The sequence below is a fragment of the Plectropomus leopardus genome, chromosome 12 (genome assembly GCF_008729295.1).
Source record: "Plectropomus leopardus isolate mb chromosome 12, YSFRI_Pleo_2.0, whole genome shotgun sequence".
Taxonomy (NCBI): Eukaryota; Metazoa; Chordata; class Actinopteri; order Perciformes; family Serranidae; genus Plectropomus; species Plectropomus leopardus.
Window position 1 is genome coordinate 9,322,090 of NC_056474.1, and position 121,896 is coordinate 9,443,985.

Here is a 121,896-nt window from a genome sequence, read left to right on the forward strand (position 1 = left end):
TTCATCACACTCACGGCCATTCAGCAGGTATTTGTGTCTGTTTACATTTAGTCTGGATGCGAGATAACTGAAGACTGAGAGATCTGACGACTCCAACATTTAAATATTTATTCTAATATATCTGCGTGTACACAGCAGCCTGAACTACAGGCTGCAGGGAGATCAGAGTACTTTTTTCTATTATTAGGCCACTGCTGCTACGAAGTAGTCTTTATAGTATAGACTGATATGCAGAGATCTGAGGACTCAAACAGTTACTATTCACAATATAATACTATTACCACTACTTTCACGATCACTTCAACCAGCTGCACTCACCGATACATTTCTAATTTACCACAAATATTGCAAACATATTTCCAATACTTACTACTATAAAGGAGACTGGGGGGCTTTGGACTCCTCCTACTACTACAATTATTTCAACATGACTTTGTACCTACAGTCTATATGCTGGAAGTTGAAGAGCTGGACTATTTGATAAAGAAATACAGATTTAGTATATTGTTAATATATATCATTAACCATTTGAAACTTGGGAATTGGTTGCAATAAACAACTTAAGAAAAAAATGACCCAGAAATTAGTAAAAAATAAAAAAGTACAAAAAAATTACCAAAAAATTAGCAAAAAGAAAAGAAAAACAAAAAAGGAACAAAACCAACAACAACAATAGGGGAATTACCTAAAAGTCTACTTAAACATTATAATAATTATTTATCATTTTATGATACTTGGAAATATAGTTTTATGTAATTTTTCCCTAGCTTTTATTATTATTATTATTTTTTCTAAATATAGTAATTTCTTGCAATTTGTGGGACATTTCTTGCCAAGCTGCTCATTGTCTCTTTCCTCATGTTTTAAAGAAATCAAAACAATTAGCTCATGGGTCAAAGGTTTAAATACTTGTGAAAGGTGTCTGAAAGAAGTACAGGAAAAGTGATGTTGAACCTGGTTTTTAAAGGTTAATATCTTTTTATATTTCAAAATAAGTGACAGTTCTACAAAATTAGACATATCAACTATTGTTATAACAGTTCTGGCCACTGTTGCCACTGTTGTTTCTCTACTATAATGTTTCTTTACTTCTGCTACAGCTACTACCATATGAGCTGCTGCTGCTATGATTATTATTTTTATTATTAGCCTACTGCTTCTTTCAATAGGCCTGCTGTCACTTCTGTTATTAGTACTTTTCTTGTCACGTGTAGGCAATTAAGCCAACTATTATTCAACGATGTCTAATATAATTGTTTATTTCACATTGCTGCTGTTATAACTGCTGCTGCTACTATGCTAATGATATTAATATTTATTATTTTTTTCTTTTTGACATGGCCCTAATTAAGCCTATGTAAATACCCGAGGGTAATTGTCTACTAAAACGTTAAGTCCCTATAGGAAAACACAGCTTAACAACCCTTAACCCTTTTTTTTTTTTTTGCTACAGTATTGCATCTGCTATTTAGATTATAGAATTTCAGCTGCTGAATGTCTAAATTGATAACAGTGGTCTTAAGTTGTGTGCTCACATTAATTCGTTTACGGGGACGTACTCTTATAGACACACGCTGACACATCGTGTCCTGGAGGTCTCACAGCTTCTGCTCTCAGCTGCAGATCAAACTGGACGCAACATCTGACAGCCAGAGAGGTTTTTGCAATTGTGATTTTAACATCTGAGGGAGTAACCAAACCATGCGCTACTGTCTCCCATCGTCCCCACTCCACCCGAGCAGTTGTCAGCGAAGTGCGAGAATACAAAATCCTGTTGTTTTTCTTCTCTTTTCTTTTCTCCCCCTCTCCCCTCCACTTCTCTGACTTCTTGCTCACTGACTGCGGAGCCTCGATTTGATGAATGAGGTGTTTTCGTAGTGATGTCAAAGTGTGCTGCTCTGACACAAGGAGCCTGTGAGGAGAAGTGGCAGGACGCCGCCCTGTCTCCACATTTATCCACTGACGGTCAAACACTGTGGGCCTGCGTGGATGTCAGCCGCGGTAAAGAGACACAGGCCTCTAATCGAATTATCTCTATCATAAATTAACTGGAAAAGCACAATGTCGCTCATATATCCTGTTATTCATAGGCTAATATCACTACTGTTACAGCTGCTATAATATTAATGATTATGCTAATGATAATAATGTTAACAATAAAAATAATGTTTTTGTTGTTGTTGTTGTTGTTGTTATTATTAATAATAATAATAATACAATCAAGTGCTAGATTAAATAGCCCTATATTTATAAGAAAAGAAAAAATACTATGCTTAAATGAGATCAAAATCAAATAAACAACCAAATAATAATAATAACAATAACCAGTAGTTATATTCATCAATTAATTCATTTTAACTTGAATAATAACAATTCCCACCTCGAAAAAAATATTCAACTAAAAAATAACAACAATAATAATGATAATAATGATGATAATCATATAGGAAGTACTAATTAATCGTCATATTCATTGATTGATTATTTTAAACTCTAATAATAACAATTCTACTGATCGCACGTGGAAAAAATCAACAAAAACAATGATGATGATACCAATAATAATAATAATAATAATAATAATGACAGAAATTCTATCCAGTCGTTGTATTAACATCTTTGCTTTTCCTTATAAAACGATTTGAGTTTGTATTTTTATAGATTTTTTCACCCATGGCTACAGTTTTATCTGAATAATGTTTGTTTCTTTCAGGAGGTGTGCAGCTAATGGCCGACCCTCTTCAGGTGTCAGTGCCTTATGTACCGACTTGATAATGATTATCTCCAACACTCCAGCACTTGCTGTAGCCTGCTCCTGATTAGCCAATACTGCTGCTATATGCATGATGTTATGGAGATAACAAGGATCGGGGGGGGCTGAGTTTACAGATTATTCACTATAATATTATACCCATTACGGTATATTGTGTCTTTGTATTATTTTATTGAAAACTATCCAGACGGCTCGTTAGTTTTTCTGTGACTCAGGGAAAAAGCCTCTGAACAACAGTCTTGATTTCTGTTCTCGGGTAATAAAATGTTTTGTTGGCATTAAACACGCCCTTCACACACGGAGGTCTCTGATGTCTCTATTATGATTAATGAGAAAAGACTGTAGCTGCATGTAAAACATGCAGGAAACACTCAATTCATCATTTTAATCACCACCAGCATTGGGAGCATTTTCTTTTCTCTTTCAGGCAATAAGGGGTTGAGTGTTGAGTCAAAGGCCATAGGCCTACATGTTGTTATAGGCTTTTAATTATCACGTGAGATTCGTTTGATTTTAGGAAATATTTCCAATTTGTATGGGGGGCGTTTGGACCATAATGGGGGACGATGGGTTATTTGTGCTACCATAATAATTCACCTTTTTTGTCAAGTATTCCTGCTCATATTCACATGCGTTTTATCTGCTGATGATATTGCATCTCCAATGTATAAACAGAATTGTTTAACTGCTTAATATATTCCCACACAGCCTGTTTTAGTGTTTGATTTAAAATGCTTATATTTTACAAATACAAACATATTACTGATGATTTTTGAAGTAGACACACTGAATTTCAAACTAAAATATCCATGAGAAATAAATACTATTTTTTTATACTCAGAATTGCTTCTTTTAAATGTATTTCCCACGATAAACCATTAAATATTATGTTAAATTAATGTGTTGAAGTATAAACTTCAGATTTAATGTTTTGTTGTACAACTTAAATAACGAATATATCTCTCATACTGAAACTGAAAAAATTATAAATCGAAGCAGGATGAATCAGTTCAGTTAAACTCAGGTCAGTTTCTCCTCATGTTAAATTAGCACCTGCGAAAGACATTTTTAGCATTTATTACCTCCGGGACACTGACCTATTTGCTCTTATTTTATGGAAGACACAGTTAAGTTTTATACATGCGCAGGTTTGTTTCTCTCTGTCCTTTCTACTGAATGGCAGCTTGTCCCGAGCTGCTGAGCAAAGGCTGCTGGGAGGCCGCGAGCGTCAGAGACTCTCCTGTTTGAAGTGGTAGATGATTAAACGGGCTGTGACAGGTGTAAAAGCAACCTTTGTCATCTCGGACATGTACCGTCCTTGCTTCCTCCGCTCGCCCACAGCGAAACGCCCTGCTCACCTGCCTGCTCACACCGAGTGTGTGTGTGTGTGTGTGTGTGTGTGTGTGTGTGTGTGTGCATGTGTTGGAAGTCAGTGTTTGAAGTGGATTTTTTGATGGGGACTGGAGGCTGCAAATGATCCTGCACCATCACAGCCAGTGTCCACGGGCGGATTATAAGACAATCAGCTCCTGGGCACAGACATGTAAAAGCCCCCCTCCACCTATGAACTGAAGCTGCCTCTTTTTTTCTTTTTGTTGTTGTAGCCATTCGTGTGTCTCTGTAGTGAGTTTGAGTTTGCTAGTTTTAGTTGCCCTTTCTTGTAGCTATTTTGTGACTCTTTGCACTTGTTTTGTGTCTCTTAAATAATTTTGTGATTATTTGTAGGGTTATTTTGTGTCTTTTTTTGTGTCTTTGCTCCTTCTGTAGTTTTTTTTATGTGTTTTGTAGATCATTTCATGTCTTTTCTGGTTATTTTGTGTTTTGCCCTTTAGAGTTGTTTTTAGCCTCTGTTTGTATTCGATTTGTGTGTCAGGTAATTTTATGGGTTTAGTGTGGTTATTTTGTGTCTCTTTTTGGTTGTTTTGCCTCTTCCATATTTTTTTGTGTTTTTTGAGCTCTCATTACTAGTTTTGTGTCTATTTGTAGATGTGTTTCTTTATATTCATCTTGTGTCTCTTTGAGGTAATTGTGTCTCTCCATAGTCATTTTGAGTCTCTTTTTTTGGTTGTTTTGTTGCCTCTTTTATTCATTTATTTGTGTGTGTGTGTGTGTGTGTGTGTGTGTGTCTTTAAGCTCATTTTTTCTGGTTGTGCCTTTGTCGTAATTTTGTGTCTCTTTTGGTTGTTTTGCCCCTTTTATAATTTTGTGTCACTCCAAGCTCTCTTTTCTTGTTGTGTATATCTTATATTTTGTATATTTTGTGTCTCTTTGCAGTTGCTTTTCATCTCTTTGTGGCCTCTTTATGTCTCTTTCTGGTTGTTACATGTTAGTTTTAGTGACATTTTGCAGGTGAGGGACCAGATGAGCTCCTGACACTATGGGCCCCTGAGCCTTTGCCTGGTAGGCCTTTCTTAAGTAATCCATGCTGGCATTGTGTGACAAATATTCTTCCTCATCTTAGAGATTTACGTTTATTGCCTGTGTATTAAGTTGCTCACTTGGCATAAAGAATAAAGCAATAAATGATGGCACACACTCCCTGGGAACAGATGCATGAATGTCTGTGACTTGAGAACGACAGAGGCACATTATCTGTTGTTATCATCCATGTCTCCAGCAGCTCCAGTTTTATCACTTCAGTGTCATGATGTCACATCAGCCTGACATCAGGCTTCAGGGCTCATTTGACCTAATCTTTTAACTCTGGCTCCAATCATGCATCAACTACAATGTGTTATTGTATTTTGAACTGTTTCTATCATTTATGCTGCTCTTGTCTTCTTCCCTCGAAAAAAGGAGCCTTGATATCAGCGGGAATACTCCAGTTAAACAAAAGATAAGAATAAAACTTTAGCTGTAAGCATAGATATTTCACTTTTAAGATTTGATATAAGATGCAGGGCTTATTCTGTTATTCTATGGAGTTCAAACAAAGCTCTGATAGGACAAGCTGAGGCTGAGCACATTGCTCTGTAATATTAGGGATTAAGTGGATTAGTAGAGCAAAGTCCTGCTGCATGTAATTATAATATTAATTTGCACACTCTTCAGGTTGTGCTTAGTCATATTGGATGTGGGATTAAGCGGATAAAGGGAAGGAGCTCCTGCCGCATAGGATTATGAAATCAGTTTTTTCAAGCTGTGCTTCATTTTTGATGTGGACTCTTCGATCAGCAGCAAGTTGTTTGCAAAACTCTAAAGTCCACAGACTATTTTTAGATATCCTATAAAGCTGATGAGCTCCATTTAGTTTTTGCTTATAGAAAAGTGAATGCTTATTGACTCACAGGAAACAGAGTTCTGATTGAAAGTAGAACAGACCAGGAGGACTGACGAAAAAATATATCTGCACTTATCTCTAGTTCTTTTAAATTTCTATAAAAACCGGCTGCTCACTCAAATATGTTCTTGGAAACAAGCGGTGGACTTAAAGCAGGAATCTTTGAGAGTTTTGGGGACTTCAGGGAACTGTGATCATTTCCTCCGCTTTTGGTCCCACGTCAAAAGCAGCCTCGCCTAGAAAGAGCCAGAAGTCAGATAAGCCCCCCATCCATCACCTATAAAACTTAAGTGTTTAAAAAGCCATTAAAGCAAGATAAGGCAGAGGTGTACAATTCAACACACTTAGCCACAAATTGAATTGCATTTACAGTGTGATTCACTGCAGTGGACTGTATTATGTGTCTGAGGAGAAAACATTTTAACAATGAATCGTCAATCGGAACAATCAACACTGTGTCAAAAAAAGAATATATTAAAGTTTATTTTACACAGGATGTAGATCTGCTTCTTTCCAAAGATAAATAAAACAAACATTTCACGTATGTCTCACCAATGCTGTTGCACTAGTTAAAGCACTTATCGCAGTCAACATTCTTTGTTTTTTCAGAAGTTTAACCTTATTGTCCAAACAGAAACTGAATATCAGTGGTTTCAAACCAGTGGGTCTGGACCCCTCCAAGGGGTCACAAGATAAATCTGAAGGGTCACAAGATGATTTAAAGTCATAGCTTGCCATTTTGAGATATTTGTTATTCACTTTCTTGATGAGAAGATCAACCCCACTCATGTTTGTACGCTAAATTTGAAGCTACAGCTGGCAGCCAATCAGCTTAGCTTAGTACAAATACGGACACAACGACATAGCTACCATGGTGTCATCCTTTAGTTTGTGGACTGCTGTTTGGAAGATTCGAGTTTGGCATTTTGGCTGTTGACATATTGTTTTTTTGAGGTCAAAAGTGATCATATTTGGACAAGAGGTTGAAGCTGTGGAGGAGGGAGGGGTGGATCTGACTCACAGACTGGGGTGAGGCCTAACAGACAGCCTGTCACTCAAACAGCACACCCTTAAATATGTGTAACTTTGGGCCTTAAAAAATGTCAACAGGTGAGTAATATCAAAAATCATCCCACATACAGTTGTCATGAATGTTGAAATTAGCTGTAGAGACCAAAAGCTTTTTTTGTTTTGGACCAGGCTCTCAACATGTTCATGCTGCATTTTAAGATGAGCCTCTACGGGGGTAGACTCAGTTTTGGAGCCAGCCTCAAGTGGCCATAAGAGGAACTGCAGTTTTTGTCATTACTGCATTGGCTTCATTTTTTATCCACGGAGAACTCTATTTGGAAACAGCTCTGTATGGATCAAACAAACAAGATATAACGTGATTATAAGTGAGCTTTAGAGGTGCTGATAGGCTGGTTTTGCTACCTTTGGACAGAACCAAGCTAACTGTGACTCCAGTTTTTGTGTTATACTATCCAGCAGCTAGCTGTAGCATTATGTTTAACATCTAACTTGGTAAGAAAGTAAATAAGCCTGTTTCTTCAAACTAGTCTTTGAGGTTTTTGGTGTTTTTTTGTGTGTTTTTTAAAGATTATCTGGAGGAATTTTGCCTTTGATAGGGCAGCTATAGCTTGAAAGTGGGAGGGAAAGGGAATGACATACAGCCAAGATCTATTGATTGGAATCAAATCCACTGCAGCTCTACCAGGTGAGCTACTGGGCAACCCAGTCTTTATGTTTTTCTGATTTTTTAATCTTTCTTGGTTCTTGTATTTTTTTTATTTTCTATTCAGTCTTCAGCCAATCAATTGACAAGGGATATCCATTCTTCAATTAGACTGTCGGACAACCTCATTAGCAGGAAAGGTTGGAATCCACCCTGCAATAAATGACTTGACATCAAAGAGGCATCAAATGTGGATGCAGATCTGACCAACTCAAAGACGCCTGACCGCCCGTCGTTCTGTCTCTGGAAAACCAAGCCTCATCTCTTGTGTAGATTCGTTGGCCGTGTTATTGTTTCCGCGCTCCATCCTGTGGAGCCAGCCCCTCTCTGTGTGTTTTGTCTCAGGAGAGAAGGTCAGGTCTCCAGTACACTTTGTGACTTTCCCTAAATCAGCTGTTTGGAGCCTCGGCTCGAGAGGAAACAGCCTTGGGCAGAGGTGACGTCACTGATAGCAAAACACAGACAACTTGGAGGTGAGTGGGTGGTAGTCACTGTGGTGGGCACAGAGGGATGGATACATGGACCTGGAACTGTAGTGGATTATGTGCTGAGCAGCTGGCAGACCTTGCAGGCCCACTCATGCTTTCAAGGTCTAAGGAGTCTCAGCTGCTTGTTAGGAAGATATGAGAGGAGAGTGCGGTGCAACTGAAACAATCACTGATTGTAAGAATCTAAGTTGGGGGACAGGTGGGGGCGTACATTTTTGATGTTGATCAAAAAATAGAGCTTTTTTCACATTTCACAGGTGAACAGAATTTAATAAATGCTTCAGTTTCAATGTGCATGCTGGATCACTCTCACACTTTCATGATTTACTGGGACACTTAAATAAAACGAACATATCAAAATTGGTAACTCCTGTAATAAGCCAAAGTCAGCTGTGAAAATGGCTCATTAGTTCTTAATTTTGTTTTAAGAAGACAACATTTCTGTGTAATTGTACTAGAATTACAAAAAGATATAATTTTTGATCACTGAGCAGACTGATTTAGTTTTATTTTTGTTTTGTTTTTATATTGTAAGGAACTGATAACTTTAAACTAACATTTTTTAAATCTAGTTATTGTGTCTTTCAAAATGTTTATTATTGTTCAATTATACTTTTCATAGTGCAAGATATCGGCTTTGGTCACTTTAATTGTGGTTGTTGTGTGTTTCGTGCCAACTTCTGCATTGCACAATGCATATTATTTTAAAGATGTGGTTATTGTGTATATCATGTTGTGTTTTGTGCTGTGTATCTGTGTATGTATTGTCTGCTTATTGTAGGACTACAGATAGAAGTAGTGTCTCCCTAAATCTGGTGCAACCATGTTTTCTTTTCTTGTAAATGATCAATGTCATTGCAAGCTGTGCTTTTGATAAATTTAATAAACTTAAGTTTAAATTTACTTAAATTTACTAAGACTGATCAATCTCTCAAATTAATGCCTCCACCTCAACTCACTGGCAGTGAATTGACTTTCCCCCTCTTTCCTGTTGTTTCCTGTCATCTTTACACTCTCAAACAAGGGTCAGTGCATGCACGCTGCTGTATGTTGCACTTTAAGAACGTGTCATCAAGTAAGTTGGAAAAAAGGGCACAGTAGTTAGTTGACTGTTAGGAAATCATAGCAGAAAATACTATAGCTGACCTAGTGTTAAGATTTTTTTAAAAAAATATTTCCAGCACTTAGGTTTGAGAATGCACAAAAACACACTCAAACAGAACAGAAAAAGACCTAATTGAAGTCTCAAAAGGGCCCAGAGGGCCAAGTTTCTGGCTGGCAGTATCTGCTAACATGAGGTCTGCACTGGCTTGAGGAAGGATCAGAATGTCCTGAGTGTGTGTCTCCTCACCTCTCTTAAACCTTCAGAAAGGCCATCGTCACATCCTGATTGGCCCAGAGGTTGTCCTCTGTGCACTCAGCTGCTCTCAATTCTTAATTAGGAGTCAGTGCACACACCCTGCACAACAGGTGATCTGAATAACCCTCCAATCAACTCAGGGGAACTGTGACAGCCAGCACAAATTATTTACAAAGAAAGAATTACACCAAATAATGAGGCTCTGCTACAAAATAGCGCACTATCAAACTGATATTGATTTGTCTGTGTGCGCCTTTGTCTGCGCTGTTTTATTTCATGGATGTAACATGAGGAGTTTCTACCTGGAAGTTATTGTAAACAAACACTGTGGCTATATCAGTGTGAGGTGGAGTGGGGTGTTCATGTGGCCTCTTCTCGTGAACACAATAAACACAACCCCTTTTGGGGTCCACAAATGTCACAAAATGAGAATAAAAGAGTCACTGTGGGGTCTAAAACAGGGGTAAGAAATGTCAACAGTAAAACATATTTTAGCCACCTAAAAAAAGTCCTCAGTATGTTTTATTTGATTTATTTTATTCATTTTATTTTATTGGATTAATTTTGAACATGTAATAAAAGAAAAATAGAGAAATAATTCTACCAAAAAGCAGACAGGCAAAAAAAAGTAATATTCACAGACAATGAAAAACATAAAGTAAAAGAAATGGCCAAACACACGCTGACTTGATTTACATATTTGTGTTCACTATATTTAGAATATTTTCACTGCTTTACCTTAATGTCAGACATTAATCTTGAACAGGAAAATTGAGCCATAATGTTTCTCTCTGTAAAGCCAAACTCAACTGAGAAAAACAGCCACTGAACACAAGAGCTCCTGGTCTATCGCTGCCTCTATCAGTTAGTTTGTGTTATTGTGTGACTTTGCCATTTAAAAGTATCCGATCAGATTCACAAAAAGTCACACAATAACATAAACTCACTGACTGATTGTGTCAGTGGTAGACCAGCAGCTCCCATGTTCAGCGAGCTAGATTTACTGTTTATGTCAATGGGTGGTACTGATGAGAGGGTCATTGGGAAACTGGAGCTCTTAATGGCTTCCTTGTCAAAGTGGGCTGTGTGATGGAAAGCTTAAGTGCTGAAAATACACTCAATATAGCATACACTTAAACTGATATTACGTTTTTTATGTGGGACTCCTTAGACCACTATCAAACATTTTGAGTTAAGTGGGTTTTTTTTGTTGTACTTTGAGTGAACAGACTTTCAAAATGCAAACACAAATAGCAGCAAGATGCAAAACAATGTTTCAAACAAACTGTCTCTCCAAGTAGGAAGTGCTGTTGTTTGGCCTTGACCTTCTGTAAATACAGTTAAACTTTCTTCTCAGAGTGAAAATGTGTTCAAATGTGTCTATAGCTTTTCAGTCAGAAGAACAAATAAGCTCTCGGAGATCTGATAAGATTTGAGCTTCACTCTAAGGGGTCTGGAGCTCCACCAAACATGGGCGACTTTGCACTGCGCTTGTCCTTCCGTGACCGAACAACCTCGCCTCTCACACTTAACACAGACAAACACACACTCACACAGCTCCCCTTCCGCACACATTAAACACTCTCAGACTGACTCTGAGGTTTCTGTCGCCCTCTCCTTCACTTGAGTCAGTTGCCAGACAATGAAAACATTGAGAGGCAGTTTCTATGGCGTGACCAGGGCTTTTGTTTGACTGAAAAACATATGCATTCTACATGCTCCAATTATGGTTTTATCAGATCGCTGTCAAACACACCAATCATGCGCCTTCCTTTGTGCCCTCTCTAACCGTGTGTGTACTGTACCAAGCGGAGCAGTGGCTCGCTGTGTTTGCATGTTTGCCCATGGTGGGAGTGTAATATCTCAGGCTGGTTTGTGTCCCCGTTGGCGGAAAACACACGGCTTAGTCAAAAAACAATGTGTCACAATCCCTTCCACTTCACAGTAACAGATTGGCTTCAAATGCAGAACTTCCTTGTATGAATATTTTGGCGAAATTAAACAAGAGCGGTTTTGCCGTTCTCCAGTATTTAACAAACACATCCAGTTTCGCCTCTGACCACCATCATGGGCCGTCCCTATTTTTAATTTTTTTTAAAGGAGGTCATATCAGTGTGATCTGCAGCACGTACAGTTAAATCCCTCATTGTGACTCGCACTGTACGCCTCAACAAAAGAAGCCAAGAAAGACACGGCTGATCTGACTTACCGTTGGCTCAGTTCTCAATCGGCCTGACTTCCGTTCAGTGTCAAAGTCACGTCCACATTGCCAGTTATTTCACAAGAATGCTGTTATCATAACTGAAGTTGTATAACCATAATCTTAATATTTAAAGAGTGTACGGTGCACCTGCAGATGGAAAATTGTTGGTACATCATTTTAAAACATGTCTTTAAAAATCTAACTCGACTTTATCGCCAAATCAAGACAAAAATAAATCGTTTTCTGAACTTCAAAGTCCTCCAGTTTGACCCCAGCAACTTTGACACAAAGACAAACCCTGGCCAGTGTGTGCGCTTTGTTTTGATAGACGGCGTTCAGCAGCTAAGGTGCTTGGGCTCCACTAAGCCCAGTGTTTACAGAACTGCCAGAACGCAGCATTATAGCCTCAATATGCTGCATCCAGAGGGAGAGACATCACTGAGGTCTGGACCGGCTGATATTATCCATGAAACATGATAACCATGACAAGAGGCGAGGGTGGAGCTGTTTTCACACTTGATATCGTCAGTGTGACTCCATGACACAATGTGAAATGGAAAAACAAAATCTGTTTAAGAACGGTAATGACCACTGCATGATATCCAGTCTTTGTTTTTAAATATTTTGTTTTTTTGCTTTAAACATTTGTCTGCTGCGAGATGAAAATTCTGCTGCCCAGATAATGAGATCTCTATCTTTAAGAATAAAGTGGAGGCAATTGGATTTTTTTTGTGGTGCTCAAAGTCAATTGAAAAAAAAAACTGTGTTATCTCTTCTCAGAATCAGTGTCCCAGTAAATCTGGATAACACAGTCAGTCACTGCTTCTTTGAAAGAAAGTAGTAACTATAATTTTAAAATTTTAGTATACAGAATGTTTTTCAGTTTTGCCAGAATAATCTGGAAAAAATTTTAAACAGTCAAATGAAGAACTTTCTCTCTCTGCACAGTTGACTGCAGCTGCAAATAATAATTTATCAACACCTGAAATAGCAGCAAGATGAAGTGTTGTTGATTTTTGAGGGGTTGACTTTAATGATACATTACAAGAATAGCTCGTTTTGAGGGAAATTCTTATTTGCTTTCTGTCCGAGAGTTAAATGAGGAGGTGGATATTACGCCTATGTCTATTCGTGTTTTATGGAGCTGGAGCCATTAGCCAATTTAGCTTATCTTAGCATGAAGATCTGAAGAAGCTGAAAAAGCTACCCGGTTCCCTCCAAAGTTCAAAAGTAAGCCTGTCAACATTTCAGAGGTGGACTAATTTAACAAATAAACTTGTCTGGGTGCAGATCTTTCTGTTCGTCCACTCCACAGAGTTTTGAGTTGACTGATTCGTCTGGCATTGTGACATGAAACAATGGTTTTTCCGATGAAATAAAATATGACAAATGAGAACAGTGGGGGAGACTAAGATGTTTTTCAAGCATTGTTAAGGGGTGCACCAGAACCACTGACAAGTAATAACAATGATCAAATGGCAAGTTCTTTAGACAAGCTGCATGCTGGTATCAGAGCTGCTCTAAATTCTTGTCCTCTTGATATCGCACAACTCCACTCAAAACCCTACAAATCAGTATGTTAGTATGACTACGCATGTTGTTATTAACTGATTAGGGAAAATCGAATCTCCCTCCCCCACGTTAATCAGTTGAAATGGATGAAATGTCCGAGCTGACAATTCTGTCTGATATCAGGTAACTAATAAACGTGTTGTATCTAATGTGTTTAATCTGTACAAAAACCAAAATGCAGATTTAGAGGGTGTTACTCCCTGTAATGTCAAGGATTAAAAATACACATTTGATCTGTATCTTCTCAAAGCTAAAGAATCATTTATTAATTGTTAAAGAGAGTCTTTATCTTCCTGCCGTACGTTGGAAATATTATAAAGTAATGCAGAAGCTCTTATCACAAAGCGTGTTCGCATTGCAGCACAACACCTGCACATTTCCTCCTCTCTCTGCAGCATGCCGTGCTGCACATGTTGCTGTGAGTCATTCAGCAGTGTCCTCTACACCTTAGACTTTTGCCCCACAGTAAAGTACCTGGGGCGCTACATGTCAAACATGGCTCCTCTTAACTTTGTACAAGACATCTTTACGTCTCGGCATTTTATGGCAGAAAGGATAAAGGTCGTCGTGCAGGGAGAACTGTGTGAAAGAGTCTGTGTGGGAGAGAAGGAAGCAAAGTGAACAGAGGAAGGGAGAGGAAGAAGAAATAGGAGAAAGAATTATGGCTATGAGGGAGGCTGCTCTGCCACACCACGCATGGCGAAGGCTGGTGTGTAAAAACCACTGTGAGAACATGCACACACGCAAACACACACCAAGAGGGATTCCTACCTGTGACTCAGGTCAGTGGGAGTCTCAAGAGCGAGAGGTGGTAATCAGTAACAGTGTTATATGGCTGTGTTAATAGTTAACGTGGCCCCTACAGACTGTGCCCCTGGCCCAAGCACCTGCAGCCCCTTTTTACAGGCATCATCCATGGAAAGAACAAATAGTCTGAATGCTTGTTGGGCACATCAGCTTTACATGAACCCTGTAATCGAACATGCCAACAGGTGTTTGGTAAAAACACTACAGAAAGCCTTGGTTAGCAGAACAGGGTCAATTATTGGAGGTTAAACTTTGTTATTAGCTCCGTAAAGCTCTGGCGTCCAGCTTTATTGCCCAGTTTTCCTCTTCTCTTCTCTTCTCTTCTCTTCTCTTCTCTTCTCTTCTCTTCTCTCGAGAAGTTTGATCATCAAACACTTTATTTCCGAGCCTGGAAAAACCATCATCTATCACTTTCAAGCAATTTAAATCCAGTTGAGGCCAAGTAGGGTTCTGCATCTTAGATGAAAACTTAAGCAGCAAACCGGGGACTGGATCGTAACTGATGACATAAAATGCAGACAGAACCATAATGGCAGCTCTCAAAGCAACAAGCACTAACTCTAACAATAGTAGAGTAAACAGCTATTGTAGAAAATGTTGTACTCTTGATAAACCGAGGGACGATAAAGTAATCATGATGAATAATAACACAAACTTTGCCCTTTGGCCTCTGTCTTCTCAGCGCCCTCTAGTAAGGGTAGGGCAGAGCTCACAGCTGCATGAGGTCAGTGATGTTGATCTCAAGATCAAAAAGGGAGGAACTATTGTAGAAGATAATTATTTTCTATGACAACAGCAATTAGTGGAGTGAATTGCAGAAATAGAATAAATAACAACAATTAAAGAAGAACAAGCGAAAGTTTTGCACTCTCGAATTTTTTTTGAGTAAAATATGTCTTTGTGTCGTTTCTACTTTATTTAACAAAGTCTAGATTTGGTAACTGGCTCTGTTGTTGATAAAGATGTTTCCCGGTACAAATACAATGTTCACTGTTATTTCGTCACTGATTGCACTAATGAAGGAGTAGAGAGGAATCGAAGCTGGAGATCACCACCATGCAGATCTTTGTTGACAATGTTTCGGACATACAACAAGGATGCTGCCAGATTGCCAACATGTTCTCATTGCAAGTCTTCACATATCACAGTTTTGTCAGTGTACTTCCGTGTCTACACTCTAGGTATCCTCCTGTGTCTGATGCCGACCTCCTGGGATGCTGCTACCAACACAGGCACGTCAACAAAAGCACGTGGTTAGGATTAGGCAACAAAGGCACATGTGGTTATGTTTAGGCAATAGAAGAATGTGTTTAGGTGTATGAAAAAACATCATGGTTTGGCTCTGCATTCAGACGGGAAGTAACATTGACCTCCCAGTTGAAAGTCCGGGGTTTGTTAGACCCATCCACTGCTCGCCCTATAGGCACCCTCGTATTCCTTATGACGACCTGACGGTGTCTAGCCGTGTATTATGTGGACGCGAAGTGCCGCTTTTGGCCTTGGCATCTTACGCCGAAAGCACTGAAAAAGCTACAGTATTTGACAACTGATGATGGAATGATAACAGAGAGACAGAAACAGAACGTTAATCCAGCATAGCAGGATAGTTTTACCAGGCTACTTGTTTCCTGTATTCTGGTGAATATCTATGCATCATCTGGTGGATTTTTTCTTTAATTTAATTCAAATAAAAGTCCTTTGCTACTTTCATGTCTTTTTGGGGGGAACAATTGCACATGTTCTAAATATTACAAAGGACCTGTTACCTGCACACCCAAAATCTACACCTATGCTTCCGGCTTTCCTTCCAGGGTCACAGTAACAGGAGTGAGAGCTATCTGTCCGCCTGTCTCCCCCAGATGGCCTTCTGGCTTCACACACAGAAATGATATCTGACAAACACCTTTGTCTAAGTCTTAGTAGCTGCTGCTAAAGAAGCCGTCGTTTTCCATCGTCTCCTTCTCTCCACCCCCCCCCCCCCCCCCACACACACACACCCAGCCACCCTTGGCGAGCACACATCTGTATAAGGGTAAAAAAAAAAAAACATCCAGGAGCACATGCCTCCCTCGGCTCTTGATCAATAGAGGCGGTATAAAATCACGTCCAGGTCAGGATAACCTTGTGGTGTCCCACTGTCTCCATCCCCTATGGTGACCTCTCTCACCAGCCGCTGAGTGCGACCTGTGGCCAACAGTGAATGCTCACACACACCAGTACTTCCAAAATGCTCTTTCGTCTCTTCTTTCTGAAATCTTTTTTTCCATGTCAGAGCAGAATTGATCAAGTCTCAAAGTCCAAGAGGTTGATGCGAACGTAATGGCAGTGACATCAAGAGAGCACTAAGGCAATGTTAATGCTTTTCAATCCAGGCGGATGGAGGTGTGTGTGTGTGTGCAGTGCAAACAGACCCTTGTACCGAGGAGGCTGAGCTGGAGCACTCGTGCAGTGTAAAAAAATCTGTGCTAATGTCTGTTTCTCCCACTAAATTGTTTTTTGATAAGAGAATATGTGGAGATAAGTGTTGTCACTATCCTATCTGAGAAGCGGAAGCCAGTTCGATAAATCTCCTGTGTAATCTAATAGGAATCATGGGCAGAAGCTGCCATTGAGGGAGTGCTGTCGGCTGCGCTCAGGCCGAAGTGAAGACTTTTACGCTGATTGAAGAACAGGGAGAAGTTAGCCAACACTGCCAGCTTGTAAAAATTGATAACATCTTTACATTAAACAAATGACTATCGCTACTCATTCAGGATTACTTTGGATTTGTTGACATATTAAAGCAATACTGATAGCCTTTGTCAGTTGCCTAGTGACAGTATATCTGTGTTACAGTGCACAGAGCCAAGAAAATGGAAACAAATTGAACAAATGTGTAATATTCTGTGTACCAGAGGCAGGGCCAGCATGGTGACCTCTTTTAAAGGTCCAGTTTGTAAGACTGTGGCGAGGTAAATAGGCAGACATCAAAAATAATGTTCATATTTTCCCATTAGTGTATAATCACCTGAAACTAAGAATCGTGAAACCAGAATAGACCTTAAGTTGGGCCATTCAGGTTTTCATATTAGCTATCGTAGTTCTCCTGTAGGATTGGCAAACAGGAGAAGTTTCAATTTGTTACCGTCTGCAACCTCATCGTTAAATGCCACTAAATGCAATACACTAGACCTTTACATTATGAAAATGTCAGTTGTCAGGTGAAAATAACTTTATGATAATCATCTACATAGACAATGTTAGGTATGTAATATAGCTCATAAATCATTTTCTGGCTGTTTTATAGAAAGCCACAACAAATAAACGAGTGAAATATTACTTAAATTATTCAAGTATAATGTTGACACTGAGAGTGATAGTGGGGTTTTTTTTTTACCAACCCATATTATCGAAAATATTTTTGGAACTCATTTAGAACATTTCTGGAACATTTTATTCAATTTTAGTTTGTTTTGAATGTCAGAATTAATTTTGTGTGTTGCTTTTCAGTCCAACAATTTGACACATTCAAACCAATGGTGCACACTGTGAGTGATATAGTTTGTTCCTTTCTGCCACAGACCTTCATTGTTATCAAACATATGCTCAGTGAGCACTTTATTATTTGATTTTTCATGACTATGAATGTGGGCAGTGTGGTATCTTTGCATTGCATGGAGTTCCACTTTGGTCAACTTTGACTAGCGCAGTTGCAGCTTCAACCTATAGAAAAGAAGCATGTGGAGGAAACACTGACTGTTGCCATGTCTAACCAAATCAGCAACTATCTGTTTGATATTCGCATGGAGAGATTACTGAACGGGCCAACTGTGCACAGTTGAGGTCCAGTTGAGGTATATACATGAAGGAGTAAATTGAACCCTAATCACATTATCTGGGTGTGTTGGTCTCGTTTTGTTCGGACTAACACAATAATTAGAATTTTTCTAACATTATGTAAATGGCCTGAGCGTTTGTCTCAGTAATAAATATTAAAAAGCCATTACAGGGTGTCTAAACTTGCACCCCAGCCTGAGGAGCAGAGAATGACTGCTGCTTTATTGGGGGAAAAATTAATCTGAAAAATGTTATGTTCCTTCCGGGTAAGACTTGGATTTTAGTTACCCTTTATAAAAATCAACTTGCAGACAAGCTTATGTGAGGCAGTTAATCCACCACCTTTTCTATTTTGTTTTTGTTTGTTTTTTAGTATTAGGCTTCCACAGTGAGGTTAATGCTTGGAGAAGCTGGGCAGTTTTTTAAATTACTTACTCTTGGTGGGTTTTACTGTGGGAAACTCCAGCAGCTGTTATTTGAAAGTCAGCTGCAGAAAAGCATTACATTTCTGGGATATGTTGTCAGGAAATTAAACCTGGATGACACACAATATGTCCATTCGGATGTTGTGAAAATGACCAAAAAGTACCACAGAGGCCCTTAGTCATTCTACCTCCTCACTGTCCTCCAGATCTCTTTCCATGAAGGCGAGCAGGGTCTCCTCCCCCCCGGTGACCTGCGCTCACAGGGGGTTGGTGTTAAGTAAACTTTGTCAGCCATGCAACGATCTCCAGCAGAGAACTGTCTCATTGGGAGACCTTCTATGTGACCCCCGCCTCTCTGCCTTGGCATTCCTCTGCCACACCACCTCCCTGACCCACCTCGTCTTCATCTCCCTCCCCCGTCAGCCCCGCCATCCGTCCGTCGCCTTGGGTCCTGCTCTCTGTCCCAGCAGCCCGTGCGGCCGGCTGGTGTCTCCTCCACTGGAGACAGCCTATCAGGGGCCTCACGTCATCTGTCTCCAGGACCTGACTGACATGTCGACCTCAGAGATTACCGGCTACTATCAGAGGAGAGTGGGGAGGGGGGTGTCTGTGCTCCCTAAGTGGATGCTCCTCTCTCTCACCATAACACTGGTTGGGAACTCAAACCTGCTTAAGGCCTCTGAAACTCTGATGTGGCATTTTATCTGTCTGGGAGCTGCTCTGTTGATTCGCTGCAAGGTCTGCAGGGACGGAGTGCCAGACAGTGACAGATATCAACTATCTTGGCCAGCGTAGACGCAGAGAGGAGAGAAAACTTCAAGCTTGTTGGTTTTTGCTGTAAACATGTAGAGTCTGAGCTGTCCATCCATCCAAAAGGGGGTTCTTAATAACAGCGCGGAAAATTTGCTGGTGTGCTATCGAAGTCCAGATGCTGCATTCCCACGGTGCATGCTGAGGCCTTCAACCCTAACATTAACAGGGTGTTTTTGTGTGTGTGTGTGAAAAAATTCTTCCATCGCCGGTTGAGAATACACCATGAAAATCAATATTAGCCTCTTCGTTATTCAGATACAAACGGGAGGTTTGAACTTTATGGTTAGGGCTTCACAAAAAATGAAATCAAGAGGTAATGCAATGTGTAAAGCAGAGACACTGTTTTTACAACAACAAAAAAAACTAGGATACCAGCAGGTGCATTTTCCCAACTAATATGCCCAGAGAGAATTACCAGAATTTGCACAAACTGCAAAACCCGACTTTAAACCAGAAACAGATGCCAGCTATTGGCGTCAGAGCATTTGACCGGTGCAAGTAAACTTTGTATTTGGGCAAGTGGGGTGCATCATGCAGTTGTCCAGTCGGGCAAGTAAAAAAAAGATGTGGTGCCTGACTTTGATTTAAAATTATCCAGATAATAAATGGACTGTATTGTTGAAGCAGAGGTTTTCCAACTAAGCTGTGTCTGCGCTTGGGATGGGAGTTGGATGGATCCATCCAACACATTCTCTTCCCAAGTCTTCACATCTTGCCACTTTGCAGTGGACCTCTGCATCTACATATTATGCTCTTGGTATTCTTCTGTGTCTGCTCTGTATGTTCTGAGATGCCACTACCACGATGTCAACATGAGCACATGGTGGGATTACACTGTTTAGGCAATAAAAGCATATGGCAACCAACATGGAGAAGTCAACAAATGCACATGTGGTTAGGTTTAAGGGAAGGGGGCACATGGTAAAGTGCAGAAAACAAACATTACATTCAGACAGGAGCGAAACACTGGACTCCTGCATTAAAGTCCAGGGTTTGTTTGACTCCATTCAACAAAAAAAAAAATTAGCAAATCTTGAAAAGCAAAACTATCAAAACCGCTAAATCTCACTCACTGACACAGGCGCATCTTGTTTTTAATTTAACAAAAACCAAAGTGTTGCAGTGTTACAGGAGAATATTTATTAGCTCCAGCCTTTAGGACTATGCTGAGCAAACTAGCTACTGACTGTACTGTCATATTCACTGCACAAACATAAGAGCTGTATCAACCATCTTGCCTAATTCTTACCAATAAAGTAAACATGTATTTCCCAAAATGTCAGACTATTCCTGTAACGTTCACATATTTCAGACATTAGCCAGCTACAACCTTGAAATCGTCAAAACTTGAAAGTGTTGATGAAGTCTTGGAGTCCTAGTAAATAATCGAGCCTCCCTGACTCCACCACAAGCTTCTGGCCTTTCAGAAACAGACCTTTCTCTCTGCCAGGTGGTGTGAAGCTGGCTGGCTCTCAAGCTCTCGTCATTGCTCTCTGTCTAGAACATGGAGCCCTGGGATATTTGTGTATCATGTATTGATTTGGAGGTACAACCCTTGGCTGTAAAACAAAGATAAAGAAGTTAGGCATTAACTATTTTTTCCAGGGGTCACTCTGAGCTTGTTTCACATAGCTGGAACCCACCTGAAAAAAAACACCAAAATGCCTGCCCCTGTGATGGACTCTGGAATATTGATTTTTCTCTCTGAACAAAAAAAAAAAGCCTTTGCAGTCAGTATTTCCCTCCGAGCTCAGATAGGGCTGCTACATTCCTGTCTACTCCCTCCAAGGTTACTGCCTGCTCGGCGGAGGCGAGCACCTGTCAGATGTACGCTTGTTTTGTTATACAACGTGTCTTTGTAGCATTTGCTGTCTCCATAGAACCCCCTCTTTTTTTCAGTAGCGGAAAGAAATTGTAAGAAACAGAAACGATTGCTCAGGGGAATTCAGCAAACTCTGGCTCGGGGAGTTTCCTTGTTGTCTCTATCTGAGTTCACAGGATTACAAACTGTTGAACTCTCTGCTCGCATGTGGCTTAAATACTGATCCCAAAGCTAACCTTGTTTAGAAATCCTCACCTGCAGGAGAACAGTGTCATCAACACCGCGTTGTTTGCTTAGCTGAGAGTTAAATGTGATGAGGTTTGCACTTGTTGATTAAGTATGTCTACCCCCATTGTTCTACATACTTGAAGGGGTGTGAAATTAAGCACTTCTGAAGAGAGCTCTAGAGCCACTATTGGTTAATTATTTGAAGAATTTACTTGTTGCTCTGATTAAAGCAGAACTATGCTCATTTTCAAAATTCATACATGTTATTCCTTTGGTCTAAGACAGACCAAAATTATAACTAAAAATGACCCACTCTTAAGGTAGAGTGTTAGGACTCAAATTTATTTTGTCATAATATATTAAGTCTGGATTGATAATGAATTGGGAAAGATGTTGCTGATGACAGTACGTTTACATGCACAGTTTAGTTGAGCTAAGGTGTAGCTCAATAGCTCAATTAGGTAATTTAATTGGACTACTGTCCTTGTCCCAGTATACAAGCACTAGAGGAGAATTAATTCATTGACAGAAATATGTCCAAGGCAGATGGAGATATAACCTCTTTCAGCTAGTTGCAATTAACCTATACTATCTATACACACAATATAGTCACATATATATAATCAAACTGTGAGCAAACTCTGCCTTCATAAAGTCTTAAGCCACCAAAAGTAAAATTAAATATCAGTTTAAGTATAGAATATTTTCACTGCTTTATCTTGCCATAAAACAGCAATTACTGACAGGAATTTATAGACGTTATATCAAAAACGCCAAACCACACTAAAATAAAGATGATAACTATGTCTTATTTTTATTGTCTTCTATTGCTTTTATTCTTTAATTTTCTTAAATTGACTAATTTAGTTCTTTAACTGTCGAGATCTGCTTTTGTATACACATTTTGTTCTTGCCTCTTAGTTTGACTGTTTTAGCTCTTTCTCTGTTTGGTATGTTTGTTGATGTTTATTCTTAACAACTGCTATAAAATAAAGTTATTATTATTATTAATTATCATAATTTTTTTTTTTTTTATTATTATTATTATTTTTATTATTATTATCACTGCAGAGTCATTTAACCCAGGAGTCAGACAAAAGCCATTTAACCCCATATCTGCTGTTGTGCAAACATTAAAGCATTCTTATGCATCCCTGAAAATGGCAGTGCACGACAGGGTGGTTGTTTTGGTGACAGTGTGCTGGTGCTCTTTAACTTACTGCTTTTTAAGACGAGCTGACTGAAGCACGTGGCCGTCCATTGCTTTGCCCTATGGAAGGAGACATGTTGAATTCTGCTGACACGGACGTCTTCAGTGGACAGAAAAAATGCTAACATGACGAGCAAGCGTGCTTCCCAACAGCAAGGTGAAACTGTAGATGTATAAAAGTGCCATGACCCTCCAGCATAAGCCACATATAGGTGACAGGGAGAAAAGGACTGAGTACTGCTTTCTGTTCCTTTCTGAAAGTCAAGCTCCTTGTGTGTCATGCTGTGTTTTATTCCTGTCTTTGTGTGTTTTCCCACTTTTTGATTGTCTGCTCCGCCCTGATTAGTTTCACCTGTTCCTTACTACTCCTGCATTCAACTCACCTGTTCTCACTCCTCCAATTAGTGTCTTCTTCTTACCTGCCCGGTTCCTTAGTCATTTGTCAGATCATCTGTTCATGTTTCCTTGTGGTTTCCCTGCATTCTTGGATGTACAGGCTCAAAATCAGTCTCCAATTCATTGTCTGTGGAGCTACTCGAAACTTTATACACCAAGACGTCAGTTCGAGATTTACTTCTCTGGTTTCTGGCACTAAGAGAGTAGCGCATGTTCATAAATATTGACTGAGCTTTCCTAGGTCATGGAAATAACATATTAGAAGTCTTAATTTAGATGGCGTTCCCCTAGTAAATCTAAAATATGACCACACTAATATAGTTCTGTCTGAGTTGTGCTTTGTGTTTAAGTTAATCCACCTTATAATGAATTCTTTATGTATTTTCAAGCGGTTTTATGTGACTGGAAATGACTGCTGTGTTAGTGTTTGTAATCTGCCCTGTAAAATTAATGTGTTGCAGCATTTCTGACCGCGTCAGGAATCTTTCAATCTCAGCATCAAAAGCACTTGACAGTTTACTGCCCAGGCAAAGGTTGCACCTCCACAGTTTTATAGAATTATTAAGTAAGCAATTATGATAACCCACTGTTTTAAAGATAATAGGATGATAAGGTTCTGCCAAACTCACACTGTAGTTTGCCCTCACGCTGCTCTTCCAGAGGAGGCAATCAATACCTTCTGCACTTAGGCCGTTTCGTCCCTTCGACACGCCGAGTGTTTATTTTACCTGCCGAGCATTAAACTTCCAGGTGATCCGCAGAAAATAATAATTAGAACACGTTGTAACTGCACATCGTTATGACCCTGCATGGCTAGTGGCATTTTATCAAAGCTCATAAACCTTGAATGACTATATATTGATAAAGACTGTTTAAAGTGTCATTGGAACGATAACATTTGCACTGTAAATGTGGCTCGCAGCAGGCTCCGGTCGCCAATCACACTGAGATGATAAGGACAGAAACGACTCCATGGGGCTGCAACAATAGGTCAAAAGCTGCAGAATATTTGGTGTGGGGATGTTGAAAGCCAAGTTTTACTTTGGTAAAATGATTAAAATCAAGATAATTTAATCAGTTCAGGATCAAAGCTGTTGGCCTCTAAAAGAGAAGTAAATTAACTGGGATAATGCACAGCCAAGCATTTGCAAATGATGTAATTTGTCCTCAAACTCTGAAGTGGAAATAATGTGTATTGTGAAACTGGATGTGACCCAGTGCAGAACTTGCAACCATCCTCACGTTCTTACACCATATGCACATTTATGTTTGTAAGAATGTGTAATTAAACATACATGGAAAAATTTTATTTATTTATTTATTTTTTGTTTATTTAATTAACCCTTTCAAACTTCAACAAATTGATTTTTATCTCTCCTGAAAACAGTGTGGGAAAGGCAATGAGCAACTTGGCAAGGACTGTCCAGCAATTACAATTATTTAAAATTATATTTCAGATTTTTTTTTATACATGTTTGTTTGTTGTTTTTTTTTCAGATAATTTTGATCATCTTGTTTGTTTTGGATTCTTTTATGTTACTCCTATCTTTCTTTCTGTCTTTTTATTGTTTACTTTCAGTTTATTTTCTTGTTACTTTTTACTAATTTCTTGCTATTTGTTTTTTTTTTAAGTAATCTAACTGATTTGCTCAGGTTTCAAAGAAGATTGAGAGGACAAGTTGAGGTAATTTTTTAATGATTATTCTTGTCTTTTCAAATTCAGGCAACTCAAAAAATTAAGGCAGTCCAGACACTATCTTTTTTAAGTTAAACAAACAATGTATTTTTACAGTGTAATGTGAAATATACACTTTTTCATGTAACAAGAAAATATGATATACGGTAGATAGTGTGCTTCATGACTAGTAATTTGTGTGCAATAGGGCACATCATAAAGCGTGCAATGGGGGTCACATATAAAGTAGTACGTAAACATATGCAAGTTACTTATTGCTTATTTTACATATAAGAATTTTATACACATGCAGGACATTGCTGGATGTTGTTTGTGTTCTCCCTCTGCATGCATAAATAACAATCACCCTCCACTAAGCGAGAGAGAGATGGACGAGTGGTTTGACACTTTGCCCTGATCAATATCAATAAAGTAATCAGCACGTCAGGGGCCTATATGTTTTGAGGAGGGATCTGCGGGAGAGTTTATGGCTTTACTGTGGAGGTGGGGCCGCTGCTTTCAAGTACAACAAGCCACCCATACAAACACACAAACACATGTGTGGTTATATCACATCCGGGGACACTGAAAGACTTAATTCTCTAAAGGGTTTCAGAAAACTGCAGCCTCAACTCATTTATTCTAAACTTTATTCTGACTATAAATTTGAAATAAGACAGTTTAGCAGTTCTGCTGAAGCTGTTTAAACTAATAAAGCTTATGTCCCCAGTTTGACAAATGTCCCCAATTAACCGCCTCAAAGTCCAAAAATTACTCCAAAAATGTGACAAACACAAATCCTCAGGCCCTTCCCTTCTCCTCTGCTCCTCGAGTCCAGACAGCCAGATTGCACTTTGCTCAGCGCGACCATAAACTGAGACAATAAATCCAAGCAGACTTCTGAACTGGATGACATGAGGGAGAGGAGAGAGGGAGAGGACCTTCAGACAGCCAGCGATCAATTTCTTCCAACATGGAAGGAAAGCCCAAGCGGCCAAAATAGACAGAAAGACATATTTCTCCCCTTTTCTTTATCTGTGTGGCCTGACGAAATCTGGGGAAGAATTGATTTCTGCTGGTTTAAAAAACAAAACAAAATACTGACAATTTGAAGTCTGAAAATTCATAATAATCTAGGGTAAAATTAATGTTTACCTACATGGAGTCTGGTGGGTTTGGAGATGGCAATTTTGGGGCCGTTTCTAGTTAAACAAAAAGGTCTGACTCTGTTGGGATCCTTTCTATAATGTCACCAGATGCTTCTAATAACAATCTGAGCCGGTCAGCGGCAAAAAAAAAAGCACTTGTAAGGCCGTGAATCACTGAGCCGACATCAGAGAACGAGCAGTGATTAAAGAGCCCTGCTGCATCACCTCACATCGCCATGTCCCGGCCAAAAAGTTGCACAAGAATACACCAAACTGACAGCCAAAAAGCATGTGTGATTTACACCTGCATGAGGAGTTACCCCTCCACACCATCACACAGGGGGCGTCTGTAAGAGTCATTCAAAACCCAATATTGAACGTATAAAGCATATTTACAGCGCAGGTGAGCAACAACACAACCCATCAGTAAACGTTTCTGTTATGAGCTCAATGTTTAAAGAAAAACAGCCTCCCCTCCACTTAATTTTAGCAGTTAGTTTAGATTATTCATTTCCGTTTCTGTTCTCGTGTGCTGAGCTGAACATCAAATCGGTGTTATTTCATTCATCGACGGGCACCACAGCCGCCGCAGCCAATTCAACATGCGTAATCGCCTGAAAAACAGGCAACGAGGGTCGATGAGGGCCAACGATGTGGGACTCACACTCTCCATCGGCTTGGTGTGTCACGGCCTTTAGTGTTTGAATTGACGATGCACAAATGCCCCAAGTGGTTACATTGCGGTCTGTTTGAGCCTTCTTGCTCAATACTGGATCAGTTTCAAAAATGTTTTTTGTTATTTTTTTTTAACTTCATTTTATTATACCACTTCAGAAACTGTTGATCCTTATAAGTCATCTACACACAAAAACCAAGGAAAATAGGGCCCAGCTCGAAAAGTTACCCTTTAAGATCTTATATTTCCCGCGGCCAGCCAAGGTGAGGATTAACAACCTCAAAGTGAGCCTACTGCTCTGAAACAACCACCTTCAGATGAATGATGGCATCTACAACTAGCCGCCGCACCAAAATAGAAAGTGTCCAGAGTGACTTATTGTACATTTTGTTGGTTTGTCCTCTGCACCTCAAACATAAGTGTGTCTGGGATGGGGAGAGACCTGCAGTATTGAGTCATTGGATGCACTGCCACCTTGTGATGTGCTCTGAAACCTGCATGTCAAACACTCCCTGTTGTCAGAGCTTCATTTCACACTAAATGTGCAGAGAATATATTCATTTCTGTCAGGTCATAACTTCAGAACCAGCGCCAAGGGCAAAGCCTGAGGGTGGGGACGCAAACCTTCCTCCCCCGTGGCATGCTGACTCCACCGGCAGATGGATGTCACTGACCCTTCTCAGTGATCACAGCAGAGACTTGAAGCAGGGTCACAGTCATTTTCCTCATCGTGGCTGCCCGCTCTCCTCTCCGGGGGTCCAATTCATCTCTATCTGCTGCTCAGTGAAGCCTGTAGTGCCCAGCCACCATCACTCACACTCCGCGGGGCAGTCGTTGGATTAGCTGACCCCCCTGGTGTGGGAGTAACAACCCCTGCAGTCCAGTCAGCAAACACCGCAGCCTTCAAGCGGCTGAAAAGTGGCAGGCATGGCGGTCAGGGATCCTCCCCAGGATCAGGCCGTGGCTCAGAGAGAGATAGCAGCGTCTCCGGCACCCTGACAGCCAGTCAGCGTTGCAGGGTCAGTCACAATGATGGACAAGCAGCCTGGTCCTGACATTCACACCCTGGATGTCTCTATTCAGCTTGCAGACTATTCTAAAGGTCTATTTTTTTCTGGTCTCTGTGATTCTGACAAGATCAGCATTTCCTAAACTTCTCCTCACGTACCACTTATCCTGCATGTTTTAGATCTCTCCTCAGTCCAACACAGCTGATTCAGAAAAACGTTATGAACTCCTGAAGCTGCTTGACAACAAGCTCATCATTTAATTCAGCTGTGTGGCAGCAGGGAGAGATCTAAAACACACAGGATGAGTGCTACTCAAGGAGAGGCTTGGGAAACGCCGCACTACACTGTAAAAAACTAACGAATAGTTTTAATGTGGAGCTAAAACATTGTGCAAACATAAACCAGTTTAAAATAAGATATAAAAACATGATTTTGACAAGGTACAGGGATATGGAGCGGGTTTGATAATTATCAGGTGTTTACAGGGGTCACTGTTTATTTAATTTGGTTACTCAATATTTAGTCTTTTTTAGTTTATCTTCCCCTTTTTTGTACATAATGTCATTATGTAGATATTTACTTTTAAGTACCGAGTTAACAATTGGATAAATGATACTTGAATTGTACTGCATGTTTTGATAGAGTTTTGTTGTTAAACGCGGGCCTCTTTCATTCAATCAAGAATTAGCTCAGATTTTGGATTCTTCGTTCGCAACAGAGACATGCAAGAAAATGTTCCTTAATGAATCCAACAAAACACCAGGTAAATAATTGAAAAAGAAATGATGATTTTGTGGGTGAAATGTTCCTTTAAGGTGTCCCTTTAGTGGAACTCAGAAGTCCAAACAATGAAAAACAGCTGCAGCGACTTGGTGACAAAGAGGCCGGCAGCAGCTACCATTTACTTCACTGTCTAACACTGTAACAGGTAAACTGCTGTTTTAAAGACAGGTACTCGACGTAAAATGACAAAGCAGCACGGTCATGACTCCACAGTGAGCGTCTCGGCCCCACGCCAACTCACAAAGATCTGAGAGGGTATAAAAAGGTGTCAGAGTCTCCCCTACAGTCGGTGTGCGTTGACGGAGTGAGAGGGTGACAGCATGATGAATGTCTTGTTATGAGTGGCTGCATACTGCTGCTGCATGTGAGCCGAGCCCAAAGATGTCCAGGTTATGAATGGACTAGTCAATGAGCTAGAACATAAATGGCCTTTGGTCATAATTTCTTAGTGCTATAGAGACGCCTTGTGAGATGTCCCGCTGTCACACCTCTCACCGGAGAAGATGCATCACTCTATTTGGGTCTCTCTCATCTCTCCTGAGTGGTTTTCTTTACTTTTCTCTCTCTCTCCGATTAGCATAGCTGACCTATCACACGCTGGTGCTGAGTCATTATTAGGTGTTAGCATTTTCAATTACCTCCCACCTCCCATCTCTGCCACCCTGTCTCCTCTGTGAGGCAGACGCTGCACAGCAGGGGAAAAGCAACAAAATGCTAATTTTCTGCTTTTAAGAGGCTAACTACATCTGAGCTCAACTTGAGAAAACAAAAAACGAGCTAATGAACAGCAGAAAGTAGAAAAACAAACTTGTGATGTGCCGTGGTTCATGTCGAACTTTATTTCAGCTATATGGTTGTTTTAAAAGCACTTATTAGCAATACAGACTGAACGGTTTCCATGATACATGTCGTACTGCATATGTCAAACATTCATGCCAAAGAAAATACTACTGATACAGATCCAACAGGACAGTTACAGGTATTGAAAATAAAGTACAAAATAGGCTTTTTTTTCATAACAACCATAACAAGACAACACTACCATAAAGCGTATTAGTGCTTCTAGCTTAAAGTGTTATCATGACCGATTAAAAGAATCAAAACTGTACTCAAAAAAGTTGCTTTCAGTCGAAAAAAAATGCTTCTAAGCGGTTGCAAATTCCCACATAGCGGAGCAAGCTCGCCACCTTGCTGAGTCTCCACATGGGCAACTGCCTTTTTAAAAGAGGTAAGGCAAGTTCTGTCTTTAAAAAACATTAGCTTTCCTCCAAAATAAAACACTGGTGAAAACTCGACACTTTTGACAACAAAATGTCTTTTTTTTCTTTCACAAATGAACAAGTTAGGCTTACAGAGACCTACATTAGAGAAAAAAGCTTTTACTGATGAACGCTAGAAAGCTATTGCCAAGAAAAAGCAAAATAACAGAAAAACATCACAAACGTATCTCAACATTAATATCAAAGCAGAATGTTTGAGAGATTTTGAGGCTACATATTAGGAAGGCAGTGATACCTATAAATCCTATTTTTTGGGCAGCAATACAAAATAATTTATTCTACATTTTCATCTTAGTGTTCTAATAGATTGTACTCTCTAGCTCAATAAATGTCAATTTTGAGTAAAAGGAAATACACTTAAATAAAAAAAAAGTGAAATACAAGATAAAGAGCACCTTATCCCCATACAAGTTCTTAAACAAGTAGATTTTTGGAAGCAAATGGCACAAGAGTCATCAATGGTAAATTAGCAATGCTCATTGAATTGTACATTTTTTTGTCAGACAATACCACCAAGTCTCAACAGTTTAACATCAAGATGTGACAAGATACTCTTGTTACGGAAATGTTTGCATCGTGTGGGTTTGTGTTTACAACAAACAACAGAGGCTGAGCACTGGACAGAAGCTGAATGAGTTTGTCTTGAATTCACGAATCGCTACACGGCCGCTCTGGAATTCACAGCCAAAAGGGTGTTGCGTCACCGCCACCGTCAGTGCAGCTCAGTAAACAAAGTACAGGTGTGGTGCGCTACCTGGCAGTTACTTCAACTCTGTCTGTGTTTTATCACTGCGCTGACCTCCAAAGTCAGTGCGGAAAAAAGGTTTGACCCTGACTCGGCTTTTCTAGTGCAAAACTGCCAACATGTGGTCTTCGACTGCGAGGACAGCTGGCATACAGTGTGTCACAACAGCCAAACTGAACGCAGACATGAAGCTAAAACACTTTGCAAAAACGTTAATGTGTCACAAACTTGCCATACTGTTGTGAAAAATTAAGTACTTAAAACCCACATCTGGAGCTTCCGATACCGATACACGTGCATAAAGATTTACAAATACAATAAAACTTGACTGCAGCTGGCACTGACTGCGACAGATGCTGGAGAACTTTACATCAAAAGGTAACAGGCGGACCTCTACATCACCTCCTCTGCACTTCTGAATCTGCTCAGAGCTGATCTAGGCTGAAATCCAAAAATGGGCCCTTAATCTGATACATGTCCAAGACCATCGGGCTAAAGGAGCCACCACTGAGTCAATCAGAAAAACTTTCGCATGTCAAGTAAAAACAGAGAAAATGACAAGGAAAGCAGAATGAGAAGAGGCAGAGAAAAATGAGACGCCTGTGATGCAAGCATCTTTCTGGCTGCAGATAGGACACGACAGAACGGCAAAAGTGATGCAAGTCAATTTATATTTTCTTTCATTTTGTAACACAAATTCCATCTGAACAAAATCGAACCATTAAGAGAGCATTAGTCGTATTGAATAAGACATTTGAGAACGCCCTTGGCTGGCTGACTCGGGTGCAGTGCGGATGGTCGAGCAGCGGCAGCAGCTGGTGTGATTGTGGCTTTGTGGGCATGGTCAGTGTGGGCTTTAAGAGAAGAGAAAGAGTCTGTGGGGGGAGGCTGGGGTTTTGGGGGTCTAGTAGAGGAGGATGCGGCGCTCGATAGCCTTGCGGCAGATGGGGCACTCGCTCATTCGGTCCCCGCACAGCTGGCAGGTGCCGTGGCCGCACATGAAGATCATGTTCTTCAGCCGGTCCAGACACACCGGACACATCGTCTGCAATCACAGTTGAGCTTTTGTTGTGATAAAGTCATTTCAACTTTGAGTGAACACACACAGGGAATCACTAACTGAGCCAAGCCCAATTCAAAAACTTTATGACGCAGACATCCGTTTGATCATTTTACATCATGCAATTTGATTTTATTATTCCGTGGTAGCTCATGGACCGCACCTGGTTTGTGACTTCATAAAAAACACGTTGTGTCCAGCTTAGACACATTATGATATAACACTTTTGTAAAATTATTTTTGTTGCTTTTTTGCCTTTGTTACATACAACAGATTAGTGTAAAAGGAGGGATAGAGGAGGGATGACAAAGGGCCACAGGCTTGAGTCAAACCTTTGGCCGCTGCAGCACTGACAGTTGATGGCTGCGCAGGCTCCGCAAATCGTGGGGACGTACATGAGTTAAATGATCAGTGGGTAAAGCTCAGGGTTTCCCACACACTCATATATTTGTGGCAGCCTGCTGCGATTTAAACATCTGATGCCACATTTTGATTTTCTATTTCTATAGCGCTATTGGAATATATATAGTTCTGTTATTCTTTGCACCAAACTGTCGAGTGCAGAGTCTACTCTGGGCACAGGTGGAGCAACAGAATGCCAGACGCAGTTAAAGTGAAACTTAAATCATAGATTGTGCTGGGTCTAAATGTTTACATGGCCTTGCCTCAGCAGCAGCTTCTCCTCTCATCCATCAATCTAATCTGATCAGCTCTGATCGGATCGACAGATCAATTATCCACCCTGTGACTCAAACTCCTCAAACTGCTGCTGAGGAAAAACAACGCATGCCGAGCTCCGCTTTGGCTGCATTCACAGACCCGCAAAAAAGTTTGGCGAGGACAGAGAATGATAAATAAGGGAGATAAACACACTAGATAAAAAAAAATGTGAAGCCGCTTGCTGTTTCAAAATAAAAGCACTTTACAGTTTTCATAATGCTTTGACTTTTCTGTTTAGTCCAACAGTTATCCAGTTTCTTATGAAGTCAAGATCGTATTTTTCTGACACTGTCAATTTTTTCCCGTGGACTTTGAGGGTGGAATATCAGGCTATTAATCAACTACCTATCTTTTCCAGTTTCAAAATATCCTTATTATATCGCCTTTTAAAAATCGACTATCGGTCGATTTGTAGATACTACACCTGCTTATATAGCAGCTAATTATCCTCTGTGTGTAGTCAGAAAAATGATCCTCAGTGGAGGTGAAATAATTATCTTACAGTAAAATTAGTCACTCAACAGAAAAATAATCAGACATTTTTTACCAAGTATTAGTCATTTACCAATAATAAATACTGTGGATTTAACGGTTCAAGCTTCTCAAATGTGAGGATTTGCTTTTTATAATTGGAAGCTGAATATAAAGAAAATAATGAAAGACATCACCTTGGAACTTCCCTTTTTCCACTATTTTCTGACATTTTGTGACAAAAGAATCAGTATATTCATTTGGAAATAATAAATCAATAAATAATAATAAATCTAAATAAATAAATCAACGACGTGAAAATACTAGTCAGGTGTGGATTATTAACTGCTTGACTTCCTGCTCTCTGGTCTAAAGTACAGTTTGTACTCACCTGTTCCTTGATGTCTTGGAGCTGTTGCTGTAGCTTCTGTACGTCAGCATTGACGTTAGTGTTGTCTTTGTCTCTCTGCAGGGCGGGAATGTTTCCGCTGGCTGTTTGGTCGCAACAGCACACAGACATGTCGAGGAAAAAAGGGGAATTCAGTTACCAGCCAAGAGACTGAAAAAATTCAGAGGTTGCGCCATCGGTCACATCAAACTTCACCTCCTCATAATGATAAAACTATATTGCCAATAAAATATGAATGCAGCCACATAACACTGCCGGTCTGAAATGAGCTGGGAGCTAGACTGTTTAAAACATGTGTTTTGTAAACAAGCATGGATCATAAAACACATGCACTCTGAATTTTTATGTTTGGCTCTTGCAGTCTGTGTTGGCACTGCAGTCACTTTTAAATGACTTGATTTCAGAAATGCATACTTTGTAATTATCTGAAATATAAACTGGCACAGGAAAAATAACATCATACAGCGCTATTGGCATTGTAAGAGCCACAGAATGCATGATGGGTATAATGATACCAGTGTGAAACTGCCTGAATATATTATCTGAGCACTCAACAAGAATTAGCTGGACTGAAGCCCCGATGTGGACTCAATTCCAGACTGGCAAACATCTGCCAGAAATAGTGAGCACCAATGTGATTCTTGGCCTTTGCATCACATATATAGTGTTTAGGGTGTGTGTTTGTGTGTATCATTGAAAAGAAAGGGAGGGGGGTTTCAGGGTAGGGGGTAGGGGCCAGGGCAGCACTTTTTAAAAAAAGGGTCTGATAAGGGAGGGGATTATAGAGGTATACTTACACCAACTTAGAGCCAGATTGTTGGGCTGGAGAAGATCCTGCGATCCTCCTGCCATAGTGTTTGAGCTCCCTGCTGGGAATAACCAGTCACATTGTTATAGCGGGAGCCGTCCTCACCAGCTCAACAGCTGGCCTGGGGACCAAAACTACTCACTACAGCCTCTACAGGAGGTTCAGAGAAAGAATCTGAAGAGAAAGCTAGCAAGTTGGAAACAGTGATCAGGGAAAGAAAGGGAAATAGAGCCTTTTTCTATATAGAATTACGAGTTCAAATGCATAGCGGCAAGATTCTTTCTCTTTTTTGCCATCAGCCAATGCTCAAGCATGAGTCTAATGTCTGTGTTCACTTAGTTAGAAGTTCATTAGAGAAAGTCAAAATAATCAAAGTGACAGATGAATTTCGTGCACAATTTGCTTTTGTAACGGACATTGACAGTCAGTGTTACTGGGATGGAGGGAAAAGGAGATAAACAATCAATGCTGCCCCTTGCATGAGTGTATGCGTGTTTGGGTCTTGCATTCACTTTTTGCACGTCTGTTAACGACTGCAGTGAGATTTGCATGCCAACAAGCTGACACGTGAAGAAATAATTAAGACGGGGAGTAAACATGAAGTTAGTGAACTTACAACAGTTTCCCTTTTAACTCAACATAAAACATGAGGACAGGAATAACCACTGGTGAGATGCACCACGAACAGAACGATGTGGGCGATAAAACACTGTGTTCAACGTCGGGACAAGAAGATGGATTGTGAAAAATAAATTTAAAAAATATATATATTTACTACATTACATCACTAATTATTTGACATTTTTAGTCCATACTAATGACAACTGAAAACATGCTTGTTAGGTTTATCTAACATATTTCATTATTCCTGCAGTGAAATTCTCTGTGAGGACGCTTTATAATTCGACTGTTTTTCACATTCATGTGGGTATTAATATGCATATATATCAATATGACTACAGGGCGTTTAGCATATGCTTACAAATACGTTCATCCATTTCGTACAAATGTGATTAGTCAAACTTTTAAAGGCCACAGAAATATGAAAAGATAATTATGTTGGGTGCATATTATGACGTTATTGTATTATTCAGTGCAGGTCGGCAAAACTCAATTTAGAAATGGCCTCTGAGATCCTACTTAGATTAGGATCTGAAACACTCTCTATTTGGAGGGTCTATTTGGTGGTTTCAGACAATGCAGCTAAGTATTCGTGAAGCCACTGTCCATTGCAGCCAGTATTTAAACCTTTCTCACTGCCTGTTCAAGGCAAGAATTTTACCCCCTTATTACATTTCGCTGTTCCTTACAAAAATTGCAGAAAGCGATAAAAATTTCTCATCACTAAGCCGGCAGCGGAGGTAGTAATGACACAGAATTTGTGAAAAGGACAGCCAGCATGACAGTACCATAGATGAGTCAGGTGTTTTGACAACATGTTATGTGTGCACCCAACCGCAGCTAGAAGCAGTTAGCAGCTAACTCAACAAAACAGCAGATAAAAATGTCCACAAATTGGGGAGACAATGAGATTCGGGGACTCCTTATGATGCATACCTTCTATACGCCACCAAATCACATAAACTCACATCCCTCCTGCCTCGCCAGTTGCTTGTGTCCGTCCGACAATCCCCCGCCCCATTCTCTGTCAGCTCCACACAAAGGTGTTTTATTTACGAAATAGCAACAGTAAAAAAAACTTTTTTAGTCATATTTTGCTAATTCTTCATGTGGGCAACTTTTGAATTTTGGAATTGTCACGACCTCTCATCGTGCCACCAGCTTGGTCCAAATCGCAGGTATCCCAGCATGCTTTGTGCAGTGAATAAGTTGCTTCCAGTACACAATGGATGATAATTTATGGTCGTTGTCCTCCAAGCAGAGGGCCAGATCAGTTGCCATATTGCAGAAATGGTAAATAATTGTTATTGTTTGGAAAGGGCTGCTGATGTGTATGTTATATGTCACACAAGAGGCCCACGCTGGTGCGTTAAGTGTTTGGATCTGTGTGACACCGCAAAGGCGGTGTAATGAGAAGATTTCGAGGCGGCCCAGTCATGCAACCTCTGTGTAAAAAGGGCTTTAATAGAAGCTAGAACAAATGATAGGATCAACAAAGATGCAATGATCAAAACATGCCAGATCTAGTAGTGGAGAAGAGTATGGAAAATTAGATGAACTGGTTTAAAAGTCTAATTTATACATTTCTAATGTGTCTACTAGGATGAAAAAAAAGCAAAACAATGTATCAGTAATGCAAACAAAGGAATAAAATGCGTAAGCAAGGCAGCGACAAAGCAAAAGATAAGAAGGGCTAAGGCAGATACTAAGAAAAAAGTGGAAGGCAGAAAAGAAAGAAGGGCAAAAGGAAATTAAAGGGGAATTAAAAGGGAACGTGTGGAAAATTCACTCACTAAGGTCATCATCATCATCATCATCATCATCATCATCATCATCAGCGGCATCATCCTCCATACCTTTCCCTCCACAGCAAAGAACGAAGGGGGTGCGGCGTTCCACCACAGCCCGGCACTGTACGCACTTCTTCATGAGGCTGGCACAGTCTGGTGACAACAAAACACAAAAAATTAGAAAATCGTAAAAAAAAGTCCTTTTTTTGTAATTCTTTTTTTAAATTTAATTTTTGTTTTAATTTGAAATGTTTTTTTTTGTGCTGTAGGCCACAATTATAAAAATTAAAACAGAAACATGCTTGAAACATTTTAGTTTACATGTAATGAGTAGTAGTAATATATTACATTTTCACTTTTTTTTAAAGAACTTATGAAAAATAGTGAACCTTTTCATGATATTTTAAATATTTTAGGGTGCATCTTCATACAGTGGTGTTTTCTTAGATTCAACAGCTGGTCAAAAAGAGGCCAAGGTGTAACTTACTCTCACAAGCGCACATGTGACCACAGGGCTGGAACAACACGGCTGCCTTTTTGTCAGAGCAGACCACGCACTCCTCAATCTGTGGAGGGACAAATTAAACAACAAAATCAAATCAAAGGATCCACTCGACGTCACTTTTCTGTTTCTGCATAGGACAGATGGCAGTGGCACTTCTGATACCTTAGTTCTTGACTGGACCTGATCCTTGCAGATGAGACATTTCTTGACACGAGGCGAGCAGAGGGAACAGGTGGCGATGTGTCCGCAGGGCCCGAACAGAGTGTCTCTCTTCATGTCCGAACACACCATACACTCCTCCAGCGACTCGATGTTGCTGTTCAGAGACGGGCTGCGGGTGCCGACCTGGCCACTGGAACATTGAGAATAAAACCACAACAGTGTTAGAGCAGGAAGATTACAAGCAACAGAGGCTGATGGAGAACAAAGAAAATGGGGGGAGACAGAGAGAGACTAAAAAAAGGAACAGAGGGAGGAAAGGGCAAGAAAAGGAAACAAAGCCTAACATGAAACATTTTTAGCAAAAAAAGGAAATCAATAAGGTCGCCTGATGACTTTCCCGAGATGGTGCTTCTTCGTTTTGCTCCGTCAGGTTTTACAGTCTCTGTGAGTGCAGGAATTTACTGAAAGACACTAAATACATTCCTGTAAATTCATCCTTTTCATCCTAGTGTGTATCAAAGGTTTTCTGCTCACTGAAAGACTCATCACACGCATCATTATGTTCATTTGATGAGCAGCTCAGTGTTATTTGGTCACATAAATTTGAAAAGCCGAATGAAAAACAAACACGCACAGATTTAAGTTATTACAACTACATCTGCATTAGTGTTATTATTGTCAGGATATTGGGATTTCTTGAAAAATATTGATATCTGATACAATTTTCAATACTATGGGGACAGTGTTGATCTGCCGCTATAGTCTCAGCATCTGATGTATTTTCTTTTTTATATTATTTTAGTAATAGCCCAGTATCACTGCTAGACAAGCACACACAGAGACACACGCACATATACATACATACAAACAAACAGATAGACAGACAGACGGTCGCAGACTTAAGATTAGCTCTATGTGATTAAAAATGGGCAAAGCAAAAGAATTGCGTTTTAGTCTACTACATCACCCCTCCAACTTGTTCAGAAATTTAATTTTTGATATTTAAGAGACAGTAAAGTAACAAAAAAGTTACCATTGGGTACCAATACCAAATACCAGGTACTGAAACTGGAACTGGTATGGGTTCTAATGCAAACAGTACCCAACCCAAGAGAGCACAGCTGTTACTGGTGTGTGAATGCTATGTAAAATGAGCAATGAAACCGCTTTAAAATATTCAGAATCAATATGTATTGATAAATCAATATTTTTGACAGCACTAGTCTCCATGGCTGTTTTGATATGACAAGAAGTTGTCTACTTAAGGCTTATTTAAATCTATAAAAAGCACTACATAACAAATAACTCCCCTTTAAACTACATACTGACATTTTTCAACTGATTTTGCACAAAAAAAAGATATACCATATTGTTTTAAGTACTGCGCTTTAGACGCTCAGATTCTTCTTTTTAACTTAAGTCCAGGCATTACATTACGTTGCATTCGTACACTCATTCTAAAGCAACTTAAAATACTGGAATGTACTGGCTGTTTCCAGTCTTTACACAAAGCTAAGCCAACTGTCTCCTGGCTGCAGCTTCATATTTAACAGACAGACATGAGAGTGGTATTGATCTTCCCATCTAACTCCTGGCAAGAAAGCAAATAGGTATATTTCCTAAAATGTCAAAGTATTCCTTTAAGGCATGTTTACCTGCTCTTTTCTTTGTGGCATTTGGCCAGAGCCTTGCAGAGGCTGGGGTCTGGACACAGGTCTAGAGGGGACTGGCCCTTCTTGTTACGAATGGTCAAGTCCGCTCCATTAGCTGCCAGGAAGCAAGCGATGGATGCTGCACTCTTCTTTTCTGCCCCCTGGGTGCCCAGGCCCATGATTAACTGCAAGGAACCAGACAGACACACAAAAACAGATAAATCAGAGGCACATCAGGCACTTTTTACTTTTGACACAAAAGACTATTTGCAAGTTGAATCCAGTGGGACCAGTGTCTTGTCTCTACCTTTAAAACTGCCATTAAAACCATTAATGCACAGAGTAAGGAGAAAGATGAGTAAGGGGGCTGATTTTAATATTATTCAGATGGCCTTCAAAGTTAAATTCAGATGGACCAGATCAGATCTCCACTAATTACCCAATCAAAGACATGCCTCAAGATGGCTGTCAGGCAGCGTAACCCCCGCGCCCCAACCCAAAATCCCATTAACTGTCCCGTCTCTCTTTTTCTCCTCAAGCTCATCGCTTCTCTCAGTCTACCCCAACTCACAGCTTCTATCTCTCTCTTTCTCTCTCTCTAGCAATTTGGGCCTTCCATGTCTGATTGTCTTCAACCAGTAGCTTTTACATCTCTGCTGATGGAGCCATCGGGCCGGCTAATTCAATTCTCATCTTGAAGCAGGGGGAGAGCTATGGGAGAGTGACCCAACTGCACATATCTCAATTAGGCCCGCTGTCTGTCTGTTCCGCTCCTCTGCGGGGAACCAGGAAGGGGGGATAGCAGAGAGGAGAGAGAAGTGGGAGGGAGACAGGAGGTGACAGGTAAGTGTGTAGCTGCAGTTCAGCCCTGTAGCCTTAAACCCATCCCTGTAGGGATTAGTGATGTGGTGTTAACATGAAGAGAGTTCAGGTCTGACATGCCCCTGTTGGCCTCCACAGAGGGACCAGCTCGTTCAGGCTGGTCGAGAGGCTGCAGCGAGCTGGTTGGCTGCTCAGTGAAAGTGTCAGAATGATGGGCCACTGCAAACTGGGCTGTCCATCGATGCAGATGACGGCAGGGACTAAGGAGCACTGAGTTTCCTGTCCAAGTGTGATCCGTCACACTTTGTCACACACCGAGCTCAATTACTGATCTTCACACAGGTGTGAAAACAGATCCTGCAGATTGCTGCCAAGACAACACTAAATACTGTCAACCAACTTCATAAGTGCTAAATGCTGTTACGGGATGTATTCTGTAACATACTACATATTTATGACAGTGAATGCTCTAATAAAATAAAATAAAAATACTATTTAGCGTGGTTTGTGTGTTCTCTATTTTTTTATAGGTTTCCTCTGTAAAAAGTTGTATTTTTACAGCCCTGAGACAAAAAGCTCATGAGAAGTGGAGAATAAAATATGTCTTGTATGTCTTGTCACATCAATTGATGTTAAATGTTTACTGTTATTTGAAAAGGTTTAAGACAAATTCAAGATGCTAGTTAGCCAGTTTGCTCCTCCTAACATTAATCGTTTGTTTGCTTTCCCCACTTCCGTTTTCCTTCTCATGCGCTGAGCTGAACTGTCAATATGAGTGATTTCACTCACCACTGAGCTCAGCCAGCTCTGATGCTGATTCAATAGGCTGAAATGGCTGAGGAATAGCCGAAAAGGGCCAACTACTGCCAACAATGCAGGACTCACCACAAAAACTAGGGGTGACAGATGCTCACCAACAGCCCGCTGTGTTAGGGCCTTTAAGTTGTGGCATTAGAAGACATCTGTGGGTTTCTATTACTATGTTGTTGCTACATAGTTATTACAGAATCACAAGAACCGTGGTAATGACTTGTTGCCGTCTCAACTATGAATACTGCTCTTTAATCTCAGACACAAACAAAATCTCCAACAAGTTGCAAAAGGTGCATTATTCTGTCTCACACACAGGGCTTGTGTGAAAAGGAGGCATAAACTCTCCCAAGGTGTGAATACGTTTGTATGTGCCTTGGCCCTAAAATACACTGGTGACTTATCCCGGATGTTTCCCAGTGTTCTGCCAAAATGTATGCTGGGCAAGACCATCAAATGGAAAAAGCGGGTATAAAATATGAATGGAATGAGTTTCTAAACTGTAACTTGAGCCATAAGTGAAAGCAGAGTAATGGCAGATGGTCTTAAGTTCTTATAGAATACCGCATTAGCGTGTGCCATTTGTAGGCAGATACATTTGGGAATGCTAAACTGAATCACATCAGCCTATTGGATAACAAGGTGCCACATTTCCTGATTTCTACAATATGCTTCCAGTACTTTCAGTTTGTTGTTTCTTTGCATTTTCGTGGCTGTTAAATGACACATCGCTGTTTCATTTAATGCTTTGATGCGTTGTGATACCTTAAGGAACCTTGACCCAAGTAAATTACTGTGATCTAGGAAGGAACAATGAGGTTAATAATAGATATATACGCACTGTGTTCTTGGAGGGTTCCCAGGGCTCTACTTTGCTGACGTCCTGCATATCTTGGAGTTGTCGCAGTTGGGACAGTGTGTGGTGACGCAGTGCCTCGTGAAGTGGTGTGTCCCCGTCCTTGTCCTGCACGTCAAGCTTGGCCTCTGCCCGCACCAGCAGCTGTGAAGAAAAAGCACATAAATAGTCACACAAACAAGCAGTCAAAGAGATACTCCAGCAGTAACCGTAAAACAACTTTAATTTTATGCTACAATGCAAATGCCACAGTGCTGATTTATAAGGGTTGCTGCTTACAATGGACTGCCTCAGTGTTGAACTCCCCAATTATGGAGTGCATTTTTTCTTGAGTCCACAAGATGGCAACGTGGCAATCTCAATTCAATACTACGCCAAATGACTGTAACCAAGATGCTGCCTCAGTGAGCGTTTTCCCTTTACAGCATCAATCTGAAGCAGGACCTCATTCAGCTGCAGGACATCCACCAGTGTAAATTAAATGTGGGGCTGCACTGATGTTGTTCTACTCCCTTTTGTGTATAGTCAAGAATGAGGGACTGATAAATAGATAACTAGAGACACGAGTTTCCGCTTGTGGAGATGGAAAAGGATGATAAGAAATGATAGAGGGATAAGAAAGAAGAGGGCTCACTAACCCGGACTATCTGGGTGTGTTGACGCTCCACTGCCAGGTGTAATGCCGTCTGCTGGTTGACGTTCTGGATGTCTAAGCTGGCATTGCCCTTGGAGGCGGAAACAGGAGAGGAGCAACACACACAATAAGCATATGGGCATTAGTGCATACATTAACAAGCCACTATAATGAGTCACACAGACATATGTGCACATAAATATGACAGAAAAGTGATAAATGTAGACAAAGAGGGAAAAAATGATTAAAAAGTAAAATCAGCAGATGAAAGATTGTAACAACCATTCTGGCTTTATGTGCCATGACAGAAACCTTCTTTCCTTCAACCCCGCAGACCAACAAAGTGTCACCTAGGGGGTTGGAAGAAAAAAAATCGCATCCTGCAATAACGCTGCATGTGATTGTCATTTCCAATTGCGAACACCTCAGCTGAGGAGATGTGGAAGGAAGATAAGCATTGTGATCAGGCAGTGTGTGAAATCCCCAAGTAATAAGACTGACTGACTGGCTGGCTGGTTGGCAGGGAATCTGCAGTGCACCTTGTAGTGTGGTGCAATTTCTGAATAGAAAGCTGAGCCATCACTGCGAACCAGCCCATTGCAGGGACTTGGGGGGGGGGTGAGAAAGGCCGTCCCCAGCTGAAAGGTAACTTGCACAGCGAGCGTTCATGCGTTGGAATGTTGCAGCAACATTGCTGCCTTGCACCATATCCTAATTAACCCAGTTCCCTGCTTGGTCAGGTGACTTTGGCAGTAAACTCCTGTATGTGTTAGTCTTCAGAGATTTAAACCTGCAATCTCAGATGGGAAAAGAGCACTAACCTATGATTGCAAGAGGAGGAGGATATGATAGCCCAACAGCACTAAAGAGTACCCCTGGAGGGCCTGTGAACCGTATGGATTCAATAAAAAAAATGGCACTTATAGCAGCTTCAACTGGTCTACAGCTTGCTGGCTGCAGGGAGTGCAGTGGAAGCTGCTCTTAATGGTCTGCAGTCAGGGAGAGCCAGAAGTGCAGGCTGAGCTGATACAGCTATGCTTTGGGCTAATAACTGTAAACAAAAGTGGTCTCTTATAGAGTATAAACTGCATTTGTTGTAAGTGTTAAGCATGCATTAAAAACAGCTATATATACATCTGTAAGGGTGTAGTTACCTGGTGCACCAACAGCTCAGCCACCTCCACGTGGTTGTTGAGGGCAGCCAGGTGCAGTGCGGTGTAACCGTCGTCCTTCTTCTCGTCTACGATCCAAGGCCGCGGCAGTTTGGATAGCAGCACACGCATGGCACTGCACAGAGAGGACACGTGGAGAAGAGCGAGAGTTTGAATGGGCTGAGCTGGGATGCATGACGGAATAAAAATCCAAGAAGGTACAGAAAATAAAGTCGATTTAATAGTTTAGGATGTAAACTGCCAAAATGAATCTATCTGTGACTGAATGTCTCATGCACTGTATGATAGTTGAGGGGCCAGACGCGAGCTGCTGTAAGCAAACACATCACAGTGTCTGTACTGCTGATACAGAGCATATTCCAACAGACTTTTTTTTTTTTTTTTTTTTTACAGCAGAGCATATCCCATTTTCACACATGGGGACAAGAATACTAAATCAACTTAGGGAGGAGTTGCTTTCCCAAGCAGAGTGTTATTTACATCAAGCTTTGAGCGGTACAAGAGCTGTGTGTTATTTTAGAGTACCCGGCCCCCTACCATCTCCTCAGTTAAAAAGGGATGCCACTTTTCCCTTGATGATGCGCAAAAGCGCCTATCATTGGGAGGCAAAATGGTAATTACACAAGATTTAGCTGCATTCACTCAGGTTCCCTCCTGGGGAAGAAACAGACAGGGTGGGAAGGGAGAAAAAATGTCACTGTTTAAACAGTGGTGTTTAATAGAAGTAGCCCGGCGTGGTGAAAAGAGTCAGTCGGTTTTGAGCCGCTGAAGGTCATTTAGAGGATGTGGGCCACAGGGAGAAGTGGCTGCAAAGACAAATGTACAAGAGGAAGGCTGAAAAGAAGTCAGTGTCACAGTGGGGATAAAAAGGGAAGCTGACTGTAACTCCCAACAGCATCATTAGAAAAAAAATGTGTCTGTTTTAGTAGTAAAAGAAAGTCACACAACACATTACCGGATAAATCCAAAGATCACAAAAAAGACTGCAGGGAAAAAACTCCATGCACTAAAAGTGGAAACCGAAGTTTTTTAGCTTTTCAGTTCTAGCCCCACCTATTGTCTCAAAGTGGTATTACTGTTGATGCGACTGTCACAAAGACTAATGGGATTGTTTTCAAATTTCCACAGAGCTTAGCATCTAGCCACAGATGAGCAATCGACACTAAATAATATCATCAATACACACAACATTGAAAAGAGACGGAAAAAACATATTCACGGAACAGGTACACTCATTTTGTAATTATTTTAGATAGTTATATTTTATTTGTTTTAAGATGAGAGAAACCAATATTTTCTTCAGCATAGTGTTACTTGATTTTGGCCATTGCTATGGACTCCGTTTGTTGCAGATTACTTGTTCTGCCCTCTGCCATTTACACTACTCCTGTGGACAGAAATTACAAATGCAAAATCACTCCTTTAATGCAAAATTACTCCTTTGCTGCAGATAGCTAGCACTGGACCAGGGAAAACAGACACCACAGTTCTCTGCCTGCTTTTGTTGCGCAATGGGTGACGCACCTCCTTTTGTGCCACAAATCTGTGCTTCATTTTTCGAGGGAGGTCGTACCTGGAGGCAGGCAGAACTGCATCGTGAAAGCTAGGCTAATAGCAAGCCATTTTTAACATAGCTTTTTTTTCCACTGTTCTATAGCTATTACATTGTGCAATCCACATTAAATTGAGAATTAAATGTTTAAACAAAAAGTTATCTCCGGAGGCTTTAAGCTGTAATACTGTTGTAATTTGAAATAAAAAGATTTGAGTTAACACCTTTCTTCCTACTAGCTTTAGTTAACTGTTTAAATGAAACCATTAGCTATTTGCCCCCAATTCCTGCCTCTCTTCCTTCTCTTCTTGCCATAGCCTCTGGGCACACATCCAGACATATGGTACATGAGAATACTAAAATGAGACGCATCTGTAATTTATTGTATGGTATGGCCAGTGCATCAGCTGAGAAACAAAGCCTGCAAACACTCTTAAATTTGTGCAAATGCTATGGAATATAAAACAAGATGCTTAAAAACACATATCCCTGAACGGGTCTTGCATCTTGTCTGTAGTTAGGTACACAATGTACCTTCAATAAGCATTAAAGCAGCTATGCTGGAGGGAACACTTTTGACCTTGATTAACCCTGAATAATCATGCAGGGCATATCTTTGAACTGCGACAAAAGAAGGCAGCCGATTTTACTCTGACTTTGATATGGCTGAGCAGCCCCCATGCGAGCACTGGAGTGTTTACATACACAACTGTAAGGTAAATAGGATCGGAAACAGTACAGGGAGGAAACGGGCTCCGGCACGGAGCAAGAAGGCCACAGCCTGCACAATCAATGAAAACTGTTAACTATTAAGACAGAGGAAATGAACGGAATGCAAACCAACATGCTGGCAGGCTTTCAGACTGAAGGTAATCAGGATGACTGGTTCCCTGCGGGTTTTTTGCTAAACCTACAGCTTGTCTCCCTCCTTCTGGAGTAATGAAAGAGAGCATCATCAGCACACCCTCTTGAGGAAAGCAGAGAAAGAGGGGCAGAGAGGCAGGGGGGCAGGCAGTCAGCACCTCTGTACGGACAGAGATCCGGGGCTGGTATACTGCTGCAGTGATGAACAGCGCAGCACACTGATCCCAGGCTCTCTCGCTCTCTCTCTCTACCTCTCATTGCACAGAGGCTTACGCACACACACACACACACACACACACACCTGCATTGCTTGCAGCCATCTTCAACCACTTAATGCAGAGGAGCACTGCTTAAATGTGATAGCAACCGCACCCATTCTGCCTAATCTCACATTCATAATGTGTCGCCTTTGTTACAAAGAATTATTTGCTTGCGTACTGTAGATTTACCATCTCGGGGGGGACTTTTGAGTAATTTCATCCGTGGCGCTCCCACTGGGTAGGAGTTGAGACTTAAACAAGCAAATTATTCAAGAAAAGACCTTGCCACATCAGATTCTCGCCTGGAGCTATAACATAAAACTTATTCCCAGCGGTTAAACACAGCACTCGTTTTGCTTTCTTTCAAGTAAGATTGATAGACAACACAGGAATGCATTTTTTTAAACTACAATAGTTTCCATCAGTATCAAGGGCAATTGTCCCACAAAAAGCCTTTGTTCTTTTTGTGCCCATTTTCCTCCTCCTATTGGTGCAATGTATAACATTTGTGCGATCTGGATTGGCTGGAAAGATCTCCTATATGTAGAACAACTGGCCAATAAATGCACGCCTGCAACACTATAGGGGCAGACTGGCGCCTTCTAGTGTTAGAAGCAGGCACTTGAGTGCTGGGCAGGTGTAGGAAGCCCCTCCAATAGAAGTCAAGATTGACAGGCTCCCTGCCACGCTGGGCGAAATGGGCGGACATTAATATTAATGCCCCATACTGGCACTGCTGCATTGCAGTTAAGCTATTTGCTGTAAAGGCAGAAAAAAAGAGAGTGAATTAAGAACCAAGAAATAAATCCCAGTTGTTTTTTTATCTCTTGGGTAAGTGATGTTAGCAGTGACCAAAGGGGGTATGAGAGAAACTGCGTGTTGGCCCTTGAGGTAGGAAGACAGAAAAAGAGAGCGAGTCAAGTCAGCTCAGGCTGCGGACCTTTAACTGAGCAGAAGACACTGGCTTGACCTGGGAATTAACATTTAGACAACTCAGGTTATCTGCTGTGGGAGGAGAGCGATACTTAGAGTGAAGTGAGGATCCCCTTATTACAACTGAACTTTAAAACCAACGCTATGCTGCGTGTGAATGCAGGAGGATGTGCAGCTGAGGAGAGGAACTGTAGAGGAGAGAGGTAGAGAAGGGGAGACATGATGGAACTGGGTCACCCTGTGAGAGATCTCAAGAGTCCCTCAGGAGAGCCACACTGGGGCCTGTTGTCTTGGGCTGCAATTTGTCATTGACCGGGACGCTCTCTGACGCCCTCAGCTCTGTGTGTGTTGGCGTTTGTCATTGTATGTAAGACAGTGGAAGTGTGTGTGCACGTGCCACAGTGTGTGTCAGTGTAGGGGTCGACAGGTCCCTTCTGCTGCCCTCGCCTGGCTGACAGCCATCTGTGTGGTGGTCAGTAGCCGTTATTACAACAGGAAGTGAGAGTCGGGGGACAATAACTTCGGTAGGACAGGGCAGAACGGGAACAGTCAACATCCAGCCTGAGATTAATGGCTGCGGACAAACATATGGTTACTCTGATGTAGGAGACGTGTTTGGCATACCGTCATCCGTTAACTAAGGCTTCAAGCTTGAGAAAGGAGATTCTGAATAGGAAATTAGTCGCCAAAAGGTGCCACCTGCCTTGGGAAAATAAAATGCTTTATAAAACTGATAGTGGAAATGATCAGTCTTGCAACTGTGACTCTACTTATATGGTTAAACATACTGTACGGATCAGATCTATACCAGTGCGTATAGATACTCCATAAGTTGACCAAAATGTTTGTAACCATCAAAGTTAATCCTTGACCTTGAAAAACAAACCCACCTCCAGGACCTTTTACCAACTTTTTCCAGAGCTTTAGGCTGAATCTCATGGACTTCTATCTATATCTATACTCCTTTTTAAACTTTAGGAAACAGGCTTGATTTAAAATCAAACCCAGACGAGAAGTCCGAAAAGTGCAATCGATTAAATTGTAACAGACACTTGGCCGGCATGTCAAAAGATCCATCTCCATGACAACTGAGGAAACTCTATTCGCTGATGAACACCATTTGATATGGTTGTAAGCCTTTCAGGGCTGGGTACCGATTAAACTAAAATACCAGTACCATTAAAGTGAAACCGATACCAAAAGAGTACTGTATTTGATACCTTTTTCATTTCTACTTTATTTGATACTCATCATGTGAATAGCATTCAGTTGCGTAAAATGCTACCAGACTCGAATCCACCACACCACAGAATGTATGTTTTGTAGCTACTGCGGTAGTTGGAAAAAACTGAACGATGCTTGAAGTGATTGGCTGCAAGCAAAACTGTATAAATTTTTCTTATAGATCTGGGTACAAAAAGGATCGAATGCAGGTATCATTTGACTGGAGAAGTTTTGGCCTGTTTTGCACTGCCTATTTTAGGAAGGAATTGCACTGTTAAGGCACCTCGCCACTTTGTATAAATGGTAAAATCATAGAATAGGTGAAAAGAGTTGTCTCGACTCTTAGCCAGCAATGGAGATAACAACAGTGCCACAAAGGGTCTGTGTAAAAGGGATGGCAGGTATGCTGGCTAGACAGTTGGGATTTTTTGACAGCGTGTTATTTTTGTAACCCCTCCGCAGGGGATTTTAAAAAAGCAGCTTGCAGTAGTAGGAACAGCAACTGTAAATGTCTGCAAACTTGGAAAAAATGAGATTTGGTAGCTCCTTACCCTCCGAGCAAAGGAATAAATTAACCGCCACACAACAAGGATGGTAAATTATTGTTATTGCAAGGGTTGCGTTGACTGTTGTGTTCAACATCATGCCTGTCACACCTCCTTTGTTTCTGTAACCCTGGCATGCTATCTAAAATCATGCTTTTGCCCGCCATAGTTTGGTTCTATGTAAAAATGCAAAGGCGACATAAAGATGGGATTATACCATAGCACTATCTCTGTGTAAAAAGGGCTTTTGATGCTACCTGTTGTTGGCTTATTCCGGTCGTTACCTTAAAGGTATTAAGGACTGGTATCCAACCTTAAAGCCTTAATCTGGTGAGCGTTCCTGTATTTTAAACTATTTTGTCAGAAATGGTTTTAGATGCCTAACCTTATCCATACTGCCTTTAATAAACTCAGCTGGTCACGATGTTCCACGAGGTCTGTGTGTATATTCCTCCCCCAAATACCGGTAGGATTTTCTTTTCTTCCTTATTGGAACAGCCTTTCAAGATGAGACGACTTTAAGAGGATACATGAGGTGTCAGCTCACAGGGGACAGGATCAATACTTTCAGGTCCTTTGAAATAGTGAACCCTGTTCCCAACAAATCATTCACAAATGCAACACACCAACTCCGAATGGAACCCTCCTTCCCCTTTTCCACTCTGGGCAGGGAGCCGCTCTTCATCATGTGTGAGAGGTTTGGAAGGCACAGAGTCCTTAAGTCCGTGGCAGCTGGGAGGGTTAGAGCCATAAAACTTTTCAGGATTTCACTGATCCTAAAACATGCTTCTTTGAAGGAGAAGCTTACATGTTGCTTATTTTTGAAAATGTGTGTGAAAATGAAAAAGGCATAACTTCAAACAAGGACCCTCATTTATCAGTCAAGCATACAAACCAGCGCAGATCCGAGCAGAGGAATCAGCTTACGATAGGGTTTATGTGTGATTCATGAAATGTTCTTATCCTGGCGATCACAGCATACGAATGCGGTCGTATGTTGATAAATGCGATCGCTGAAAACAATCGTCATTTACATATAAATATTTAGGGTTTCGAGGCCTCGCACCGAGAGTTTACAACACGGAGAGGCGAAATACAGCTAAAAACAGAAAACTCCTCTAAACTGGATACAGAAATGCTGGTGTACCCGGTTCAATTTAACCAACTGGTTCTGTTTGGCAGCCTGAAAAGTGTCATCAAAGGAAGCTGAAAACAAGCACAGTATGGAGAGAAAATAATGCTGCGTTAAACAGTGTTACAGTGAACAATCGAACTCCAGCTGAGATTAGAAAATGTAATTTATACATCCATGATATGTACCGACCTACAGACTACATATATTAAAAATATTCATCCATATATTGTATAATAGTGATATTGTCATGATATTCATATATAACAGACCCCAAACATGGCAGTGTGTATTGGTGCTGTTTTCATACAGGTGGCGGAGGAGACAAGGACACCCCACATGTCCGAGTCAGACAACTGTATAAATGTTATCACTAGGCTACTAGTATTTAAATAATTACAGAGTTGCAAAGTTTATTTATTTAATTTAGTGATAAATGATATAAATATTCTTTGACTTGTCAGTGTTTAACTTAAAGCTTTCAGATGAATTCGAGTTGGGCAGCAGCGGCGTTCAGCCTTCAGTCAGCCTGCAATTAGTCCCACAAAGCCAGGACACTGCAAGCTGTGAGAGGACGTAACAATACGTTTTCTCACATTTACAATACATTTTCAAGTCATTAATATGTGGCTGCAAATACTTAGACGTCAGACAAAACATGGTCTAATAACAATCAACACTGACTCAAACTTGCATACACAAGCTGAGATCTGAAGTGAGATATGATCATAGCCTCCGTTCACTTCCACATTGATAAATGCCGAGCTTTGCATGGAAATGACCATATGCCCAGTTTTCTGCTGTACGTTTGTTTCATAAATGAGGGCCACTAAGTGGAAACTTAAGCATCGATTCCCCTGCTGTCACTACATAAAACAACAGACATTGGAGATGACAAATAATTCAAGCCTTTAATCCCCTTGCAAATTTTACTGAATGATTTTTCAGATTCTTTGAAGTTAATCTGGGCCTTCACTCCACTCCTACAAGCAACTAGTTACCAGTTCACTTTGTCAGGGCCGTTCCACAGCTCCTAGCCACCCTGCTGTGGATGGAGTAAATAAACACAGATAGCGTCCGGGCCAGCAGTGCAGCATAGAGCTGAGGACAAGAACCTAGCTGGCTCCGCTCAATAAAAAAAGGCTTTCATTACCATGCCGTGAAGAGAATAATTTTCCCTACAATGTGACCTTCCCCTGCCTGCCTGTACCTGAGGCCCCTGAGTGAGCATGCTTTTATTAAGGACTATTTGCATAAACCGGGAAGGGGGAAGACGGGAAAGGGGTGCATTTCTATGATGTTTTGGTTATCACTATAGCTATAGCCTGTGCCTTGAAGGTTGTTTAGGAGACGCCAGGTGCATTCTCAAACATCTCAGGTACAGTTGTCTGTCCATTTGGGAAGTAGGTGGGGGCCTATAACAGCTTTGCTTTAATTAGCCTTAAATCACCTGGTATTATGGGGCGTCCTGATTCATAGGAGGAGGAGAAGGAGGCAGCAAGAAAGTCAGAGAAGCCCAATGGCGCGTTAATGTCCCATTGGTTCGCGATGACCCAATTATTTTCCCGTGCTACTCTTCCTTTGCACTTTATACTCCTCAGCACCTTGAGAAAGCCTCATTCTCATTTCTGCACCAGCAGCCATAACAGTCATAATATACATCCTTTTACCCAAAAAGTGACGACTGATGTAAAAGATAAAGCAAGGACAAGCAGATTAGATCAGAATAAAGAGACACGTCTAAATCGCGCACACTATATCGAACAAACACTCAATAGCATCATTACCTATAAAACAGCCACGCAATTATTGCACAGCACTTTTCATACCGTTTGGGTAGCCCTGAAACATGAAGTAATATCTTGAGTCTCTTGCTGGTGAAAACTGGGGACAGTTGAACAAATATGAATAAAACTGAATTGAAATGAACCTGCTGTGTGGAAATGACTCCCAAGTAGTTGACCTAGGACTGACAAAAGGAGTAAACACACTTGTGCAAATAACAAATTTGAAAGATGACAAAACCACGCCATAGGATGTGGTAATAGCATTTTGAGTGGCTGACTTGACGTAGGACAAAGTATACAAACCGAGGAAGAGAAAATGAAATATGTAGCTCCCATCACTTATCAGCCAAAGATACAAACAGACTCGAGTACGCTGTCAGTAGAGCATCCACACTCACTGGCCTCTCTTTCCTGTCGTTCCAGTCGATGCACCTCAAACAAGCTGCTAACAGAGCAAAGAAAACCCTCTCTAACCCCTTCACCCTGCTCAATACATTTTCATAACTCTTTTATAATTTTCTCTGACTGAAATACAGATAAATTCATGAAAACAAAACCTAGTTGTGGATATCTACTATGACATATAAGTATATCTTTGAAGCCGTTTAACTTGATGTATGTAATGTTTTTTATTGATGGGTGTGACATGTTTTCACTCATCCACTGTTGGTTGGGAGAATATATGCTGTACTAAAAGCAAATTGTGGTTTTTGCCAACATCTGTACTTCATGGTTCTTCAAATGTTAAGATGGTGGTGAGAACCCAAACCCAGGCTTTAAAACATCTCCTCTGAAACCCAAGGCTAAGGCAAAACATGCTCCATCTGTGACTTTCTACAGTCAAAGGTACAAAGATATTATTGATCGACACTTTGAGCAGCTTTCTTAATGCTGCCTAGATTCTAGCCAAAGTTACAAGCTGCAGCAAATTTGTCTTTGGACTTTTTGGAGGCTCTTTGTGTAGGGATGGGCATGAGTACTCGAAGAGGCCTTCTTGATTTGGACATCAGTATTTAAATTTTTTTTTTTTTTTTTACTGTTTAAAAAGGATAAAATCTTATTACACTGTAGAGCTGTGCACAATGCAGTGCCCTATTGTCTCTCTGTTTATCAGACAACTACTGCTGTGGGAGTGTGAGCTCCATGCCAGGAAACACAGGGTTACTACTGGTATCGACACTTAAATTTAATGCTTATTAAGACACATTTTACCTAATTTAATACAGATTTTTTGATTTAAAGTGAGTTAGGTTAATCTACATTGTACCAACCGGCAAGTGCCAGCATAAAGTAAAAAGACAGTATTAGGTTCAGAGTTGGGTTTTAAAGATTTATATCATCAAAAATGTGCACTTTCACACGGGCTTAACTCATTTGGACAAAAAGTAATTTAAAAAATGCTAAAAAGATTGGATAAAATCTTTGTTGCATTTAAGTCTTCACAAACTCAAATTTAGGACTATCTATTTACCCTAAAATTTATGAAATTGAATTTAAGACATTTGAAGTACCTGCAGACAGCCTAGACAGTTGGTGATTGTTTATTTTATTACGTGAATGCCGCTGTTACACTGAATGTCCCACCGAGCCCCATTCAAACTTTAAAACTTTATGTGGAAAACAAAACAAAGTGTCCAGATTTGGCTGTTCAAGAGGAATGAACAGCCAAATCTGATTTGACTGGCATAATTCTGAGTTGGGTAGAGCCCTAAAAATGACCATCCCTACCTTTGTCGATGGTTTCTTTTTACACTGGTGGACTTGAGCCAAACTCTCAATCTCCACTTAGTTAGGTATGCTCTTGGCCTCAGGTTGAGTTACAGAAATACCTGAATTTAGAATTTAATATGTCCATATTTTACCACCTTGCCAGGTTATTAGCAGTCTTCGTGTTGAGCCACCATGTCATTATCATCTGAATCATTTTCAGGTTTTTGGGCATAAGCTCACCCACCCGACAGCATCTAAATGACTTCTTATCTGTGAAGCCAATGTTTCATTTCTGAACGACAATGACTCTTTAATTGTGACTGAGATACTGGCCATTTTGTGATTAAAAAAGTTCCTTTCAGTTTCCATGAAACAAAATCAGACTTACTGCTGCCTGGTGAAATTAACTGCGAGTGCTTCCATGCTGAGGTACAAAGCAGTAAATAGAACAGAGGGATTGACTGGGTTTTGCAGAGCGGTGGAGAATTCAGGCTCACTGAAGGTCCTTCGATCGACAGCCTCTCAGCAGCATGCCACACTGTCACCATACGGGCAGACAGTCTGAGAGGCTCCCATGATCTACAGTCTCAGTGCAAATCTAACACTTTAAATCACCCCTCGCTCTCTGGCCTGCCTCCCACCTTTCTGCCCCCACAAACACGTTACCCTCACCTTCCCCCTGAAATGCTCATTTCTACGTGAGGGTCTCTTAACACACAGCAGTAACAGTATCTTCCCCTTCAACGCAACAGAAAAACGAGGACAACGCATCATCAAATTCTCTTCCACAGTAATTGGCAGAACAGATCCAAAGTGACACAAACAAGCTGCCATATTGCAGCTGATGAATCTGACTTTTTCAGCAGTTACACTTCTAGGCAGACATGCTGAGAAAGACGCTGTGGCTGAAAGAGCGGTTTGGTAATTAAAATCTATTGTTTGCAGTGGGAAATAATGGGGATCAAAGGGCCTTGTATCAGCTACTGCCTCCCCTAAGCGCTGAGACAACAGGCCATATGCCCCAGAGCAGCACAGAAAATGTCTAACAGCCAACTTGTTAAATGGCAGGGGAATGGAGCTTGTATAAATGTACTATACATTAGCAGATAAGACTCTATAGAAACTTCCATGTATTCCACACAGATTTGTGATTCTCCAGATAGTGCAATGACAGCTTTCTCCAACAATTTTGCATGTCAATCTCTAAGCCTAATCCCAATAATGTCATGTTGGGGTTTATTCATTTTTTGACAAAGAAAGTGCTGTGCCATTGTCGATTTTCCTTAGCATTCTTTGCATGTTTGGACACAAGGATTCACACACACACACACCAAACGACAAACAAACAAACACAAATCCTTATCCTCTCTGACCTGTCATACTGCATTTACATGGGAGCCACTGACTTCAGTGTCCGTACGGGGTTACCAAGGTAACATGGTCTGCATTATTCAACAGCTAAGCTTGGTTTAGCTGTGAGCATCGGCCTGAATGTGTCCCTCAGAGTACATTAGGGTTACTAATACTCCATTCACTGACAAAAACTGTGTATGTCTGGACATGGGACAATGTTATGACTGTTTTTGACACATCACACAAGTTAACACCATTTCAAAGTTGTTCACACGAGACTCAGATCTGAGAGTTTTCGCTCCGTATACATCTGATAAAAGGTCACTGTATTTTTAAATTGAAAATTCAAAATGGTTTTAGAGAACTACTTCAACAACTTGCTACAAAAAATGTGGTCGATTTCTGATCCCACATTAGCTTTATCTCAAATATATACTTTTAAATATAAATATTCATATATAATGAGAGCAACATAAAAACTCAATTTTAGTGATTTTTTTTAATATAGGCATCCCTTATGTAAGTCCAGGGTGAGCACAAAACCTATTTTATATGTGAATATATTATCGATATTATTTCAGTATAGAGCCAAGCTCTACAAAGTACAAAACTGGAAAAAATGAAAATAAATACCACTAATTAATTACACCAGGCAACCAGCAAGTTAAAAATGTACTCGGTGACATGTTTTTCTGAGTTTTGTGTTGTGTGAAACCATATTTACTACACTGCAAGTTTTACACTGATGTTTTACACTGATGTTTTACATGCGTTCACTCAGCTAAGAAATATGCAGCGCGCTTCTCAGTGTTTCATAAAAAACACAGAACAAAGTGCCATCACTGATGTTAAAGCACCATCAAACGCAAAAATAAATTCTATTACTTATTTCAATACATCAAGTAAATAGATAAACTACATTTGTTTTTAAATGGGGGAAGAAAATATTGAAGATGCCTGACAGCTGTGCTGTAGAAGTATATCACCTCGCTCTGTCATATTTATTACCTGCATTGCTGAGGCACTTAAAGTGCCACAAATAAATCCTGCTCTTTCTAGGTTTGGCAAGTGGGCAAAAACCATACCATCAGTGCTTATAGTGCCTTCACAATGCAAGCATTTCTCTTTGCATGCTATAGTCACTTTCCCAAAAGCTCTTTATGTCCTTGAGTCCCTTCACTAAGAGATGTACCCCTCCCTATCCCTCCCTCCATCCATCCCTTGATCCCTTGTTTCCTCTCTTTCCCCTCCATCCATCCATCCTTCCCTCCCTCTGCTACCCCACCCCCCTCCCTCTCCCAACATGTGCTATAGCAACATAGCAGCCAGGACTCAATGTTTCAGCATGCCACAGGACAGACAGAGCATTACAGCATGGCTGAGCTTATCTATTGGCTCAGAGCCACTGTTGGCCCAGCCCTAGGAGGAAGTGTAGGCGTTCTGATTGGTCACAGGGGGATTGGGGCTTGTATCAGCTTGTCCTCTGGCTGATCTGTTGGACTGGTCCCAGCTCATACAGAGGTGGACACTGGGAGGGCATCTAGGATTGGGCGGCTTTTCAATTAAGTCACAGTGCACGCTGCAGCAAACCGGTACCCCGGCTCTCCAAGTGGACCAGTCACTGCACTACATCTTTAATGGGCATGCTCTTCAGTGACTAATTTAACTAGAATAAGCTACATAATGCAGATTCTAATTGAACATCAGAAGATAATAACTTCTAATACTAAGGAGATATGTAATTGCAAATAATAAATCCGCAGCATCAGTCTCTTTAGACTACTCACAATATGTTAAGGTAATTGTCCAACATAAGAATATTACCTTCCATTGAGGACTACAAGAACTCACTAAGTGCAGTTCATCTGGATTCCAAAGGCTACTTCAACATATCTCTCCGATCAGTTATCTTTTAATGAATTACAGCCGGGCACCTGAGTATACCCTTTCCCCTGACCAAGTTTATCACCTCCACCATCCTGCCTTCAGGAATTACTATCATATATTGCTCTGCAAAAACCGTGAGATCATACACATGGCAGATAAACACACAAACACTAATAGAAGGATCCCACACATTTTCATGGAGAAAATTTCAAAACTTTCCGTGACTTTTCAAGGACCAGTGATAAAATTTCCAATTCGGAAAAGCATGCACGTCACTATGTATGAGGCACTAGATATGCCACTTTTTGACACACACACACACACACATAACAGACGCCGTACATTACGTCACATATATGCAACCTGTCTTCAAAAGTAAAGCTTGGCCAGAATTATTCATGAAGAATGAGAGCCATAAAGCAGCAAATAAGCTGTGTTATTTTGCCTCACTTGACATGGCACATCTTTTGATGCGACAATTACGCATTGATATCTTGTGCAGCCCTAAGTCAACACATCTTGGAGCAAAGTTTAGGGATGTAGGATATTGGATTTTTTTTTTTTTCTCATTTGCCCGATAACCAATGTCGATATCGATCTATAAACTTTTGTTCACTGTCAGTAAAAAAAAAAAGAAAAGAAATATCGATTTGTTTACAGAAACAAACTAACAGAAAAATAAACTCGCTGTTAAGCTACATTAACTGGAATGTTATGCCTGAAAGATTACTGTAACAATTTATTTCATTACACACAACAAAATTCAATGACTTTTCCAAAACGTTCAGTGGTTTTTACCAATTCCATGACTTTTCAAGGAATGGAAAATTTGATTGTTAAATGACATGACTTTCTCGGGTTTTCCATGACCATGTGAATCCTGCTAATAGCAAAATGCTTAAGTGACATTGACTTTACCCTTTAAACCCTTATATTCTACTGTCAGGTATTGCATAAATGTGTATCTGCATATGAGCATATGGTGACAAGGAGGAACTCATACATTGTCCTCAGCAGCCACAACACCTTTCGGGTCACCTCTCTGTATTATAACAGTAGGTTTATTCGTTGGCTGTCCTCAACTGTATTAACTTCTAAAATCCTACACGCAATCATAAAGGCTATTTCAGGCTAAGCATAACTAACTGTTCACAAGTATGCACACATCTGAACTGGCCAAGTGCCAAATAAACACAGGTCATAAGCAGTATCCTGTGTGTGCCTCTGAGAAAATGGTCTTGCACACACGTGCACCCCTGCAGTTCATAAGTGTTTGTGCAGTTTGTGAGTCACTTAACGGTTACATGCAGCGCCAGTAAGGCACGGCAAAAAGATCAGAGGCAGGAGAGGCAGAGGAGCTTCCCCTGCAGTGAGGCTGGAGGGAACAATGGGCTGCTGGATCAGAGAGCCTGACTGCCACTGGCTTCCCCCTCCAGCACCCAGGTAGGTTGGCCCATTCATAAATCACTTTTATTCCTCCAAGCGCTCAACAGCCTCACCTCTTCAAATGATGCACTGTGTAAAGGGATGAGGAGGGAGGGGCAGGATGGGGGGTACAGGCGGGGGGGGAGGGGGGGGGGGGGGGGTTGTGGGAGAGGAGAGGAACTGACAAGAGATATAAAGTAAGCACGACGAAGAGCCAGGCTGATGGAAGAGGGGCATGGAGATTTACTCAAAAAAGCACAAACTGGACTCATTAGAAATAGCTCTAATCCCTCTATGATGTTGACTGGTGGGCAGGCACACAGAAAGGAGGAATTAAGACAAGCTGAAGGACCGACTGAGACTTCAACAGCAGGCTTGAAGCTAAAAAAAAAAAAAAAAAAAAAAAAAAAAAAAAAAAGCTTCATCACCACCTGAAGCTAACCCGAACTTTTAAGGAACCGCTGTGTAAGATTTAGGGGGATATATTGGCAGAAATTGAATATAATAAGGATGTTTTCTGTAGTGTATAATTGCCTGAAAATAAGAATAGTTTGTTCTCCTTACCTTAAAGTGAGTCATTTATATCTACAGAGGGAGTGGGTCCCTAGTTTTTGGAGGTCAACTTGTTGCGTTGCCATGTTTCTACAGTAGCCCTGAATAGACGAACCAAACACTGGTGTCCTCTAAGGCCATTTGCACTTTTTTGTCAGCCACCCGAGTAAAAAGCCCAACTGCAACAAGCAGTTTAAACTCAAAAGAAAGAGCTCTCATCAGGACGGACCATCATTTGAAATAACCCAAAAATACATGTTTTGTAGTAGTTTTATAACTTCGAATCACAGTGGAAGCAGTCAGGCTTTCTGAAATTGGTCCCAAAAAAAAGAGACTACTTAATGTCAAAGACAAAACAAATTTGTACAGATTTATCTTAATTAAGAACAAATAAAAAACAAAATAATTGATTGCATTCACCCCCACAAGTCAATACTTTGTGGAGGCAGCAATTACAGCCTTGACTCTATGTGTGAACACTTCCCAAGCTCTGTTATGTTGCACGAGATCCGCAAGAAACAAGCCACAAGCCACTTTAAAGTCCTGCCACAAATTCTTGATCAGAAAGAAGCCTGCTGCAGAGAGGAATCATCCTCACAGTATGACGCTGCCACCGCCGCTCTTCATGGTGGGGACTGTGTGTTTCTGCCAGTGTGCGGAGTTTGACTTGCACCAAACACAGAGTTCACTCATTGACTAACCAGCAGTGGGCCTTCCAGATAGAGTTGTTATTAACATGGCATCACTTTTCAGACAGTGATTAACCATTTGAATGTTGAGCAAATCGGCTTTTTTTTTTTTTTTTTTTTTTTAAAACACAGGAAGCAGGCAATTAGCAACAATAGAAAAAATTATCCCCAAAAAAAGAACCAGAAGATTGTGTAATTTATTAATTTAATTTATTATTTTAAGGGAAAAAATAAGACGAAAAGAATACTGCAAACAAGACTAAATAATTAAAATAATTCTGTAACATTATTTTAAATATGTAATTTTGATAATTATAAATATTTTTCCCTGGCTTTTTTTTAAAAAAAAAGTCTAAATCTACTAATTTCTTGCAATTTGTGGAACATTTCTTACCAAGTTGCTCATTGTCTTTTTTCTCATGTTTTTGAAAGAAATCGCACCAATTTGCTCAAAGTTTAAAGGTTTAAAGACCTATAAAAGTCGTTTGAAAGCAGTACAGGAAAAGGTTTTAAAGGGTTAAGGACTGGTGATCTGTTCTCATTATCTAACATTTCATAAAATGTCTAAAAATACCACGGTTGGTTTATGGAGAGAATATAAGATGAACTCTATTTGAGAATTAATTCTGCTGCAATTATTTTTTTTAAAAAATAAATAATTTAAATCAATAAATATAACAACAGGAAAAAAAATCCTTCTAATATCAAAAATTCTACAAGAATTGTAATCAGCTATAATTAATGTTGCATTTTTGCATCCTTTTTTCCACCACACTTACCCCATGCTACAAAAGTTTAATAAATATATGCCGATAATTACTCTCTTTCAACACATTTTTTACACCCACAATGCATCTTCTAAACAATATAAAGCATCATTAAAACATGCAAATTCCTGATCTCGCAGCAATCTGTTTCATTACTATTTTTTAATTTAAATGGAGATATGTCGTAAGCAGCACTCGTAGGGAGAACAACACGTCCCACCCCTTCATCCAGTGAAAGAAAGCACATCCATTAGTCGACCCTTTTCTTATTGATCGATTAACTGCTCAGCTAAACATTCAGCCCTGCGCTATTCATCATGGAGGGGAAGATGTAAGCCGTGCTGCTGAGTTTCAGGGGGCAGATGGGATGTCGGGATGTAATTGAGATTAAACTGGTGGGTTGGGTGGCTGGAACCGGTGGGGTGGAGACCCACTGAGGGGATACACAAAAACACACAAGGGCATCGTCTGTGGAGATAGTTATAAACCCCTAACCAACTGAGTGGGGGGATTAATGCACACCATCAAATGCACGTGTCAGATTTACAAGTGCAAATGCAACATGACAAATTAATAAGTAGTACACGGAAAGTTCCATTATGAGGGAATTACAGCGTTCAATTTTAAGCGGTGTGTAAATGTAGAGACTGCGGGGCAATAACAGGTGGACATTCACAGTTGCCATTTATCTCGCTGCAATTGTGCATTTTGATTGGCCGTGTAAGGTCAAGTTTTGAGCAGACACATTAACTCGGAATCCATTTTGCCTTGCAAATGGTCAATTCTTGTAACAACCGTAAAGATAATGTAATCGAAAAGCTATAAATTGCAGTGACAATACATTAATTAAATTGCACACTTAAATCTATGCAGAATTATCTCCACCATGAAAAAGGCCTGAGATATAACAGAGAGTGGGGGCAGAATGACTGGGAGCTTGTTAAAAGGCTTATCAAATCAAGGGACAGAGAATTGCGTGACATTTTTCTGGCTCATGAAAATACACTTTGACAAATGTTCACGCTGTACTGAGGCTGTTTGTGAGTTTTTGCAATCTCATTCATTACAACTCAAATGCCACAGTCTGGTTTCCATATGATTACCTTAAAGAGCGTATTGGTGTGGGGAGGGGGGGGGGGGCATTGCCTTATACCTCCTGGGGCGTTCTGCAGTTAAAATGCAGGTGGGGTAAGGAAGAGGACCTGTGTGCTGTCATTTTGGTATAAGAGGAGAGGAGAGGAGAGAGTGAGAAAAGATAGGAGGGCACAGAGGACATTGCTTCTGTACAGTATAGATGTGCCCCGTGATGAGACCGACTAATTAAACAGATTCTTCAGTGGCCGCGCCTCGGGAAAGCTTGAAAAAGACACTTGAAAATTAATGAGAGCTCAAAAAAAAGGAGAGAAAGCAGCCCAAACTTTTTCTCAGAGGTGAAGCTGCCAGTTGTCTCCCTGTATCGCCAAAAGCAGTGTAAATAAATAAATAAACAGGAAAACACAATAATATTTCCTGCTTGTCTAACACCCTCCATGCTTCTCCGCGTGTTCACCCTCTCCTCCATTTCTGGGATATGCAGTTATTCTAAGTATAGAGGTGAGCAGACGGAAGCTCTACCATAAGCAGCGTGCTCCAGCTCTATTTAAAAAGAAGAATGATAGAGACTGTGGGGGGGTCAAAAGGACAGAGAGAGTGAGGGGGTGGTATCAGAGGAGACGGTGGTGGTGAAGGATGTAAAGCAGGGGAGGGTGGATGGGGAGGGGAGAATCAAGAATATACAAGTGGAAGCACGAGAGACCACTTTATTTGGAGCTACTAAAAATAGCGCAGCAAATGGTAGCAGGGGCTAGCTGGCCCTAACGCTCCTCTCTCCTTCCAGGCCGGTGGAATCGATAGGCAGGGAGCTGTAGGGGAGGCTTCCCGGAGCCTGTGGCCAACAGTTGCTGAGGGGGGGATATGGAAGAGAGAAAGCGAGAGGGGGGTGAGGCAAGGAGAGGGGCAGAGTGGAGTGGAGCGGAGCGGGAACTATTTTTTGCACTGCTTGACTAAATATGGTCAGGGAGGTGGTGAGACAAGACACAGGAGCAGCCCCGGCAACAGGGGCCGAGGCGTGCTTCAAATGCTTGGCTTCCCACAAAGTGCTAACCGTTCAGCTTAGCCCCTCCAAGCTCACTGTGGGGTAGGACGCCGTTGGCTGGCTGACCTCGTGTCCCTAATTTGCTGCCACTTGTGTTCTTCCTGTGCTCTCTGCCCCCTCCACGCTGCAGCAGCATCTGATCTTTTCCTCGTAAAAAAAATAAAATAAATAAAAAATAAAGTAAAAAAGGTGACCCTGGAGATGCACTATCAAGAATGCATGAGGTGCATAGTGAAAGATCCACACACACAAAAAAAAATCCAAAAATACCAAAAAGATATTGCAATATCCTCCTTCTCTGGTCCCTGACAATGGTAATCAAATTTGCATGGATCGCAAGGGACTATTAAAAGTACAGCTGTCTTCTACCGCAGAGGCACAGCCACCTCTTTTTTTAAATACCTCCATCACAATTCTGCTCTCAAACATTCAGTAAACTCCCTCTTCTAAGCTGCTGTATAAAGTTCCACTGAATAATAAAAGCGCATTTTAGGAGCAGAATAAAGCTCTGGGGCTATGTGTGTGTCGATGGAATAAGAAAAAAGGCAGGGTGGGAGGACGGTTGGTACACTTTCTGCCTCCTCCACCGACCAGGGCATCCTCCCAGCTCTCTCCCTCAGAATGCACATGATGGAGAGGAGAGTGCTGCAGATTTTTTTTCACCCCTCCTTCTCCCCCCTCTTCTCTCTCTGCCTCCCCTTTTTTTCAAATGGCAGCTCTTCATGTCAGCTCTACGTCTTCCTCTTCTAAAGGTATGACTTGTGTTTGTATGGGAATGTGTGTGCATGTGTGTGTGCCCGCTTTCTCTCCTCATCCCTCCCATCCACCCCCACCTCCTCCCCTCCCTGACTCTGGCACTCAACCCGCCCGCCACCACCCCTCCTCCCCCCAATCATAGAAGCTGATTCAGCGAGTCAGGCGTGCACCCGGCACACACGATGGCTGCAGCAGCTGGAGCGCTCTCTAGGTCATTATGGCTCTCTTCACTACGGGAAGAGGAGGAGAGGAGGGGAAGAGAGGAGGAGCAGCCTCAGATAAGAAACTGATCTGACAGGTAATATATGCTCTTCCTTCGCTTTCGGACGGAGTTTACCCCTGACAGGCCTTGACGTCTCCCTGTCCTGTCTCTTCCCCTCTCTCTTCTTCGGATGCGATCAGTTATTAACCGCATGGTTTGCCTGTGAGTCGCGTAGTCGAGAGGGGGAGTGGAATGCACTGTTCTGCAGCAGCAACAGCACTGGGACAGAACTTAACCAGAGACCACCTTTGGGCTTTTTTTCCTCTTCTCTTGTTCCCCTTGTCTTAAAAGAAGGAAAGAAATAAAGGCTTTATAAAAAGAAAAAAAAGTATGAAGAGGATGCAGGAGGAGATGGAGCAGGGAAAGGGGAGGCTGGGGAGTTGCTATGGTCCACATGGATTTTAGCCCTGTTTTTTGCACTCTCCACTCTATCTCTCTCATCTTGTTCTTTCTCCCTCCCTCCCTCTCTTGTCTTGCACTCTCTCTCTCTCTCTCTCTCTCTCTCTCTCTCTCTCTCTCTCTCTCCCTCTCTTGTGTTCCTGGCACTGGCCGGACATGCTGCAGCAGCAGAGCTCTTTGGCTCATTAGGCTTCATGGTTGCAGCCCTGCCGCTATCTAATGACGGACTCGTTAACTCAGACCTGCACCGGTGTGGAGAGACATTCCCTTATGCACAATTCGCCCTCTGCGTCCGACACCTTCCAAGATGTTTTGTCACCATGACTAAGGATACTATAATTACTGGGACTTTTAATGTTTTGTCTTTTTTTATATATATTTTTGGTTCTTTTTTTCTTTTTTTTTGGTGGTCTTACCAGACCACTTTTCAATGTAACTGAGGGGCGGGGGAGGTCACTGCCATTCTTAATTGATGGGAGGTAAGTTTGAGGACACGTCACACTTTTTAAGTCCAAGGTTGGCTGATTGGGGCGGACGGATGGAATGTGGCGACCAGAGGGATGACGAAGCATCAGAATAATGAACAACGTGCAGGTCGGGAGTGCTGAACGGGGGGAAAAGCGGATTGACGGCACACAGCTGTGAGAAGTGTATTAACACAGATGTGGAGGGGTTTTTGGCCATGGGGGTGGTGGAAGGTGAGGATGGGCGGGAGGGGATATTGGGCAGCAATGGTTGGCTGAGTAGATGTGTGTCACCGGCTGAACCCACAGCACTTAGGGTAGTAACCCAGTTTCTTCTCTCTCTCTCTGTACCGGATTGCTATAGGCTAGGCAGGGCATGCAGGGCACACAGTACTGCAGTGCTATCGCCCAAACCAGAACAGACACAACAACCACCGGGCTAATTCGCTGGTTCATGTTCCCAACCTCCATCCCGCTGTATGTAGGAAGGAATTTCACTCCCTCTCTCTCTCCTATTTGTTCGCCCTCTCGGGTGGCTGTGACATTTCCTAAACAGGACGTCACACCTTTAGGACCGGGCTCATCCACTAACTGTCACCTCCAGTTCCACCTCCCTTCATTGCTATTCCAAACCCTTCCACTGCAAAAACACTGCACCAATTTTTACCATTTATTCAATTCTCTGCGCCCAAGTGTATGAACTCAAACCCAGGCTCCCTAATCCATTTTTCGTTTTACACCCTCAGCACCCAGCCTACTGGCTAGCTAAGCGTGCTTGGAGGCAGAGTTGACTTGTGGAATGTGTTGGTCTGGGGCAAAGATTCATTAGAGACTTGCTGAACAATTCTCGCCACCATGCAAATGGTTATTGATCTATTCCACCCCCCTCTGCGATAGAATAGCGTGATTCTCTGTAAACACAGACAGGTGAGGTTTGAGCACAGCAAAAAGGAAGTGGGAAAAGATGACCCTAAAAACAGTGATCTATGTGTGGGAAGAGAGAGAACAAGGTACAGAGAGAGAGATAGAGAGAGAGGGAGAGAGGGGGAGGGAGTGAGTGGGGGTATAGCCAGGACCAATCCACAAGTGCTGAGTGGGCATTAGCGCCTTCATGTGACCTATGGCCTGCCTCTGCGCCTAAAGCCCAAATCCTGCTCACAATAGCTTCCTGTTCCACTTGGATCACCCTCGTTTTCAAACATCAGCAAGCGCTCCAGCTAGCCACTGGGGACGTTGCTGACACAAGAGAGACAGGGGGACAGGCAAAGCGAGGGCTACATATCGGTAAAAGTGAGATGTAGGGAAAGGACTAAGGATATAAAGGGGGCGGGGGGGGGTGAAACAGGAGAACGAGATGGCGGTGAGGGAGGCAGACTAAAAGAGAAGTGGGAGGAGAGAAGTGAAAATGTTTAGTATGTCAGCGGGGCCAATCAGCTTATAGGTGCACCCCTGCTCCCAGGACACACGGTCCAGAGCGGATGATCATCATACAAGACAAGGTGCACGCAAGGCACCTTACACCATGGACTTTCTATCAAGGAAAAAACATCTTTGCCGTTTTTTTTCCCCCCAACTCCTTTATCTACCTCCTCAACATTTTTCCTGGAAAGAGAAAAAGACCACCGTCTAACTGCAGTAAAAAAAAAAAAAAAAAAAAAGAAAAAAAAAAAAAAGGAAGCTGTATTCCTCCCTCTGCTTCTCCTGGTTTCTCCCAGTTGTCTGGAGGACAGCCGGGGTCATCGGGACAGTCGACTATGGTATGGACTGCAAAACTTCTGTTATGTTCAGGGGCGGGGGGACTGGCTGTTCAGCCTTACATGGCAACCAAAGGAAAGCCTTGAGTGTTGAACTGAATTTACACTCAAAGTCACCTTACGGTGCAGACTACCATACTTGGGAGAGAACACGGTGAGGAAAAAATGTTCTGCTTATAACTTCCTGACCTTGGAGAAAGGTGAGAAAATTTCATACCTAAGATTACCTCCTTGGTGTACATACTTCTTTATGTACCCATATGAACATATGATAGCTATGGAATGTAAAGAAGTATGTATTCTTGGTGAGGTGCGAGTCCTCGTTCTGGGAAAATGATGTTGGACAGCAGTGTCTGAGGATATGTGTGTGCTTTGCAGGTTGTTAATATGACTGTGATCATGGTGTGAGAGAAAAAAAGCAGGCAAAGTACAGAGAAAGAGAGAGAGAGAGTGGGAGAGAAAAAGAGAGAGTATGAATGTGAGTGGTAAGGCTCATACATTAGCTATACTGTCTCTGGGCAGTCTCACTGCAGCAATATTCGCTGTAGGGAACTTACTGCTTTCTAAAACTGGCTGACTTGGCCAATAAAAACCTCTCATCCAAGATATGCCAACAATTCATTGGACAATTATGTAAGTTAGCATAAAATGATAGCAATCATGTTTTGAGCTGTCAGCAGTGTGAGTTTAGCGCACTGCTTTAGCCACCTACACCAACCAAACAGTCGCCTTGTGACACCGCCATATGAACAGGGCCTCCTTTCATTATTGGGCGATTTTACTGCATTACAGCCCTTGAAATGCAGCCAACTGCAACTTAGAACCAACTTCAGCAAGCAGCGAGTGGTATGCTGGAGCTGCTCCTGACCATTAATACCATAATCTTTTCCAGTGCTCCCACATGGCTCAAGGGGGGAAGGAAAGCAAGGTGAATTGGACCAGAACTCAGCCATTGTTGCTGGATCTTTTTTTTTTTTTAACATGCAACTGAAAGAGCAGGAAATAGTTGCTGAGGAAGCAGAATGAAGAGGGACTGAGGTTGCTGCTGCTGCTGCTGCTGCTGCTGCTGCTGCTGCTGCTGCTGCCACAAGCTGGCTCCATCCTACTGCTGTATCATATGGCTTCCGTGTTAACAATCTTGTGTGTTTAACTATGACTGCCATCCCTTTATGCCGCTGCCCTTATCCGCACCCCCACCCCACATCAACCCGGCTGCCCCTGTGCTCCCCTCCCTTCCCCCTGATTCCTGCTCTCATTGTTCACGTTTGCTATGCTTGCCAAATGCTTTGCTGGGCTGCGTGGCAGTCAGATTAGACCATCAAAAAGTGACAATGCAGGATCAGAGTCAACTCTGGCCCGTCAGCTGATTCCAATTGTTGACTGCTTCAAACAAATAAAGGCAACAGAATATGGACAGAGGCACAGGGAGAGATGAAGCGAGGGAGGGGGGAGGTGGGGAGTAGTTTGCATGGCGAGCTATTCATATCTAGCACTTTCACCTATTCTGACCCCCTCTGTGGCCTGTGCTTGGATCACAGACAATCCCTGTAACCAGTTTTAGCTCACATTTACCTCCCTTTAAACCGCTTTTATGTATATACACTGCTCCACTAAAGGCATTTTTCCACTGCATTTTGGCACTGGCTTGAAAAAGGCACATGAAAGAAATAAACAGGGAACAAATTAGACTATTATTACACATCAGTAACCCGTCTCTGCATTATCAAAACTATTTGATTCCTGATGAACAAATTAGATAATCAGTGGCTCAATAATACTTAATATAAAATACACTTCTAACAGAAAACCCTGGATGAAACTATAAAAAACACATACAATTCCTGCATATATAAACTGTGTCTTCATTAAATTATATTTCCCTTAATTACAATGTTATTAGATGCTGCAGGCTAGGATGTATCAGTACTTATAAAAATTCTCCCGCAGTGAAGCAATGAAAAGGTGTACTTATGCCACTATAGTATGACAGCTCTTTTCTAATGAAATATAAGACTCATTCTGAACTGATTAATATGCAAAGTGTACGGCTGACTGTTTCCCTTCACTGAAAAAAATATCAAGGATGAGGTGACCAACACAAACAATCTCCATTCTCTTAAACTGAACTCACTGACAATTGTTAAAACATACTTAAGTCATAGACAAAAACAGTTTATAGCCTGTAAATCTCTTTCCTTTTTTCCCTCTGATGATGTTGGACTTGATGTATTAAGTCCTACGCACATTTTCTAAATAGAAAGGGCCACCTAAATCCAGATCCAAAATGCTTAAATCTTTTTTAGCATTTTGTTTGTGAACAGCATCACAATGAAGCTGCATTTTCAGGCTCCAGTTTTCAGTTTTTCCCCCATTCAGAGCCATCTGCATGATATTCTAGCTCCCTTTCCTGTCAAGACATCAGAGGCGTGTAGGAGTGCATGGCTTGCACTGCATGTTTCTCCCAGGCCCTCAATAGCAACGACCTGCTGTCTGAGTGACAAACACAGCAGATGCTGACATTATCAAATGCTCAGTGGCTGTCGGCCCCCCCTGCTTTTTGCCCTGTTATGGCCCTCAGACGAGGTGAGCAGCCTGGCCACCTGACTCTGAGCGACTGAGCGTGTGCGTGTAAGTGAGCAAGCATGAATGTGTATGTTACAAATAGACCTGCCTCTGGTGTGCCATATCAAGCTGGCCCTATATTGACCTCCATCCTGTCTACAAGCAGCACCATATATCACTCAGCTGTCGTTGGTCACTCTGAAAACCTCATTCGTGCCTTGGCAGAAAAGTCAATAATTAGAACAGCTGAGCTATGTTTCATATTCGCCTTGCAAAATAGTGTCAAAGGAACATTTGTTACGATAAATGATAATGAAAGATGAAAAGGGCCAGATACATGTCACTCAGCTGTATCTCAATGCAAAGATTGAGAGACAATTACTGCTGCAGTGAGATTAAAAAGAAGAAAAAATACAGCAGTACTATGCATGGCTAAAACATGGGAAATGTTTGGTGTTGCTCTATTAGAAGAACTGCTTCACTGAGCTTATGATTGATACAACTATTACAAGCTTCAGGCACACACACACACAAAAACACAATCAAAGTTTTTTATGTTCATGTGTGCTACTATGATCATTTTGGTATTAGCAAGGGGATCGATTTTCAAGTAGAAAATGTTACAATACTGTACTACTGTAGAGCCCTGAAAGAGACATAAAATAATCTGCCCTCAGTCACTGTTCAAACACTACCCTCTACACTACAAATCAGTCTCTAGGACTTAAATGACTGGTTTAAATTAATGTTGTGACTTGACACCCCAGAGTGCTGCTGTAGGAGCATGAGCGAGAGAGCTTGTGTATGTGGTTATGCCTCTGCATTTGTCTGTTGGCCGTCTCAGTGACCGCAGCGGCAGCGTGCTTGCAGCAGGTCCCATCTGTCAGAGCCTGTAATTGCTTCATGACTCCAGGACATTTGACTCAAGTGCACTGCCACAGATTATTATTATCCTTTTCTCAGGGAACAATTTTTCTCACTCTCTGGGAGGGGGGCAAGCATAAAACTTAAAAAGATAGCGAGGAGGATAAATAGACTGCCTGGGAGGCAGCAAAGGAGAAAGTTAGGTAAGGTTGATCAACTGTACCTATGTGTTATTGGTGTGGTGGTAAATGGGGTGTAGTGTGCTAAATGTAATGTGTGTCACGCAGAGTGGGTGAAGGTGAACGGGGGAGAGAAAAAAGCAGGAGAGAGAAGGGGACATGGCATTGTCTTTTTCATTTAGTGGGCGTTGGTGATGAGCCAGGTTTCAATAAGATGTTTAAATGCTCTCTGCTCAGTGTTTCTCCGGCTCTTTTTTGATAAAACTTTTCTGCAGCAGAGCCTTTGAGACAGTTCACTTCACTTCACAGCAGTTCCCATGTCTGCCTCTGAAACAGTGATTCCACAATGCTTTGCTAAAGCTGGTAAAATGGAACCAAATCACCTCTTGAATGGATTTGGTCCCCTTCAACCAGCTGTAGCTATGCTTTGATGACTACAGGAGCTCCTTTTACTGTGATGCCTTCAACACAATCACTGTAATGGCAGCGGGCCACCTCTTGATGATGACTGGCTTTTGGCTTTCCTCTACCAACAACATCTGGAGTGTTCAATAATTGTCATGTTCAATGCAACATCTGTCACATTTCTGACTAATAAAGAAAACGATCCCAGCTTCAAAACTTTGGTATGGTCCACTTTCCTGATTGAGTGTTACCTCTCTGCCTCCAACGGGATTGATATTCTGAACACACTATCAATGGCTGTTTCAAAAATAGCAGGAGGGCGGACGTGCAGCGTGCGCTATTTCAGAAACACAGCACTCACATGTCTGTGTGAAAATGTACGGCTGTCTTCCTAAGTCACCTCCTAAACTGACTGTCACTGGACGCTAACAGTCAATTACACTGTGGGTGGGATTAGGCAAATGAAAAGAATTAAAGGAGCAGCTTGGCGGGAGAAAAATAGCACTGTTAAAAGATCTAAAGAATGAGAGGCCAAGAAATTAAAAAGGGGCAAAATATAGTTGTTTAGAGGCTGCACATACACACAAACACAAACTCTTTTTTGGCCTCCTTCCCCTGCAGCCTCCTGCAGTGATGTTGGACAAGCTGGGGTAGATGAGAGCCAGATGCTCTGGAGAGGACAGGAGCTGAACGCACAAATCACAGACCTCTCTCAAACAGTTACAGTCTCACACATTCTCTCGCTGTTACGGCAGAACAGGCAGATCGAACCAAATTCCCTTCACACTGTGTCTCCTGACCACCCTCCTTTCCTATTCTCTCTAATTCTTTTGCCTTCCTAATTTGGTGCTTAACGCCATGTCAAACTGACCTTTTCTCAAACTCAGACAACACAAAATCCTGAAGTATTTGTTCCCAAACTGATGTAAAAGCTGTAATTTATCTAATTTCTCTCATTACTCAAACTGCTTTGAGGACGTGGGTATAGCATGTACAAATCATTTATTAAACTCATTGTAAATAGCACTGTATTCTCCATTTCTTTTGAATTTAAAGTGTTTTCCATTGGACCAATAACCATGAAATCTATTTGGGTAATGCAAGAGGCACTGGCTTACTCAATTACGGCAGTCTGACTTGATTAGCCTAGTCTGAAATGAGCAAGAGAGAGGGCGAAAACTGCTAATTCAATCAATGGCAGCCATGAAGAACAACAGCGCCGAGCCCCTAGACATGCAAACATTTGACCCATTTCGCAGATCTGTCTCCATGGGCCCGCAACACTATTTTCTATCTAATTGTAATCTCTGTTACAATTCTACAGTTATGCTGCTGCCTATTAGTACTGGCATTATATTGGGAACACAGCATTTTGGAGCTCAGTGTGAATGATTGCACAGCCCTTGATTACCATATGGGGTTTACCTGTATGTTGCCATATTAAAAGAAAGCGGAGCACTATATGAGAGAGAGAGGAGGGCAAATATTACAAGGAGGTGACACGTAAAAGGGTACAGACCGCTGCTGCAGGGCTTGTTTGGAGCCCTTTTATGAGTCATGGGCTATTAATCGTATTGTTTACAGTATTGTAGCAGCTACTGGCTTCTAGCAGCCCCAGGGAAAGACACAGAGACGAGCCAGGCTCCTCTTGCAGGCTCAGGCTGCGGTAAACACACACAAGGAGAAAACATGACGCGGACGTCCGAGAAAATCCTTTCCTGGACACGTTACTACTGGTTAACAGCACTTTGGATTTAGTAGTAACTGTAAAACTTAACAACTAGGTCTAATTTATGAGGAAACGCCTTTACACTCTGTAGCCGTTTGCGTGTGAGTAATGAACAAGGTGAAATATAGTAAAACTCCCCGGTTCCTGCCGCACCCCTGTTGGTAGAGTTGATTTGTCTCTGTATTTGGGACTCCAAGTTGAAAGATTCATCTGTCACCCACAGGGTTCTTCCTATGTGTCTTCCTCAATCTTCTCTCCACCGCTGGAAGACCCACACGCGCTCTTAAAACATCCAGGCACATAACACACATTACACACACACCAGGGACTCTGATGCACACTCCACTTGAGCCCAAAAGCCAGCAATTGATGTTGATAACTTGCATCGCTTACAAAGCATAACTGAACACAAAGTGGAAGTTTTTTTCCTGTTTTACATGAGTTGTACTGTAATAGTTTCGATGAGAAATTATAGATTAGACTTGTTTAACCTGTGTATGCCAGGACATTCTGTGCTGCTGCTGAATCTAAACATAAGAGGGGAGAGCAGACCTACTATCAGGAAGCAATAATAACATCAATCATTTACTAGGGGGGGCTACATATCACATCCTTCATCCGAGGGGCTTCCGATCAACTTTAAACTCTGAGCACTTCTTCTTCATGACACTCGTCAAAGACACTTTTTTGAAATATGATTCTATGGTAGGAATTCCTCTAAGCACTCAATCGAAACAACTGCCTCTCCACTAAAAACACACCAGACAAGGTACTTTCACTTCAACCTAGGGAGAGATTTTCGAGGGCTTTAGGACTTGTGGACTGTCTCCCCGATATTGCAGGAGCTCGAGCGTGAAATAAAAGTAAATGGGCAGACTGGAGAAGGCGACATATATCTTCGTTTCTCTGAAGGCAAGGGGACAGAGCGTGGACTGAAGCAAGCAGTGCACACACACACAACACAACAGGAGCCCTGATACAGAAAATACTGTACTCCAGCACTTTTCGCCACTAAATCAATGAGTCCTACAGCAGACCACCTTTCTGCTCCTTTACATTCTAAATCCAGGTTTACATGTGCCCACTGCACATCCACTGCATTTTAATATGGATAATGCAAGCAATTTTGTTGCACTCTGCCAGTCGGTGACCTTTCCTAAATAAGTTTACTATTATTCATTAAAGTTAAAAAGCTGTGCAATAAAAGACAACACACTAACCGTGTAATATTTTTTCCTCATCAGACTACAAAGTCTGCAGCTGACCATATGGTCAGTTTTGTGTGTGTGATTTTTATTTATCTATGTCATTTAGTGGGTACAATTTACTTGGATTTATCAGATAGATGCTTATCTATATAATTTAAAATGTTTATAGAATTTTGGATCATCAACTCCGGGACGACCTACTGAAGTGGATAGGGCAAGCTAATTCTGTATTATCAAAATAAATACATTAATAAATATAGGAATAAATAAGCAAACAATCATCATAATTATCATTTTTTTGTCAATTATCATCATAAATTAAATAAGGGAAAAAAACATCACTGTAGACTTACCTTTACTTAAACTGTATCCTTTTCACTTTTGTTTCTGTCCATATATACATGCGTCTTTACATGTTATTTTTTTCGTCTGGTTTAATATTATAGATATATATATTTATACAATATATTTGTATGTGCTGTAAGAGCTCCGTAATTTGTTTTTTGAAAAGTCCCATATAATTATTGCTATTATGGCTGTCATTCTGTTCGTTTCCTTGTTAGAAAAGTAATCCCTCATCTCAATCTGTATCTTTTTGCCAATACCTTTCAATGGCGACAACTGATTTTAGCCTTGATAAGCTTTGATTTGTGTTTTTTAAATAGTTATTCTTTATGTCAAAGTCAATCTGCAAATCAATTGGTCAGTGTGCAACACAGGAAACAGGTGCTGGCTTTAGACAATCTATTCTGCGGTGTGCCAGAGGTGGAGGGCTGGGTCTGGCTAGGCTTGTGGCAGGTGGCAGGTGTTCCACAGCCCTCTGACCTCAATTCCATTTGTCCTAATGCCAAATGAATGAATGCCAGTGAAGGGGAATGACATTTAGCCTGGGATAACCACGCTCATGCGCAACCATACAAGTACATACCGAAAGCGTTCGGCACCAAAAGCAGCTGTTAACTCCTAGAAATCGCTCCAGTCTATAACACTGACCCTGTAATGTCAATGTCCATCAATTTAAGAGACCCCGGATGATCAACCTGATACAGACAGCCGTCTCACTGAGCCATCTTTAATATGCTCATGGTTGAGAGACAGGAATAAAGAAGCCAAGAGTGGAGCAGTAACCTCCTACAGCCAGAAATAGCTATAGCCAAGGACAAGGCGAACTGCTGCTGCTGCTGCTGCTGCACAGGCCGGCCACTTCAGGCCAACCTCTGCTCACAACACACAGCAACAGACCAGCATAACAGTTAAAAGAAACAACAAATGAACTTCAAGGGCTATTAAGTACACTAATAAAAAAAATTAAACATAAGACAGATGCTTTCAAGGCCTCAAAGGTAGTCTAATGTCAATTTGAGACCATACCATCTGCTGGGGAGATGGATGAAGCCTATAGGCCCACTTCAAACTTCAATCAATGTCAAACTAAATTGAGATCCCAAAGTAAATTTTATAGCAGGATAAAATGTGATCAGTGAAGTAGTGGGATTAAATTTTCTTTAGATTTCATGTTGTTAAACTACTTTTAAATTGAAGTGGAATCTGTGGAAAATTTTCAAATATCCCAACAGAGTGGCTGATTTATTTACGATTTGGTACTGCTTTAAACTTTAGGAGAATTTTAAGGGGAAGCATCCCACAAGGCTGCAGTAGTGAATTACATAACATGTTTGGGAGATGCTGAAAAATAGATGATTAATCTGTGACTTTCATCTATACTTTTTGCATATTTTCCTTGGAACACATTCAAGTATGCGATAATAATATATGACGGAAAATTGATACTTAAAACAAATTCAACAACTTGTAAAATAAATAAGCATTCTGAAGTGTCTTGCTTTTATAGACTATTGAAGACTCAGTAAGAATCACTGCCTGTTAATTAAAGTGTATAAGGTATTTGTTTATGACAATAACAGAACACTGTCTCCAAGACCTTCAGGCAATAGGACTGAAACGGTTCCTGTATTTGTACCACACCGTACAGTGGTCAAAATCCAGTGCAGGCAGCTGCATGCAGAATACACAGTATGTGATTATTGCACACAATGCGGAACCAAAATTCACAAGTGTGACGAATGCAGTCTGTAAACTAATTGAAGTACTCCTCCCTAATGCACAATTTTTATTTTAAATATTATCTTTATATTGTCATTTCAGTTTCATAGCATAAGAGCCTTTCAGTTTGATAGCCTCTTGTGACGTGTTGCCTTTTAGTGTTTCTACAGTGTAATACATAACTTGTTCATTTTTCCATAATTTTATAATGAAAATAGTTGTTGATTAGAAAACAGTTGGCAACCAAAGTTGCCAGTGGGCAAAATATTAGCTCTGTCAGCAGCAGGAGGATTCTGATTGTCTTTTACACTTGCACTACTGTTCAAAGTAAATGAAAAGAAATGTATCCCTATGCATTTGTTTTTTTTTCTTTACTGTACCAAACTTGCACTGAACCATGACCCCTAAACCGGGGCATGAACCAAACTGTGACTTCTGTGTACTGGTACAACCCCCAGTGATGAGCCCACATCTTTCATTCCAATGGAGGATGATTGACTAACGGATTAGTAGTAACAGATTAGTGATTCTGCCACAGCCTCTGCCCTGCCCTGCTAAGAAGCAAAACATGAAGTCTGGTGGTTGTAGTTTTGACTAATATTTTCAAAGGTTTGATATTGCTTGATCATAATAATGCTCTGAAATGTCTTTTTTCTGTTGCTGTTTCAGTTGTGCTGAGGTGAATATTCGGTACCAAATTATGCATCAGTTGAGTTATTATTTAACACCTAAATCTAAATAATCCAAAGATGAGTGCTGAAAATATTTGTGGCATGACTGTCACACCCACAATCTAGCACAACTAGGCCGGTACCTATTAAATATTAGGGCCAAATATCTCTAGGTAGCATAATCCAATTTCTCAAGATCTGATTTCCATATTTTTGACTGCACTGTGAACCTTTTTTTGCAGTTAAAAAGTTGTTTGCATAAATGCTGAATCATTCAAGAAAGAATCAGAATGCATCAGATTAAGATTTTTTTTGAGGCCCTAAGGATACGGTTTCCACAGATTCCACTTAAACGTTCTCTGGTCCATTGTAGACATCAAATAGGTGTGACACCTAGCAAGAGAGCAGGACAGTGTCTCATACCTGGGGTTTCCTCGCAGGGCAGCATGATGCAAGGCATTGAAGCCGTTATTGTTGGTGATGGTGACATCAGCACCAGCCTCCAGCAGCACTGACAGCATGTCATCTCTCTTCTTGCTGATGGCATCGTGCAGGGGTGTGTCCCCCTCTGAATCCTAAAAGGGAAACCTTGTGTTACTTCCTACTCTCGTACTAATCTGTGATTCAAACCACGCCTAAAACGACCTCTCTACTCTCTACTGTGTCACAAAGCATTTCTCAATATGTTATAAGTCGTAGTGATGGATACCTGCAGGCTGGGGTGGCAGCCAAAGTCCAGCAGGGTTTTGACCACCTGCAGGTGGCCTTTGTTGACAGCTATGTGTAATGGAGTCTGCCTCCGCTTGTTCCTGGCGTTCAAGTCAGCACCGCCCCTCTGCAGCACCTCAATGACAGAGCCCTCATCACCAAAGGCTGCGTGGTGCACTGCCCGGTCTCCATCTTTATCCTGAAAATAATAACACACCCATTTAATGATTACGAGTGGATTTTTTTTCCCTACAGAGTGAAAGTACACTTACATGGCTAAGATGTGAAAACTAAGAATGGATTAGAGAGGCGAAATGTTTTTAATAATACAAACCTCAGCTTCCAGGTCCACGTTGTGTTTAAGCAGCAGCTTTAAGACATCCACGTGACCGTTCTGACTGGCTGCCTGCATCGCAGTGTGTCCAGCACACTGCCCGTTCACCTGTCAACACACCAAGAGTGACAACACAGGTGCGTGTCAATGTCATGTTTAGATCTGCATCGACTGAATTAGCTGTTCACCTGAGGGCCTAAGAGATTGGTGAGGGTGTGTTGAAGCGTTTCATTATGTGTGGGTGTGCATGCACAGCTGTGTGTGCGCATGTTTCATCACCAACTGCAGCACTGCAAAAACTCAGAGCATAAATATTAATGTGGACTCCTTTGGGAGTCTCGAGACGTCTCTTGTCCTGGCAGGCGGATCACTTGGCCAAGCTCAGTGTGCTCAGCTTTAAGCAAATAATTCCACTGAAAGGCAGTAGGGCATCTGGCCAGCCTTCACCGCTGACACACACACTCATTCACTCTCTCTTGCTCTCTGAGTGAGGACAGTATTGCAGACTTGACGTAACCAGTTCTCATAACCTATACAGGACACAGACTGCTGTCTTGTGGCAAACGGGTGTTTTCTTTGGCCTGTAGCCTTTGTTAGAACGCGATCCGCAACCATACTGGGTTTGTAGATCTCAGCTTGATTTTAACAGTGAATCAGGTCTGTGCTGCAGTGCACACCAATGCTCCTTGGCGTCTCCTCTGGGCCCAGCCTTAATGCTTTTCAGATTGAGAGAGATGCAGGAGTGGGAGGATCTCAGAGCCCTTTCCTAGGAGACTCTCAGCTTCCTCAATATACTGAGAGCAGAGTACCGCACAGCCAGGGATATTTCAGGTCCAATTATCAGTGTTCTCAGATCTTTAGTAAATATTCAATGGCAAATTTATTTGGTGTTCATCAAAAACCCATCTAGGAAACCAGCGGTTGCTAACAGGGTTCTCACACATTGTAATGGGTAAAATTTCAAAACTTATCCATGACTTTTCAGGGGACCAAAATATTTTTTTTCTTACCCCATTTTCCTGGTGTTTTTCAAACATATAAGATTCAAACTCTATTCTGTCAAAATCAACAATAATTTCTGTTTTACAGTTTTTGGCTCTGATAAATGGTGTCATTTTTGGCAATTTTTAAAAGAAAACATGCCTTTCAAAAATGTAAGAAAAAAAAAAGACAAAAAAATGGCCCCCAAAAAGGAAGAAAAACAATCGTCAAAACTTTGCCAAAAAGCCTTCTAAACCTGATCCTTAAATAAAATTAAGAAAAAAAGTTCTTAATCAAGTTTTTTAAATAAAAATTGCCAACATTTTTTTCAAAGAAAAAAAATCACCAATTGTTTTTAAAGAAAACATGTTCTTTAAAAATCAGCAGCAAAATAATTACTAAATACAACCATTTAAAGTTGTATGCCCCCCTCCCAAAGCCAAAAGTGCTTAAAAATCATTTAGCATGCCTAGTTGGCATACATGAAGGGTGAGAGAATGAAAATGGAGAAAGGCACCTGATGAGCAAAACACTGTCACACATCGACACATATTACAGCTACGTTACGTCGTCCCCTACAGAAAATATATTCACCATTATGTTACATTAATTTAATTTAATACACACAACACATTCCCACGATTTTTCCAAAAAATGTGACAGTGAAACTCCATGACTTTTCCAGGTTTTCCATAAATGTGGGAACCTTGTGCTTACACCAAAACACTGAGCACTTACATCCACATCAGGTCTCTTAAGGATGTCCTCCACCTTTGCCAAGTCTCCATTTGCCGCTGCCTTGACCAGCTCCTCATTGATGTCTCCAGACTCTTGTGTCTCGAATAGTTTCTTCAGCAGCTGAGACAGACGCTCTGGCCAAACAGGGGGAAAATTTTAGTGACTGCGTGTAGGTGTCAGAGAATGGGAAAGTGAAGACAAAAAGCGAAGATGACACTCTCTCTGTGTCAGTGGTGCTTGTTCAAACTTACCTCCAGAGGCGTTGCTGACAGCAGAGCCGGAGGGGGCAATCTTGGTGACAGCAGCTGGATTGTACGTCCAAGAAGTCCCACAAACCTCGACCTTCAGGTCACTGTCGGAGTAGATCTGCTGCACACGGCCCACCTTGCCGAGGGTCTGTTGGTAAATGTTGCGACAAACTCATTAGTGTATGGAGGGTTGTTGTCTTTGGGCTATGTTCTGCGTAACAGAGCCTGTAAGTGGCAAAGGCAAGATGGAAAGAGATTGTTAGAAAAAAAAATGGGAGTGGAGGATAAAGAGGAGAAAATACCAGCTCAACAAAGCAATTGTCCTACTCAGGGCAGAGACAAAGCTTGCTACAAAAATAAAAACCGACAGAAAAAAATATAAATTACAGATTTAAGCCGTGTTCTTGTTATTTACTTGCATGAGGAAGAAGATGAGAATAAAAAAAAGCCACCCTTCTACTGGCAAGACTATTCTTCATCTATACAGGCAATACAGAGAGGACAGAGCAAAATGCTTTCCAATTTTGAATCATATCATCTCCATCTTGGCTATATGAGAAAGAGGCACTTTGAGTGTGTCGAGCCGGGTCTGGGGCTGTCCTGGAGGATGCCATCAATAACTGGGACTGCTGCAGTAGAAGCGGCGGCGGGCGACAAACAGCCGTGGTTAGTGATCAAAGCTACAACCCATCTCAGGGTTTTAAGGCTCATTAGCTGCTGAGGGGGGCCAGTTTGGCAGGGACAAGTGGCATATTGGAGGAGACTGGCGTTACATAACCTGAGGCGTGCTGGGCAGCGATGAACAAACTTCATAATAAGGGAAGAATAAAGTCGTGTCCAGACCAAACAAAGATAAATACAAAAAAATTGGCAGCAAAACAACCATAGAGTGATTTGAGGGGAGGAATCGTGTCTCTGCATGTTAGTAACACTGCAACATTTCTTTCAAGAGGATGAGGGACTGGCACAGCTGAGTGTTAGGGGAACAGCAAAAAATTGCAAACAGCTAGATGAATTGAGCCTAATTTATAGAAGGCTCTTGCATACAAATTGTGTACTTGTGATGAAGTCAAAATTAAAAAATAAAAAAAAAAAGACAAAAAGGACACAAATGTCTGGTGCCAATATCAACAGCAATGATTTTTCTCACATTTTCAAGTACCAAACATAACAGATGACTACGACAGATTTTTCTTGTCAGGTTTATATGAAATTATCCTCTGGCACATGGTTAGGAAGACATTTTGTCACTCTCGCAACTTCACAGCTATAGTTCAGTGGATAGTTGTATTTGACACCGTACTATCCACATAATGAAATAAAGCAACACAGACACATCTTCAGTTATGAGCATTAAAACATATATGTTAGATTATAATGTCAGTGAATATTTAAATAAAGAAAGCTCCTTTGCAGGGGATGTTACATTTGCACAAATGAGTGTGAACATCTTTCAGACTCTTACAGGTAGCATCGCCTCAGCCCACTCTCCATGGCCTCTCTGTAGCAGCTTGATGCGGTCGATGTCATAGCAAATCTGGACCAGGTCTCCCACCAGGAACTGGGAGCTGCCTCCCTCTGCCCCGGCTGCCACTTCACCGCTGCGCACTACATTGGCCTTTGTCAGCACTGCTGGGTTGAATGTCCATCTGAGGATACAGAAATGAATGCAGTCAAACAACCAAGACTAATTCACTCAGAATTGCACCCACAGCTTCTGAGCAGTTACTGAATATTTGGGGATTTGCGAGCTAAGATTAGGTAAAAAATTATAGATATATAAATTCAAGAAAAAAACCGTTATGAACTTACAATTTATGAATATTAGAATACCATCTCATTTCATATGTTTTCTTTTGCATTTTTATCATTTTTGTTTATATACGTAATATTTTCCTATCTTAAATGTTGTTGTTATGTATGTTATTTTTATCTGAAGCACATTAGCCTGTCATAGGAAATGAGCTATATAAGTAAACTTGACCTCACTTGACAAAAATCAGACTTAAAATTAGCAGTTAAAGTGGAAATAAACCCTTTTTTAACATATACTTCAACTTATCATTATAAAGTGATGTTGATTGCACACTGTGATGGCAATTTTGCAACAACTACCTGTCAGCAATCGCCTGGCCATTCACACCAGAAGCAAATTTCTCCACACTGGTCAGCAAGAGATTGTGCTACTCTGCTTTTCACTAATCACATGCAGTGCTCCCTCCCTGTTTGCTTATGTGTCTGTGTTAGTGCGTGTTTCTGCTTGTCTCTATCTTGCTCTCTGTTTAGACACCACTGACAAATATGTGGAAGCACTGGATGCATTTTTTTGTCATTTATCATAATGACATCATATATGATACATACTTTAAATTGTTCATAATAGATAATCAGTGTGATTTCTTGCCAGGGTTGCTCGCAGAAAAAATACACCAGACTATCACTACAGATTATGAGCCAGCCATGGAGCCCAACTGGTCATCATGAGTGCTGAAAAGACTCAGTCAGCACGCTTTCTTTCTGTCCACAAATATAATCTCCCGGGAATATTGAAGGCTCTATTTAAAGGAAAGTGCGTCAACAAAAACAGGTGGAGGATCGTGCTTCTGTTTTCCCCGATAGCTATTGGTAGCTATATCTAGTTACCAATGTATGTTTTCTGCAGTTACTATCCCCAGTAGCTGCAGCCGAAGCAACTGTGGAAACTGTGGTAGCTGCAAGGCACTAAGGAGAATAGAAAGCAATCTGGTTGTCTTTGCAAAAGCAGCTCCAACATTAATACTACCTGGAAACACTAGGTGGAGGAAAGCTAAAAAGTTGTCTGTTTCATTTTAGGGTGCTAAACAGATCCACTTTTAAATTAAATTGCATTTTATTGCAAAGTAAGAGAATTCTCTTCTCTCAAGTGTTACAAACCATAATTTTATCATGTGCTCAAGATGTACATCAGTGTCTGTTGTCTTTTAAATGAGCTGAGGTGAAAAAACTCTATTTATGGGAAAGGATGGTAATAATATGTCATTTCATTGGTTCCACACATTGACAGCCTATTGAAAAAATATCTGAGCCAGTGTATCGAGAGACCCACCTGTTTCCACTGGGGTACTGAACGACAATATCGTGATCTTCGTCAATGCCACATACTGTGCCAGTGGTGGTGAGCGTCTCAAACATGCCGTCAGTCCATCCACCGTGGCCATGTTGGAGGGACTGAACAATCTCGAGGTCTAAGTCGATGTTGACTAGGTCTCCAATCTGGAGACCGCCAGGATTTCTGTTGCCATTCTGCTCACCTGGGAGATGAGAGTTACGTTAGCTCTGTTAATTATAGCATTTGCATTACTTAAAGTTTATTTAAAAAAAAAAAAATTTGTTATGCTCATCATAAATTTTGACTCTGCAAGGGATTTTAGAGAGAAGTAAAGAAAGAGATGTGGCAATGGCATCTATATGGCCACTATTACATGGACAATATTAACACTCATGTACTGTGTGGACACTTGGCAGTGGTACGGTTGGAATCTGACAATTTCTTTTTTTCTCATATTATGTCAACACTTTAACCCTTATTTACCTTAGTTTATTGTTCACTAGTGCTCTTGTCTATTTGTTTTTGTTTTGTCTGTTGATGTTATTTAGTCCTTATTTATTTTATTTTAATTTATTCTATTTCATTTTATTTTTATCTCTTTTGTCTGGTGTTCTCCAGGAATTGCCTTATCTGAGATTTGGTTTGTGTTGTTGAAAAATTTGAAATTTAATAAACTTTAAGTCATAAAAAAAAAGAAGTAAAGAAAGACTATAGACAAAAAATCTAAAAATCTGTGGTAAAAATAGTACTACAAAACTATTTCAGCACATATGTGGTAGGAAATTTGTAACATCACACAAGTAAACCACTATTACAAGTACTACACACAAAACTCTGCTATCTATGAATAATGACAATATAAAACCATATTAAGGACTTCTGTTGCAGTGTTAAAACCACAGAGACTTTTCATTCCTGGAATTCTTGGAATACTGTAACTGCATGACGTGAGCCTTTTCTCAGCTTTGGCAGCCAGATGATTATGCAGTGCTGACATCTAGTGGCCAAACATGTGTAACTACATGTGAAACTCCCCTAATGCCCTTGAATTCACTGCACCAGAACGTTAGGTGAGAGAATTGGTGCAATAATGACGGTGGACACAGATCACAGGCTTACTTACCTAAAACGGGACAGTGGTCTCTGTAAAAAGAGCCTCCTTTGGCATCCTGGACACATTTCAGATCCGACTGAGAGAGAAAAAAACGGGAAGGGGTTAGATAATTACCCTTGGTAATTCCATTAGAGGAGGGGCACGAGGATCATGAATAATGAAACAGAGAATTTACACACTTCAAACTGTAGTGTCAGTGTAGTTGCCTAGAATACCGACAATATCAGTGCCCCAAGGGTAAGGCAGGACAATGAAACACTACGCTGCTACAGAGAGACGGCATCGTATTATTTGTGATGACTCAGATGCGCAGCCACTGTGGCAGAGTTAGAGGGCAGAGATGACTACGAGGCAGAGCAAACATTCCTCTGAACTGATGAAACACTAAAGTCCCGAGCACAACAAGTCCCAACAAATTAATAAGTCAAGCCTAACCTCATGTATCCAGCCACTAAGTCATTTTTGATCTTATGATGCTTTGAGCACAATGCAGACAGGAAAAGGTGTTGGCCCTGCATGCTGCATCTCAAACATACCCTAACGTGCAGCAGCTTTGCAGGATTTGTCTTACTAACAAACAAAATAAACTAGTCAAGATGGGCGGTCGAGTCCATGATTTACTTAATCCAGTGGCAGATGCCATCTACTTTCATCAGCCTATTAAAATAACAAAGGACAAATCTGTTATGCAACGAAGGAACCCGATTGGCCTCTTTCATAAAAAGGCAAGGGCAGTCTCCTCCAATCAGGATGAAGCTTTTCATTTGAGACGCGTGTGTAGCCGCGTCTGCAACAACCCCAAGAGAATGCCCCCTCTCCTCTAAAGTTGACCTCCATGTTCACTCTCTTCCACTAAAAAGCAAGAGAGAACAGCTTGCCTTTATCATGCAGATACCTTCCCCTTCCAGCTGCCTTTACAATGGTGCCTTACTCATGCTGGCTGCGTGGCTCTCACAAAGGCCTGGCAGCAAAAGAAAGAGCCTCAGCCCTGCGGTCAAACACAAAAGCCACCTGACAGCTGATCTTTTGTGAGATGCTGTGTGTGTGAGAGTGAGTGACTGAGCGTGGGGGTCAGGGTGGAAGTTTGCTCACCATTCCCTCAAAGCCAACTCGGTACAGGTTCTTGGCCCCATTGTCCCACAGTACGTAGGCAGCGCTGTGAGGGCTGGCCGCACTCCAGTCCTGGATCTCTGTCACCTGTGGAGGAAGAGGAGGGATAGGATGAGAAAGACAGATAAGGACAAAGCTGATTATTTTGAGTTTTAATCGTAATTTCATGATAATTTTAGCGTGGAAAAAGGTATTGACTGGCTGTAAATGAACATTAAGAGTTTGGCACACTGTATGTGAAAATACTATATTGACCAAAAGGGGATCATTTTCTTAGTGGGAGCTTTCAGGCAGGTAGTTTTCATCTTAAAACCTCATAATGATAGCGAATATGATACTTTATTGATCCCTGTAGGGAAATTATCTTTTCAAATTGAAGGTTGGAGTGAAGGTTGAACTGCAGAGCAGAAACCCTGGAGCCAAGTAAGTATTCAGTGTCTAGTTCAGAGACAAGAGGATGTCTGCTAACACGAGCTGAACTTAGGTACCTCTGGTTGAGGGGTCCAATGTTTTTGGCCATATACAGGGTAGCAATTAGCATTTTTAGGGTGAGGGTTTTAGTTTTGTGTACCACTGTTTTCCATCACGGTGATGGAGGAGAGCAAAAGTCGTTGGCATGCTGATGTAGTAAATCTATAAGGTAGTGTCAGACGCTCTGTATGCTGAGCCGTCACTGTGTTCCCTAACTGCTGAGAAATATTAGGAGAATCAAGAACAAACTTGATTAGGCTTTGATTCTTGGGGTCACAATTAGATTTTGTTTTAATTCTCCCTGCACTGCAATCTTACAGTCAATGCTAAACTGTTTATTGTCTTATTTTTTTCGCCAGTTGGGAGTAGTTGCAAAATCTCCGAGAATGTTTTAATTAAACTGTTGCAACCAACCACTGTGTTTGTTTCTGAAGACAGAACAAGACACAAGACAAAGTCTAGTCGAGCCAAACCACAGACAGAGCTTGCAGGAAACATTGCTTATCAGAGCAAGGAACTTTAGACACAATAATTTTCTGTCCAAAAACAGTACTACAGGTTTCAGAAGACTCTTCTTCCTTATCGAAAGGGAAATCGATGCGGTTGATATCAGCTTTTTGACAAATAATGAAAATCTGAGCCTGGGTATTTAGTTAGCTGCACCATCTTTGATTGAATTGGGGAAAGTCCTACACATCACAATCCATACTGTTTCCATGAAATAGCCTTCTAGGAAGGGCTGGATCTAAACGGAGGTCAAAGTACGCTTCGGTCAGCAGGCGAAGCATTTTTATTTTTATTATCATGCCAATTTAGCAGATATCTCTGACACATTTTTGGAATATAATGACATTCAGTCCATGTTTTTTAGCCAGAACAATCCCAGCCTCTATTAAAAAGTTCTAGTACTAAAAAGATATTAAAGATATTTTATCTTGATCACACAAGCTAAAAGGTGATTAAAAACAACGTAACCTTCTTCATACAAAGACACACAAACACAAAGCTCTCACATTTTAAATAAACTAGAAAAGTGAACTCAGTAGAGTGCGGATCTCAGCCAGACGGGCTGGCAGCGCTGATCGCAGCCACTCCAGACAATGCAAAAGGCGCAGCTGTGCCTGGTGGCATTGTCTTTCCAGTCTCTCTCACAGCAAAGATGTAGGCAAAGATAGCAAAAATTAGGATTTATTCATTTTGTATCATGTTCAAGTTTGTGGATCATAACATATCAAGTATGGAATTAATTTGCAGATGTTATGGTTCAAATAAAACCAAACTTTGCTATATGGATGTCAGTTTTTGAGCCATAAAATGGGCCAAAATGTGGCCTGCAACAGACTGGGAAAGGCTTGTTTCTAGCCGAGCCGACTGTCAGAAATACCTTCTGCTACATAATTTTGTTTTATACTTGTGGCCCCAACCAGTTATTTAAGGGGAGTAAAAAGTCAGCAGTCAATGACGGCATAAAACATTTAATGTAACAGGTTTTTCTACAATTGTGAATCAACGCAAACAGAAAACCTTGAACATTCATTCATAAATATGCACACAAAATATAAGGCTGGTTGGTCCAGTAGTATGAGAGATTAGCTACTGACAGATATTTGGATGGCAGATACACACAAACATGCACACACACAACCAAACGTGTGATCCCCTCCAGGCTTATGTCTGGTTAAAATATGATAACAAGACGTGCACTACTTGTCCAAAGAGGCAAAGCTAAGGAAAAGGACTAAACGCTGCCCTCCTTCTCCTCGTTTTTTTTCACTGTGGGCTGAAATATTAATGATTTAATAAATCCACGGTTCTCACCTTTGCTCCACTGAACCCCTCAACATGTGCATGCACATTAAGAACATTAAGAATCACTGTGGGTCTATCGTTTGAATCTCTCATCCATTGGTGCAGCATAAAGAGTTTATCAAAACCACAAAAGGCATCCCAACAAACACATCTGTCACTACATTTTTACACAAGCTTTTCTTAAGTTAGCACTTGCTGTATTACATTATGAATAACACTGTACCTGACTTCTGTAGTAAGAACCAGCTCATAGCTTTTGGCTAGAAAAATTGAAGGGCACTGTGAGCCAAGGAAAATGATGTGTTACAGGCATAAATAAGCAATGAGCTATGAATGGGGAACCGCAAAATCAATTCAAATTTTGAAGATGGGGTTGGGATTTTCACACCAGACAATTCTCTCTCCATCACAGGCAGCGCAACGCTTTCATCACATTGAGAAAGTGTCAAGAGCAGAGCTGTATTGGAGTAAATTAATACTTTAATTAAAAGCTGTGCCTTAAGTAAATACCGAAATCAAATCGTTAAATTATTTTCAGGCCCCTTACAGAGGTAATTGATTAATGGGCCTCGGGAGGTAATATTCATGCTAAACTAACGGAACATCTAAGCTGCAGGACATGCAATAGCAGTTTTCTGGAGAGCATATTGCTTACAGCATCATAAAACAGTAATGAGATATGCCATTAAATAACACAGCAAAATGAAGTCTTAAATTGCCTGGAGGGACTCTTAAATTGAATACTCTGGGGTCTGGACCAGAGTCAAAATACAAGCACTTTACAGCACATTTACAGTATAAATCTAAATAGACTGTGCTAAACAAATGCAACCTCATCAGACATTGTATTACTCCCTAATGATGTATTTTAGCCAGGAATAACTTGCAACAAGGAAGTCTGTTTATGGCCTCAGTAAAGATAAATTGGAATCTGTGGAGTTAAACTAAGGAGTGAAGTTTTTTTAGTGGCGCAACTAGTTTCTATACAAATTTACTTCTACTTTTTGATCATTCCCCAACTAATTGTACACAAGTCAACCTCTTGTCAACGTAACTTTAAATGATTATCAAACACATCTGGATTCATTGGCTATAGCTGCTAAAGTTTAGCAATAAGGCTAATTTAATATTTTTCATTTAAAGGTATATTATACACGAATTGCTGGTTACTGTTTGTAAACAGAATCGCCAGCAAAATTTAAACCCAAAATTCACTCACATTAATGCATGAGCTTTGTCCACTTGGCATTTCGCCTGAGTATAACTGCATTTTTTGTTTGTTTGTTTTTTTCAGCATTGGTTTTTTTTTCAGATTGTAGCTTCCTGTTGGATTCATATTGGTTACTGTCTGATACCTAGACTTACTGCAGTAGTTGGTCTTACTTGTGTTTCACAGTGTTCAAGCATATGCCAACTACATACACTCACTGGTTTTCGCTTCTTTTCTTTTTTTTAGCAACTTGTCAAACAAATGAGGCTCCAATTATAAACTGAAAGTTCCTGCTCTGCACAACAGCAGCAGGTGTACAATCACAGAACTGAGTAGAAGTTTCCTTATAAGAGAGTTGACTGCCAAGACGATGGCAGAGGATTTGGTGCCAAAGTGTAAAGTAAAAACACTTATTGGGCAACATTTTGGATTTAAACCCAATGCCAGTAATAAACCTGATAAAAAATAATAAGGGAAAAGGAGTTGGTTAAATTTAGGGTTGCAACTTTATGAGATTTTCTTGTTACGATAATCTCCTCAGAAAATATTGTGGTTTCATGGTATCAGGGTATCACAGAATCATTATTATCAGTTACAATCACCCTAAAAGGAATGAAAACAGAAGTTTTTTTTTCTGCTTGAACAAACATTTTACTATCATTGATACCCCAGTAACATCCCTAAAAAAGTTGGAAGAGTGCACCCTCTCGCCTACAGCTCTTTATCTTACAACTCATTGCAGCTGCTCCTGACTGTCCCAATACTCCCTGCAAAACTTCAAGCTGATCTGCTGTGAACAAATGCCAAAAATGGCCATTGTCTTATTTATAGACACATTTTTGATGAACAACAGCAGTAGTGCAAATCACACTGACAAACACATTGCATTTCATGTGACTACTTCATAATAAAAGAAATTGTTTGTTTTTTTCAATGTGAGGCTACAGCAGTAGGAAGTGTTTGGTTTACATTAGCAGTAATTTTATACAGCACTCTACAGATATTGAGCATCACTGACAAATATCTTGTCCTGCAAAAAGTTCTGTGTAATCAGTAACACTGGTGTTGTTACAATCTCTTTAACCATTCAACCGTGAAAATGTCCTCACCGCGGCCTCCCTACTGGCACCTGGTCGCTACCTTTGTATAGAGTCCTGACCTCACCTGCTAGCTGTGCCCTGGAGCGTCCAGGCAAAGGGCAGGGTTTCTGCAGATTAATACACCGCCATACACCTCAGGGTTGTAAGTGATGATTGAGAGGGATTACTCCTGTATGAGTCTTTACGCTTATTCTTAGGAAAATCCTGCACAGCATATCTTTAAGAAAAAATATGCTGAATTTTTACTTGTTGCTGATTTGTAAATCTCCACTCCTTTTATAAGTGGCAGAAATCAATATATTACTGACAAAGTGATAGGAGACAATATATTGATTTTAGTTATTATTGCAATACACTTTAAAGTAGACTGCAGATAAGTAAAACATTTATATGAACCTTTTTTTTAAAAAGCAGAATAATAATGACATAATTAACTTAAACTTCAGCTTGGACACACACATCTCGGCATCATTTAACCTGACTGTGTTCTCACTTGTCTGTAATACATCCATGCTGCAAACATGTTGAGTCAGGCAGTGCCCTTCCTGTTTTGGTTGAGGCTCCTGCACATTTTAAATCAAATCATATCCTGGGATGCAAGCTTGTTTTTTCCTCTGTAAGATTGTTTAGGGCAAGGGATCTTTGTTTTTCAACTAAAATGAAATCTTTAGGTGCGGTCATGTTCCACTCAGAGACACACGTGGCTGTGGTGGCCTCTGTCAGGCTTACTACACCCTCTCTTACCTCCAGGGATTTATTGTGCACTTTATTGTACAGCTCTGAATTAAGAACAAAAAAGCTGGCTTTGCCTGCATTTTTGGAACTGAGTCATGTTCAGTCAGCAAAACTGGAGAGATGCCTCAACACTTATAACTCACTTGTGAAAGAGGATTTATTGGAAACAATTCCCTCTCTTGGCTTTCATCAAGCACCTTTTAGTTTTCTTTAATATAACTTGCTGCCTCATCCACTGCAGAAAACTAAGTGGCAAGAACCCAGAGAAGCTATCTGGTGATGCAGGAACATATTTGTACAAAAAAGGGAAGTGGACAGAGATGTAAAGATCACATGTTTTTCGCTATATAAGAAAAATAAAGCTGGAAACCTTTTATGAGCACTGGCTCAAGTGGGTGCCTGAGTGCCAGACTTAAGGTACACGTCCACCATACACGACTGCACACCACCAGAAATCCACTCCCATTCATCTTGTATTGGAAACGACTGATTCCCTGCTCAGAGCATGCTGGGATACCTGCGACATGGACCAAGCTGGCGGCGCAACCAGAGGGGGTGACAATTTCAAAAATTCAAACGCATCTCACACCAAAACAGCCACTAGAGCTGCAGCTCCAGTGACTTTCTGAATAGCTCTGCATAAATCCAGGAAATAATCTAAGTGAAACTTTTTGTGGTAGAGAAGGGGTGGGAGATTGTGGATGGATACAAGCGACCTGCAGCATGGCAGATGCGAATTGAGGCAAAATGGTATATATCATGTATAGCGGGCATGCACTGTTACCTGAGTCCACACCTTATTGCCCTCAGTATTTACTGATCCCATATATGTATTGTACATATTCACAGGTCAAAACAGTTGGCTTGGGGAGCAAAAAAAGGCTGAGTAGAGTTACAGGCTTTACTTTTGTGGCTGGCAGCCTACCTTTCCTCTCCTCCCATTGCCTCCATCTTGGTCTTCCCACTGCCAGTCCACTCCTCTCACCACCCGACCACCAGTGAAGATCCCTCTGGCTGTGATTTTCTTTGACTTGCGACGTGACTCCAAAAGTACTCTGCTCAGAGAAAAACAGAGACAATTATTTTCAGTTGGGTTCAGCTTAAATCCCTCATGTTTTGACACTGTCAGAGTGTTCAACAGCAGGTGCTTACAGTGGCTCTGTTTCCACGGATCAATTCACAGTTTTTTCAATTACTAGCAAATATGCATTGCGGAGGGGAAACCAGGGCATCCCTCCAGCTACCTCATGTCCTTAACTGCCCTCCCTGGTGTGCCTACTGCTCTGAAGTCATGGTGTAAATTACTTTCAGCAAATGGGACATGGCAACAGATGAGAAATCTTACTGTGAGCATTTGGTCCTAACAGCATCTAATCTGCTGTATCAGCTGTGCAGTCACTGACAAGCAACACCTCGACTGTCTCAGCATTGGACAACTTTATTATTGATATTTGATGATAGCAAAACAAATCAATCCAGAAACATTTGTCAGACTTGTAAGCAACACATCACTACTGACCCATCTTTTCTGTTCTTTGAAACTGCAAAATAGACTATTTCACTGTGGCTTCAGCATAAAGATGAGTTTCCTGAAGTTGGAAATCATTTGTGACTTTCTGCCAAGGTTGAGCATTTTAAGTGATAGATTTAAGACATTTTAATGCCAATTAAGGCCTGATTTTCAGATTGATGGAGTCAATTAATTTTAAGACTTGTTAAGGATCTGCAGTAACCCTATTTAAGCCACGTTTGCACTTTCACACAGAACCAAACAACTACAGAATCATGCTGCTCCAGTATGTAATTACAGACATCATGCAGGCATCGCTGAAACAAATTAGGCATGACAGGTGTAACGTTAACACAACAGTGTCTGCCTCTAGTGGGACATGTAAGATATGTGTCGGCAGCTCTTTTTTAACAATAACAATGGCATAACATGGCAAGAACAATCATTGATCATCCCTGTTATACTGCTACTAGCTACTTTTTAAATCTACCGTGGTGGGTCTCAAGCATAACACACTATCAATACATCACATCCATCCCACTTATAGCCCCATCCTGCCAGCTGACCCTTTTACACAGATCTCTATTCGGCTCCGTTGCTGCCTCTGTTGCCAGCTTAAAATGAGAGACAACTCAGTCCCCTCATTTCACATTTTGTACCTTATATGCAAAACGGCAAGGCAGCAGAACAGCGCACTGTTTCCCTCTTGAACAGGCGGTGTAAAAGGGGCTTGTGTGTGTGTGCTGGCGGACTCTCACCAAGTGTTTCTCTGTGTGGAGCTCACAGTCCTACAGCAGTATAGTCTCACAAAAGCACAAAGCTTTACAATATTTTTTTTTTACCAATTTTAAACTGTAAAAAACCTTTTTTAAAAAAAAAAAAAAGTCATGTTCACGTGGGAGGTTGGGTGGCGATTACTCTATACATTGATTCATGCCCATCCCTTTCTACTGCCTTTAGGAATGTTATGCAGTTAAATTCAAGGAACACATTGGGAAGCACGTGTCAGGTCGTAACATTACGAATAACAATCATTTTAGTAACAGCACGGCGTTCACACCTTACTGACAATTCCATTCCTTTTCATCCATACCCAACTGCAAAAGCACAGGAAAAGCCATTGGTCAAGTCGGCAAATGCAATATTTTGACATTTTGAAATCACTATAATGCTGTGAGCTGCATTGTTAACTCCAGCTTAGCTACAACCCTAACTGATGAAAAGGTAATAGCGATTAATAGCTGAGCACTAACCATCAAACAAGTGTGCGCCTTGATGGTAGACATGCCAGCTGGATAGTGTAGGTCTAACCAATGCAAACAGCTTGTGGCCTCTAACCACTCCCTCTTCAGCAGTTAGTGACAGAATCTAATGTGGTGTAACAAAACACCCCAGTACGCTGTCGGAGCAGTTTGAGCTGGGGAGACCTCCAGCACCCATTGTGCATTATGCAATGTCTGTCTCGGGGGAAATGCAGTCGTACTCAGTTGAAAAGGCTGCCAGCTGTTGGGCCATGTGTTCATTTACTAAACTATGGTGTTTTGCTGAAATAGGCCTGAAATGGATGAAGCATCATCAAAGTACTGACAGTCTGTGCAATAACACAATCAAATGCAAGTTATGGAATTTAGTGAGTATGCGTACACGCTTAACAGGTCCAAATAATGCATTTAAAGTCTTTAAATCCAATAAGTGGCTCATTTGATCACTTGTTTTTCCTACAAAGCATGAGCTACATTAATCTCTGTGTAGGACATCTTTGAATGTAAAACTGCCTTCAACAATTTGACTTGATCTTGTCTGTACATGAAATAATTGGTAACAATGTTTCCACTTTACACACACCACACCTAAAATATTGTTTCCACTAAAAACTTTCTGCATTTTTATTTCCATCATAAGACCTGACTAAGAGTGGATACGCATCACAACCACCTACACACACAGTGCCACTTTAAGAATTAATGTTACTGTGTACAGATCCCCTGGTCTGATTGCCATTGATCATGCCCTAGTTTCAACTTTGCTCAATGTATGAATGCTTCTGTACCAACTTCCAACATCCTGACTAAAAAATAAACTTAAACAAATTCCATTTGTAGTTAAACTTTTAGTTCGTCAACTTTTGGTGATGCTTGCTTATCTTGCTGACAATGTCAACACTTCCTGACAAGGCTGTACAGTAAAGATACCACTGGCTGCACAGCAAAACACCTTCATACTTAAATGAATGACTGCCCAATCATAGCCAAACTTATAATCATGGTTATTTTTGGTGAATAATAAGATCACAATTATTTATTGATTTTAGTGCCAAAATATGCACTTTATTGTTTAAACAAACTGCTTGCACTTCCCTATTGTGCTATAGTCCTGCTGATGTACACATGTTTGCATCAAAGTTAAACTGGTCCTTATATACTGATCCACAGCGCATCACCTAAAAGCAAAGTATAAATAAAATTGTGCCTAAAATATACGGTTACTAAAAATAAATATGCCATTACAGAATGCAACCAAATGAAAACAATCATTATGGCCACATATCTTTAGCCAGATGGAATGCAACTGCATCGGTTACTTCAGGCTGTCTTTGAGAACTGGATGGATACGTGTCCACCACTGTAATTTTGATTTTTAGCCTACAGCAGTCGTGGTACCATGATGTGCATTACTGTGTCACGGTTATGCTTGTCTTAGTTGGTGTTGGACAAGGACGTTAATTTAGTGAGGTAACATTAGCCATGTGATTCTTCATGGCCTTCATGCATTTACTGTAGATTGTGGTATTTAGTCAGTCATTAGTCATCAGGTAGTTGACCTGAGATGTTTTGCTTTGCAGCACAAACAAAAGTTTCATGCAAATGATTTGGTCTATCCTAAATTTGAATAACTTTCAAATAATGGAATAGAAGATGGGTCTGCATTTGCAAAATTGTGGCAATTTTTTCACAGGCTGATGTAGCATGACTGCTATCCAAAAGTGGCGACTGGCTGGCAGTTAGTTAGGGAGCATTTAATTTGATATGTTGCATATTTAACTGTGTAAAGCCAAACTCGAGACCTTGATTATTTTTCGATTAATTGTGCCGCACTACTAAAATGCATTTATGTCAGATACATGTAGGAAGCGCTGAGTTCATGTAAGTTGTAGTTTTACAAAGAGAAAGACAAAACAATTGAACTCATGCTGGGACATTGCCATTTGAGTGACAGAATGACTGGTAAATAGGCATATAGTGAAAAATAAAGCAATAATAAACACAAAGGATTGCTGCAGCACTCCTGATGAGACTGAATGAAGTGAAAACACTGGGCTGCGCATGTCTAGTGTTATTTGTTACATTATTATGATTAGTAACTTCTGGGACAGTTATTACATACTTACAAGTCCTTTGTACTTAACAGTAAGCTGTCTGGCATAGTAATGTGGTGACAAGTTTTCATTATCTCTGTTCATGATATGCAATCACAATGTTTTCTGCAGAGTCAAAGCTCTAACTTCCCAAATAAGAAAGTCAGCTGTAAAACAGTCTTTTCAATCAATCTGTACTTTGTTTTTTGAGTTTAGAACCAGCTGAAGACATACAATACAATATGAACCCAAAGAAAAATCTGGCATATGTGCTCATATAAATTCTGTAAATGGGAAGCGCTACATTAATATAATTTTTTTAAAAGGTAGGACTGGATCTTAAAATGAAGCTGAGTTGTTGCCTGGCAACTGAGGGCTGGGAGCATAGAGATAGATTCTCTCTGCCTGAGAGGTAGAGTGCACAAAAGACTTCTCAAATGTCACAAATGTCTTTCTCCTATCTGTGTGAATGATGCGCTTCAGTTTCGCTTGTGTGTGTGTATTTGTGTGTTTAGCATGTTCTGTTCCCAGGTTACATGATGGAGAGGAAGGTGTGTGGCACAGGCTCTAGTTATCTGGCAACACCTGGAAGCTGCTTTATATCCTCCTGGATTCATCATTTTCAAAAATTTTCTAGGGATGGGCATTTTAATCTTTTTCATATTCAAGTACTCACATTGAAATATAATCGAGTACTCTACTACTTGCAAAAGATAAAAACTCGAATGACCACCCATGTGAAAATGCAGTTAGAGATTAGGGTAAGCCTACCTTTCTGTGCTGCACAGACTGAAGAGATGAGCTATGATACACAGATTTAACTTAACAATGCTTGCGTTTTGCAGATTTATAATTTTTGCTTTGTGGATCGATACCGATATTTACAGATAATGAGATCAATGTGCCCAAAAATATTAAACTTGTAGCATAATGTGTTTATATTCATTGAACATTAATTTGTTTTCTTTTACAGAGCAAAAAAGAAAAAGTGATTACTCTGTATGTTGAATGAGTATTGACGTCCAAATCAAGTATTCAAGAACTTGAGTACTCATATTCTATGTATCAAGTTGCCATATGGCTTGTCTATATTGCTCGTCTGTCCATCCTGAAAAAGGGATCCCTCATCAGTTGCTCTTTCTGAGGTTTCTTCCATTTTTTCCTGTTAAAAAGGGTTTTTTAAGCGTTTCATCCACAGCAAGGAAAGGGCTGAAGAGGTCATGCTGTTCAGCTTGTAAATTTGTGATTTGTGACATGGACTATATAAATAAAACTGACTTCACACACACACACACACACACACACACACACACACACACACACACACACACACACACACAAACAAAACATAAAGTAATACCGATAGAATAAGAGAGTTGACCAGCCAATCACAACAAAGTACAGAGGTTTTACCTGGCTACCTGTGTCTATTCTATCATTGGTGGGTCTAAAATGAGACACAACCCCAGCAAATGTTGGTGGGTTAACTGACCTCTCACTGCCTGGGGTGGTGATCCTGTAGAACCGGTGTCTCAAGTGATGCTTGTCTCCATGGTAACAGGTTGTGCAAAGGTCGTAATTGGTGCACTCAGCACATTTCCAGCGAATACCAATGATGGGCTGTTGACGGCAGGTGTCACACATGGTTCCATCATGCTTGATGCCTGAGAGGAGGCAGAATTAGTCAGCAGCATTAGCACATTTTGGCTGTATTGTGTGAAAGTATAATTACTGGAATATATTTTTAACATTTTGCTATCAACAATATATAGATTATCTGTGCAAAAAGGAAACTCAAAACACTTTACACACTGAAACTTTACACAATCTGAACTCTGGGGGGGTCACTTTTTCTGACTCCTTTTAGGACACTAAATACTTGTTGTTTACTGAATACGTCCTATAGGCATTCTCGTGTTGTTTTTCTTACTTATATTTTATTTCATTCTCCCATTTTATATGCCATGTTCAAATTAAGATATAAACTAACTAACTAAACATAAATGTATTTTATACAATTTTGAAAATGTTATTTTCTCTCAATGTGAAATCACTAAACTACATTGATATATTTTTGACTCTGAATGTGCATGTCTCCTACATCTCAAATTTCTGTCTGTGACATACATCTGTTCAGACACCATGCACTAGATTGTGCATATTGGTTTTATGCAAATCAGGGTAGCCAGACAGAGGTCTGCATAACAGACAGAATAAATTAATTTAATTGCTGCTTCCAAATGTTTTCTACACTGAAAGTTTTGGAACAACCTGTTTTGTTGCTATTGCTGCTCTGCATGTCTGCATGTAATGCGTTGCTGTGTGTTGCTGCTTCATGCTGCCTGCATGACTATTTGTGCTAAAATGCTGTTTGCTGTTGCTGTATTATTGTTTGTACTGATGCTGTGCAGTTTCTTGCTGCTTTGCATGGCTTGTGTTCTGTCTTGAGAATTCCTGTTTGTCATTGCTGTCTTTATGGCATCATTGTCATGTGAATTGTATCATTTTGCCAACATCTTGCCAAAGGACTACAGTTAAAATTAGCCAGCTGATTAACAGTGGCACATTTACAGTAATGTTGATTAATATGTGTTGTCCTTATATGCATTTTACACACTCTATTTTAGCCTTGTTTTTTATCCGTGTTGTTTCAATGGGTTTTATTTTCCATCTTATGTTATGCATTCTATGTATTCTATTTGTATCCTTATTTTCATCTTACTTTTACAGTTATTATTACTACCGAGTGGCTTTCATCAATGTGAAGATGATTTTATGTATTCTATTCTGATCTTATTTTTACATGTGGGTTTATTATGTCGTTAGGACTTCTATGTCTTTATGTGAGGCACTTGGTGCATGTTATTTCTTTGTTGCAAAGCACGTTGGGCTGCATTTCTTGTATGACAGGTGCTATACAAAATAAGTGTATTCTTATTATTATCACCATGAAATAGTTGGAAATGAACTGCAAAGACTGTGCGTCACTATCGCAATCTAATCTTTTAATTAAAGCAACAAATAATTATGGTTGTCGAATCAATCTCATTCCTGCACTCATCAAAACACCAAAATAAAAGCTAATATAAGGACGAGTGTTTTGAATGTTGATCATAACTCCTTTGCATTAAAAGACTCTTGTCTTAATGAAGCCTGAAGTCCTTGCAAACAAAACAAACTAGTGTAAAGTTACCTGTTGGGGCACTGTCTAATATCCTCACGTCGTAAGCTCCAGAACAGCGGTAGTTAGCAGCCGTCCCATTATCCCAGACAACAACCACCTCCTCTGGACTTTCAAAACTCCTGACGGTGCCAACATGTCCCTCTCCTCCATCCTGCTTCCCCCACTTCCAGTCAGGTCCGCGGACCACTCTTGCTCCAACTCCTTCCATCATCGCTCGGTTATTCCTGCCGGTAGTCATTTACAAAAAAAAATGACTCGCAATGCTAAAAACAATTTTTGCAAGTTCGCAAGCTAGCAGCCGTTGCTAGCAAGCAATCGGTGCTCCGGTGGACAATTTTCAAATGCAAGTGTGAGCAAGTCCTAACAGGAAAGAGACTGGAACAATCCACAAAGCTAGCCTGCTAGCTGAGTAGCTAAGTTAGCTACCTAAGGAGGCTGTTGGAGCCTCTTACTGAAACTATTCCCACAAGCTAACTGCAAGCCAGTGCCTTCTCGGCGTTGCCTTTGGGAATGAAAAACTAATTACCCTAAAAGCCTATTAAGTAGCCATATTGCTAGCTTAGTCAGGTCCGAGTAAGCTGTCTGTCTCTCTCCTCCACTCCACATACAAGAATGCCACCTCTTCAACTTAGCAAGCTAGCGAGCCGAGTTGCTAGCTATCGCAATGCTAGCAGGATAAACCTCTCCCGGCTAGCAAGTCCTTCCCGTGGAGGAAAATGTAGTCCTTTTGGTGATTGCTTATCCTTATTGTAGTTTTCCGTGGCGCTGAAAATCCATCCGAGGTGTTTCTTTTGTCAGTCAGAGATGGTTCCCTGGAGTCAACTCAGAATAAACGCGTCGCCATTATTGTCAATCATCGTTCAGACCTCAGACGAGCAACAACTAGCTACGGAGATGAACGACAAAGCCCGAAGAAGAGAGGCTCGGAAAACAAGCACGAGTCCGGCCCACGGTGCGCGTGCGCATCTGCAATATGGAAACCCAATCCCAGCTGTTTTATGGATGAAAAACATAATCTCCGCATTTAATGGTGATTATACACACTAAGATTTGTGAATTGGCTTCTTTTTTAGATAGGCTATTTCATTTTTTTGGAACATGTGAATGGCACATAGAGCAAATAGAAAACAGAGAATATTTTATTTTTTTATTTTTTTTTATTTTATTTTATTTTTTTATTTTATTTTATTTTATTTACAAAGAGTTATTAGTCGGTCCAACAACCTTCCCCTCTTCATGGGCAGCAAGTGGCCAGTGGGATTATGAAGCAGTAGAAATGTACAGTAAAGTAACAGATGAATAGATTTAATAAAATAATCCCATACAGAACATTAGTAAAGGTAGTGCAAGAACTGGCGCATAAAATAGGCAGAAATAATGAAAAAAAGTTTTTTTTACCCTCCTGAAAGCTATAGATATTTTTCCTTGAGCTTCCCTAAGTGACTGGCAGAAAATGCACGACCTTCCATCCACCAATAAATTAGTTATTAGATTTTAAAACTTTCCTTTTGATGTTTGAGACTGAGAAGTTGAAAAAAGTCACTCTTGTCATGCATGCTGGTTAGTAAGAGGAAACAGTTTATTTTTAGCCAGATTTTAAATGAGACATCTAAAATAAAGTGATTTTGATGAAAAATCACTATTTTAAACTCAGTTTTAGTTTGTTTGGGTTTTTTTTCAGATGGAAGCATTAGTTGCGCATGGTGTGTCCACAGACCATCAGAAATTTCAAAACCCACTGATCATTTCTGTTTTTTAAAGTTTGTAGCTATGATAAATGGTGTAGTTTTGGTGATTTCTAAAGAAAATTAGGTTTTCTTTTTAGATCGGCAGTAAAATAATATATATATATACTTGTATGTTCATCTAAAACCAGCATTGACCTAAAATGTGCTATTCTGCAGGCTATAAATCTTTCCTCATATTCCAAATGTTTATCTCCATTTAAATGTTTTTTGTTTTTGTCAAATTTAGCTTAGTTCATCCGTTTGTTTTGAATGAAGCCATGTTAAATTGTTGAACCCTAGACCTATATAGCTAATTTGCATCTGCATTAATATTAGAGATAGCCTGCTGAATATGCTTTAATCTGATAATAAAAAGTGAATAAATAAATAAATAAATAAATTAAGGTTAAGGTAAACTACCTTTGGAACCAGACAAGCCTCTGGTGGACCTGTATTAGCACAGACTATAGGGCCCCAGGGTAGCAGCATCTCGTTTTTTCCACTCTCTGCATTGTATAAGTATTAAGCAGGGGGTTTACATGATAAAGTGCACCATATAAGCCCAATATGAACTAATAAAGGAGGGTAAACATAGAGTTTAAAAGTCCAGTGTGTAAAACTTTTAGGGATTTAGTGGCATCTATGGTGAGGATTGCCAATTGCTCTCTGAGACAAACAGGCCAGGAGATATAAAACCACAAAAAATACTGAATAAAGCCATTTTAATGTGAATTGAACAATTTGTTTTTCCGTCACTCTCATCATGCACTGCAGTGGCTGACGCAAAAAACAAGAATGTCCCAATGTAGAGGCAGTGTTTGGTTTGTTTGTTCTGGGCCTCTGTAAAAACATGGTGATGCAACATGGCAATTTCTATGGACAAGGACCTGCTCCATATGAAGATATCAATGGCTCATTCTCAGGTAACGAAAACACAATGATCCTTAATTTCAGGTGATTATACATAAAAGAAAACATACTTATTGTAATATTTTCACTCTCTGCCAATATATCCCCCTAAATCCCGCAAACTTAACTCAGGGGCCTTCTCTACAAGTTGGGGCCCAGAGATTAGAGAATTAATATAGATATTGCCTTAAGGCATCTATCATTTCATCATCATTTGAAATGTGCTTTAGGGGAGCATTTTAATAAACACATTCTCAGTTAATTCAATTAGCACAAACTAATTGCCACATGGAGACCTTAAGTGTTTAGGCCCCCTGTGGGTCTGCAGTCCCTGGAGCAGTTGCCAGGTTTTTGATCCAGTTTTTCCATGATTATTTTTCCGAAGCTGAGTGTGTTCAGTGATGCTCATGCTGTTTTTGCAAACATCGATGTAATTGTGTTTTGGCTGAGTTATTCCACTGAAAGCCAGTGGCAGATGAAGTATTCAGATCCTTTAAGTTAAAGTACTAACATCACCCTGTGAAAATACTCTGTTACAAGTACAGCTCCTGCATAAAAAAATTGTAAAAGTAAGTAAGTATAATCAGAACATAAATTTAGTATTAAAAATAAAAATATCCAATGCAGAAAAATCTTTTTTTAAAGGAAGAAAGAACCCCCCCCCCCCCCCAAAAAAAACTCAAAATGATAAAAAAGTAAAATTAAAAAATCATATAAAATAGAAACAATATCCCCAAACTCAAACTTATATAAAAAGAAAAAACCACAAAAATAAATAATAATATTATAAATAATAATAATAATAATAATAATAATAATAATAATAATAATAATAATAACTCAAAATTATATAAAAAAACCAGAAACAAGACTTTGAAATGTTTTTTTTTAAATAGCTAACAGTTATATTTCTGTGAATCGTTGATAAATCAACTAGTTAAAGCTGTACTTGTATAAGCTTTTTGGTAATTAAATCTATCAAAAATAGATTTCATAAACTTTTCACTTTTTTTGAGAAAATCTTTAATTGTATACTATCTTAAGATGTCAGATAAATTTAGTGAAGTGCAAGTACGCCAAATCCTTACTTACGCACAGTAGTTGAGTAAATGTACTTAGTTACGTTTCACCACTGCTGAAGGCGCTGATGGAAGACTTCCAGGCTGTGATGCTGATCTGCAGCTCTGCATGGTGCACAGCAGCTCTGCAGGCTGCAGGGGGCGACTGACTGACTGTCTGAGTGTGTGTGTGTGTGTGTGTGTGTTTGTGTGTGTTAGAGATATAGCTGGTCAAAGAGCGCCACCGCTCGCTTATACATACACATAAACGGTATATATCCTCACATCAGGTCCCCTTGACTGTCTCCTTCACAGTGGGCTCGCAGGCAGACACAGCTGACTTTCAACCGAGCTGGCCGCTGTCCTTGCAGTACGGGGGAAAACAGGGACCTTGCAATGATCTCGCTGGACTTCAATTTCAACATTTTGACACGGGACCTGTCACATTATTTGGAAAATCAAGTGAAAGTTGGGCTGTTTGGATCGGGAGTAGGACTGTCTCTGGTACTGGGCTTTAGCGCAGCGTACACCTGCTACTATCTGCTCTCAGTAGCGAAGGTAATAAACTAATGTTTTATAACCTGACCGGCCGCTTTAAGGGGACTGTTATTCGCCTTACAGCCTTGTATGTGATAGTCGACCGGTGCATTTGCTGATGGAGGTCTCGATTAGGTTGCATCTGTGCACCGGTGGGCTAACGTTACACGCCTGCACACATGTGGGCTGCATCTGACACATTAAACACGCGTTTTAGTCATAATATTCTCCTGAAATTAAATGATCTACATCTACGTGCAGCACTTATGTAACGACATTAAATCAATCCGTAGATGCATTGACCAAGCTAGGCTAACATTAATGACTGTATGCATGTTAGCTAGAAATGCCGGTTGATGGTTTTCTATAATGCATGGTGTGTTAAGTTGACATCATTTATTTGACATCGTTGGATTTATATAATAATCAGTCTGTTATGCATGATTTTAATATTAAAATGATAAACATTTTAACATTAATTTGTTTGAATTAAACTACAATAAATGGATTTAATGCTGAATTTCCATCAAATCATCACTTTCTCCAGTGAGGTGACTTGAAACAAAAGAGGTAGCTATTAGGCTAAATTATTCAACAAATCTATATTGTTCAATTTACAAACCACAATGCCATAACACGTTGTAATGCAGGGCTAATGCATGCCTAAATGTTATTATCAGTGTGTTAACAGAGAAATTGTGACATTTTAATTATTTATGACAGCAGAAGTCTTAAATATATATATATATATTTCAAATATAAGAGTATATTGTACAGACAGTTATAATTCATTTGATTACACTGAGAAATGATAATGATAATATCAAACATAATAAAAGAAAACAAAAAATAAGACTAATACAGACAACTGAAATCATATCCTGATTTTGCATGTTTTGAGCACTTTAAAATCTGACGAGCTGATATTTGATTGTTTTAAAAAGTGCAAGTAATTGAATATTACTATCAGTCTTAAATTACTTTTACTTTACATCAAATTGTTGAATTTACGCAAAAACATTGGTGCATTTACTTAACTTTGTGAAGATGGCAATTTAAAAATGAAGAGTAAAATAACTTGTTCTTTTTAAGTGATGGCAACTTGAGTAAACTAAGTAAGTCTGACTAAACTTGATCATGGCAAAGAGGATTTTGCATGTAGTGGACTTTGGATGTTTTTAAGATCCATAGAAGTCTGCTAACTTTTAATTAAACTTAACAATTAGCTATTGTTGTATTTCCTTACCTTTCTCAAGGCAATTGGTTTTGAAGATTTTTGTTAAGTGTAGAGACAATAATGCAACACATTATGCAACTCAAGGCCATGATTTAGATTTTTTTGTAACTTTTTGTAAAAAAAGTGTTATTACAGTGATGGATCTGTTGTGATGTTAAATATTGTCACGTAAATTAAAGAAAGGGGAAAAAAGGGGAAAAAACACGTAACTTTTTTGACACAAACTTGTTTTTTTTCTCATTTCATTCACCTGTCTTTTGCAGAAGCCACAGCTCATCTCAGGGGGTAAGAAGTTCTACCACTTTCTGAGGGAGCAATGTCCGGTAGTGTCAGAGACCTATTACCCCACCTTTTGGTGCTGGGAGAGCCGCATCCAGACTCTGCTGAGACCCTTTGTCACAGCCAAACCTGGAGTCGTCTACAGAAAGTAAGTCCACACTGCTGGGAATTTATTACCCCTTCCAATCAGACACACCTGCACCTGGCATGCAAACTAGAAAGTTCACCTTTGACATAACACGTTTGACACAAGTACACATGCTTTTATAACAGCAGTTTTCATGTTCTGGCATTCTGGAGGAATTACTTTCTCCTGCAGAATTTTCCATGCCCACAGAGAAAAGCTTTATTAAGAGGCTTCAAATACTAGCTTAGTCACTGAGAAACTGCCATTGCCCATTTCTAGATGTCATGCTCACCAGTTTCACAACTGCAAAACAAATCCCAGTCTTGTTCTTATCCAAAGGCTCAGAGGAGAAAGAGATCTATTGTGCCACGATGCTGGCTTGGGCCGCCCTGCCTGCTCCTTGATAATGTACATTTTGTTGAAGATTAATTGCCTCTGCATTCCTTGCCCACTGTGCACAAAAAGGAGATTTAAATGAATTAAGAGAGACTTAGTTTTCTTGATTACTATTTCTTACTTATTTGTTCATATTACGTTCTCAGGTAGTTTGTTTCATGTATTCAGACATTGTGTGCGTGTGTGTGTGTGTGTGAATACACTATACATTGTACATGTATTATGAGCTATTATTGTGAGTTGTTTCTGAGCCAGGCTGAGGTTGGAGAAAGAAAAAAATTAATTCTTATCATTTTGCTTTGGCTCCTCAATTAAAAATCAATCAATCAATCAATCAATTGTTTTTTTTTAAAGACAGGCACTGTTAAATCACCACTAATAGTCATAGCCGGAATAAATCTGTTCTGCTTATTAGGAATTTTTGTATTTCAAGTAGAGATGTTCCGATACTTGAAGTTGTGTATTGGCCAATATTGAGTACAGATCAAATAGCATTGCGTTAAAAAATATAGTAATAGTAGTAATAACTATATATTACTAATAGGGGATTCGGGGGAAAAATCGATACATCATAGTATCGCAATATTCTTGCTTGGCGGTATCGTATTGATATTTCTTTTTATTATTTTGTCTGTCCCATTAACATTCACACTGTCTCTGCTTCTTTTGGTCTCCTTAGTCAAGGAGATATATATTCCCATAATGCACAGGGACTACATTCACCTCAGTCCGACTGTGTGTTATCAAACACAGTAAGACTGATGGTCACATTCACTTAAGTTATTACCACATTTCCTCCAGGGACAACAGGACGTCCCCCTCCCATAATGAAGTTACCCAAGGTTGCCCCAAGGACAGACACCGTGAAAATCGTCCTATTTGTCGGCGTCTGTCAGGGTGAAATTCCACTCATCTTATTGTCCGAGCGCCGGATTAGCACCAAGTCTCCTCCCACTTTGTGTCCTGGTCACTCTGGATTGGCCCTTGCTGGCTTTAAAGTCTAGCTCCAGGTGCATATTTCATGGCGGTTCTGTAATTTCATGCTGATGTCTTTACCTCCGGCCAAGTTGGCTCACTGTGAGTGTGTTTGCAGTGCAGGTCTGAAAATGTACTGGCGCTGGGACAGAATGACCTCATCTGCCAGGCTAGGGTTGTATAGCCCAGAAATTGATTGACTATAACTACCCAGTGGTGCAATGCCCTCCTCCTTATCTTAACTTGCTGTGTGTTGCAAAGCATGCTGACAAGATAATCACAGAGGAAATGAGGCAGCTGTAAGTGAGCGCTCGACTCACATTTCCAATTCCCCTTTAGGAGCGCTCGTGACAGATACAATGAAGAAGTCGCTTTAGCTAGAACTGAACAGAAAGTATTAATTGTACCGAAGAGACTTTTTAAAACATTTTTTAACGCTTTGAAACCTGAAATGACATCCCTTTCCTTGTGCTGCTTTCAGACACCTTTTACAAATATTTAAACCTTTGAGTCCTAGCAAATTGGTGCGATTCCTTTTTGAAACATGGGGTAAAAGGCAATGCACAACAAGGCAAGAAACGTTATACAAATTGCAAAAAATTAGAAGATTTAGAAAATAATTTCTAAAATGGTATGGAAAATGTCTCAGGATAAAAAAGAAAATAGCTAGACAAAAATGTATCGGGAAAAAATAAAAAAAGCTAGGGACAAAACATTAGTTGTAATTATCATAATTACATATTTTAAAATATGTTACAAAATTATTATATTTTTAAAGCACTTTTATCAGGTAATTTTCATGTTATTTGTTATTTCAACCTTTTTTTAAAACTAATTTTGTGGTAATTTTCTTATAGCCTGTATTTTACTAATTTCTTGCTAATTTTTGGGTCATTCTTCTTTTGTTGCTCACTGCCCTCTTCCTGTGTTTTTGAAAGAAATCAAATCCATGTGGACTTTAAATCTGTTTTAAATTCAGCAAGCACTCACTTGTGATGCGCTATTGTGTATAGCTTTATATTGTGTGTTTTGTGTGTGATGTGCTTTTTTGTGAAGTTTCATGTTGCATTTTTTGTCTCATGTCTTCTTCTTTGCATCACTTTATATCATGTGCAATTATGGGTATTTTGTCTTGTATATACTAACTTGATATTATTATGTCTGTGTGCCGTGTCTTTGTTCTGATGTGCTAGAGGACTGCAGATACAAATTAGGTCTAATCTATAATCTGCTGCAGCACATCAAAGGATAATATTTATGTTATGTTTTAAACTCTATATGGTCCATTTTAATGATTCATTGATTAATCTATTTTCTCAGGTTTAAAATGGTTAATGGAGATTCAGTGAGCAAACCTTATCAGTGTTGAACTGGGTGTTTTGCATGTGCTTGAATGAGACAAACGACTACATACACCGATACAGACAGAGGATAATATTCTGAAAGATTGCGTGTCTCGCTTGTCTTTGCAGTGAGCTTATTAAGGCAGCAGATGGGGGACAGATCTCTTTGGATTGGTTTGACAACGACGACAGCCTCTCTCATCCCGACCCTGCTACTAGGCCCACAGTCCTCCTCCTCCCCGGTCTGACCGGCACCAGCCGAGAGTCCTACATCCTGCACATGGTCCAACAGAGCCGAGATCTGGGCTATAGGTGGGTGGTCTTGGCTGGATACCCTGGCGGAGGTCCAGCGCTGAGCACAAATCCAGGGCACTAAATCACAACTGACACTCTCTGCGCCTTATGCTCCAATTTACCATCTAGCATACAGATATTTTGTGTAATCAAAATCAAAATCAAATCACCTCCGCAGGCATACCACTATTGATTAAAACATAAAACCTGACACCCGCTTTTGTGTTGATTTCGTAACTTTTATATAATAGGTGCATGTGTGCCAGGGGCTTGGGGTTATTCCAGGTGAAGTGCACAAATAAATTTGGCAGCTCAGCTCTGTGTCAAGAGCTGCTTTTTTTGTAAATAGCCAAACGTAGCACAAGCTCCAAGAGTTGCAGAGTGAGGCAGTTTTCCTTCCCTTTCTCCCTCTCCAGTAGGCCCCTTTCTCTGTGTTTCTGCACTCATTCTTTCACCCAGATTTGGGAAGGCATGGGAAGAGAGCCGGCAAACTCAGCATCTTCCACCCCTCACCCCTGTCTGTGTAGCTTAATGAATTACAGCTTATCCTGGTACAAGCTTTGCAGCTTAGCCCAGACCAGCTTCCGAGTCTATGCTGCAGTGTGTGTTTAAGCACCCAACACACACACACACACACACACACAGACACACACACACACACACACACACACACACACATACGCACACACCTCCTGCCCAACAGCCCATCTAGCCCCACCCTGCTGCTGAGTTACACCGACCGAAACAGCAGTTCTGACTCCAGATAATAGATGAGAGGAGGGATGCTGATGCTTTTGCACTACAGTACAAACAGAATGCTCTTCACCCGGCTGTGCCTCTCTGCACGTCTCATCATATTCCCCTGTTCATTTTTTTTTAAGTAAGGAACATTTGTTTAAAGGAATTTGGGCCACTGTGCTCCTCTGAACATGGAGGTCAGTAACTTGTAATGACAACAAAAAAAAAACAAGCATAAGCTCACACAGAGCATGCAGATGTTTTTTTACTTGCGCATATGCTTTTGATTAAAAGGAAACCCATGACTTTAGGGCTGCAGTTAACCTTTTATAACCTAAAAAAAAATTTTTCTTTGAAAAATATGAGAAGAATGCTATGACTAATGAAAGAAGAAATGACCCCAAAAATTGCAAGAAATTAGTAAAAAGTACAAGACAATTACCTGAAAACCCAAACAAAAACAAACAAAAGATTTTTAAAACTGCTTAAAAGTGTATAATAATACTGAAATCTAATTTTAAATGTGTAATTATTACAATTATAAATGGATTTTCCCCCCAGCTCCTTTCTTTTCTTCCTTAGACATTTTTCCTAGCTTTAAAAAAATAATTTTTCTAAATCTACAAATTTCCTCTAATTTGTGGAACATTTCTTCCAAAGGTGCTCACTGCCTCTTTCCCCATGTTTCTGAAAGTAATCGCACCAATGTGCTCATGCTTCAAAAGGTTTAGATACTTGTGAAAGGAGTCTGAAAGCAGCACAAAAAAAGTGATGTTACTTCAAGTTTCAAAGGTTTAACAAACATTTCATCATTGTTCAACCTGTCAATTATTTATTATATAAGACATATTCAAGCTGCTTGTTTTGTTTGAACATGATCAAAAAAACCCAAAATATTCTGTTTGCATTATAGAAAAAAGTAAAGCTGAAAATTCTCACATTTAATAAGATGCTACCAGCAAAAAGTTCCTTTTCTGTTGTTAGACCACCATCGGCTAATCGTTTCAGCTCTATTTTAACTCATTTAGTTACAGAATTCATGAAATGATTAAAGGAACCATTGAGGAGTCAATAATGATTTATAAGCGTATGTGTTTTTTTGTGTTTCAGATGTGTGGTATTCAACAACAGAGGGGTATCCGGGGAAACACTGCTGGTAAGAATCTGGCATGTGTCATACACACAACCATAGACTGCACACAAATAATGGAAGTAGTCTCTGTGATGTAATCCATTGGCTTGTGGACTCCTGTTTTTGAAACCTTGAGTTTGGCATTTTGACAGTCACAGTCTTGGATTGTTGGAGCCAGAAGGGACCATATGTGGACTAGAGGGTAGAGACAACCCTAACGCTAGCTGCTAGCTCGGCTAGGCTCATGTAAAGCCATGGTTACTGTGGTTAACGGTAAAACAGGCTTAAAACCATTAAAACAACATAAAATTACCAACAGCACGTGATGGCTACCATCCTGAACTGCAGCGGCTCAGATGCTTGCTATGTTCACACTGACAGCATTGTTGCTGCGGTGCCGCTGCAGAGCTGTCTGCTGCCGTAACTGTTGTATTTCCACAATCAATACTCCACTCATTTATGGAGCTGTGCAAGCCACTGCATTGTCAACAACAACACAGTCCTGCAAATATTTCACAATAAAAAGCCTTGTGTTAAAAACTGAGGGGATTCTGTCCACAGAAACTTTGTCAGAGGGCTTTTTATTTTGAAATGAAAAAGAAAAGGTCGAGTTTAGGCACAGATATTTGTATTTTTACATGTCAATGACAGATACAGACGTTGATACTGTCGTAAAAGGTGGTATAAAGTCAGTATGACTGTCAAAAGATCATTTTCACTGTCATTTGTCAGTGTGACAGCTTCCAAGCAGAGTTGTCCTTTTTATTGCTTTAGCCGTCGAGAGCATGTCTATTCCACACGTGTCCCAGAGCCCACAGGGAGCCTAAGCGGATGCTGCACAGACAATGTTGTTGCACAGCAGGGATTAAGTTGCAGGCAGATACTGTATTTTAATGCAGATCCACAGAAATATGACCTCATCGAGCACGTGCTGCTCTGACACCTGGCTTAATCTGTCCTCTTACACCCGAGTATATTTAGCCAACAAAATGGGCCCGAGCCTGCTGTGCCTGCTGTGTTTTATGTCTCTAAGTCTTTAGAACAGAGGCACGTTCTCTAAGGACGACCGTATCACCCTGATCTAATCATACCACCACACTACCATACAGAGATCTCATTCAGAGCATAAATGGTGTTTCATTACAGGCAGGGATTGCCCACAATCAATCTAATGTTCTTCTTAGTGGATGTAAATCTGAATCAGTGGCTGATCTGTGACCTGCTGCTGTTGTATTCTGTCTCAACTGCAAAAAGAAATAAAAAGAAACCTGTGCAAACTGGCTTGATTTCTTTAAAAAACGTGGATATAAGGCAGTGAGCATCTTAAGGAGAAATGACCCAAGAATTAGCAAGAAATAGCAAGACGTTACATGAAAATTAGCATTAAAGAAATAAATAAAAACAGGAAAGTGGGGGAAAAAAAAGAAATGACCTAAAAATGTGCCTTAAAATTATAACTATTCTCTAAAATAATTTCAATATAATGATTATGATATAATAATTCCATATTGATATGAATTATATTATTATTTTTATAAATATAGTGAAGTTTTACAAATCTTTTCGGAGCTTTTTAGAATTAATTTTCTAAATTACAAATGTATTGCAAATTGCAGGACATTTCTTGCCAAGTTGCTCATTGCCTTATCCCTATGTTTGAAAAAAAAAAAAAAAAAGATGTCCAATCCAGGTTTCAAAGTGTTAAGCATGTATTCTAGGTCAAATCCAGAATGTGGTTTGCTCAGCTGTCCTCAGATTAAAAAAAACAACAACTTTAAACTCTATAACCTTGGCGTTGCACCAAGAGGTGGTGGTGGTGAGGAGGGAATTTTCTCCCTCATTTCACTAGGGAATTGTACTATATTCTATGCAAATGATGTAGCATTTGTATGCCCCTGTGAGCGTTTTCTCTGTGTCCACTTAGTGTGAATATCGGCCATTGTTTAAATAGGCCAGCACTTTAGTTTAGAATGAGCTGCTGTGTGAAAGATGCCCCCTGCCTCAAAGACTGTCCTGAGTGCTAGTGCCCTATTTCTGGAACTCGTAAAAAGCCTATTACATTACACTTTCCTGTGGAGAAGCTTTGCACAGCACAAGTTCAAGTCTGCTTAAATGTTTACCCCAACTATTGATATAACATATTTCTCTGAAATATCTTGATGTGGTGTAATTGTATGTGTAGGTTGAGCTGTTTCACTGCAGAGTCCATCAGTTGTGCAGGCCTATTAGAGGAACCGTAAGAGTAAATAAAAAAAAGAGGAATTTACTTTGCCTGAGTTTCATCTTGAATCCTAATGAAGGGTCTTGGAGAGCTGAAGAGTCAACTGCATCCTGAGAAATTGGACTTGTAAATGGGTTCCTTTGAGTTCGAGCTGGTTCGTTTTGTAATGTTAAGTAACCTGCTCTGCCTGACAAACTGTTTCAAGTTGACAGGGATTTTACCCCTTATTCCAAAAATGTTAAAACAATGTTCATTGTTCATCCATATCGTAGCCTGAATACATGGTAATAATAATAATAATAATAATAATAATATAATAATAATAATAATAATAGTATTTTTCAAGATAAGTTGTAAATTCGTAATGTTTAATCTTTCTTGGCATGCAAAAATAGCGATTTCATTTATATACATTATATATGTAACTTATAGAGTTAAAAATAAATCCTCTGTTCCCACCTTTACTCAATTATAGTGACTCACTTTTGCAGTCTAATGAATGTCCAAAGAGATGCCTCACACATATGACGTGGAGAAAAACAGTCATAAATAACAGAAATTAACAATTGCAAAATTACTGTTTGCATTTTAAAGGAGGTATAGTGAACTGGCTGTTTCAGGCTGAGAGTGGCGCCTAACGATTATATTTGCCATCCCGAGGTGACGTCTCCAAACATCTTGTTTTGTCCAACCATCAGTTTAAAACCCAAAGAGATTCAGTTTCTTTGTGTAACTGATGAAATGTCAGACAGTTTAGGGATGATTACAATTAATCGACAATCGATTAATCGGTTGTTAGGAATATAATTGAAAATGTGAAATCCAAATGCATTTGGTATTGTTTGAAGCAATGTTTTTATGTTTTGTTTTGTTTTAAATAACAATTAATCAATAGTTAATTTAACCAATAATCAATCGAGGAAAGTGCTTATGATTTGCAACCCTAAGACAGTTGTTTCCATCCATCAGCCTTATGGTCATGGGCCATACACATGTTCGCTGCACCACTCTGCTACGTCCCTGATGGGACTTGAACCCACAGTCCCTGGTATCTGAGGGCAAGCATCTGGCAGTATGATCCCTGTCACAATACAGGGATTATGATTTAATACATTGGGGTACTGTAAGCACGGTGATATATCACGCTCTTTTAAATCTAATTTTAGGAAAACTGTCAATACTAATGATGCGCCCTTTCTGACTGTTTAATAGGCCTGTGGTCTTTGTGTTTCTGTCAAATAGCTGAAGATAGATCACCACACTGAGGGATCCAACAGTCGGGGGATTTAAACACAACACATAATGAATCACTGCCACAAATCTTGGCATGTAAACTACTCATTAAAAATCAATACAGTGTTTTTGAGAATCAATGTAGTATAACAAAACATAATATTGCCATACTCAAGTGTATTCTTATTCTCTTACATCCCTCGTAGGAGGCCAGTGCTCTCTCAATTAGGCCACTGTGACTGGTGCAGCTGCAGGAGAGCCAATCTTTTGCACAAAGCAGTGTTCAGCGATAGTAACACTGACACTGATTCTTTTTAAGTTCCTTTTCTACTGACAGGGATGGCAGCCTTTTTGTCAGTGAATAGGGTATTATTCTCCTTCTTTAAAATACATAGGCAGAGAGCAATGAGCAGCTTAACAAGAAATGGGCCAAATATGAGCAAGAAATTAGTAAAAAGTAAATATATATATATCTTTTTTAAATTATTATTATTATCTTAAAATGATAATAATATTGAGCACATCCATGTTGAAAAAGAAAGAAAATGACCACAAAAAAGTACTAAAAACCTTTTTTCTGTAACATGATTTTACAAATATAATTTAGTAAATTATAAATATTTCTACTTTTCCAGACATCTTACCCTTGTTTTTTGATAATATCTAAAAATCCCTTTCTCAGATCATTTTCTTGTCACCTTCTGCTAGTTTCTTGCAGTTTGCAGGACATTTCTGGTCAAGTCGCTCATTATGTTTTTTCTGTTTTTGAATTAAATAAAACCAATTTCCTCAGGTTTCATAAGTAATAAAAAGCATCTGAATGCAACACAAGAAAACTGACATTAATCCAGGTCATCAAGTGTTAACCCAGTAGGGTCTAAATGCATAATTCTGCACATTACTAGAAAAATCTGTGCGATATTTGCAACATTTAAAGTAGACAGAGACACTGAAAGAAAAGCATGACTCTATTGTCTTCCTGTCTCACACAGACCCCGAGGACCTACTGTGCAGCCAATACAGAGGACCTGGAGACTGTTATTGAGCACATCCAGAGGACTAATGACGCTGCACCAATCATGGCCGCTGGAGTATCAATGGGCGGGTAATGAAGCCACTCACTACCAGCTGACTGCACTTTTCAGTGCTGGCGACACTGCTAACAAAGCTCAGAATGTGACTTAAAGCTGCACAAGACAACTTCGTGACAAAAAAGTGAACTGCAGTACCCTGAAATCACCTGATATAATGTAATCCAGCATTAGTGAACTACTCAGTATTTACTCACATTCACTAAATCTGTGACTGGTTTATGCAAAATGACACCAGAAGGATGAAAAAGGCAAAAGATGTCATGCTAGTAGGTATAACTTTCTCTCTGTGCAGCTGACAGTTGGGGATTTGCTATAAATATTTAACTCTCACAATTCTTTTGGGTATATGGAGGCGAAAATACATGATATTAGAATTACATATTGATATTTATTTTTTATTAGTATTCTGGGGTATCGGTTGGTTTATATTCAGTGCTTTAATATGGTCCCAGTGGTTCAGTGCAGCTTGCCAAAGAAGGTGTTTTTATACTGCTCTGCATTAATCCCATGAAGTGAAGGATTGGTCAGAAATGGAACATGTTCCAATCCCTTTTTTTTGCTCCATCTGTCCCTTCCTCTCGCCCTCCCTCTGTATTTAGGATGATGTTGGCAAACTACTTGGGGCGCAAGGGCCGGGAGACCTGTTTGAAAGGGGTCGTCGTCTTCTCAGCAGGCTGGGATGTGTTTGAGTGCACTGCCTCACTGGAAAAGCCCCTGGACCGCTTCCTCTTCAACTCCTACCTCACCAGCTGCCTACAAGCGTCTGTGCACAGGTCAGCTGAGGCCAGAGCGGGATTAAAACGGCTGCTAACTCACTGATGGTGCTCGAGGGCTAAATGTTTAGGGAGTTTGAATTACTGGGTATTCCGTGTTTATTTTTTATTTGTTGATTAAAGTTTTGCTTTTTACAGTTTCAAGTAAAAATACTTTGATCAATGCCTCTTACAAGCTATTTAACCTATGACACCTGAGCAAATTGGTTTGATTTAAGAAATATGGACAAATAGGCAATAACCGACTTGGCATAATGTGCCTCACAAATTGCAGGAAATTAGTATAAGGTGATGAAGAAAATTACCTGAAAATGACGTGAATATTAGTTCAAAAGCGGGGAGAATTATTAGAAAATTATCAAAAAACTAGGGGAAATGTCTAGAAAACAACTTTTACAGTCATTATAAATATACATTTTAAATTATGTTGCAGAATAAGTATACATTTAATGTTTTTTAATTTTGTGCACTTTTATGGGTCATTTCTTTGCTTTCATGTTTGCTTTTACTTTTTTTTTCGTTTATTTTTAGGTAATTTTCTTATTATTAGTTGTTTTTTTTTTTGGGATAAACCAAACCAATTTTCTCAGGTTTTAAAGGATTAACTAGCAACCAAAGCACATAAAAAGCATGATAACATTTAGCATTTAATATACCCTCAATGTACTACAATCTGTGTGTTAACATGGGCATGATGTCAGTGCACTATAATGCTTTTGTAATACTGCTTTGAAAGTTGAGCTTGATTGTTGTTTCATTATGTTGTTACAACCTTGTCAGCGTTTTTGAGGGGCATTCAGATGCAAATAATTTCACCTCACAGCAGTTGGTGACAGTTTTATTTTCAATCTCCCCCGCAGACACAGACCAGTGCTTGAAAAGTGTTACGACATCGATCATGTCATGAAGGTCGGAACTATTTTTAGTGACGCTTCACCATAAATGCTAATCTAATTAAACAAAGTAGCCTGAATTTAATTGATTTACTCATTACCTACAGGCAAAGACCATTCGAGAGTTTGATGAGAGGTTCACCTCCATAATGTTTGGATATCCTACCAATGATGACTACTACCATGATGCCAGTCCTGTCCACAGGCTGAAATCTGTGCAGGTGCCAATGCTGTGTCTGAATGCTGCTGATGACGTCTTTTCTCCGTCTCATGGTGAGTCCAAGCAACCTTTATTGGCACGTCTAATATGGTGGCATTAAGTCTGAGAATCTAGTATGACTGCCCTCTTGAAGGTGAAGATTTCAATCATCAGTTGGAGATGACTGAGATTCCTCTAGTCAAGCAGTTGGATTTTTTTTACTGTATTTTTTTTTTTTTTTTGCTCTGTTCTTTTGGGGGTATTTTGGTCCCCAGATTTAGCTGCAAAGTGAGAGCTCTTTACTTTCACACTGTTCTCCAATACAGCCAATACACCCAAAAGACACGTTGTGTGTGTGAGCAGTATGTGACAGCTACCTCGCTGAATTGCTCGCATGCTTGTGGTGTTCGCATAAGGAGTCTTGTTGCTGCAGCTGCCTGCTGCTGTAACTATTGTATATCCACAATTAAAAGACGATACTCCATTAATTTATGAAGCCATGCAAGTCATTGCATTGTCAACAACACAGCCATGCACATATTTCACAATAAAAAGCCTTGTTAACAACTGAAGGGATTTGTTCAACAGAAACATTGTCAGTGGGGTTTTATTTTGAAATGGAAACAAGAAAGGTGGAGTTTAAGCATAGATATTCATATTTCTTATGTCTGTGACAGAACTGAAATGAAACTGAAACTGCAGTGAAAGGTGATATAAAGTCAGTATGACCATCAAAACATCATTTTCATGGACCATTTTTGCTGAAAACCATTCCCATCACGGAGTAAAAATCTGCAAGACTCTGACTTTCTAGATGTACCGCAGCTAAGCAGCAGCTAAGCAGCAGCTAAGCAACAGCTGAGCAGCAGCTGAGCAGCAGCTGAGCAGCAGCTGAGCAGCAGCGAAGCAGCGGCCGTGCTGCGCCTGATCTGCACTGTTCACACAGTAGTGTGGCTGCTTTTACTTGTTTCATAGCCCTTCACTGATTTATTTTTAACTTTGTATATGCAAACCTTTTGTCATTTGTATATTTTCATCAATTTTGGATAACTGTCTTGGAATGTTGATCAACTATGCAATCCTTGTTTTTATCTTTTTTACTTTCATGACTGATTACTGTCATAACATACAGTTATTACACACATACATACACTCACATACAGTTGTTTAAAAGGGGAGGTAAATGCACAAGCCATTTTGACTTCTAACCTTTCCTTCACAGTGTTTAAACATTTTAATTTCTATACATGTGCATGTGCAAATAAACTAAACATGACTTGAATATTTAATTTCCTTTGCAGCCATCCCAGTGGAGGCAGTGAAGCAGAACCCCAACCTGGCCCTGCTCATTACCTGTCACGGCGGCCATATCGGGTTCCTCGAGGGCCTGTGGCCTCGACAGAGCACTTACATGGACCGAGTCTTCAAGCAGTTTGCTAAGGCGGTCATTGAAAAAGGCAGTGGACTCCAAGACCTCTCCTGATAAGAGAACAAAACCAAGTGTTCCTCTACTTCTACTTCCTCTCTCTCTTATGCCTTTCTTCCTTTGTTCCTTACATCCTTGAATCTTTTCTTTAATGTTGGCCTTCCATCTTTCCTTGTCGCATTCCATCTTTTATTCCTTCCTTTTTTATTCAATTCTTCCGTGATTTTCTTTCTATTTCATTTCTTCGTCCCTTCCTTTGACCTTTTTCCCTCCTTCACCCTTGCCCCTCATTCCTCCTTTCTACATTCCATCCATCCTTCATTCCTTCCCTCTCTACCTAATCCTTTTCTACCTATTTCCTTCCTTCCATTGACTTTCTTTTATCTTTGCCCTCCATCCTTCCGTCCCATTCTTCCTCCTGCCACAAGCAAAAAAAAAACAAAAAAAACAAAGTTCTTTCTCATTTGAAGGGCACATCTTATTGAATGCAGCGTTTGTGTTGCATTCAACATCCTTTTATTTATTCCATACAGTTAACAAATCATTGTATGTAATCATGCTCTCAGTGGTATGCTTATTAAAAAAAAACAGGCATAGCTGCCCATGTCACTGTTGAAAAGCTGAATCTGTGCCCATCTTGTTCGGTTGCATTAGCTAGCTTAAAAGAGTCCGCGGTTACCTTGTGCAATAATGTTCTTTTGAAGTTAACACAAGTACTGTACATGAAAATCCAATCATCTTTGTTCATGAACCTTTAGTACTCATAGCAGTAGGATTTTAGCCCTCAGGGATTTTCTTTATACTCATACTCATTCATACTTCCTGTGTAAACTTGTTTTGCCAATCATTCTCCTTTAGTTTGTTTTCCTCATTTAAAGGTAGATCTTATTTACCAGTTGACATACAGTTGTTTCTTTTCTCTGAAGTGAGAGTTTTATATTTTTGGGAAATATGCCTCTTTGCACTCTTGCAGAAAGTGAGATTGGAAGATTGACTCAACCTCCATGTTAGCTTATTAAATATGAAGGTAAAGCCAATCAAAAAAAAAAAAAACACCCAGTGCTCCGAAGTCCCGTTTCTCTGAAAAAACAGTTTCAGTTTCCCAGCGGCGTTTGAGACACCAATCCTGGTTGTTTTAACTGACCTTTCGCTGTGTTTATCACTGCGTTTAAAACTCCAAATGTGGGTTATTAAGCCAAAACATGATCTTTGTCTCAACATAACCAAGTGGTTTTTCGTGTCCAAACGTAACTATAGATTCACAACAGTGTTACTGAGAAATGTAACGTTTCAGTGTATCTGTTACAAAATCTATCTATACTTTACAGAGACTTAGGCTGCAATATGAACATTTTTCTTGGCGATTGGGTCATCTAACTGCAGGACTTTTGTATTTTTGGAGATATGGGATAATGGGCTATCAGAGAAAGGGCCTTTGGTCCAATGGGACAATTTTTTGGTCTAAGAGGTTTCAAAATTTGGACTGTCAGAACCATGGACAGTCGGTAAAAGCCGATGGGTTTGGATGGATGGATTGCATTACACTTAGGTCCCCAGATTTTGCTGTGGATTGAATTAGCATGGTTACTATATAACATGAATGTCGCTGTCACTTTAACAAACTTTAAAACTTTGTATGGAAAACAAAATAAATCATTGAATATTGGTGTTGAACTGACTGGCCAAATTCTGAGTCGGGTACAGCCCTAATTTATGTGCAGATTTAGTTTTTATAGAGATAAGTCCAAAGGTAACAAAATCCACAGACAAGCAATTGCAAACCAACTTTTTAACCTTTGAATAGAGCCAAGTTTGCTGTATCCCACTGATTCCAATCTTTATGCTAAGCCATGCTAACCCGCTGCCTCATATTTAATGTACAAAAATGAGAGTGGAGTCAGTCTTCTCATCTAACTCTTAGCAAGACAACAAGTAAGTGGATTTCCCAAAGTGTCAGTGATTTCCTTCCTTTAACCATATGCATGCACTTTTATTTTCACACATTCTACCTTTACGTACACCAAATAGTTCTACAAATGTATAATGTAGGAGAATTATTCATTAATGACAAGGAATGTGAAATTGCACTATTTTAGTTGATACTACCATGCCTCTAATTCCTTAATGCAAGGCACTTCATTTCATCCGATATATGAAAGTATATCCCAAAGGCCGAACAGAGCAGTATATGAGTATATGAGTTCCATGAGGTTTTCTTTGTGAAAATATCGGTGGTTAGTTCTGTACGTAAGTCTGAGGGTGCTAGATACGGTGATGTGAATGAAGTAATTAACACAGGAAGATGGAGAGTGTACATATTTGTCTGTTTGAAGTGTTGGATGTTGCTTCATGCAAAGTATCGTTAATGGAACCTGGCTGTCAGTCGTTTTTTGGTTTTGTTTCGCCAACAATGATCAAGGGGCTGGCTACCGCGTATGAGTTGGCATTGATGAAACATTCAGATCCAGCTGGCGGCCAGAGTTTCAGTAACGCATTGCATGAGGGATTTTGACTTCCTGTTCCTGTGGAATTTTGGTGCGTGTTTGTTCTGCCAAGTTGTCCATTGATTAGCATGTGTCTCATCAGCGTCATCATGTCCTGCACCTTAATATCACTTCTGTAGCACAAAGGACATGTTTGTTTGTTTGTTTTTCATAGGATGCTGCATTTCATTTTGTACTCTGCATAAAAAGAAGATGAAAAAATGTGTGCAGCAATAAGATTTTAAATTTTAAAAAAATGTCTCAATAGTATAATTACCAGTATATGCACATTATCACCATGAGTGTAATATGCTGTATTTAATAAATTATTAAACAGTCTAGGTCCATTTGTCTGCTGTCTTCAGTGATTCTGCTTGTAATGCATTTCTCAACAGAGTATATTGGATTGCTTGACTGACTGTGTACTGCAGGTTAGAATAATTGACTGCAATTGCCCTTTGTCAGCAGTTTTATTCATTCATTCTTTTTTGTTTTTTATTTTTATTTTTTCTTTCATTTCTCTGTTTATTCTTTCTGTCTGACTGTCTTTCTTTTTTATCTTTTTTTTCTTTTTTTGTCTTTCTCTCTGTCTTTCTCTGTGGTGGCTGCAGGCATTATGTTCCTGGCCTGTACATCCCACTTTCTTGAATGCGGTATCTTAGTAACGCCTTGGGGGTGATTTCTTCAAATGTAGCACAAATGTGCGATTGGACTCAAGAATGGAGTTATGAGATTTTGCTAGTCAAAGGTCAAGGTCACTGTGATCTTGCCTGTGTCATTCTTGCGAACACAATATCTCAAGAACACCACAAGGAAATTTCTTCAAATTTGGCACAAACATTCACTTGGTCTCAAAACTGATTAGAATTTGGGGGTCAGAGGTCAAGGTCTCTGTGACCTCACAAAACATGTTTTTGGCCATAACTCAAGAATTAATATGTCACAGTATGACAACATTTCACAGAAATGTCATAGGCTATAATGTTCTGACATTTTATAAACAAAAGGTCAAAGGTCAACTTCACTGTGACATCATTATGTTTTGTAAAAACACTTTTCTGGCCACTATGTCATAACTCAGGAACAGAAGGCGAGACATTTGGTCATAAATTGAGTAGTGACACTGGTCTTGGGTATCTACCTTAAAACCTGCTGATTGTATAAATCTTTCATGCTGCCTGGGGGGAAGATGTGCATGAAGCTTTTCACAGACATGAATGTACACTGTAACTACAACTCGACAGGTTCATAAAGGCGTACACCCTCTAGGAGGTAATTCTCTCTCTTTTTCTCTTCTGCTTGGTCAGAGACTCATCAGTCACGTGAGCTGTCACACAAGACTGTACCTCCGGTCACAGACTCGTCACCTGAGCTCAAGGCATTTGACAGTCTTCCAATTGAGCTGGCTTATGCATGGCCAGCATGTCACTGCAGGGTCACACTCCTCCCTCTCCTCCTCACATCACAGTATAGGGTTGGTTTTTTCACCCCTAGGAATTGACTCACTCGGCACTCACGGGCTTAGCTGCTGATAGGATATGCATAGCTGCAGTAGTGGATGTTATCCACCAAAGGCAAACTGTAATCCCCCGGCACTCCACTTACCTTCACCCCAACCCCCCAATAAGCTCACAGACAGATGAGCTTTGGTTTTAGTTGGATGGTTTATGGAGGCCTGAGAGTAATTAGAGTAGACTGCCAAGAGGGATAAGTGATTCACTGTTGGTTACCATCTACTCAAATTGATATTATGTGGCAGGAATCCCTCGATTATAAATGTTGATATCTCTGCTCATGTGAGGATGTACGCTGCATAATTATATAGAAATAAATAAACATTTTTTCCTTAATTTTAAAGGGAAAGTCCAGATTTTTTTGTAATGGGGTTGTATGTGGTATGCTGGGATCTGACAGGGAAGCTAAAAATATATTATTTTGGAGGGGTAAGCAACAAAACATATTTTAGCCACCTCAAAAAATTCCCACCTAAAATAAATCTGTGTCATTTTAAGTGTACACTATATTTAGAGTATTTTCATTGCTTTAACTTAATGTCAGACAGTGATTTCCAACCGGAAAACTCTCTTCAAAGCCAGACTCATGAGAAAAAATGTGATTTAACATTGCTAAACACTCTCGAGCTGGAGAGGATAAGATACATTAGAAATGAGCAGGTGAATGTATTTGATGCTATCTGGCAACCTTTTATTCACTATTCAGAGAAAACAACAGTGTAATGCCATTTGAAGATTTTTGCTATAAATGAATGTAGGATCCTTTGATTTAGTCTAGGGTGTCAAGGTTGGGGGCTTTGTCTTTCTTTGTTTGTTTGTTTGTTTTTTTCCCCCTTTATAATTTTTATTGTGTTATTTAAAAAGAGAATCCTGACGAGCATTGGTGGTTGTGTTAGTTTTGTAAATGCACTAATTATCTTCATGCTGCATTTGTATATTGAGGGAGTCACAGGCCTGAGGGGTGGAGTTATATAATTTGGGGGGGGAGTGGACTTGTCATCAGTGACAGTCTATGTAGCTGAAGTGGAGAGTTGTGATTTAACAGGCTGCCTGACAGAGAGGCAAAGAGGTGAAAATACTCTCAATATAGCATACACTAATACTGATATATACTTTTTTTAGGTAACTTTATTACGTTTTGCTGCATGCCCCCCATCTACAGCGGTTCATTGCTAAGTTTCCATGTCGGACTCTAGTCTGTTGGTCAAAACTGGTGGTGTGCTGACTGCCATCTACTCTATGTAATACACTGACTGTGGATAAGCACCTCTCACAACCCACTTCAAAAAATCTGAACTACCTCTTTAAGATGGAATAAAGGGTATTTCACTGTAATATGGTACAGTGATACTTTAATCATGTCAGTGTTTGAAAATAGTTTAGTCATACAGTAATTACTGCATTGCCCAAGGACTCAATAACTGAGGGAAATATGTCAGAATTATCAAGAGACATTTTCTTTTTTTCTGTCAAAGGATTTGTTAAAATTGCAGCCAAAAGAACAAATCAAAGCATAACATTGATCTGGTAAACTGTGTCAAGACACAGCATTATTGAGAGAGGCAAAAGAAAGCCACTGTTTGCATATTTTACGGTCGGAGTCATAAAACAGTCAATTACCCCTTAACCTCTTTTTAAGCATGGGAATTCTCCAGTTTGTCTCAAATGAATCACATTGGGACGTCAAGAATCTCTTGGGCTTCGTGCACAACATCTTTCAGAGCAATTATGAGGTGCAAGAATCTGCACGGCAGCAACTCTTTCCTGCCCTCTCTTCCTTATCCTGTCCTGACTGCAGCTGGCTGAAAATAGCCCTGTGTTATATCACACAGGGGTTGTAGGTTGATGGAAAGTGTGCTCTAATATTACTTTGCAGGAGCTGAAATAGTACTGTCCCCGGACCGACAATGCCCCTGTGCCCTTACAGTGAAGCCAGAGGAGATCCTATAGCATCCATTAAGAGGCCATTTCTGCGCTTGATAATGAGAGGGTCATTGGGCAAAGTCACAGCATGGATACAGTGGTGTTGAGGTGAGAGGGATATCACGAAAGGAGGTGACTGGGAAATGAGCGAGATACTGATATTTACTGTTGAACAGCACAAAAGGATGTGGGATTGAACAGATGCAGAGGAGAGTGAGAGGAGTATTAATCACAGGCTGCAGACAGGCCTGCACTTTTTTTTAGTCTTGTTGTATTTTTTGTTTTTTGTACTTTCCTTTTTTTTTTAGTGAGGGTGGTACTTAATTTCAGGTAATTTTCTCCCATGTTTTTTAAAAAAGAAAAAATCAAACCAATGTGCACAGGTTTTAAAGAGTTAATGTGGAGGTGTTGATTAGAAAGAAGTGGGCTACTGGGAGGCAGCAGGGAGTTCATTATAGGAAATGTAGGTTCCAGCAGTTTAAAGCTTGAGTTATCTCAAGGGTCTGCTGCTTTGATTAAGACCATTTTGAGCTGTGCACAATATTCAGAGTTATGATTCAGAGTCTGATTCAAGCTGCCTGCACATGGTTCTCAATATGTAGGTTGCTGAGCCAGCGGCACGCTTCTGTGACAATGCTCTGGATCATGTTGGCGTTAGCAGTGGGAACCACTGTATGAGCATAGTAGAGTCAGTAATATGAATAAATATTTGTATAAAATAGAAGAAAATAAGTAAATAAGTCACATTTTATCACTGTATATGTTCTGTGCTGTTGTCCCTTCTCCCTCTCCTGCAGATCTGCCCAGGTGTACTGCATTACC

At 40.3% G+C, this 121,896-nt stretch overlaps 2 protein-coding genes across 5 annotated transcripts; one reads left to right on the plus strand and one right to left on the minus strand.

Annotated features, from left to right (window-relative positions):
- Nucleotides 1-29,031: 29,031 nt before the first annotated feature.
- mib1 (MIB E3 ubiquitin protein ligase 1) lies at nucleotides 29,032-97,437 on the minus strand. Of its 4 annotated transcripts, none has more exons than XM_042497194.1 (22): nucleotides 96,573-97,437; nucleotides 94,872-95,043; nucleotides 89,440-89,569; nucleotides 83,172-83,276; nucleotides 82,089-82,155; nucleotides 80,963-81,167; nucleotides 79,343-79,526; nucleotides 77,881-78,025; nucleotides 77,630-77,763; nucleotides 75,911-76,018; nucleotides 75,578-75,775; nucleotides 75,292-75,443; nucleotides 42,720-42,852; nucleotides 41,570-41,656; nucleotides 40,917-41,075; nucleotides 38,447-38,628; nucleotides 36,792-36,981; nucleotides 36,612-36,690; nucleotides 36,191-36,277; nucleotides 33,703-33,771; nucleotides 32,888-32,988; nucleotides 29,032-31,290 (listed from the first exon to the last, which is right to left on the minus strand). In XM_042497194.1, exons 1-22 carry the CDS (start codon nucleotides 96,799-96,801, stop codon nucleotides 31,150-31,152), a joined length of 3,057 nt encoding a protein of 1,018 aa, XP_042353128.1. In that variant the 5' UTR covers nucleotides 96,802-97,437; the 3' UTR covers nucleotides 29,032-31,149. The 4 variants fall into 4 exon arrangements, with proteins under 4 accessions (XP_042353128.1, XP_042353127.1, XP_042353126.1 ...); XM_042497193.1 differs by having other exon boundaries at nucleotides 33,703-33,774; XM_042497192.1 differs by having other exon boundaries at nucleotides 36,128-36,277.
- Nucleotides 97,438-100,518: 3,081 nt separating this feature from the next.
- abhd3 (abhydrolase domain containing 3, phospholipase) lies at nucleotides 100,519-117,322 on the plus strand. Its single transcript, XM_042498003.1, has 9 exons — nucleotides 100,519-100,815; nucleotides 102,295-102,458; nucleotides 105,281-105,463; nucleotides 107,294-107,339; nucleotides 111,762-111,874; nucleotides 112,463-112,636; nucleotides 113,497-113,545; nucleotides 113,637-113,802; nucleotides 115,030-117,322. The coding sequence occupies exons 1-9, from the start codon at nucleotides 100,654-100,656 to the stop codon at nucleotides 115,209-115,211; spliced, it is 1,239 nt and encodes a 412-aa protein (XP_042353937.1). The 5' UTR covers nucleotides 100,519-100,653; the 3' UTR covers nucleotides 115,212-117,322.
- Nucleotides 117,323-121,896: the final 4,574 nt, after the last annotated feature.

Coding starts and splice junctions, on each gene's coding strand:
- mib1 (XM_042497191.1), bottom strand. CDS start 96,801: ATGACTACCGGCAGGAATAACCGAGCGATGATGGAAGGAGTTGGAGCA. Junction 95,044..96,572: donor ATTAGACAGTGCCCCAACAG/GTAACTTTACAC, acceptor GCCTCCTCTCAG/GCATCAAGCATGATGGAACC. Junction 77,764..77,880: donor TGTCAGCAACGCCTCTGGAG/GTAAGTTTGAAC, acceptor CTGTTTGGCCAG/AGCGTCTGTCTCAGCTGCTG.
- abhd3 (XM_042498003.1), top strand. CDS start 100,654: ATGATCTCGCTGGACTTCAATTTCAACATTTTGACACGGGACCTGTCA. Junction 105,464..107,293: donor AGCCGAGATCTGGGCTATAG/GTGGGTGGTCTT, acceptor TTTGTGTTTCAG/ATGTGTGGTATTCAACAACA. Junction 112,637..113,496: donor CTACAAGCGTCTGTGCACAG/GTCAGCTGAGGC, acceptor TCTCCCCCGCAG/ACACAGACCAGTGCTTGAAA.